The sequence below is a fragment of the Callospermophilus lateralis genome, unplaced genomic scaffold (assembly GCF_048772815.1).
Source record: "Callospermophilus lateralis isolate mCalLat2 unplaced genomic scaffold, mCalLat2.hap1 Scaffold_84, whole genome shotgun sequence".
Taxonomy (NCBI): Eukaryota; Metazoa; Chordata; class Mammalia; order Rodentia; family Sciuridae; genus Callospermophilus; species Callospermophilus lateralis.
This window is the reverse complement of record NW_027516477.1, coordinates 735,024-879,202: the sequence shown is the minus strand read 5'-3', so window position 1 is coordinate 879,202 and position 144,179 is coordinate 735,024. Positions and strand designations below refer to the sequence as shown.

Here is a 144,179-nt window from a genome sequence, read left to right as displayed (position 1 = left end):
CTGATGTAAATATTGGCTCAATTTCGAGATGAAATTGCTGTTTCTGTGTTTTAATACTATCTACCCAACTATATAGTATATATATACACAGTGACAAAAAAGAAAACAAGACCACAAAGTCAGAAAACAGCACCTGAGACTCTTTCTTCTACTAAGCAAAGAGCTTCAGACATGTAGTGGATGAAGAAATTCAGCTAAACAGAATAGGAAGTGTAGTTGGGAAGCCATAGGACTTTCATGTGATCCATTGAAATAAATCTTTTCCTTACTTTCATATATAGAACTGTGTTAAATTCCTAAACAGTTCAAAGTTAGTACACCTTGTAATAATTAAACGATTAACTGCCCACTCTCCTTCTTATACTGCAGACTTAATGATCCAGGGACCAGGATGCCTGTCTGGCTGTTGGAACACTTAGCACTCACAGGCACTCAACAAATAGTTGTTCACAGGTCAAATGTTTCTTGTATACCTACAATGTGTTAAATTTTCCATGGGAAATTAAAAGAGTAATAATAGAGGCAACATCTTGGCAGAAACATATGTTCCATGATTTGAAAAAAAAAAAGAATAATCTTCCAGGCAATAACAATAGATTACCCATAAACAATAATTAAAATCAAGGGTCTAGACTTCTCATCTTGATTAACAAAAAATGGAACATGTCAGAAAATCATCTATAGGCTACTGATAATTTAAGACTAGAATCCAACTATCATATCTACAAGCAACATCTCAAACATGTGCCAAACAAAAAAAAAGACATTTTAATTTAAAAAAGAATTAAAAGATTATATTTTATGTATCCATATGAAGGAAATGTTTAATTAAAATAACTTAATAAAAACGTTGAAAACAAAGTGGTGATGATCTCTGTGTCTTGAAAACAACAGAAAGCAGGGTGAGTATGCAGTGGGAATGGGAGGCAAGATGCTTGTCACAGAACTAGCACACAGAAAGGACTAGTATTATCCTGCAACAACAAGAAAAAGAATTACTCCAGCATGGGTTCTAGGGTTTGAAAGAGATGATTAAAGCTAAATATCTCTAAGGGGTTATCTTATTTCATTATCATTGTCCACAATGATTTTTGGTCCTATTAGTCATGCATGTTCTTCACTGCCTTGTATGGGAGCAGATGACTCTCAACTGAAACAATGCTGTAGCATCCTCTTTGGAAATAAATTATGCACAGGTTTTAAATTGAATAATGTCATGATTAGCATGGTGAATTTTCATGTGAACCTACTCTGTACTACCTGGAAAGGGAATCTTGCCATTAGTCCAGTGTAACTGCACTGTATAAGCTACATCTTCCGGTTAATCACTTAGTGGCCAACTTAGTTGCTGGATTGACACTCACAGAAAACAATGCTTGTGTTCCAGTACCTATTGATGTAATAGCCCAATGCTACATCACAGTGCCTGCATCAGCCTCCTCCCCTCACCTCATCACTTAGTCTTCACACATCCTTACAAGAAAGGTGAGAATGGCACAATAAAACTTTTTTTTTTTAAAAAATAGTTTTCTTGTTTTATCATTAAAGTGGTTAATTTTTTACTGTGCTTAATTTGTCAACTTAAATTGATCATTGATATGTATGTATAGGAACCAGCATAGTATATAGAGAATTGGTTTAGAATATCAGTAGTTTCAGGCATCCACTGAGGGTCTTGGACCAAATCCCCTGTGAATAAGTGAGGAATACTGTAAATAGTAGGCACAATGCTGAGAGGTTGTCAGATGCTTATGTGAAAAATACATTTTAAAGTAAAGAATGGAAAACTACTCAGGAAGCTGTGAACTTTAAAAGTGAATTTATGCTTGCAAAATAGAGACCAGAAAGACAGATGTTTTCTGGGAAGGAATGGGTATAAAGCAGGAGGGGCAGTAATGTGTTAATACGATTCAGTTTATTGTTTTAGGTTAAGTCTTAGCTCTGCTGTTTCCTGGAAGCATGGCCATCAGAGAAGCACTACCAGCTGCCACCGCAGACTCCTGAAGCAACTGTGGAATAGCAAATAGCTAGACTGTCCCTGAAAAAGTACCAGTTTTTTTCTCTCTCCCAACCTCCCCTGCACATTATAACGAGCAGACTTACAGCACATTCTTTTTAGTTTGATGGGTATAATGTTCTCTTCTTCTTACTGTATGAAATTTAAATATATATGTACATGAGAAAAAAAATCCTCTCTTTAGACAGATAAACTGAACCCATCTCAGTATCTGAGAAAGGATTCAGATCTCAGAGCCCACTACAAAACAGCCCTCAGAAATCAAGGATAATTAAGCAGTTTTTGAATCCAATGGGAAAGAGTAGGAGCAAATGTACCCCCACCTGGCATGGGTAACTGGGAACTGGCATCTGTGGCTTATAATTCCAACTCTTATGGTGTAAAGAAAAATGCACATATTCTATTAGGGTCTATTTTCAAATGATCATTGTCTCTTTTCAGTTGTTTCATTTAGAAGCCTTGTAATTAACCTTCACCCAGATGTTTCATTTGCTGAAATGGATGGCATATTTTTGGATGTGTTGTTTGAAGAGTAGAATGAGATCAATATAGTAAATAAGATTAAAATAGAATGTGTTCAAATTGTTCAATGCAATTGGACACATTTGACATATCTTAGCATATTAAAGATGAGATTGAGGAAATAAGTTAATTTCAATTTATAATAATAATGACAGAGCAAACTAAGTGAAAAACAAGCTACCCAAGGGGAAAAATCCTGCAGAGCTTTCCTTTTTCTCACTAAATTAAGGTGACAACTGTGCTAGGATTTCCATTTCACTTGTTATCACTATCATCACTATCACTGGGTCACCTTGTCATACATCACATTAGTTACACACATTTCTGTAGAAATTGCAATAATCAGTATACAGTCAGACAAGTTTCAATGTCATGTCTCCAAAATGTCTATTGATAAGATGGAAGCAATGCAATATATGAGCCAGGATTAGAATCTTCAGAGTTCTATCAATAAGTTTTTTTTTTTTTTTAAAAAAGACATACTTTATATTTCTAATCAAATTTTATTTTTTCATTATTCAAGATTACTTTAGATCTAAGCAATAGCCATGAAAGTGACTACTAATAACTAGTGATGCTGATAAACATTAAAGACATCTTCTGTACAACTTGTCCACATAGGTAGTGGAAGTGAGGCTATTTCATGATTTTACATGTGAATGAAATAAGATGCCCACTGATTCATGGCACCTTTGGACATTTTCCAACTGTGGATATATTTTGGTAAGGTCAAATTCACTAATCTTTTTCTTCTGTTCTCTCTTTTCTCTATCACTTGGGAAAAGGTGGTAAAAATCATCATGTTAGGAGCTGGGGTTGTAGCTCAGTGGTTGAATGCTTGCCTTGCATGTGTGGGGCACTGGTTTGATCCTCAGCACCACATAAATAAATAAAACAATGATATTGTGTCCATCTACAACTGAAAAAAAAACATGTCAGTAAACAAATTTCATGAACTAACATTATGCCCATTCATGAATTTTGCAAGATAATTTTCTCTTTGTCGCTTAAAAGGTAGCACCAAGAATGATGCTTTGGAGATACTGGGAAGATAGCTACTTGCCTACCATGCATGAAAACCAGGGTTCAACCCCCAGCATTACATAAAAATAAATAAATAAACAAACAAAAAATTTAAAAAGAGATAAAGAATGATACAAAGAAGAGAGGGAAAAAAAGAGGTAATATAAAGGAAAAAAATATTAATATATAAAATTGTTATGTGTATAATTTGGAAACAATCACCTTCAAAAGAAGGAGACATTTCCACATAAAGTATCATGTCCTTAAACAATTATATTATTTTTGCTATTTTATAAAATATGACACAAGCCAAGAAAGAAAGAAAGAATGAAAGAAAGAAAGACATACTAATTCTAGAATTTACTCACTTTTCTGTTATTAGAATAACCTAGTTTTGAGTTATTAATAGATTTAAACAGCTTTTACTAGAATCACTCCCAAGTCACAATGTGTTGACACATTATGTATTTTCTAACACATTTGGAATGCTAGGCTTCCCTAGTGAATCTCAGTATCTCAGAGGATGAAAACAAAATCTGAACACTGTCAGAAACATCCAAATATGCTCTAATTTAGGGACTCAGTGGACTAACCCAATTGCCTTGAGATGTCCATTATATGAGAGGAGATAAAATTTTATTATTTTAGTTTATACTTCTCATTATTTATATTTTCATTTTGGCATATTGTCATTCCTAGTAATAACTCTTGTTTCCTAGATCATATCTCCAAAACAAGTTAGAAAGAAAAAAATATTATATCATTATGTATCATATACATGTATTAATATTAAAAAGTGCCAAAATCTTTTTGTGTGCTTATTTTCATCTTTTTTCCCTAAAAAATGCACATGTAGAGAAAATGTTTAAAATATGCGTATCCTTAAATAGCTTTTGAACATTTAATTTTAGTAGGTATATTCTAGCCAATATTTGGAGTTGATAATTTTTTAAATATTTATTTTTAGTTGGACACAATAGCTTTAATTAATTAATTAATTTATTGATTGATTTATTTTCATGTGGTGCTGAGTATCAAACCCAGCACCTTGCACATGCTAGGTGAGCACTCTACCACTCGCATAGCCACAACCCCAGCCCTTTGGGGATGATATTTCTATTGTTTAAATGTTTGAATTGTTTCTATCTTATTGCATTCATGGTTGCCAAATACCATCATGTGCATAACATGTTGTCTCTATTGATGCTTACTTCCTTAGTAGAGCTTCCTTTAAATGAAGTAACATAATCTAAATGGCTGATGTTTTTAAAAGCCACATATATACTAGTTTCCTTTTATCTGCAGAGGCTACATTCCATGATGTGAGTGGATGACATCAACCTGGCATAGTATCAAAGTAGATATACTATGTTGTTTCCTATATCTGTGTTCCTGTGATAATTTTAATTTATAAAGTAGTCACAGGAAGACTGACAACATTAACCAATAGTAAGTAGGGTGATTGTAATTGAATGAAACATCATCTTAACCTTGGACTTCCCAGCCCTCCAGAACCATGAAAAGTACAAGTTGCTTGTGTCTGCTCAGTCTATGGCATTTTGTTTTTGCAGCCTGAGCTGGGTAAGGCTTAATAGAAAATTGTATGACAAACTGTCAGTTTAATAACTACTACTCATTTAAGAATGAGTCTTTATTTTATTTATTTGTGATTATTTCTAACTTATATTATTTGTTGCATCTTTTCTTGTTGGGTACATTTTGTAATAGTGTAACAAAATGCCATGAAGTAGGTAATTTATATAGAACAGAAATTCATTTACTCACTGTTTTGAAGGCTGGAAAGTCAAATATCAATATGCCATCAGGTGTTTGTTAAGGGTCAGATGTTGGCTTTCAATGATGTCTTGAGTACTGTTTCTCACATGGCAGCAAAGAAGAAAGAGAACCAATTCCCACAAAGCCCTTCTTATAATAGCATCAAATCTTTCATGGAGGTAGAGTCTTCATGACTGAAATACTTCCCATAAGGTGTCACTTTCCAAAAGTGTTGAACTTGGAATTAACACATAAATATTAGGAGACATATGTAAACATTAATCCGTGATGACTCATTTTCACAGGGTCCACTATTGTAATTTGAATCACATCTATGTTTTTATGTGAGACAGGACAAAGTATTACAATTTGCTCTTCCATTCTAAACTGTCTTTTCTGTTGTTAATACTCATTTAATTTTTCCATAAGAATTTAGAAATATATATGTATAAATGAATAGTAAATGTTCTAATTGCAATGACAATATATATTTTGTTGTTATTTGCTAAATTTTATGATCTTAGAGAAGAGAAAACTTAAGCATTTTAATTGTAAAACAAACTCTATTAAATTCTTATAATTCTTTATACATAAATAATATTCCTAAAGTTACTGATTTCTTATTACCTGAGTATTACATCACTTTCAATAAAAAGCTTATATTTATAATTTATTGTAGAAATTAGAGACAGAGAGTAAACCAGAGTAATTTGTCCCTTCCAGCCAGTATTGTAGAAGACTCTATTAAATAATATTTGTAGCAAAAAATGATTAAAGTCGATCATGCCTGCTACCCAAGTAGGAACATTAGTAATTCATTTAATTAAATAGAAATGGTAAAAACAGGAAGAAAACTTCAAGATTAATTACTTAGAATAAAAAAAGTGTGTATGAGTGTTGGCAAAAATAATATATACTGTATCTGATCTTTCCTAATATTACTGAGAGCAAGTTTTAAGAGGTCTCATTATGTCTAGTAAACATCACACATCCACTCTCTTAGTAAGAATCATAGATAAGAGCACTACATTGGATAAATGGTTTTAAGGTTTTTTGTGTTATCTACAGTATTTTAAAAAGCATAATCAACACATATGACTCCTGCTTTAATTAGTGCTAATTTCTAGCTGAGAAAATATTAGAAATAATTATCTGCATAATGTCACTAGTTTTATATATAATAAGTAATGAGAGGAGGGTGCTTTACCCAACACTTATGAAACACTCATTTAATATTAATGAATGCTTTTCAAATACACTGAGTCTTTGAAATATCCAGCTTCCATATTTGTGTTATTTCAAAATGCATTTACTATACAACTTAAATAAAAGCAATGATCATGTCATTATATGTGAATGAAATGTCTCAAGCTAGAGGTAAACTACGATTTCTTCCTGTAATATCACATACACATAGTGCTATTTACACAATAATATTTTAATATGGTTTCTTGTTTGCATAGTTCATTGAAAATACAGGTCTATTTAACTGGGTACATAAATTTTATTTCAATTAATAAAGGATCACTCAACTGGTTAAAAATTAAATATGTCAAATGAACATTAATGAACATACTCCAAAGCTTTCTTTTCTTTTTTCATTTTCTTGTTTGGATTATGAATCTGATTTTGTGGAAATAATTTGTAATCCCATGCATGACAAAATGGCCATTCTCTGAGTCTTATTATTAAGAAACTTTATAAGAATAGCCAAACTTGAAGTTCACTGATTTTCTAAGACCATTATTTATAGAATCAATTTGTGAATGATGTTATTATGTTGTCAACATAAGTTTCACAGAGGAAAATAAACACAGTTTTCTGTAAAAATATCATAGAGTACAACGTTCTTGATATATAATTTTATTCTTATCCATTTCAAAAGTAGCATTATTCACATATACCATGGCAGAATTTTGAACTGTATAATGTTTCGTTATAACAGTAATAATTGTAAATAACAGATAAATAATAGTAGTCCACATTACTGTTAATCAAGATGATGCTCTAAGAGTGTATTTAGGTACAATTACCAAAGACACACACACACACACACACACACACACACACACACACACACACACACATACACACACACACACCACATCCTGATAGTTTCAATAAATACTTAATGATTTAGCAGATAACTTGTTGAATTCATCTATAAGGTAAACATTTTTATAATATATCACCAATACTTAAGCATAAATCAGAGCAAGGGGGTGAGGTTTAAAAACTTCTGACCTTCCAGCTGGCAGAAAATAGAGAACAGAGAAAAGATTCCATGTGAAATAATGGTAAATAATTCCATTTCAAGCACAAAGCAAAACAAGAATCCCTATTCTAAACTGGCATCAAGAGCAAGCATTATTGTTGAGAAGAAATTTGAAACAGCAGCTGTTTGCTCATGGCTTTCTGAGACTTTTAATTATTTGGGGTCTTGGGAAATGTGGAGCCTGAGACAAACCACCATGAGGGCGTGGTGATCAAAACTACAGATATACAAAGATCCAAATGTTTTCTTCCATATATGGAAGCTAACTCAAAATAAGTGGAGAGAGGATAAGAAAAGAATTGAAGAAGAATCAATGGAGTAGACAAAGGGGAATGAAGGGAAGGCAGTAGCAGGATAGGGAAAGACAATGGAATGAATCTGACATAACTTTCCTTTATACATTTATGAATTTACCACAGTGAACCTCACCATCATGTACATCCACAAAGCACTAATTAAAAATAATAACTATAAGTAAACAGCAGAAAAATCAGTAGAGGGAAGGAAACAGGGAGATGGAGCAGGAACGGGATGAGGAAGTACTAGAGATTAGATGAGAACAAATATTTTCCATGCTTTTAAAATTAAGTAAAAATAAACTATATTGTCTTGTATAACTTAAAAGAAACAATAAACAAAAAAAACTATAGATATACAATATTTATAAGTGAAAAAGTTCCCAAGACAATTTTGGAGCATTAGACACATGGGTTGCTTGAAGCCATTGCCAAGATTTCTAGACACAGATAGAAAAACACAAAGAAACATAGATGCAAAAGGGACAATTAATTTACCTCTACCATAAATCACAGCCACATTTTTTGTGGGGGATTGGTACCAGAGATTGAACCCAGGGATGCTTAACCACTGAGATACATCCTCAGACCTTTTAACTTATTTATATGTATTTTTTTTTATTATTTTGAGGCAGGTCGTCACTAAGTTACTCAGGCCCTTGCTGAATTGCTGATTCTGGCTTTGAACTCACAAACCTGGCTGCTGGGATTACAGGATTGTGACACCCTGCCCAACTCACAGGTACATATTCTGAAACACATGAATGATGGGCAATGAAAGAAATTCTAAATATAGAGTTTACACCCAATGAAATTAAAATTAGAATGACACAATATCTGTTTTCATTAATATATAATTGTTAATCTTTAAAATGAGTGAACAAGCTCAAGAAAGCATAATACGAATAAAATGATATTATAAAATAAAAACACTAAAGAAATGAAAGATATAACATATATAACATATTTTAAATGAATTCAGACACCATAGTGAGGTTAGGGCTATACAATGTGTGTGTTTAAAAGAAAACTGGGAGTGCTAAGATAAATATGATAAGAATTTAGTAGACTGAACAGTGAGAGTAGAGATATTGTAGCAGAAATTACCACAAAATTTTAGAATTCAGAAAATGAGTCCTCAAATTGAAGAACCAATCTAATTCACTCATACTTTCTGAGTTCTAGATTGAGTCAGTGGGGAAGTTTTAAAATTATTATTTCAGAAGTATCAAAATATCTCAGACATGTATCACAAGTATTAAATCCTTTCCTTTAATGTGGAGGTAGAGCAGATTTCATTAGATCCACATAGTTTATGGATGAAATGTAAGTACATATTTTTTTGGAAGAGAAACACTATGCATAGTCCAAACTTAAGGAGTAAAGAAATGGCACACCACCAGGAAGGCAGAGAATCTATGCAAATTATTTAAAATTCCTTGACATTATTTATTTGTTCAACAACTTATCATGATGGACTAAAAGACATGTTATTAATACTTTGGATTATAAGACAGTAATTTTTTTTTTGTAATTTGTTGATCGAGATATAACTCTGGGTACTGGGAATTCTTTCAGTTGGTTCCATGTGTTCCTTTGACATAACCCAGTATTTAGTTGGTATGTGTGACTTATTTATTAATATATTACAAATAGGCTTTACTTTTGGAGCAGTTTTGCAACTCATACAAAGACTTCCCATATTTCTTCTTTAGCTTTTTATATAGAATGTACTAACATTTTGCATTAGTTTTGTGTATCTATTACATTTGATTAGTAGGTACTGATGTATTATTACTGAGCCCATAGCATATATTAGAATCCATTCATTGTGTTATGCAGCTATCTGGTTGCTGAAAAGTACATAATGTAATGTGTCTGTGATTATTGTCTGATCCAGAATAATTTCACTGCCCCAAACATCTTTTATGCTCCATCTATTTGCATTTCACTCTGTTTGCATCAAATTTTCGGAAACCATTAATTATTCTCCTGTCTTTATAGTTTTGTCTTTTCCTAAATATATTTTAAATGATGTTTTCAGACTGTTTATTTCACCTAACAATATGTATTTACATTTCATCCATAACTCTTTTATGACTTGACAACTCAGAGTATTCAACTGTATGGGCATGCCATAATTATCTTATTCTTACACCTATTGAAAAACATTTCCATTGCTTCAAATTTTGGCAGTTATGGTTACAAATAAGTTTTGTATGATTTCCATGTAAGTTTTTTTGTGTAGACATAAATATTCAAATCATGCGGGTAAATACCTAGAAGAACAATTGCTAGATCATGTGTTAAGACTGTGTTGTGTTTAAGTCTGTGAGAAACTGTAAGCTGCCTTCCAAAGTGACTGGAATTTTACTTTCCAATCAGCAATGAAGGAGAACTCATATAGTTGCATATCTTTACAAACATTTAATGTGTGTGGTTTGGATTTCAGCTGTTGCATCAGATTTGCACTAGCATTTCAATGATCCTTTAGTTTTCAATTTTATAATAACATAATGTTTAGCAAATTTTAATATGCACACACACACACATACACACATATGCATACTAGATTTATGTGTCTTGTCTATCTCTAAGCACTTCTTTACTTTCTCGCTATATAGGATAATTTATCTTCTTTGAATATATTACCTGTCCCAATATTAGAATCAGGCATTTTGCCAATGAATTCTTCATTTAAAGATGGTTTTGGAAACCAAGATCTCTGTGTTGGGTATTATTGTTTACAATAAAGATTCACTAATTTCTAAGCCATTTTCACAGAGAGAGCAAGGAAAGTTGATGTATATGCCAAATCATGTATTTCCATGCCTTAGTCCATTTTCTCCCACTGTAACAGAGTATTAGAAACTGTGTATTTATATGCAATAGAGGTTTATTTGATTTAAAGCTCTGGACATTATAAAATCCAAGAATACCACAAGGTATCTGTCAAGAGCCCTCAGGCTACATCATAGCATAGTGGAAGGGCAGGAGATCACTCATGAGACAGAGAACAGGGAAAGTGTATTCTTTTATTTAAAGCCTTTTCCCATGATGACATTCATTTATTGAATACAGAGTCCTTATGACATAATCACCTCTTAAACGCTCCACTTCTCAACACTATTGAAATGGCAATTAAATTTCAACATAATATTTGGAGTTAACATTCAAACTATACCAACACACATCATACACACACATACACACACACACACACACACTAATTTCAATATACATTTTTCTATACATATATTAAGCTAAACATGAGTGAATATTGATACTTTCTACTCTCATCCACTACCACATGAGTCATATTGACATTCTCAATTTGAACTTCCTACATGATCATTAAGAAACTGAGATCTCACAATCCATTGACAACATATCTATTTATTCAATTGCAGTATACAGGTAGAGGAATAACAAGTTTATTATTATTTATCCCCATTGAAAATAAATGTATCAAATAGAATACAGTGCTTATGCACAACTTATTTTCTCCTTAGTCATATAGACTCCACTGATTTCCAAATTGCTTAAATCAGAACTTCTATCCTTATTTCCTTCAGTGAGGTTGTTTCATATATTGGTAATACAATTAGATTGTTCATTCTATAGAATGGATCCTATTCTCAGATGCTTCGACCTGCTAAAGAAATTTAAAAGTTCCTGTATAGAAACATTTTATTTTAATCTTGTAATTTTTTATGGGTTTTAACAATTGCAAAGTGTCTTATCACCACTGTCATCTTATATAGTAGCATCACTCTCCATGCTTCAACTATTCCTCCCACCAATCGTACCACCTACTCTCCTCCTAACAACTGCTATTTTACTTTCTCTGTAATTTACCATGTTTCAGAATATCGTAGAGTTGTCATGCAGATTACAACACATATTCATATTCTAGATATTAATCCCCTATCACAAATGGCTTCTTTCATTTATCCATAGCTAGTTAAGATTCATCCAAGTCTTCTATGGCTTGATAGTTCAATTCTTATTACCAAATACTATGCAACTGTAGTAATACATCATAATTTGCAAGTAGAGCATTTGCCTGCTGTTTTGGGATAAAGTATTATACAATTGTCAATTAAGTCAGTTGAGTGATAGTGCTGTTGAGGTCAACTGTATCTTTACTGATGTTGTCTCTATGTTCTCACCTCTGACAGAAGTCTGTTTAGGCTCCTTATTATAGTAGTGACTGTCTTTATTTCTATACCAGTTCTATTAGTTTAAATGTATTTTGATATTCTGTTTTTTGTTTCATAAGTGATTAGGATTGCTAAATCATCTTAAAGAAATGGGTTTCTTATATAAATATCTAATATTATTGTTATTATTTTTTACTTTTGAATTCAACTTTCTCAAGTAATCAATTTAAAATTTAATCTCATCCTAAAATACTCTCCAATAGGACACAGAATTAACCACCATAACATGAACTTCAATTGTATTTGCTAAATCTCTTAAGCAATCTTACATAACAATCTTTAGTGTGATATCTCTTTACATCACAAACCCAGGACTTAGAACAGAATATCTTGATAGACATTTTTTTGATTTGTGTATACCACATGTTTTAAAGTTGTTTTCTGTTAACTCTAATATCATGTCATCTCTATTTTATTTTTTTCTAGCATCTATGTTGTGTCTATTTTAATGTATTTTACCTGCTTTTTCTTTTTATTGATGATATTTCCTTTTGCTTCAGTCTAGTTACTTTTCACTATAAATTGTGAATGGTATGTTATAGAGACTTGGATTGATTATTTGCATCATTGATTATCTCAAACATTATTTGAAATGTTTATTTTTGCTCTAGTATATAATGGATCACTGGAAGTCATTTTGAATACATGGAAGTTTGGTATTATCCTTTCTTCCATGTTTGGGGAAAGTCCTTTTGTCCATCAGTGTAGTCATAATTTGAAGACATGGCTACACTAGGTCTTAAATGATAAAATTTGACTTCTTACCAAATGATTTTTATTTTTAAAATTTATTTCTACTATAACATCTACAATGTTTTATTTATTTATTTATTTACTTACATTTATTGGTTCTTTTTAGTTACATATTACAGCAAAATCTATTTTGACACAATTATACAAGCTTGGAATATATCTTATTCTTGTTAGAGTCCAATCTTATGGATGTACATGGTGGTGAGATTCACTGTATTTTTTTCATATATGTAGATGGGAAAAACTATGTGAGATTCTTACCATGTAACTTCTAGCAGTTAGAGAGTGAAACTTCATACTCAATCTCTCCTTGACTCTCCTACAGCTCAGCTCCTTTTGCCTTCCAGTTGTTGCTTTCTATTGGGATAAGTCTCTTTTCATAGGAGTAGGACAGAATTTATTTAAAATTATGAAATTCATTATTAAATACCACAGAGTCAGAGAGCTGGGTTATGTGATGATCATTTCTATTTTTCCATACTGCTTTCTAGAGTGGTGATGCTAAGTTATAGTCCATCTCTATATATATATAAAACTGCGACAAGGAGAATCATCCAAGGATTCTATAAACTGCGTTTTATGTATACACAGGTATTTTTAACTATTTCATCCAACTCCTATAAGGAAGTACCTTAAACACCAAAGTAAACAGGATTCTCTGTACTTCTAAATCTGTTAAAGCATGCACAAAAATTAATGAGTCCTTGATTATTCAGCTATTACATATGTCCCAATTTTGCTGAAAATCTGCATTTGGATATTGAGTAAGGAATAATATTTTACTGACTCAGTTTACTAAATTTTTTAACAATGATTTTGTAGAAGTTTACTCCCAAGTTCCCAATGAGACCTGATAAGTTATGATTCAATGAGTTAATTAACAATCAATATGTTACAAATGTCACCTTATGTGGTCACAGATTAAAAATTGAAAGAAAATATTACCAAGCATAATCAGAGAATAGCATTGAACAACACAATTAAGCATTTCACAAATGACTGCTGTACATCAGAAAAATTTTGAACTTAAGTAAGAGATAAATACCCAGATATAAAACCTGGTGAGTTAATCTATAGCTGAAACATCTTGTAACAAATGTGTGACATTAATTAAAATTAATAATATCCCGATTCAATTTGGTAAGAAAAATAAACCTACCTTTTAGAATTAAATTATTATATCAACCTAATATTTGGGAAACAAAATAGAACGTTTTTATTTTAAATGTCATATACTAGATAAAGAATGAAAACAACTGTTGGTTAATACTTATAATTTTTAAAATTTTCTACGTATTTGTTTAATTATTATCTTAATATAATAGCCTTGTGCTCTCTCCAGAATGGGTGTTGATGTCATTACATATTTTTTTCTTTTAAAAACAGTGATATTTATAGAACTTATTCTGCATCAATAAATGTTAGATGATTTCCACAAATTTACAGACTATTTAATACTGTTATTCAATTTCAAAATTTTACGTCATCTCCACTTTTTATTGTAAAACAGAACGTAGTAAATTTTTGGTATAAGTAAATTTTATGCTTAAACAATTAATAAGTATATTTAATAACTTTATTATTAAGTGTATAAGTAGGTTGTGTCTACATTGGTACTAATATTCATTAACTATTTGACCGGACTTGATAGTTTTCTACCAATGATGATCTTCACTCTAGGTCCTTAGAAGAATTCACCTAGATGACAGTAAAAATGATTATTAGTAGCATGATGAGTCTTGAAGGAACACTGATTTGTTTGTAGAGAGCTTATGTACCCAGACAGGGAAGAAGACTTTTACAAAGATTTTTCTAAGTTCTTGGTAATACTTCAGATATTTGGCAATAGTGCACAGAATATATAATCAAAATAATTTTGTTAAAACCATTGAAATCATTTTCTCAGAAGATGACTTAATGGGATTTACATATTATTTAAAATATTACTCTGCTTTGGTAAAATATGAGATATACACATTTAAGTGACATTAACCTAATTATTTTAAATATAATTTTAAAATATATGTCTATGTTTAGATAATTCCTGTGGGTTCAAAGATAGTTTATTACTGAAATTTACTTTGTTAACTAAATGGCAATTCCTATAAATATTTTAATTAAATAAAACAACATTTACTTTTATTCAAATTTACTTTTTAATCTTAAAATGTAAGCATGCAATGCCAGGCGAGTGCGCTACCTCTTGACCCCTATTTTTTATTTAATGAAAAAAAAATATAACTTGTATTTGATGTTTGAAACTTATCACCTAAATGGAAAAAAAAAATTGCTCATTTCCACGTAGTGTGTAATAAGAATCGACTGCTCTTGGTAAGGAAATTCAAAAGCGGAAATTCTCATCTCAATGAATTTGCATATACCTTCAAATATCATTCTTATTTAGATTTTCAAATTAAGTTTTAGCTCAAAGAAGCATTGGCTAGAAACTTCTCGAGTGAAAAATGTGTAGTTTGCAAGGTAGTTAAGTAGCAAACAGTGAAATAGGAACTTCTGAGTGAGCAGCATAGCAGTGATTCAGGCATAAAAATACTGATGGTCTCTTCTAAAGTATTCATTTGAAATTTTTTAATTAATGCTAATAATAATATCCATATGTGATATTGAAGGGAAAGTATAAGAAAGATAAATGCAGCATATGTGAGGTGTGGAAAAATGAGAAATATTTAAAATCATAAAACAAATTTGCAAATAGTTTAGCTATCCCTGACCCATTGTTCCTTAGTTCTCATCTCAGTAACACAACTACATTTTGCAGCTGGAGTCATTTCTCATCTCATTATTCTCCTAACACTAATAATTAATTCATTATCAAATCCTATCATATTTAATTCCAAGTGCATCCCCCAAATCTAAGTATTTCTCTTCAACTTACTCAAGAGCCCATTATATTCTAGTTGGACAAAGCTCTTGGTTGGTACCAGAATTTGACCTCCCTTACTCCTGTTCTTTCTATGATGTGGTTGCCACTAGGTAACAGAAATTCCAAATTTAAATGAAATGATGTTTTTCCTCTTCCCCAAATCACCAGGATCTCCCTATCTCAGTCAGAATAAAATGACATGACATAACAGGTCCTATTATGTCTGGCACTTTGACCACAACATTCACCTTACAACCTTATCATCTGACTCAGATTTACTGATTTTGAGTCACTGTGGTCTCCTTGCTATGCCTCAAAGTATTAAGGATTAAGAATTTTTCTGCCTCAAGATGCTTGCACTTACTCTTCCCTCTGCCCAGAGCACTTTCCCTGGGTGTATAGACAGCAGGCTTTGTAACTTCATTTTATTTTATTTTATTTTACTTGCACCAAGAATTGAACCCAGAGGTACTTGACCACTGAGCCACATCCCCAGACTTTTTTTAAAAATATGTTTTCTTTAGAATCAGAGTCTCACTGAGTTGCTTCGGGCTTCACCAAATTGGCAAACTTTATGATACCCACACCTCAGCCTCTCTGGCTGCTGGGATTAAAAGTGTGGGCGACCACTCCAGGCCTGACCAAATTTATAAAAAGAAACATAATTTCCAATCTCTATGATCTCTGGTATTTTTTTCTTATTCTGCTCTCACAAATATTTTAAATTTGGTGGCATAAGCAATACAAATTATGATCAACAGTTCCATGGGCCATAAGTACTACCCAGATAATAACAGTGTCAGTAGCACTGGTTTCCTTTTGAGGGGGGCTCTAGGAAGAATTTATCTCCATGTTTACCCAGTTCTTAAAGAATGACCACATTATTTTAATCCTCCATCTTTGAACCTGGCATCAGTGGGTCAAACTCTTTTCTTGCTCTCATACAACTAGTTCTTTTCTGTTTTCACTTCTATTTCTGAGCTAAGCAATGTTCTTTGCTTTTAAGGACTCAAGTGATTATATTGTGATTGACAAGATCATGTGGGATAAACTCCCTAACCCAAGATCCTCAACTTAATCACATCTGCAAAGCCACTTTTGTTATGTATGTGATTATATTCACAAGTTTTAAGGAGAAGGGTTTGGACATATTTAGAAGCTAATATTTTGCTTACCTTATCCTTCTTTTATTTATAGGACTTATCACCATCTGCCTAGTTTTTTTGTCTCTCTTTTAATTGAAGGCATGTTTTGTAATAATAGTCTTTGCATATTTTGTTTACTGCTCCATCCCCACAGCTTAGAATAATACCTGAAATCTAGGAAACACTATATAAATATTTGTCCGGGGCAGGAAGAATGTGTGTAGGAACCCAAATCAAGATCGGGGGAATGGAGGTAGAGCAGAATGGCAACTGACTAAGACCCTGCAATAATCATTGTTGTCCCTACACACCAAATGAATAGTAACTCATGTACCGAACTACCTTCACAAAGCTAAGCAAGCCAGGTGACAGGCCACACTCATTAATTATCATATAGTAAGAATCATGTTGAAAAGTGTGTTGAGAAGGAAACATTGTCCCACTTCATCCTTCCTCCAACTCCAAGCAGTGTAGACATATAATCCTCCTGCTTGGGGAAAGGAGAGTGTACCCACGTTAGGCTTCAAACTTGAAACTCAGTATTGGGCCTATCATGATGAACCCAGTGCTGACTAGAGTCCCATGACTTTTGCCCTAGTCCTGTACCTACAGAATGAGCTTCTGTTACTGTGTTAGCCAAGTTGCTAAGGGAATCCTTCTCACACCCCTCTGAAACCTCAGGAAGCAGAAAGGAGTGCAATATTCCCAGCACACTGTGGAGTAGGGCACAGCACTTTGCCTTGGAGCTCAGCGATAGACTGCCTCCCCTTCCAGGTGAGACACAGAACCAGACAGAAAGCAAAGGAAGTTATACTCAGGCTAGACCTTACATGAGGAGACTGTAAACCTGCTCTAACACTCAGTAGTGACTTGTATAATGATGGAACCAAAGAGGGTTTGGGCCTGCACCATTGATAGCCTTGGAATGGAATTGGGGCACATCTGCCCATGGATGGCACTAATACTAGGGACTGTGAAACTCAGGCACATTGCAACTTAGCATCAGCTTTTGTATCCAAGGGACTATCTATACTACCTCTATTCCAATATGTGTTATGTTATGCATCACCATTGGATGCAACCCTGAGACTAGGTGGCTTATTGTGACTGTAAAATTCAGGCATCACAAGGCTTTAGCTTCAGTCTTGAGCCAAGGGACTATCCTCACCAAAACCTTTCTAATCTCAGGCAAATAAGTCTGGATCAAGACTCCATTCAGTGAGTGTAAGGCAGAGTCATAAGCCCAAGATTCTGTCTTGACTCTCAGCACTGGACTTGTGAAATTTGGCACAGTTCAAATTCTATTTGCCCCCATATTATGTTTGGGGTTTATACATGGAGCCTCTGGATCAACATCAGTATCGACAGAGGCATGTAGACCCAGTCTAAAAGACTTCAAGCCAGCAGCATGTCTGGCTGGTTGTTGAAATCTTGGACCTCTTCAGTAGTAGGCAGCCAGTAGCCAATAGCAATATGGCCTTTGGTACTACCCAATGGTTATCTCAGGGACTATGGACTCAAGTTTTGACAGTGTTGTAGTGTTTATGGCTACATGTGTGGGCACAGATGCCTAGAGCTGGTCCTCCCACCATGATTCTGTTAAGAACTAGACAGGATCCTGCAGGGCCAAATCAAAGGATGGTGACCATGGTAAGGAATTTGGGACTACCCTGAACACAAAGACAGACTTTGGGGAACTTTTCATATGCTCTTTTGCTCTTTTCAGATGCTTTCCAAGTTCATGCTGAACAAAACAAGATAGACCTGAGACAAACCTGGGTTTGGATTATCCTTTAGTGCTGAAGCAATGACAACACATTGATCCACATCAAATCTGGACTTTCGGTGCCATCTGGTGCTGACACATAAAGCAACTAAGAACTCCAAAAATAAGAAGTGTGCTTAAAAGATAGGCACAAAAAGAGTCAGTTAAAAAGACTGGAATAAGTAGCTAATCATTCAATAACCAGAGTATATAATACACCAAATATGAAGAACTTTCAAGGAACCCTGACCACTCATAACTGTTAAAATAAGGTGCTAGAAATTAACCAGATGATAACCAATATGGAAACATTGTCAGATAAAAAATTTTTAAAAAATTAAAGAAACTTAATGAGTTTGAAGAGAAAACAGTGAAAAAATTCAACACTTTAACAGAGGAAATTATCAGAGAGATGAAAGAAATATAAAACAAATTAGCATAAATTATTGAGGTGAACAAATATCTGAAGCAAAGCTAAAAACACAACAGAAGAATTAATAAAGAATACATCAAACAGAAGAGAGAATGTGTGTGCTCAAAGATAGGCCATTTGAAAATGCACAAAAGGAAAAAAAATTGTAAAGAGAATGGAAAGGAATAGAAAAGCTTACAGGACCTTTGACAGTATTAAAACAGTAAATATGCAGGTTATTGGGATTGAAGAGGTAGTTGAGAATGCCAAAAGGCAATAAAGCTTATTTAAAGAAATAATAGCAGTGACATTCCAAAACCTAGAAAGGATACAAATATCCAGCTAAAGGAAGATCAAAGGTTACCAGTGAGAGTTAATCCAATCAGTTCTATACTAACATGTTTTATAATCAAGCCCTTAAAGGTAAGAGATAAAGAAAAGATTCTCAAGGCAATAAGTGAAAAGAAATAACACACAGGAGTGTCACAGTTCATCTCTCAGAAGAATTTTCAGCATGAGATTTTCATAGCACTAAAGATAAAAAAAAGTTTTAAGCTGTCAATTTATATTCATCAAATTTATATTTAGAAATGAAGAGGGATAAATACATTTCCAGGCAAACAAAATCTGAGAGAATATATTTCCACAAGGGGCACTTGTACAATTGTAATGATTAATACAAATTGTCAAAGGAGATGCCAAAAATTAAGAGGCTTCTGGGTGTGTCAATGAGAGTGAGTTTAGGGATGATTGGCATGTGGGATAGCCAACTGAAATGGAGACTCTCCCTAAGCATGGGTTGCACCATCCAATAGGGTGATAGTTTGGATGGAATAAAAATTGGAAGGACAAGGAAGCAGCAGAAGATGCAAGCTCCATTGTTCTTTTTTATTTTAATTTTATTGTTGGTTGTTCAAAACTTTACATAGTTCTTGATATATCATATTTCACACTTTGATTCAAGTGGGTTATGAACTCCCATTTTTACCCCGTATACAGATTGCAGACTCACGTCAGTTACACATCCATTGATTGTTCTTGAATGGGTTCTTGATTACTGCTGCTATCATCTGAGAACATTGGACTCTCATTTTTTTTTCCCTCTGCCCTGATTCTCTAGAGAGTTTCCAGAAGGCTTCCTGTGTTGGACAAGGCTATCACCATTCATTCCTCTTGTTCTGAGGCAGCTGCTGCTCTCCAGTCTGCAGATGGCCATTGTGAACTATCCAGGTTCTGGTCGTGTAAGCCAACCTAATAAGTTCCTTTTTATAATTATACTTCCTGTTGATTCTGTTCCTCTAGGGAACCCTAACTGATACATACACTTTTGGTGGCTATTTAAATTAGTGTAGCCATTATGGAAAACAATATGAAGGTCTCCAAAAATTAAGAATAGAACTATTATATGATCTACCAATCCCGTCCTGTTTGCCCATCCAAAGGAAGTGAAATCAGTATGTAGAAGAGACATCTGAATGCCTATAGTGATGCAGCACTATTCACAGTAGTCAAGAAATGGAAACAATTTGTCAATTGAGTCAATAAAAAAACACTGGTAGTACATATAATACCATGTTGTATACAATTCAACCCTTTAAAGATGTGAAATCCTGTCATTTGTGATAACTCAAACAGAACCTGTGATCATTATGCTAAGCCAGGCACAGAAATTCAAGTACAGGATCTGAGTAATGTATAGTCTGGAAATGATGATCTCACGGAAGTTGAGTGTAGACTGTTCGTTAACTACCAGAGGCTCAGGAAAGGTTGGTCAGTGGTTAGTATTTACAGTTAGGAGTAGGAGGTTCTGTTTCTGATGTACAGTTGCACAGTATGAGGACTATTGATGATGATAATGTAGTAGGTATTCTAAAAGGCTTGGATTTTAAATGCATTTACCAAAATAAATTATACGTGATTGAGAAGTTTGATATGGTTAAACTGGCTGGAACATTACAGAACATAAACATATTGGAATGTCACAAGTTACCTCAAATATGTTCACTTTTAATGCTTTTATGTATGAATTAAATATAAATTTAAATTTAAAAAGAAGTATTTGTTAAGTAAATATATAAGTCAAGTATATTTAATAAGTAAAATGAATATTTATGACCAAGGATATTATACTCAATATTGAAATCAGTAAATATTACTCAAGACATGTATGATTTAATTTGAAAAAGACTAAAATTAAAGTAAGTGTAATAAAATAACATATGTTATATATTTTTCTTTATAACAATCTATTCGCAAGTTACCCTATCTCCTGTAACCACTCAAGTAATAATATGTTAAGTAAATACAAATACAAATCAACAATTTTTTAAATTTATTTTTTGTAGTTGTAGATGGACAGCATGCCTTTACTTTATTTGTTTCATGCTAAGGATTAAACCTAGTGCTTTACACATGCTAGGCAAGTGCTTTGCCACTGAGCTGCAGTCCCAGCCCCCCAAATGAACACTTTTTTTACTGGGAGTTTTCAACCAGATGAAATTTATATTTGTAAAAATTACTTCAATACCACAGCAGTATATTAGCTCTAAAATGGATTGCTCTCAAGAGTCTAGTGTATAAGAAAGAGGAAAGAAAGTGTTAACACTCATTAAATAATTAAATTATCATCTGAATGCATTACTTTTTTTATTCATAAATCTATCCTCACTTTTATCATTTAACTTGACTCTAATATTTTTCAGAAATTGCATACGAACAACAATTAATTCTTTCTTTCTATTGGCTCTTAAACCTTGCCTATACCAAACAGCATAAAGCATTAAGGTGAACACAAAAGATAAAATGCTAAAAATCCTGACAAATATTTCCAAAGCCCTGATGACTAATACTTGCAATCATTTCCATTCATGATACCACATGGTCATTTACATGTGAATATGTATTTTGTCAAACTAAATAAGTTCATATATTACATAGCTGTATTGATTATTTTTCAAAACAAATATTTAAATAATCTGATCTGAGTGTAGTTGCATTATTAATTTTTAAAATTTCGTCAGTGGTTTATATTTTTGTACAATTGTCTTTAACACAGATTAGAAGAATTTTTTTAATTAATATACTTATAGATTATACTGATTATAGAGATAATGGTAGATGCACTTAGAAATATATGCAGGATTTTAGGATCAATTGATGAGATAGTGGATCATAAACTTTTATTTTAGTATAGTTCACCTTATTTTCTATCCATGTTCTACAAAAGGAAAGAGCCCACTGTTGATGGTGACTATGACCCCTCCCAACTCAGGACTACAGTCCTACAGGGATAAGTCCAAATGTGCAAAGTTCCCTATACTGGGCTTCCAATTTGAATTTGTTCTCTTCCACTATGTTCTAGGCCCTCTGCACCTCCTTCCTGGCTCTCCTTGCTATGCTCACCTTGACACTAGATCCCAGTGCACAAATCAGAATCCCCAAATCTAAATTAATTAATTAACATTAGAATGAGCATGGACTCCTCAAAAAAGAGATAAAATCTGAAGTGTTTATCAAAGGAAGTATGAACAAAAGAGAAAGGCAGCTCAGGATGAAGTTGGAGAAACAGATTCTTTTATATTAAAAAAATTCACATTAGAAATTTTCAAATACATTTTGATAACTGCAATACTGTGACTATGTTTATCCAAATATATTTAGCAGTTTTACAACTATTTTGCTACTTGAGATGAATTAACATCAAAAGACCATAAGTCATTCCCACCGTTTGTAATTCTGTTTATCACTACTCATTTTGATAAATAGTGTTGTGCTCCCTCTCTCTTTTAACACTTATCATTTTTTTTCTATTTTGGAAAAAGAAAATTTAATTCTAATATTGTGATTGCAAGTTACAAAATAACATTGATAAACAGGTGCACCTAAAAATTTTTCAAATCATGGAGTACAATTTATAGAAACCATTACAAATGATAAGTCCTTACATCTTGATTTATTGTTTTTAAATTTGAATTTAATATTTTAATTAGTGAATGATTAAACCTTTAGTGATTTTAATAAATAAATTCTCTTTGACTGTATATTTTCCAGAAATGTTTTATCCATTCTCTGTAATTGATTTAGTAAGAAACACAAAGTGTTAAGCAAATATACTTAATTTAAGAAACTGTATTCAGTGGAATATTGACTATTAATACTTATTATCAAAATATTTGTTCAATCTTGGTGCTTTTACAGTCAAAAGGTACTTTGTTGCAGGGATCATGGCATAAAATAATAATAAAAACAGATCTTCACAAAAAAATCACCAAATCTCACTGTATAAACAAACTGTTCCAACACAGATCTGTTTTCTTCTGTTCTTCTTGAAATATGTTCTGATACCATACAATTAACAAATGATTCAGCAGTTTTTTTTCCTCTTGTTATTATTTCATTTTTATAGTGCTGAAAAGGTGGCAAAGATTAAGTACTTCCCCAGGGGCTTGATGGATGTGACATTTGACACATGGTAGTAATAGTTGAAGTCTGTTTTTCTTTACTCCACTTATGCACATCATGTAAGTAAGAGGTATATAGGATAACCAAAACAGTATTTATATACATAATATATCTGATAAATTAGTTATCTATCCATTATTATAATGGTTCCAGATTTTGGCAGTAATGAATCTTCTTGGCCAATTGTATATTAAAAGGGTAGTCTGTAAGTGCTACCAGGCAAAACACAAATTTATAAATACCTAGGAGAAAAGGCATTCCATCACACTTATAATTCACTCAAAACCCCACTACATCAGGCTGGGGTTGTAGCTTAGTAGTAGAGCACTTGCCTAGCACATGTGAGGCACTGTGTTCCATCCTCAGCATCACTTACAAATAAGTAAATAAACAATGAAGGTATTGTGTCCATCTACAACTAAAAAAAGAAAAAAAAAAGAACTCACTACATCAAGAACATCAAGGAGATGTCTCTAATCCCCTTTTCAGATACTCAATTCTATCATAACTCCCAGTTAAATCAAGACATTTATGAGCAGCAGTAGAATCAAGAACTGTAGTGGAACCCCCTTTCTCCACAGAAAAGTCTTACCTGGGCTTCTCCAGAAATCTTCACCATGGCTGATTTTGGGACTATCAGCCAAAGAGTCTCTGCAAAAGAGTTCAATGTAGATAAACTTCCTACTTTTGTGTCGCCCTGTTTTACTTGGCCACTGGCTGGGAAAATATCATCAATCCAGGTGCTGAACACCCACTTACTAGTTTTTCACAAACATATCCAGTATAGTAGTTTGTAGAAATGTGCAAACCCGGCCTCTGGGCTTGAGCTGGGCTTCACAGAGGTGTCTCATTTTTAAGATAAGAGAAGTTACCAATTGGGCTCCATGGTAATAGCTGGCAGGGAGAGGAAAGAAAGGAGAGAAGAAGCTCTCCATTTCTCAGGTGTTGTCTTTAAAGGGTTAATTTGCCAAGAACAATGAAACAAAAAAAAATGCTTTTATGTGAACTTCTGCCGACTGTGAACTTCTGAGCTCCTCCCCTTACATGCTGGGTATAAAATTCTGAAACTACCTGAACTCTGTGTTCAGAGGATTGATTGATTACAGCAAAAGTTGTGCCTTCTGAACCTGGCTGCAGCCAAATAAAGCTGTTTCTTGCTATCTTTGGCGCCTTGCCTGTCTGTCCCTACAATAGAACCATCTTTTGAAACACTTACCACCATAAATATTGGTAAAATTACTTACACAATCAAATTATTATTTTCCTTGCCAGAGCATGAGTTCCATGAAATTGAGGACTCAGTGAGTCAATTGAATATCATCAGATACCCAGTAGTAAGTAAAACATTAGGCACATTTCAACTGCTCCATACATAATTGGGGAATGAGTGACTAAATATAAGGAATTATGAAATTTTGCATTCTGATTTAATGGAAGCTTCCAGTGACTTGACATTAGAAATTGAATGTTACAGATAACTAGGCCCCCTCAGTAGAAGTCAAGTGCAATTTATCATCCTTGTTTACTAATGACTAGCAGATTTATCAATGTGTTTGTCTGTTAAATGTGAATATTGATTACTGTTCAAACATTGACCTGTGATGAGACCTCTCTAATCCACAGGTGCTATCACACTACTTCAACATTATTATGAGTAAATAAGTAGTTCAGCTACAAAATTGTGTGTTGCAATGCTGAATGGAAATGTGAAGCCCTTTGTTCAGAAAAATTATTATAAAATTTAAGTATACAACAGAAGTAAACCAAAAAGTGGCCCTATTTATCTACATGGAATATTTACCCCTAAAGCACTCCCTATGGATAAGGGATAAGACTCTTGGTTTATTTTATTTTTACAATACAATTTTATAAAATTTATCCTTTTTCTTTGTGTCCTCTCACCCCCTCCTCTTTCTCTTTCATAATGTCACACTCTGAGGATTATATAGGGCAAGTATTATTGACAGAGGAACTGGGGAAGGGACAGATATTTGTATGGAAAATAAGCAATCATCATCATTAGAAATCAAAAAGGAAAGGAGTTAAGAGCATTTGTATTGTCAACAGGCTGTTTGAGTGGAGCATCACAACTCTGGAATTTTCACTGCCATTCTTCCCCTAGAATGTTGATGCTGAAATGAAAACCAAAGCTGACATTCATCAGAGTTGTAACACTCTATTTTGGAACCTCGAGAGTCACTACTTCTACATTCATCACCCACTTGATGAAATTCCTTCTTTTTTCCTCTTCCTTTGTCTTAATTTCTGTTTCTTTCATTAGATAATTAAATTCTTATTTAGACAGAATTATGATTATAGCGCTCCTTCACAATCTCATAAATAGCATAATGTTTTAAAATGATTCTGCATATGATATATAATTGTTAAAATAAGTGATGAATAAACAAATTTCTCATTTACAAATAATGAGTCTTAATTCATTTTTTTCTCTTTTTTTTCATTGCCTTAAAGCAATGTGGGAAAAACTTTTTCTGATCTTAATTCTCAGAATCACATTGATACTTCTGAAAACAAAACAATGACAGCACTCCCATTGTTTGTGATTTAGTAAGTTTGAGATGAGACCTTAGAATTTTTAAACTAATGCTATTTGTGGCTAGACTCTATTTTGAGAGCCATTTTTATGAGTCTTTATGAGTCGTAAAACTGCTTATGGAGAGAGAAAATCTACTCCTCTGCAAAGTTTTCCTAAGAGACAGGGTAGACTTGTGGTTGGTGTAGGTGAGTTCCCCGGTGGACACATTCAGAAAGTCTCAGAGCTGGAAAACTTGAGTGGCATTCCACTGAGCTATCATGTACTTCCTGGGATATTTCTGCCAGAACTCAAACTGAGTCTAAAGGCTGTGACATGCTTTTAGAAAAGAGTGGAAAGGGGGAAAAGAGTGAAAAGGTTAGGAAGGATCAAAAAGAGATCAGAGTTTATAACTTTGTAAAACAAAATTCATCTTTCCCTTTTTCTCAACATTTGAATTACAATAGTGGAAGTAGCTTCAAGAGTAAGAAGCACTGTCTAAGAAACAACATTTTTACATGTTTAATGTCTTGTGCACACATAAAATTATAAAAAGAATGACCCTGTTTGGTACCTTTCTGCTGGGTCAAAGTGAATTCAGAAAATAAAATCATGAAAGTACTTACATTAGAGTAACTTTATTAAATTTTCTTTATAGACTATTATGATAGGCTAACATCACAGCCTTTCTGAAAAACATGCTCATTAGGCAATATTTTCACCTTTGGCCTCCAAGGCTGTGTTGGATCTGTAGCCTCTCTAGCCACATGTTTTTGGGGTGATGGATGTGAATATAATGATGTAAGAAAAGCAGTGGCTTTTCTTTTTTTTTTTTTAATTGACAGAAATTCTGTGTATTCCTGCAGCACTGTGTGATGTTCTCATCTATGCACACATTGTTGAAAGATTACATTAGGCTAATTAACATATCTGTCACTTCAATTTATCCTTTGTTGCAGTGAGAATATTTTAAAAATGTAACATTGTACAAATTTTTAAAACTAAAATACATTATTATGAACTATAGCTACTGTCCAATGCAGTAGGTCACCAAAACTTACTCCTCCTATCTTACTGAGTCCATTTTCTCTGATCAGCATATTCCCTTTCCCATCCCCCCAATCCTGGGTCTGTCTTTGGTAACTATTTCTCTACTTTTTTTCATAAAATTGACTTTTTTGGTTCCACATATATATGAAAACACATACTATTGGTACAAAGATTTTTAAAATAATATGGAATCCCTCCCCCACCCCCAAAAAAACAAAGAATAGAATTATAATATAATCTACCAATCTAATTGCTAGGCATATATCTCAAAGAGTTAAAATCAATGTGTTAAAGGAAAATCAATACATCCATATTTATTTTAGCTTTATTTACACAATAGATAAGATTTGAAAGCAATATATGTATCCATCAAGAGATTAATGCATTTAAAAATGTGGATAGAATATGCAGTGGAATATTATGCAGTCTTTAAAACCAAGGAAATGGAAATATTTGTGATGACATGATGATAACTGTACTAAGTGAAATAAGTCAGGCACTACTGTTGATTTTGCTATGTTTAGTTCATGTCATGGTCAATATCTCCTTGGAAGAAGGATGAAATATAAAGGTCCCATGATATGAGTGTATGAGAAAGAGTCACAAGAAAAGAGAAATACACTTGTTAATGAGGCAGCTGGATCCTACATCACCTAAAACGTGGTGAGGAGGTTGATAGTTTCCACTGAGTAACTAAAGTTCATGGTCTACTTAAATTACATAAGTCACAGCTCTGCTAACATTCTAAAACAAACATCATATGTACTTACACAGTATTATGGCAAATGATATGAATCATCACTGCACTTGCTACTCCCTTACATTTGATTGAAGTTAATTTACATAGAAATCATTGTATTTGTAAATAATAGTCTTGAGAGACAACTTCCTAGTTCTCTCATATTTCTCTACTGATTTCCTTTCTCTCTGGCCTATCTCTTAAGGACATTAGTATTTGGAAAAACTTGGGTGAGAGAGATAGTGTCCTACCAAAGTAAAGATTAACACATTATACAATAAAACAAAATGCTTCCCTTTGGAGCAAAATTGAGGACATTTTTCTCATAGCCAAATCAAAGAAAAAACAGTAATTTTCCTTAAGTTGGGGTTCTTTAGCTAAGATGAAAATTCACGGCATATACCGTGTTCACTTGTGCTCATCTCAGCTATTACTCTGAGAAGGTAAGGGGCGGGGGAAAGAAGGTGATCCAAACATGTGGTCATTGTTATGCTTTCACTATTAGGTGTTCCCCAAAAGTTTGTGCAAAAAGGTTTATATGTGAACTGACTGGGTTATGAAAGCCTCAACCTAATGAGTTATTAATCCCCTGGTGGTAACTGTCAGCAGGTAGTGTGTGGCTGGAGCAAGTAGGTTATTGGGAGGGGCTTGTCTTTGGAGCATATATTCTGTGCTTGCTAAGCAGAGCTCTCTCTCTGCTTCGTGGTGCTGTGTCCTGAGCTGCTTTCCTCCACCAAACACTTCTGCCATGATTTTATGCCTTGCTTAGGGCCCCAAAGAATGGAGTCAAATATCTATAGACTGAGACTGCTAAAACCATAAAGCTCCAAATAAAAGTTTTCTCCTCTAATTGTTCTTGTCAGGTCTTTTAAGTCTCAGTGGTGAAAAAGCTGACTAAAACAGTCATATTGCTTCCTGTCCCCTTTATCTCTGAATCAGGAATCTTGTGTTTTCTGAAAGTGTCCATGAAGCTGACAAGGCTAATTTGTTGGGTTGGGTAGATATCATACAACTAACTGCTCTTAGTAGTAATAAAGGAAGGAAAGTAGGAAGAATGAAATGATATTTTTAAAGTGACTAAATAAAAATACAATTTGTGGTTTGTCTATTTTTTAACAGAATAAACAGGAAATGCATTTTAAAATACTGCCTTTTTCTTAAAACTCTTCTAAGAATTCTTAGAATGCCTTTTCAAAATGACAATATTGATTTAAAAGCTGCTTTTAGCTTTCAGACCTAGTCTCTGCACTAAAAATGCAACCTAAAATACAACATAAACATAAAATATTATATTTATGCTCATTAAATGCAATTGCAAGCACATTAGATTTGAGATTTGTTTTTTTTTCTACCATTCTATTTAATTCCAAAGGTATTTATTTCATTCACTTCCTCAAGCATAAAGATAAATCTTAACTAGAAAATATAAAATTAAATTTTTACTATTTTCACTTCATCAGTGTTTTAAAATTTTAAATATGCCACTTATTATTCAGGTATAGACGGAAGCAGTCTTTTTGAGTACGAATTTAGTTTTCAATCAACATAAGAAATATTCAATCTATTTTTTTCTATTTTCATATGAAGATAGGAATCAATTTACTTGTAAATCTTTTCATATGTAACAAAAATTTTTACATTAAAAATTATAAAAATAATATCAAACAATATAATTCAGGTTTACTCTAGAAAAGTCAAGAAAACACACGGCAACCTTTATACCTTAAGTGCACAGAACATGATGATTTACAACTGGAAGGGAGAAAGAAAAATAAATAAATAAATTGAAGACCACAATTTCTTTCTCTTTCTCTTGATTGTTTTGCAAAATAAATGCATTTTTTTGAAACATCACTGATTAGTTGAATTTTTCAACCTTATTTTTCTCTGATTCCATCTTTTCTCTTTCCACTTCCAATTTTCTGGAGCAAAGAAATGTTGAGATATATTTAATTAGTAGAAATGTCAGTAACAGGTCAGTCTTATATAACAGAAAGCACTCTAGCTACTTTAGGAAATAATAATAATAATAATAATAATAATAATAATAATAATAATAATAAAATTTTGGAAGGTGATGTTTCACAACATAAATCATAAGAACTAGACCTGTATGAAGAGCACTTCCAGTTCCCAGAATAACCTCTCCAATGCTGTTGTGTCAAATGCTTCCACCATTGCCTCAAGTAATGTAGACTGCAAAATCATGTTTGCTCAGCTTGTCTACAGAACAAATTAAATGTCTTGCATTATGTCTTTCTCCTTGCTTAGTTCAGTTTATAATTAAGAATGATGAGGGCAACTGAGAAAAAAAAGATTTGGATCACCTTCTACTCTCAACCTGATCACAAGTTGACAATGAAAATGTAATTTTAAGTTTTCCAAAACTCTATCATAAGGTAGATGAAGAGGAGATTGGGATGGGGGCAGGGAGATGGCTGGATCAAACAAACTGTGCTTTCTATCATCATATTTTGCAGTTTCTATATTTTTGGAGAGTGAAGCATTGTGGATATTTTCTACTCTTATACTCTTATCTCATACTCACAGAAAGTGAACTCTTCCCATTCCACTAATCTCTCTTCCATTTTGACAATTTCCCTATTGTCCCACCACTCTCTTTTCCCCTTTATTTTGTTTTAACATCTAATAAACCATTAGACCATTGACTTTGGACCTGGCTTATTTCACTTGGCATGATGTTCTCAAGTTCCATCTATTTACCAGCAAGTGCCATAATTTCGCTCTTTATAACTGAGTCAGTCTTTCTCTCTCTCTCCATCTCTCTCTCTCTCTCTCTCTCTCTCTCTCTCTCTCTCTCTCTCTCTGTGTGTGTGTGTGTGTGTGTGTGTTTACTTCATCCATTCATCTGTCCACAGGCATCTGAGCATCTGGGCTGCTTCAATAACTTGGCTATTGTGAATTGTGCTGCTATAAACATTGGTATGCCTATATCACTGTAGTATGCTGATTTTAGTTCTTTTGGATAAAAATTGAAAAGCAGCATAGCTGGGTCATATGGTGATTCCACTCCTAGTCTTTTGAAAAATTGCACATTGCTTTCCATAGTGTTTGTACTAATAAGCAGTCCTACCCAAAATACATGTGTAATTTTTCCCCACATCTTCACCAGCTTTTATTATTTGTATTCTTGATGATTGTCATTCTGATTAAAGTTAGATGAAATCTCAATCTACTTTTGATATGCTTTTCCCTGATTGCTAGAGATGTTGAACATTTTTTTCACATATTTGTTGGCTATTTGTATTTCTCTGAGCAGTTATTTTTTAAAAATAAACTTTTTAGCAAGTTACTCCTTACAGACTTATATTTATCATTTGGCTACTGCTTGACAACATTTAGACATATAATAATTCCACATGGAATGAAAGATTTTTATTTAATTGATTTTATTAAAGTTTCCTTTTTTGTAGAAAGTTCCACCTTCATAGGTACAATTATTGTAAAATGAAAGTATGCTCTTCAATTTTTAGTTCTTTATGATAACTAGAAGATAATTTTTGTGTACCTTTAGATGTAGTTTTAAAAATCCTATGCTGAACTATCATTTTAATGTTTTTACCAGGATTTATTTGCTTTTAGTGGAATGTAGTTTTTCTTCACATCAAAGGACATTGTTTTTTTGAGGTACAGATTTATTTATTCCATTCATAAAGATTTTCCTATAATATTTGCACTTTCATTCATTCATTTCAATTTTCATGCCTTACCATTTCCTAGTGATGGGGGTGACTATGGGGAAGTTTTATCTAATTTACAAGATTGATTTACATAGGATTTACAAGCAAAACTCAAAAGAAATATGAAAACTTGCCGAATCTTAAGTTAACTCATGGAAAAATAAAATATAGAACAAATTGAAAAATAATATTGTTTAATAAAACAAAATCCATTCTCAAATGTTTAATTTCTAACCAATGTTCTATTTATTCTTTATTTTAGCCTTGATGTCTAAGCCACACTGTCAACAGGATGACATATGTACTCAGATATAGAGTATGGAGAACTTTTATGAGGAGGTCCTTAAGAAACTTGTGATGACTATTAATACATTCATTTTTCAAATGCTGTTCCTATCTCTTTTTCTCCTATTTCTATATATTTTTTAAAGTTAGAATACATTGGTTTTGCTTAGCATTTATTAAATGTCATCTAATTGTAAAAGATAATACAAAAATTGGTAAATTATTTTTTGCGCTTCAAATTTTAAAAATTTAATTTTAATTATTTTTACATGCATATTAATCACTAACGTTGACAAAATTTTAATTTGAAACAAGAACAAAAGTTTACACTTTTCTACAAAAGTGTAGTATATATAATATACTACCATATGATACACAGATGTAACAGGAACTCTTATTTGTATCCAATTCTGCCACTGCCTTTTCTAGGAGCACCAGTGAAGTTATGGGGGCAAATATTTTTTCCAGAGAAAATACTACTTCTCCAAGTCTCCCTATTAACAATTTGCTACCAAGTGTCTCATTTCCAGCAATGCAATCATAAAAAATGATTAGTATACCTGGGTCTCATCTTTAAATGGAAGGAAGCATTCCTCTCCATTTTATTCCTCTTTCAGAATATAGATTTGGAGTGATTTCTCTCATAGCATATAAATGAATTCAACTCTTTAAAAACACTGAGAATCCAAACAAAGAACTTAAGTTTATGATGACTATTAATGCGGAACTATCATAGAAACAGCAATTTATTTTTAAAAAGCTTGCTTTGATAATACGTCATTGCTGTATATATTCCAATTAAGAAAATTGAATTTTACTTCAGATCTCAGCCTTTGATTATTTTCTTCATTAGTCACTTAAATATAATCCAATTTTTTTTCATATTATACCTCCGTTTATTCTGATATTACCAACAAACATGCAAAAATAATAAGAGAACAATCAACTTTTATGTGTGCACCTCATCAACTACATTTAATTAAAGGCTATATAATCTACTAATAGTGTTTGAGCTTTTGAAATTTCTCATGGAAGAAAACTTTAATGTATAAATACTACTATTATATACAAGACACAAACACAACCTATTGACATATATATGGGCTCTGAAATAAAAGGACATTGTTGAAAATGTATGGTTACATGATTCACAGAATTCTGGAGCTATTATTATGAAACAATTTTATATATCCTAATTTCCTCATGTTTAAAATTTCAAATAATTTTAAACTTCTAACTATAATAAATATTATCCAGCTGAGGAAAATGTTTAGTATGCTCAAATATAATACTAATTACCAACACTGGTCATATAATAACCTGTGACACATTGAAGGTTCTTTGAAAATGAATTTAGAATTTCATTCTCCCCCACAGAACCTGGGTTTGAGTTTCCTTTCTCTTGCAGTTTGTGATTTTATCAGGGGCCTCCTGATGGTTAGAATGATCAAATAAATACTGAAGAGGTAGTAAGTCATCCCCAAAGCAGTGCTAGACTGGAAGTACCAATATGAATATTTAATTTTGATTCTGTCCCTAGTTAGCAAAACATTTAACAGTCTAAGTATTATTATTATTATTATTATTATTATTATTATTATTATTATTATCACTAGTAGTAGTAGTAGTTATAGAAGTAGTAATAGAGCTGGGGATTGAACACAGGGACTCTCTACCACTGAACCACACCCCCACCCCCAACTCCTTTTAAAATTTTTAAATTTTGAGAAAGGATCTTGACTTCATTAATTTAAAATCTTATTTACATACAATAATTTAATAAATGTGCCTTATGATGAATGTAAATTCAGAATAAGATATATTTTCTTCAGGAAATATGAAAACTTAAAATATCCTCCATGTTCTCACTAATATTATTTATAATAAGTTTATTACAGCCATGGAAATTTCCCCTTAAGTTTTCATTTCCTTTAAGATAAGCATGTGATCTTAATGTGTGATGAGCACAAGAATGCAAAGAGGAAGGACATTTATCTCTCTCTTTAGGGTTAGAGCAGAGGAAAGGATCAGGGGAGGGAAGAGAGGGAAAGGGGAGGGACTTGGGAATAAAATTGACCAAAGTATGTTATATGCATACACAAATGTCATAATGAATTTCATCATTATGTATAATTATAATGCACCCAAAAAAAGCAAGAAAATCATGATCATTAGCAATACAATCAATATGAGTTATCTGTGAGATAGATAATCTAGTGGGGAAAATACTTATTTTCTTTCTTCTGTCTCTTTTAATCTTGATTTTTACCAAAATTAGTATTTGCAGTGAAGGATTAGCAGACAAAAATGGAGATGACATTCCAAGTAAATTTTGTAAATTACTTTAAAATTTCACATTGAAGGGAATCAGCAATACCAAATATGTAATTTTTTGCATGTTTGCTACATGAAAGTCTCTGTTAACTTCATATAGATTATGTGAAGATCTTAGACACTGCAACATAGTTTCTTCTCAACTTGGTATATTAAAACACTCTGACTCAGACAGTGATGCTAAGAAATAAACAAAGCAAATATGGCAAAACCAGAAAAAAAAAAAGAGGAAGGACATTTTTTAAATATTCAAACAACTGGGAGTCATTTAATTCATCAGATAAAAATTTTTGGTTATAGTGCTAAAGTTGAGGAAAACACAGGAAAATCATACAGTTGGCCACAGAACACCTAGCATACATAATGTTTTTTTCTGCCAACATTTCTTTTTCAATGTTTAATTGCATTCTCTTGGTCTTCGTTTTCTCATCTATGAAATCAAAAGGAATGATTACACCAGTGAACATTTATGCACATTCACTTTTTATAGTACTATTATTTTACTAATGTAAAGTGTATTTTAATATCTATTTAAAAAAGAGATAAAGAAATAAAGAGAGCATTGGGCAGTAGGGAGAGAGAAAGAGAAGTCAGTGGCTGAATTTCACCACCACAGCTACTATGTTATAAGAAATAGAGTTGGACTGGGGCTGTAGCTCAGTGGTAGAGCACTTACCTAGCGTGTGTGAGGCACTGGGTTCAATCCTCAGGACCACATAGAAACATATAAACTAAATAAAGGTATTTCATCTATAATATGCATATATATTTTTAAAGAGATAAAATCAACCATAATGAACTTAAAACATTTCTTTGCTGAGTTTTCAATGACTAAGAAGGCTATTCTAATAAATCATTCAATCAAATGGATTTCCAAGCAAAAAAAATGTATCTATCATAAAACCTTTTTTCTTCAAAGAGTTAGTAAGAATGCTGCCCTTTAAGATATTTTCTATATACAAAAATTGATAGCATTTTGGGGAAGTTTTCATGTATTGTCCAATTTCTTCAACTTTGAAAGCATAGTCTTCAAGAGTTGAACTTCAAGAAATATACTTTAAACTGTGTAGCCTTTGTATTGCAAACCTCTAACTATTTTTAAATTTCCTAATTTGATTTGAGAAACATTATAATTTTTAACTTTTTATCAATTTGATTTTTTCATATGTAGTTTCTAGTCAAAGAGTCCTGTTGCCTGTAAGAGTTGTCCTGTTTTATCATAATTTCTAATTTCTCAGCTTCCTATTTTTAAATCTAAAATAAATAATGAAACTAAAACTTGTATTCTTGAATTCAATTTTGGTAATAACAGACAACTCTAAGTAAATTACTAATATTATTTACTGTACAAACTTTGTATTTTATTCAATAGTCTGAAGTAATGAAAAGCATGTTAAAATAGATTTTAGTAAAAATCAGATATAGAGACAAATCCAAACCCACAAAAATTAATAATCTAAAAATATAATCGTGGATTTGTCTCTGAATCACTATAGTAAAATCATTCACTTCAGGAAATAAAACTGTGAGCATATGTATATGGTCATGTATATATGTCTGTGTATTTATATAATCAGAATAACCCTCAATCCTCTTAAAATCATACAGCATCCAGAGTCATAAAAGATTAAAGGGCCTCCTAGCAATTCTGAACTAACAGATGTCATTAATATCCTTTTCTAAATACAGAATTAGGTCCTAATTTTTGAGCATTCTTGAAAAACAGAAACCATGTTCAACTATTTCTTTAAATCATATCCCTTTGCCCTGAAACATTGTTGCCTTATCAGACTGGAGCCATAATGCCTGCTTTCCATTTCAAAGATTAAGAATATAGTTGAAGCTGTAATTCCCACTGATAATTTAACTGAGATTCCCTTCCACCCACAAGGTACATCACATCTTTAATGCATTTCTGCTGTTTATACACTCTATAACCTAAGATGAACAATCATTCTCCCTCTTGAATAGTCAATAGAAATACTGCTCCTAATGTTTCATTTGTTACAGTTTGGAAACAGCTGTTTTTGTTTGCACAAACCTCTTGCAGGTCATTTGACATTTCATTATTTTAGTTTACATTTTCTGAATCTAAACTTTCCCATGATCAAAGAGGAATGAGTCATGTATTTTGTCACTTCTTCTCAACTTCATGTTTTCAGAACTTTCTCATTTGCCTGCACCTTCTGAATGCGATGAGCTCAAATTACCCTAGATTAGTGGTTCTAACTGTGAGTGATTTTGCCTCCCCTGGGACATTTATATGTGTATGGAAGCATTTTAGGTTTTTACAACTTGGCATGTGATTCTTAGGTCTGGCTGTCAATGGCCAGGACTACTACTAACCATTCACAATGCACAGAACTGACCCTCCAAGGAGTTTACAGTTGTCAATGTCAGTAGTGCTAAGATTGAAAAACACCTTTCTAGAGTTTGCTAGAGGGTTTTTTCCTTTTCTTTTCTTAAATGTTCAATCTTAATTTTAAATTCTTCACGAGTTCTTACTTCTGAATCTACTTTAATTACAATCAAATATCTTCCCTTAAGAGTTGCCAGTCATACTTGTTTTCCCCAGATTCTACTTCTACCAAGATCTGAACTCCTGTCTTAAGGCATGTAGTTGGCACCCATCTGCCAGTCATTTTCTAAAATTTTCTAAATTTTCTAAATTTTCTAAAATTTTCCTGTTGGATTTAGAGATGAACTTTCTACTTGTGACATAAAAGAGGTAGGCAGTAATACCACATTTCCTACTCTGTTAAATAATTTGCACAAAATGGATTTTTTTTTTCGTGAATGTTGGTCAGAATTCAGAAAAGATACCCTATGGCACCACAATTTTATTGTAGGGAAATTTGAACTATTGATTTATTTTCTCTAATAATGATAAGGATAACTAAATTATTTTTCTTCCTTGTAGTAAACAGCACTTTAAACATCTATTAAATTTTAATTGTAAAAAGCATAATTATGTCTCATAAAAGAATCCCAAAGAGATATTAATCATTTTACTTTTTAAAATGTTTATTGTAGTATAACACTTGTGATAGTGATACAAAAAACTCACACTCAGTTTCCCATATCGTTAACATATCAATTACCTTAGTGCATTTGTCGTAAGTAATGACCCACTATATATGCTTTATTAACTCGGTTCTATACATTGCTCAGAGTCCATAACTTCTCTTAACCTTTTTCACTTCTAGGATCCAACCAGGAGCCCACAATGGCATTAGTTCTCATGCATCCTTAGACTTCTTTGAGCTCTGGAAGCTTTATAGATTTCTTTGGTTTTGGTTACTTTGATATTTTTGAGATATACACATGAAATATTTTGCAGCATGTGTCTGAATTTTTTTTTCTGATTTTTTTTTCTCATGGATACAGTATGATTCTGGGCTTTTGGGTGGCTAACCCAGAGGTGAAGTGCCATTGTTGATATATTATATCATGCCTTGGACATATGACTTCAACATTACTTATTACTAATGATGTTAACTTTCATTTCTGGTAAAGTTTCCAATGAAACACTACTTTCCTTACAGTGCTTTTTAGAAACTAGTCACTGATCATAGCAAATAATGAATGCACTGGCGGTTATTCTCCAACTCCGTTAAGGGTAGATTTACAATGTTATTTTAAAATTTCCTGTAGAGGAGAGTTTTATTTTCTCGCTATTCATTGATTTAGTTACTCATTTGTTATTGTTGTTGTTTTTGCTTTTGATTGTAATATAAACTCTGTGACTTATTTTATTGCTTAAATTGATCCAAATTTGACCAATGGGAAGTCTAGCCAATCATTTTATTCCCTGAGCACTTTCTTACTTTCTGGAACTATCTTGCATATTTGCCAGCTAAGTGCTGGAATAAGACATTTCACAAGGAAGACATTTTAAATAGAAAGATGTGAGGAAAGTTAAACTTTCCAGAATTCAAGTCATCTTATGTTGTAATGCAGAAAGCACATAGCTCTGGGTTGAAGCAAACATTTAAACACCTAATAAATTAAATACTGAAAGATAATGTAGGGTATCAGGAGATTTCAATGTAATAAATATCAGGAAAACTCAGTATGGAAAAGTCAGCCTCATTTAGTTGCTTTTGCAACTACTGGATAACAATCTAGGAGATAAAATTTCAATTAACAATGATACAATTGAGGAAATTCTGATGGCAAGTCATCACAGAAAAATCACTCAAAACAATAGAATTGCAAAAAATAAGTAAAAAGTTATTGTTGGGGATTTAGAAACTGACTCATGACAAATAGCTTTATGATTTGATTTAAAACATCAGGAATTATTATTTTCAGACACAGTGAAACAATTAGATAGGTTTATATATTTTAATATCATAATTCCACATTGAAAAACATAGATGCTATTAACCCTAAATGAAAAAGAATGTTTTACAGAAATGCTAGTTATAAAAAAAATAAAATGAAACATGTTAAAACTTCCAACAATAGGATAATGGTTAAATAATCAAGATGACTTGCAAAATAAAGCTTGCACAGATCTTAAAGTAAATATACAGACAATAAAAGCTTATGGGGATATTATTAGAAAGGAACAGCTCTACTACTGGAAAAAACAGATAGAAAATTAAAAGTGTGTATTATTTACACTAAGTAAATTAAATAAATATTCAGGTTTGTTCATTTACATTCATTTATTTATAGTTATTCAGTAATTCTTTGATCACCTATGATGCATCAGAAGCTAAGGGTGTAGAACAAATTTTAAAACTTGTATTTTGACAAAATCTCAAAAACATTTGAAAATATAAATATAATTCTGTCATCATTAAGTCCTTTTGAGGGTTAAATATCTTAATTCATAAAATATTGAAGGCAATAGACTAAAATTGTAGATGAGGATTCAGGAGACATTTGGAGAGCAAAGTCGACCTCATGGTCTCAGAAAGGTATGAATGACTATGAAAAATTCACTTGAAGAGAAGCTCTTCTGTAATAATTAGTATACTAACTCATAATTAATCCCTAACTCATATACATGAGCTATTTTTCATTTAATCTATGGGTAAGTTTGGACATAAGCCTATCATCTTGTTCTTTTTTTTCCTGTTTGCTTTTGCTGCTTTTTTCTTTTCTCTTTTTCTATTGTCTGTTAAAGTAACTGAACTTGGTTGTAACCATGCTAGTAATTTTTTTTGTGTGTGTGTGTATGTGTGTGCAGGATTTGGTATGCTGTGGGTAGTGGCTAGATACAGAAGGCCTGTGATCTAAGAATGATTTTTTTTTTTTTTTTTTTGGTGCCGGGGATTGAACTCAGGGGCACTCAACCAGCGAGCCACATCCCCAGCACAATTTTGTATTTTATTAGAGACAGGATCTCACTGAGTTGCTGAGTGCCTCCCCATTGCTGAGGCTGGCTTTGAACTTGTGATTCTCCTGTTTCAGCCAATCAAGCAGCTTGGATTAGAGATGTGTACCACCATGCCCAATGATTTTTTTGCATTTTTTAAAGCTAGGTTTAACAAAGAAATAAAGGAAAAGAACATGATGTAAAGGTTAAAGGTGGTCCTACAAACTAAAGTATTTACTATTTCTTACCTCCATCTTTACAAATAAAGAAAAAAAGAATGAACCTGTTTAGTGCCTTCTTTGGAAATTACTTTATGGAAATTCCTCTTTCTTTATGATAGTGTGAAGCCCTTAAAAATATTGGTGCTAGTTTAAACCAATCAAAATGACCTTAATAGTTCTACTACTTTCAGATGTATTTGTCAAAGCTTTAAAACTATTCAGCTATCTTTTATAAATGAAAACCAAAGTTTTAAAAACATTTTATCACAATATGCACCAAGTAAAGCTTGAAAATTTTACGTGTCTTCCCTTTGGGCAATAAAAGCAGTGTTTCCAAAGAAATAGAACGTAAATTAGAATAAAAACTCTAATTTTTTCAGCTCACTGCCTTGAGACACAAGTGAAATAGAAGAATCCGGGTTGACCCTAATGCTAATGACCATGTTTTGAGATTCCAGGAAAACTGAATTGGCCCATGATCACATGCCACAATAACTCGGGACAGAGTACCAGAGATGAGAAAGCTATAGAGTGAGAGAACTCCATAAATATTAATAGCACACCCCTCAATTATTCATCATGTGTGAAAACTACCTGAGGCAAGGGGAAGAACCACATACAGACATTAGAAGAAAACACTGTCCCCTGTTCACAGGGAGCTGAGAATAGCAATGTTCTTATCAACCAGACAGGGAAAAAATAAAAGTAAAGGAACCATGTGTTATTGATTAATAACGAATACCTTGACTCAAGTAGTAAACAATTAACCTAAGAATTATCACAATTCTTCATTTAGAAAAAAAAACAAAAATCTTAAAAAAAATAATATTCAAAACACAAACATATCCAGAATAAAGTCTATTAAAAATACACAGAATCCTAAAATGAATTCTTCTGTGAAATGAATGATAAAATTATAAGTTGTGCAAAGAAGCAGGAAAGTTAACACTAATAAACAGATAAGCCAATCAATTGAAATTAACCCAGAAATTAAACATGTTATAATTAGCAAGGATATGAAAATACAATGCATGTATTCCTTCTAATAAAATAATAATTGGGGCCATTGAATATACAAAAGGTACATAATTCAATCCTTTTTAGTTGTAAAGTAAGATGTATATAATGGAAGATACAGAAGGTATAAATATGATTAGGTTAGCTATTGCAGATATAAAGAATCAGGAAGGTGAAGATAAAGCAATAGAAATTACCCAACTCAAACAAAGAGGTTAAAAAACAAATTCTCTTTTAAATTGAAGATTTTTTCACTTAGTTTTCTATGCTACCCATTCACTAACTTATTTTAGCTAGAATGAGTTTAGTATCTATTGGCTATTTATGGTTTAACTTACAAAAAACATTGTACAAAATTAGTTTATCAATATCCAACTTTAATCCAGCTTTAGTGTTACACGGATGCTGTTGTTAATGTGACACAGATCACATTATTGCAATTCTCATTGTCTTGTGCGTTCCTCATCTGTTTAAAGTCACACATTTTTTTTTATTCTCATCATGACTGCTTCTTACATCTCATATTCAGTAGGAAATCACTTGTCTTTGTTAGGAAATAAGAATTTTCTTTAGTATATTTGCTATTAATGATAATACTGAATTTGAAGAGATCTTGGACTTCATGTGAAAATATTGATTTTTGTGGGTATAGAATTTGAAAATGACAGCTATTTCTCTCTCTTTTGGTATTATTGAATTCTTGTTTCTGAAAAGTTAGTAGATGGTCTGCCTCTCATATTGAACACCACTTTACCACTTGCCTTTTTTAAAAAATTTTATTTTTTTTCTACTGCTTTTAAGCGTTAGCCTTAAGGTTTTCTATTTAACTTACATGTTTAAATCTTCTAGAGCTATTGGTGAGAGCCAGACTGTGGCCATAGCTTCATAGTAGCAATATTGTTACTTTACATGTGGTTACTTATACATCTTCTTTCCTTTATTTTTCTGCTTTTATTACATTTATATAGGTTAATTATCTGTTTTTAACTGTTTAATAATTGGACATTTATCAACCGCCTTTTTTATTGATTCTTTTCAGTTATATATGACAGTATGATCCATTTTGCCAAATTATACAACCATTGAAAATATCTAATTCTAATTAGAACCCCATTCTTGTGGATTGGTGTGATAGCCAAATTATGTTAGATCTATTCTATTGTCTTTCCTATTCCTATTCCCCCTCCATTCCTTTCATTCTCCTTTGTCTAATCAACTGAAATTCTCTTCTCCACCCTACCTTTATTGTGGTTTACCTTCCACATATAAGCAAAGATATTTGACCTTTAGTTTTTGGGGATTGGCTTATTTCACATAACATGACAGTTTCCCATTCCAGTTATTTACTGGCAAATGCCATAATCTCATTCTTCATTATGGCTGAGTAATATTCCATTGTGTATATATACCACAATATCTTTATATATTCTTCTGTTGATGGGCATACAGGTTGGTTCCATAGCTTAGCTATTGTGAATTGTACTGCTATAAACATTAATGTGGCTGTCACAGTACTATGCTGATTTTAAGTCCTTTGGGATAGATGCTAAAGGGCGGGATAAATGGGTCAAATGATGGTTCCATTCCTATTTTTTTTTGAGGAATCTCCATATTGCTTTTCAGAGGGGTAGAAAAAAATTGCAGTCCCATTAACAATGTATGAATGTACCATTTCCCCCCATCCTTGTCGACATGTGTTATTTATATTCTTGCCATTCTGATAGGAGTAAGATAAAATATCAGTGTAGTTTTCAATTTCTCTAATTGCTAGACATGTTGAAATTTTTTATATATTTGTTTATTACTCATATGTCTTCTTTTTTATTTTTATGGATCTATTGTTTTCTATTCTCTCCAGATTTTTTACCATAATTATTTTCCAAAATAATTTCTTTGCTCATATCTGAAAGTGGTAGAATGTCTCTAAGAATTTGATAGGAACTAAAAACATATTTTCAGTATATGTTGTATTTTGATCATTTGCATATATTGTTAAACACACTGGACTATTTTCATGAAGTCAAATTATTTATTTGTTTCCCTTTTCTAAGTTTTTTTTCTTTATTTTTCTCATTCACTTCTTGGAGCTAACTCTCTTCATTATTTTGTTTCTACATATTTTTGTTTTTGATGTTTTTATTATTTCATTATAGTTGTACTTAATATTGGGATTCATTGACATAATCATACATGCATGAAATATAAATTATCTGAGTCTATCTTTCTAAATGTTTCACATATATTTTTGGTCTAAAATGTTCTTTTATCAACTATATTCAGAGCAATTTCTGTATTTTTAAAACTTGTTCTAATGTATTTATGTTTTTGTCACTGTTTAACTCTTCACATTTTTTCCTGAGCTCTCTTTGTTGTCGTATTTAGTAAAATATCTTCTATCAATTTTTGCATCAATTAATATAGTCTTTTTTCAAAGAAACCAATTTTCTTCATAGTTTTCTGGTGGTATTTATTTATTTACTTACTTATTGATTTGTATGCCTTTCTATCATGTTCTTCTGCCCATCCTTTTTCTTCTTCTAGTAAATTTTACAGAATCTTAGCTGTTTTTCCCCCTCATTATTGATTCAAATAAGTCTTATGGTGGTAGTAGTATACACATGTTGTGAAACATGCAAGAATGTAGGAATTTTCTCTTTATATGTGAATATGATGTCAGACATGAAACTTGTATACATTGGCTGTTATTTCTTTACATTCATTAAAATTGGTGTTTCTAGGGATGTTCAAAATGTAGAATGAGTCTAATCTCTCAGTCTCATACATGTATAACTTCCTGCAAATAAAGTCTTCTCTTTGATTCATTTTATCCTAAAATTCTTGTGCCAAAACTGATCTCCTATGCTTCTGCCATCAGTTAACATCACTATTCATTTTCTTCTAAATAAGATGGTGCTGATTTTTTTCTTGCCCTTTAATACCAATTTTACTCAATCCTTAAGCAATGTGAAAGTTTGGAAACAATATGTGCAGTTGAAAATCCATGTGTAACCTTTTTATATGTTTAAAATTTATTTTAACTAGGAATATATAACAACAAAATGTTTTTTAATTCATAGTACACAGTTGTAGCACAACTTTTTATTTCTCTGATTGTACATGATGTAGCACCACACCCTATGTACATGCAGTCTTATATGTACATAAGGTATTGATGTCCATTTTATTCCACCATCTTTTCTGCCCCCTCCCCAACCTCACTCCCCTTTGCCCAAGCAAAGTTGTGTCATTTTTCCCATGCCTCCCTTTACCCCATTTCAGCCTTTGTGTGTGTGTGTGTGTGTGTGTGTGTGTGTGTGTGTGTGTGTGTGTTTGATTGGCTTGCTTCACTTAGCATAATATTTTCCAACTCAATCCATTTACCTGCAAATGCCGTGATTTTATTGCTGAGTAATATTTCATTGTGTATATATACCATCCGTTTCTTTATCTATTTACCTATTGAATGGCATCTAGGTTGCTTCCACAGTTTACTAATTGTGAATTCAGCTGCTATGAACATTGTTGTGGCTGCATTACTACAGTATGCTGATTTTAAGTCCTTTGGGTATAGACGGAGGAGTGAGATAGATGGGTCAAATGATGGTTCCATTGCATGTTTTCTAATCATCATACTACTTTCCAGATCGGTTGCACCAATTTGCAGTCCCACCAGCAATATGAAAGGGTGTCTTTTTCCCCACATCCTCACCAACATTTATTGTTGTCTGTATTCTTGCCATTCTGACTGTCATGAGTTGAAATCTTCGAGTAGTTTTGATTTGCATTTTTCTAGTTGCTAAAGATGATGAACATTTTTTTATATATTTGTTGATTGATTGTATGCCCTCTTTTGAGAAGTGTCTGTTCAAATCCTTGGCCCATTTATTTATTGATTGTATATCCACTTTTGAGAAGTATCTGTACAATTCCTTGGCCCATTTATTGATTGAGTTGTTAGTATTTTGGTGTTAAGATTTTTGCATTCTTTATATATCCTGGAGATTAGTGTTCTATCTGATGTGTGTGAGAAAAAATTTGCTCCCAAAATATAGGCTCTCTTTTTACCTCATTGATTGTTTCTTTTGCTGAGAAGAAGCTTTTTAGTTTGAGCCTGTCCCATTCATTAATTCTTGATTTTAATTCTTGTGCTATAGGAGTCTTGTTAAGGAAGTCGGGACCTAAATCGACATGATGAAGATTTGGGTCTGCTTTTTAAGAATCACATGATCAGACGAGATCGGGCGCGTTCAGGGTGGTATGGCTGTAGACAAAAAATAAAATACTTGGGAATCAACCTAACAAAAGAGGTTAAAGACTTATACAATGAAAACTACAGAACCCTAAAGAGATAAATAGAAGAAGATCTTAGAAGATGGAAAAATATACCCTGTTCATGGATAGGTAGAACTAATATCATCAAAATGGCGATATTACCAAATGTTCTCTATAAGTTTAATGCAATGCCAATCAAAATCCCATCGGCATTTCTTGTAGAAATAGAGAAATCAACCATGAAATTCATATGGAAAAATAAAAGACCCAGAATAGCAAAAACAATGCTAAGCAGGAAATGTGAATCAGGTGGTATAGCGATACCAGACTTCAAACTATACTACAGAGCAATAGTAACAAAAACAGCATGGTACTGGTACCAAAACAGGTGGTGGACCAATGGTACAGAATAGAGGACACAGAAACCAATCCACAAAACTACAACTATCTTATATTTGATAAAGGGGCTAAAAGCATGCAATGGAGGAAGAATAGCATCTTCAACAAATGGTGCTGGGAATACTGGAAATCCATATTCAACAAAATGAAACTGAATCCCTTTCTCTCGCCATGCACAAAAGTTAACTCAAAGTGGATCAAGGAACTTGATATCAAATCAGAGACACGGCATCTGATAGAAGAAAAAGTTGGCTACGATCTACATACGGTGGGGTTGGGCTCCAAATTCCTCAATAGGACACCCATAGCACAACAGTTAATAACTAGAATCAACAAATGGGACTTACTCAAACTAAAAAGTTTTTTCTCAGCAAAAGAAACAATAAAAGAGGTAAATAGGGATCCTACATCTTGGGAACAAATCTTTACTCCTCACACTTCAGACAGAGCCCTAATATCCAGAATATACAAAGAACTCAAAAAATTAGACAATAAGATAACAAATAACCCAATCAACAAATGGGCCAAAGACCTGAACAGACATTTCTCAGAGGAGGACATACAATCAATCAACAAGTACATGAAAAAATGCTCACCATCTCTAGCAGTCAGAGAAATGCAAATCAAAACCACCCTAAGATACCATCTCACTCCAGTAAGATTGGCAGCCATTAGGAAGTCAAACAACAACAAGTGCTGGCGAGGATGTGGGGAAAAGGGTTCACTTGTACATTGCTGGTGGGACTGCAAATTGGTGCGGCTGTTTTGGAAAGCAGTATGGAGAATTCTTGGAAAGCTGGGAATGGAACCACCCTTTGACCCAGCTATTCCCCTTCTTGATCTATTCCCTAAAGACCAAAAAAGAGCATACTATAGAGACACTGCTACATCCATGTTCATAGCAGCACAATTCACAATAGCAAGACTGTGGAACCAACCTAGATGCCCTTCAATAGACGAATGGATAAAGAAAATGTGGCATTTATACACAATGGAGTATTACTCTGCATTAAAAAACGATAAAATCATAGAATTTGCAGGGAAATGGATGGCATTAGAGCAGACAATGCTATGTGAAGCTAGCCAATCCCTTAAAAACAAATGCCAAATGTCTTCTTTGATATAAGGAGAGTAAGAGTAGGGACGAAGAGCATGAGAAGAAGACTAACATTAAACAGGGATGAGAGGTGGGAGGGAAAGGGAGAGAGAAGGGAAATTGCATGGAAATGGAAGGAGACCCTCAGGGGTATACAAAATTATATACAAGAGGAAGTGAGGGGAAAGGAAAAAAATATATAAGGGAGAGAAATGAATTACAGTAGAGGGGGTAGAGAGAGAAGAGGGGAGGGGAGTGGGGAGGGGGGAAGATAGAGGATAGGAAAGGCAGCAGAATACAACAGACAGTAGTATGGCAATATGTAAATCAATGGATGTGTAACTGATGTGATTCTGCAATCTGTATACGGGGTAAAAATGGGAGTTCATATCCCACTTGAATCAAAGTATGAAATATGATATATCAAGAACTATGTAACGTTTTGAACAACCAACAATAAAAATTAATTATAATAAAAAAGAATCATATGATTACACCAATTGATGCAGATGAATCATTTGAAAAAATACAGCATCCGTTCATGTTCAAAAAACTCGAAAAACTAGAAATAGTAGGAACATACCTCAATATTGTAAAAGATGTCTATGCTAAACCCAAGGCCAATATCATTCTAAATGGTGAAAAATTGGAAACATTCCCTCTAAACACTGGAGCAAGACAGGGATTTCCTCTTCCACCACTTCTATTCAACACAATTCTTGAAACTCTAGCCAGAATAATTAGACAGACAAAACAAATTAAAGGGATATATAGGAAAACATGAACTCAAACTATCATTATTTGTTGATGACATGATTCTATACTTAGTGGATCCAAAAAAACTCCACCAGAAAACTTCTTGAATTAATGAATTCATCAAAGTAGCAGGATATAAAATCATTATTCATAAATCAAATGCATTTGTATACATCGGTATTTAATCCACTGAAAGAAAAATTAGGAATACTACCCCATTCACAATAGCCTCAAAATAAAAATAAAAATAAAATACTTGGAAATAAACTTAACAAAAGAGGTAAAAAGACCTGTACAATGAAAACTACAGAACACTAAATAAAGAAATTAAAGAAAATCTTAGAAGATGGAAACATCTCCCATGCTCTTGGAAAGGGAACACTTATATTGTCAAAATGGCCATACTACCCAAAGCACTATACAGAGTCAATGTGATTCCAATTAAAATCCCAATGTCATTCATTATAAAAATAGAAAAAGCAATCATGAAATTCATTTGGAAAAATAAGAGACCCAGAATAGACAAAGAAATCCTTAGCAAGATGAGTAAAGCAGGAGGCATCACAATACAGACCTCAAACTATACTACAAAGCTAGAGTAACAAAAACGGAATGGTATTGGCAATAAATGGTGCTGGCAGAACTGGAAATCAATATGCAGCAATATGAAAATAAACTTCTATCTCTCATCATGCACAAAACTCAACTCAAAGCATATCAAGAACTTAGTAAGTCTAGAGACCCTGTGCCAAATAATAGAGGAAAAAGTAGATCCATGTGTAACTTTTGATTAACCCAAAAGTTAACAACTATTAGCCTGTTGTTATGGGGAAGCATTACTGATAATATAAAGTCATTCACCACATATTTTATGATATATACATTCTATAATAAGGTGAAAAATATAAGACAAATATGAGAGATCACTTTTTACTCTGATACACATGAACTGAACTGTTCATGCAGATGATTAGCATCACAAGGCATTTTAAGGGAATGCTTGCAATATGAACTCACAAAGGTATTATAGGTAGCTACCACATTATTGTAATAGTACATTGTAAGAGTCATGATTTAATCCGCATCTGTACATTTGTTTGTTATTATCTAAACTATCAATGGCCCATCTACAGAATATCTTTGCATGCATAAATTTTGATAAATTAAAATTTATATAGTAGACTCGTGTTTTATGATAGGAATGATAGACTATTTTCTACATGTAACTTATACATTCATGTTACATCTAATTTTATCTTATTTTTTTCAATATTTCTAGGTTGCATAGTGTTTGTGTTGGTTCTTTCAAGTTGTTGCAACTCTCCCAAAGAAAAACCCACATGCATGTGGTCCTGCTCATTTAAAACCCATATTGTTCAATGGTCAACTATATTTGGTCTAATTGAACTCTGCCAGCTTTTTGTTAGTTTCTCAGCTCTATTTATCCATCTTTCTCCTTTTTCTCCCTGATAATTAAAAATTCACATCATGTGCATAACCTTAGGGTATCACATAGTTTCTTTAATAAGGGAACTGATATTACTTCTGCTTAATCTCTCAAATTTATTCAAGGTGTTTTAAAGAAGATAAAGTGGGAAACTCACTACATATCATTATTTTTAAATTTTATTTCAATTATTTATATGTATTAATTATATTTTTTAAATCTATTCATTTAATTTATTTATTTTTATGTGGTGCTAAGGATTGAACCCAGAGCTTCACACATACTAGGCAAGCACTCTACCACTCAGCTATAACCCTAGCCCTAATTACACATTTAATGGAGTTCAGTGTGATATTTCAACACATGCACATAATATACACTAGCCAAATCTAGACTGCCTTTATCTACCATGCTCAGTCTTCCAGTCCTCTAGTAAACACTGTTAAACTCAGGTCAATTTATTTTTAGCTTCCATATATAAAACAATATATTGCATTTGTCTTTGTGTGTCTGACTTATTTCAACTAACATAATATCCTCCAGTTTCATTCATTTTTTATCAAATGACAGGATTTCATTATTGTTTCTGCATGTATCATATTCTATTGCACATATATCACATTTTTTATACCCCTTTATCTCTTGAAAGGCACTTAGGTTTATTTCACATCTAACGTATTGCAAATAGTGCTACAACGAACATAGGCATGCAGAAATCTTTTTGGTGACCTGATTTTAATTTGTTAGAGAATAAGGAATGATGGTTTAATTTGTAGTTTGTGGGGAAACTTTGGACATTCTCCATATAGGAACTAATAACGAATGTTTCAAAGGTACCATAGAGGACACCTAGAGAATGGTTGACTTCATTACACATACCTGGTCTTTCAGTTTCTCAAACCCTTTGAAGCTTCATCTGTTATTTCATGTCCAGTGTGAATTTCAATATAATATTGATTTTTACCATAGCCATAAAGACAAGTTTTTTTCAGGGACATCTTCTGGTTTTGTCATGAAGACTATGATTGTATAAAATTATGGATCTTTGAATAATAAAGTATTTTAAATGAAATTGAGTTCACCTTTTGTGGCTTTATGATCTATAAGAATGATCACTTGTGAAATATACATAGCAATGCTCTGCTTGAGTCAGCTCATGAGAATACTTTCTTAATTTTTCAGAATGTTTTTATGTTAGCTAATGCCATAGGGTACTTTTATATCACAGAAATTGGAGGACACTATAGGCCTTCTGTCTCCAGATCATTATTTGTAAAAGACTTGTAGCCCAGCACCATATAATATCATCTTTAATTTATTTTATAGAACTAATGTTAGAATTGAATCTACTTTGGGGCCTATGTTACATTTTTCCTGGCATATTAAAAATACTCAGTAAACCTTCTATATACACTTCCTGACTTGTTGCTGCTCTGGTATAACCAGTATCTTTAGTACAGATCTTAAGGCCACATTGGAACCTCTTCTGAATTCACTCATTGTTCTTACACTGACCTTGACTCAAGATGAGTAATGCTTTCTTGGCTTCTGATATAAACTAATTTATTTTCCTGTCATATGACTCATCAACTATTCCTTTCTCTGAGGCATTTTCTTACTCCTGTGTCACGACCCCTTGCCCGCAAGGAAGACGCAACTCAGGAATCTTTTTTCAGCAGTTTATTCAGGCCTTGATTAAAGTATCTTTTAGTGACCCCCCTCTACTCCCGAGCGCCCAAGCACAGCCTAATAAAGCCTCCCACGTACCAATCTTAAGCCACCACGTGGATCTTTCTTATAGGGTGGCAAGGGATAGCGTGTCAACTCTCCACAAAAGAATTTGTTTACCACAGGCCACAGTGGAAGCCGGCGCCATCTTCTAATGGCGGCCACAATCTACAACAATGGCTTACCACACTCCTGAGCGCTGTGGCTTTTAGTATTAATCAGTCTCTACTTGGCTTAATTGAAGCTGTTCCTATTATTTATATCCTGTTTTTCTGCCAAAATTCTTAAAAATTATTTCCCTTCATCTTTACAATATTCAGGACTCATTGTGAATCTAATGGTTAGAATTCACTGCAGCCTATCAATTATTAATATATTTACTTCATGTGTATACAGTTCACAACTAACTGCAAATATGCCAATTATGATGAATTCCATAATAATGTGAAAGAGAATTGTTTGGCCTAAATCTCTTCAACTGCATTTTTACTGATACAAAACTCCATTTTAAGTAATGTGAAACCTTCAAGCAAAGTGATGAGTTAATGCACACCATTTTTCTTCTTCATTTGGATTAAATCTTAAACATCAGAGACAAGTCTTATTAAAATAATAAGCCAATAAGATTTGAAATTCAGAGGCAATAAAACTTTCACACTACATATGATCATCAGTTTAGCCATCATGTAAATTCCTTTGAAAAAAGGAAAAAATGATTTCAAATCATTCACAAAAGACCTTACTACTAAGTGCAAAAATGTAAATGAGGTTGAGCAAAGAAGGTTAAAAGTAGGAAACAACAAATTATCATAAGCATTTTTTATATATTCTACAGAGACTTTTTAAAAATGACATCTGACTAGACAGAAAGGTAGAGAACATTTTACTAGTACACATTCTTTGCAGTAATCAAATAACAATTACATTGTATACATGTTGCATCTTACAATGAAGCCTTTTGGAATATCCATTAAGAAGTGTCTTGCTATAGACACCTATGGAAGGGAGAGGTAAAGAACAGAATCAGGCACAGAGCGAAGGAATTGAAGGCAGTACTTCACAATTCCACATCTGTCAGACTCTGAATGTAGGTGCCATCTGAGATGGTTACCTATTTTCTGAAACCAACAGAATATTTTAAAGTGATTTTACACAGCCAGAGCAAGATTCAGTCCTTCAAGGCAAAAGTGGAACTATCAACTCTGCATAAATTCCCAATGCATATATTGGCCTATAGTTTTCAATTAATAGAAATAATTCATTAGTATTAAAATTTTATGTAAAAGCTTCTAAAAATTAATATTGCTAAGAGAATATTCCCAGATGGGACAGGAAACTGTAACAATTTCAGACGAAAATAAATCTTATATAAAACATTCATTTGTTCATTTAAATATGCACAGTGATGACAATGAATGTCCTAATAAATAATAAAAATTTAAAGAAAAATATGTATATGTTTGATATAAGTATATCAAGCCTTCTAAAATTTTGAGAAGCATAAATTATTTGAGTGAAAAGAATGAAGCAATTTTAAATAACAATTTTGCACAAATTAATGATTTTTGGGGCAACATATTTTTTGACAAAAGTTATTTTTGATATATCTTAATGAGGAATACATATATAGTATGTATTTTATTATTCAGAAAAAAGCCATCACATTTGAAATTTACTGAAATTAGTACACTGATAAAATTCCTACAATTCTTTTATTTTAATTGTAAAATATAATGATCCACCATTTTAACCGTTTATAAGTGTGCAATTTAGTGAGATCAATTAGATTCACAGACTTGTACAAATATCAATGTCCATCTCCATAACATTTTCACCCTTCTCAGAGGAAGTTTTTCCCATTAAACCATAATTCCAAATATTGCCCTGCCCATCTTCTTGCAATCAGTATGCTATTTTTAGTCTATTAATTTGGCTATTCTGGTTACCTCTATATGAAGTATAAAGGAATGATACAATATTTGTTCTTTTATGTAAAGGAATGATACATTATTTGTCTTATTATGTCTCTACTGTTTTACTTACTGTATTTCTCTCATGGATTTTTCACCTTGTATCAGGTCTCAGAATTCTATTCTTTTTAAAGATTGAATAATATCAATTTTGCATGTACACTATATTTTGTTTATTCATTCCTGTGAAGACGAACATTTGGATGATTTCTTCCTTTTGTCAAATCTGAAATATGCTGCTCTGAACATTGGAATACAAATAACTGTTGAAGTCCCTGCTTTCATGTCTCTGTATACACACCTGAAAATGGAAGTGCTAGGTTATAAGTCCGTTCCACTTAGAATTTCCTGCAGAACAATCATGCTCTTTAGGACAGTATTTGTACTATTCTTCATTTCCAGCAGCAGTGTACATGGGGTTCCGTTTCACTACATCCTCACCAACACTAGTTTTGTTTTTGTTTTTCTCCACTGTTGAAAACCACCATCCTAACTGGGCATGAAGGAAGACCTCTTTGTGGTTCAATTGTGCATTTTTCTAATGACTAATGATGCTTTCTATTTTTTCATGTATTTATTTGTCTTGGAATGTATTCTTTGGAGAAACATGTGTTGAAGTGCTTAGATCAGTTTTTAATTGAGTCCTTATTTAAAATTCCATTATTTTTATCTTTTTAAAATAATGTGATTTAAGAACGTTCTTTATGCCCAACATTTCTTTTTGGTGGCAATATAACACTATATTAATAATTGCCCTCTGATTTCTGTTATGTTTTTTCTTATCTTTGTAACGACCTTACCTTGAAACAGTTTCAAAGCTGCTTGTCTTAAAATATAAAAGTAAAAATTTAGTTATGGCAATATCTCCTAGATATTTTTCTGGAGTGTAGATCATGAGGTTTTGTTCAACTGACTGCCCTGCTGCTCTTGAACTGATTATGGGAAAACAATTTAACTTTGAAAGGTTTTGGGGTGAGATTAAAATTGAGACACCACAAATTGAGACCACCCCATAAAATTGAGACACCACAAAAATACATTATATACCTATGATACTTTGACATCTTTTGTAATAAATTAATAGATTATATATTATCAATCTATATAGGTATGTTAACATATATACCATTTCTGCAACACAATACAGAAAGAAATATAAGAATATAAAATAATAAACATTGCAATAAAAATACATTATTTAATTATATATGAACACTACTAAAAAAAGAAAGAAAAAAAAGTCTCCACACAATAACAGGACAGGGCTATGACTTGTTGGCTTATTTAAACTTTACCTATAATCCTCATGAGCAGTTTGGTTTTCTGTAGCAAAATACAGTGATTTTGAGTATAGCTGCATATAAGTTTTGAAAAATGCATATACTGTTGTTATCATATGAAGATATAGAACATTTTAATTTAAATTACATTGTAATTTCCCTGCACTTGTCCTATCTCCATGATAATTTCTCTGATTTCTCTTGACATAAATCAATATTCTAATAGGAATTGCATTAAATCTATAAAACAATTTTGGCAGTATGGTCATTTTCACAATATTAATTCTGTCTATCCAAGAGAATTAGAAATCTTTCCATTTTCTAAGATCTTCTTCAATTTCTTTCTTTAGTGTTCTGTAGTTAGAATTGTAGAGGTCTTTCACCTCTTTTGTAAGATTGATTCCCAACTATTTTAATTTTTTTGAGGCTGTTTTCAATGGGTAGTTTTCCTAATTTCTCTGGCAGTGGCTTCATAACTTATGTATAGAAATGCATTTGATATGTGGGTGTTGATTTTATAACCTGCCACTTGTATGAATTCATTTATTCTAGAGGTTTTCTGGTGGAGTTTTTTTGAATCTTCTAAATATAGAATATTGTTGTCGGCAAATAGTGCTAGTTTGAGTTCTTCTTTTCCTTTTTGTATCCTTTTAATTTCTTTCATCTGTCTGATTGCTCTGGCTAGAGTTTCAAGGAATATGTTGAATACAAGTGATGAAAGAGGACATCCCTGACTTATTCCAGTTTTTACAGGGAATGCTTTCAATTTTTCTCCATTTAGAACGTTGTTGGCCTTGAGTTTAGCATAAAAAGCTTCTACAATGTAGAGGTACATTTGTACTATCTTTAGATATTCTAGTGGTTTGAACATGAAGTCATGGTGTAGTTTGTCAAAATATTTTTCTGCGTCTATTGAAATGATCATATGATTGTTATCTTTAAGTTTACTGATGTGATGAATTATGTTTATTGATTTCCATATGTTGCATCAATCTTGCATCTCTGGGATAAACCCCACTTGACCATGGTTCACTATCTTTTAATATGTTTTTGTGTGCAATTAGCCAGAATTTTATTGAGAATTTTTGTATCTGTTTTCATCAAGGGTACAGTTTAATGCAATTCTTATTAAAATCCCAATGACATTCTTCCTAGAACTAGAAAAAGCAATCATGAAATTGATTTGGAAAAATGAGAGACCCAGAATAGCCAAAGTAATTCTTATCAAAAAGAGTGAAGCAGGAAGCATTACAATACCAGACCTTAAATTATACTACATAGTATAGTAGTATGGTAACAAAAGTGGCATGGTATTGGCACCAAAATAGATCTGTAGACCAGTGGTACAAAATAGAAGATGCAGAGACAAACACATAAATATAGTTGTCTGATACTGGACAAAGGTGCCAAAAACATACATTCTAGAAAAGAGCCTATTTAACCAATAGTGCTGGTAAAACTGGGAATCTGAAAATACAAAAATGAAAATAAACCTCTATCTCTCACGCTGCACAAAAATCAACTCAGAGTGGATCAAAGACGTAGGCACTGTAACAAAGACTCTGTGCCCAATAAAAGAAGAAGTAAGCCCAAATCTGCACTATTTTGGCTTATGACCTGACTTCCTTAACAATACTTCTAATGCACAAGAAGTAAAATTAAGAATCAATAAATGGGATTGATTCAGAAAGTTACTTCTCAGAATAATTTGAAGAGAAAGCCTACAGAATGGGAGCAAATTTTTACCAAAAGAACATCAGAGAGATCAGTAATATCCAGGATATATAAAGAACTCAAAAATTTAACACCAAAAAAAGAAAAACAATCAATAAATGGGCTAAGAAAATGAACAGACACTTCAAATAAGAAGACATACAATTTATCAACAAACACATGAAAAAATGTTTATTATCTCTAGTGATTAAAGAAGTGCAAATCAAAACTGCTCTAGAATTTCATCTCACTACAATCAGAATGACAATTATCAAGTATACAAGCAATAATAAGAATTAGTGAGGATGTCAGGGGAAAAGGTACATTCATACATTGCTGGTGGTAGTGCAAATTGGTGCAACCACTCTGGAAAGCAGTATGGAGATTCCCCAGAAAACTGGGAAGGAGGGAACCACCATTTGACCCAGCTATTCCAATCATTCCTTTATACCCTAATGACTTTAAATCAGTACAATACAGTGACATAGCCACATCAATGTTTATAGCAGCCCAGTTCACAATAGCTAAACTGTGTAACCAACCTAGATGCCCTTCAATAGGTAAATGGATAAAGAAAAGTACAATAAAGTACTCAGCCTTAAAGAAGAATGAAATTATGGCATTTGTAAGTAAATGTATAGAGCTAGAGAATGTAATGCTATGTGAAATAAGCCAATCCCCAAACACCAAAGGTGAAATGTTTTCTCGGATGAGTGGATACTGATCCATAGTTGGGGGGGATAGGAAGAATTAAAAAACTTTGGATTATGCAGAGGGGAGTGAGAGAAAGGGTGGAGTGTTAGGGATGGGAAGGATGGTTGATGAGGCAGACATTATTACCCTACATACATGTATATTTACACTACTGGCGTGACTTCTTCCATGTACAGCTAGAGGAATGAGAAGTATTGCTCTCAAAAATTGCACTCCACTATCATGTATAGATAATTAGAACAAATTTTAAAAGTTATAGTTGTTCCAAATTTGCATATACATTACCAGTGTATACAGTAAAATTTTATCAAATCAAAATTAAAAAGTCAAAAAATTAATATAATTTCTTTATAATTTTCTATCAAAGGACTTAAGAAGCACCTACTATTTCTTATATGGCTTTTTCTTCTTATCATCATATTTTGAGGATATCTATTACATTTGTCAGTGGTCATTTCTATTTATTGTGGAGAGCAACTGTACTGTATTATCCCAACTCCATTGATGTGAATTTTATGTCCTTTTGTGTCTATATATTTTCCTTTATCCCCAAATTACTAGAAGTCAAATTTTGCATCTTGGACAAGGTATATAATTACCTTAATGAGAACATTCTAATTTTCTGAAATAGATGAATATAAAATTTTACATGATCTTTATTAATGTATGAGAATGCCTATGGCTTAATGCAATGAATTTCACTGACTTTTAAAATTTTTAAATGCTTTTAATTTTTAATTGACATATAATAATTGTACAAACTTATGGGTTTCAATATAGAGCATCTGAACATGTATCCATTATATATTGATCAAATCAGGGGCTTCAGCGTATCTGTCAGCTTGTACATTTATCATTTCTTTGTGAGAAAACATTTGAAATCTTCTCTCCTACTTGTATTACATAACCTCTTATTGTTAAGTACAGCCACTGTACTCTGCAATAGAGTATCAGAAATTATTTCTGCACTTGTAACTTTGTATCTCTTGATCAAACTCTTCCCTTTCTCATTTGCCTCCAGCCTTCCTCTACCTCTAGTGACTACTATTCTACTCTCTTTTTCTTTTTCTTTTTTTATTGGTTGTCCAAAACATTGCAATGCTCTTGACATATCATATTTCATACATTTGATTCAAGTGGGTTATTAACTCCCATTTTTACCACGTATGCAGATTGCAGATTCACATTGGTTACACATCCACGTTTATACTCTCTTTTTCTATGAGATCTGCTTTTTGAAAATCTTCCACATGAGTGGGATAGTGTAGTATTTAGTCTTCCTGTCCCTGACTTCTTTCACTAAACTTGAAATTTTCTATTTTCACCCACGTTATCACAAATGACAGTATTTTGTCTTTTTTATGTCTAAATAATAATCCATTGTGCATATGTACATTTCCTTCATCTGCTCATCCACTGATGGACACTTAGATGATTTCATAATGTGGACACTGAACAGTTGCAACAATGAACTCAGGAATGAAGGTATGTCTGCAGCAGGATTTCCTCTCCTGAGCATGTGCTCTTGCCTTGATCCAAAAGAAGAGACAGGACATAGGAAGACACTATTGCTGAAATCTCAGCTTCAGAGGTCTCAATCTATAGACAACTGACTTACTCTTGGCCTGAGATGAGGCAGAATATCATGGTGGAAGCGCATGGTAGAGGAAAGTAGCTCAGGACATGGCCATCAGGAAGCAGAGAATTCACTGGTGTTTTTTTGGATTTCAGATTGAGTTGATCCAAGAGGTGTGTATTGATATTTCAATGTTGTTTAATTTTCATTTTCCTTATAACTAAAGATGTTCAAAATACCAAATATGGCCCAAGAAAATGGCTTAATGACCAATTGTATATATTATTTTGTACAATGTATTTCCAAGGTCAGGGCAAATATTGTGCTATGTTGCAGGAAATTTACCATGGAGTCAGAGAAATTTGCTTATTCTGTGTCAGATGTAAAGTTATTGTTAGTGGCTTTTCCTTTAATCTTTCACTGGCATATTCATTTTCTTTATGTTCAAGGGAAAGGTTTACATTTCAATGAAGTCCAGTGTATAATTTTTGTACTTTTTATGATTGGTGCATTTTTGTCTTTTGGGGCGTTATCTTACAAATCTTTAATTACCTATATTTGCTTCTAAGCAAATTTACAGTTTTATATATATCCCAAATAAATATTTGAATATTTTTGTGTATAATATATGAATATTTTTTTCTATATAGTTAGCTGTTCTAGCATAATTTGTGAAAAAAAATCTTTTCTGTTCATATTGAGATGTTGTCATGCATCAGTCACAAATCCATTGACCATGTACACTGGGGTCTAATTATGAGTGATAAATTCTGGTTCATTGATTTATTTATAGATTGTTATGCCAATATAACATTACCCTGATTACTATAGCTTCAAACCAAGTTTTAAAATCCAGTAAGTACACCAAATGTAATTTTCCCCTAAGTTTTTTTTAATTCTATGTTCTTTGCAATTTCATATAAATTTTAAATATATATAAAAAACATTCAGGGATATTATTTTTATATTATTGAGGTTTTATTTGTAAGTGAGGTTGGAGAGAACTAGCATATTCAGGTACCATGCTTGGACTCCTAAAATGAAACTATCATGGATTAAGTTATTTAAAAACACAGAAATTTATTTTCTCATTGTTCTGAAGGCTAGAAGTCTTAGACATAGGTATGCAAGGTTGGTTTCTATTGAAGGCTGTCTTCCTGACTTGCTAACAAATACTTAACGTGTCTTTTCTTTCTTGTGAGTGAATGGATAAAATGGTGTGGAACTGGAAAAAAGAGAGAAAAATAAAAGTGTCTCTGCTTATAATGACATAAATCCTTAGGGTCAGGGTCTCACTCTTATGGTCTCATTTGACCTTCATCATTTCCTCAGAGGGCCCATCTCCAAATGCAGCTAGGGTGTCAACATAAACTTTTGCCGGGTGAATACAAGTTAAGTCCACACCATATCTTAACATGGAGTTTTCAAATCACTGAACAGATTATATGTTTCCATCTATTTAGAATTTCATTTAACAATATTTTTTAGATTTTAGTGTAAGGATCTTATATGTATCTCAATAGAGTTTCCCAAAGTATTTTGTGGTATTAGTGCTATGGTAAAAGGTTCTATGGTTTAGAGACAATTTTCAAGTATATGATACTAGTTCATGGGAATATATAATTATTTTTTGTTTCACCTTGCAAAAATGTGACCTTGATTCAATTATCTATAATCTTTAAAATTTTATACATATATATTTTTTTCTACATAGGTAATCGTGTTGTCTGAATAATTCCACAATCCCTTCTTTCCTCTTCTCCTTTCTTTCCCGAGTGTTACATTTTTAAGTATATTAAGGGCAAATTAAGCTAGACATTTTCAGGGCTCAAAGAACCTCCATTCTATAGAATAAGTTTTCAGAACCAAATCTGAGTAAGTAGTCATTTTTAGAGATGGCAGTCAGATGTAGCATCTCAGAGATGGATGAAGTTATAGTTTAGAGAGTCGGATTGCTATAGGCACAGTAAGATGTGGAAGAAGATGGTCATATGCACAGTGCAGTGGCAGTGTGAGAGTAAGAGTTAGCAGAATGAGGAGGGAATTCATGCACAGGGGGCTCAGTATGAGGTACTGAAGCAGGGAGGTAGATGCGGTCACCTGAGTGATGATGGTGGCAGAGAGGGGAGATTTGTTATAGAAAGAAGGACTAATTAAAAAGTAAATACACTATGTGAGGATCATTTCAGCAAATATTCTTTCTGTTACAGAAGTAAGGAAATGAATAAAACTGTGTTATTGAACAACAATTAGAGGCACTAGAATGAATTCATTTTAACATATGTACATATATATACAAACATATACATAATACCCATGTATGGTATATGTACACAAAAATAAACCTTAGTTCTATTTAATGAGAGTGTCTCTAGTAGCTTGATATTTGAGGATGAGTCCACAAGAAGATCAGGGTTTATACAAATCTCATTCATGTTTTATCAGAAAGCAAATAGATTGTCAAAGAATGAAGGCAACTTGTACTTAAAAGCAACTCTATAATGTTTGAACATCAAAATAAATAATATTAGTCATGAATCATAACCCATTGAAGAAGATAAGAAACAACTCATGAAGATATAAATTATTGATTCATTGATGCAATAAAAAAATAAGAAGTACAATGCTTACATTGTTGTTTCTTATGAAAATATGTATTAATTACAAGGGGAAGACACAAAACTTTCCAGTAGAGAAGATTTATGTTGAACAAAATGAATACAATATGTAAAAACAGAAAATGATATTTAGTGCTCATTATCAAGGTGAAAAAAGAACATAGTACCACTTTTGTGATAATCCCACCAAAATGCCTACCCCATATTTAAATATAAGGAAACACGAAAACTAAATCGAGGCAGATCTTGAAGTTCAGCTCATCTGTAATTACTATGATTGTCTAAATCTTCATTAAGGAATACTGACAAACAGTTCCAGACTCAAATATCCTAAACAAACATACCAACTAAATGGGCAGGTTATTTGAGAGTCAAATCGTTTAGGATAAAATGTGTTCCTACTTCATTCCAACATCCTATTATTTTGACTTTCAAATATCTTTTAAAAGATTTTCTTTTTTTTTTTTCATTTTCAGTTAGTACGCTTGCTAATATATTTGTATGTACTCATTGAAAGTATGAGTATTTGGGGAACTGTGTTAAAGAAAATGGTGAGATGGATGAGTCTGTCTTTTGGCTTTGATTTTGAGTGTGGAGGAAACCCCTTTTGTCTTCCAAAATCATATATGATGTTAACTACAGAAATCTTTATAGAATAAATGCAAACTCATGTTTTAAAATTGATTATAAATATACAAATTCAACACCCTTGCAGATACTTTTTTTTGTGAGTTATATAATGACACTCTTGAATGCCATTCTCTGCCACCAATTATATGTATGGAAATGGGAAAATCATTTAATTTCTTGGGTTTCTGGTTTGGTCATGAATCAAATGGAGCATTTGGATAAGATTAAATTAAAAACATCATTACTTCTGCCATTTTTTCCTTTTTTATTTGTTCTTTTTTAGATACACACATAGAGTGTATTTTAACATATACACATGGAGTGTAACTTATTCTAATTAGGATCCTATTCTTATAGTTGTACATAACATGGAGTTTCACTGTAGTATATTTATATATGTACATAAGAAAGTTATATCAGATACATTGTACCGTCTTTCTTATTCCTATCCTTTTCCTTTCCCTTCCTTCCCCTTTGTCTAATCCCCTTTACTTCTATTCTTCCCCTTCCTGACCTTGTTGGGTTTAGCATCCACATATCAGAGAGAACATTCAGCCTTTAGTTTTTTGAGACTGGCTTATTTCATTAGCATGACAGTTTCCAGATCTATCCATTTACTGAAAAATATCACAAAGTCATTCTTTTTTTAATGGATGAGTAATATTTCATTTTTTATATATAACGTAATTTATTTATCCATTCATCATTTGAAGGACACTTACGATGGTTCCATAGCTTAGCAATTGTGAATTGTGCTGTTATAAAACTTGATGTGGCTGTTTCACTATTGTATACTAATTTGAAATCCATTGGGTATATAACAAGGAGTGGGATAACTGGGACAAAAGGTGGTCCTCTTCCAAAATGATATTAACATAGATGACAAAAATAAAGAATGAAAAACATAAGCTATATAGAAGTTAATTACCATCAGACTGAATGATTATGTATCTCTATTTAAATTTTGTAAATCAGTATCTAAAGAGCAGTGTTTTCAAATTATGAAATGATAATTTGCATTTATCATGGTTATATAAAATTTGTGAATATAGATTGGTAAGCATATTGTTTTAACTTCTATGTATTGTATTTTCTTTTTTTTTCTCTTTTTTCTAAGTTTTCATTAATCTTTCTCTTCTTTTTATCAAATATAATATCCTAGTTTCTTTTAGTTTTTTTTTTAATTTTTATTGGTATATTATGGTTTTATACAACATTAAAATTCATTGTTACATTTTAAAAATTAGTTGTAGATGGACACAATACCTTTATTTAATTTACTTATTTATATGTGGTGCTAAGGATCAAACCCAGCACCTCACACTTGCAAGTGTTCTACCCCAGCCCCATTGTTACATATTCATATGTGCAAATGTATTGTCTGTGAGATTCATTCAAATTTTTGGGGAGCACTGATTATTTAGTTACAGTTCCAGGAGTGACCCATAGTAATAACTGATTTATAGCACATGGATTTACTGGTGGCATTCCTTTATTCAGTATACATTTACAAATATCATATACTGGGGGCTCTGCAAGGGCAAATTTGCAGTTCAAATATGAGTACAAATCCTGGTATCAGAACATTATAGTCTAATGAAGGAGACAGACGCTTTTGTAAATAATTACAGCATTGCGAGCCAGTCAATATTAGGGGTGAAAATGTTTTTCAAAATACTTCATGGAGGAGGTAAAGCTTCTTTTGATTTTCAAATGATTATTAGAAGTTTTACAGATGATCAGAAGGTGATTGCTTTCATGCATCACCTTCTGATCATCTGTAAAACTTCTAAGCTTCATGGTGTCTTCAGAGACCTACAGTAGTGAAACTTTGACTTTAGATTGATCATAATTATAAGAATACCAAAAAGGGGCTGGGGCTAGGCCTGGGGCTCAGCAGTAGCTCTGTTGTCTGGCATGAGGCACTGAATTCGACTCTCAGCACTGCATATAAATAAATAAAATAAAAGTCTATCAACAACTAAAAAAAATCAAAAAAGAATGCCAAAATATCACTTTGTGAAGAAATTTTGAGGAAAGCATTGGTATTTTAAGTTTTCCATTTACACCGGAGCCCCAGGATATGGTTTGTAGCATATGGTCCTGGAAATATTAAAGTTGAAATGACAGAGAATGGCACCAGATCTTGATGATTTCTCTAGCAAAGGAAAATGTGTTTAAGAGTGCATTATGATTGGTATTATGGAGGAGTTCGGATTGGATAAAACTATTGATGCATATTATGAATGCATTTTTTTCAGTAACTGAGATGAGATGACTTGAGATAGACAAAGCCATCAAAAATTCCCTAAGGTTGTATTTGCATGTAGCATCTTTCCTGGGTCAGAGCATTTTATAGAGAATTGTGTTCTCATTGTGTGAGTTTTCTAGGGCTGCCATAACAAAATACAACAGACGGGGAGGCTTAAAGAACAGAACTTTGTTTCTCCCAGTTTTGATGGCCACAAGTCCAAGATCAGGATGTCTGTCAGAAGGATTGTTTTTTTTCTGTGATCTCTCATTGGCGTACAGGTAGCTAGTTTTTGTCATGTCCTCACATGATCTCTTCTGGGTTTCTGTTTCCCATTTCCTCTTCTTATAACATTGGATTAGTACTGGTGCTAATGTGTGTGTGTGTGTGTGTGTGTGTGTGTGTGTGTGTGTATATATATATATATATATATATATATATATATATATATATATATATATATATATATATATTATTGGCTCTACTTAGAAAGATTCAGATATGTTAGACCAGGACCATTTGATTTTTGCTTTATAATTTTAGTTTCTTTGCATGATCCACATTGGAATAGAAATAGGGGATGACCTTATCTAACATTACGAATTGCTATCTCTAATTAATTCCTGGGATCATTGTCTCATGACTCCTTTATAAAATTGTGGTTTTTCTCCAAGCTTTAGCTTTTTCAGAATGTCTTGGAAATGATCTGATTTTAATATTGCTTTATGCTGTCTTTTTGTGTTATTTTAATTTTCATGATTCCAAATAATATACATTTAATCTTAAAATGTGGTATTTTTTAATCATTTTATGGCATCTGTTCTTATACACTACAGGGACATTTTCTTTAAGAGCATAGGCATAGTCTTTAATGTTCACCTAACTGTGGAAAATTGAGTACTTCTGAAGTTTGGAGGAGACTTGTGGAGTTACTACAGAGAGTGATAAGAAAATGGATTAATGCAAATGGGTCACAAATGATGGGTCATTTTGAGCTAATCACAAGGAAAATGACCTTTGAATTAAGTCCAGAATAGTTTAACCATAACACAGTTAGAAATATGTATAGTCATATCCTCATAGTATTGTTTTTAATTTTTTAATTTATCTTGATTATGAAATAATTTAAAATTCATACCAAGCATGTTTCTGCAGTAATTAATACATTATATGAAATTTCTGTTAATCTCCTAGATATTACTGCTTTCAAACCTCATACATATGCTGTACCATTCACATTTTTTTCTATGTATAATACACATTGATATTTGAGCATTATACTTAAAAATAAAATATGTGATATTTTATAACATAATTAAAATAATACCAGGGACCACATTCTGTTCCCTTCATCTGTGCCAGTTACTATTTGAGTGCTGTGTTTAAATCTTCTCAACACTATTGCAAGATAGATATTGTCATTCCACAGGAGGAAACTAACTTATTAAAGTCAGTTATCATATCTAGCCATTTAGTTAATAAACAACACAGCTAGGAATCAAATCAAAAACTACATAATTTAGAAACTTGGATTATATATGCCTCTATAGTGTAAGAGTATATTAATACTTATATGCAAAGCATCACAGAGTTACTGCATTATTTTGTTTTGTTTTATGGGCAGGGTTCTGATTGAGTACAAAAATCTATCAGTAACAATTTCTCAGACTGAAATTGTTTTACTCAAAAAATGTACAGACAGACATTCATAGGGGGAAAAAAACCCTGGAGTTTTAACTTCAGCATGGAATTTCTTGAAAACATGACCTAATCTTTCAGAGTCTCAGTTTCCATGTTTATAAATGAAATAATGGTATCCATTTATGAAATCATAATTCCAGAAATCAAAATTAGGTGATCAATATACAAACTCTTTAGAATTTATCAAGCCCTACCCAAATGTGCAGCCCTATTAAAACTTCCATGAGAAAATACAATAATTATTATCAAACAGAATATTTAATTAAATGCAATTTTAGTTATATAAATGAAAAAAAGAATCTAAAAACATAGTCAGAATTGGAAGTGGCAGCATTAGTGATAATTATATGTTGGGCATGTACTATGTTGGTGGTTGATTTTCTTCCAAGCATATTTTTCCTGCCAGCATCTTTAATATGCCAGAAATATGCAAACTGAAGAAAATGGATAGAATATTGAAAAACATACACACATGCAAGGAACTGGAAATATTTCTGAACAAAATATCATTAGTTCATTTTGATTTAATCAAAAAAGCTAAAGACATGTTACCTAAAGTTTTTAAAGTTAAAGGCAAGACAAAAATATTGAGATATTCACAGATTTAGAGATGAAATACTGAAAACTGATGTTACTCAAAAGCAGTGGTATAAAAGTAGCAAATATTAAAGAGTACCACATTGAAGTACAGAAAGTATGACCACACATTTAATTTTTTTTCTAGCCAGTAGAAATACATAGCAACTGGAATCTGGCCTGTGTAATAAACTGATTTTATTTGGAACTTTAATCAGTTAAACATTTCCAAATGAAAATGCTCATTTACCGTTTATTGAATAGGGTAACTAGACTTCAACATTTCTTTCTTATGATAACTAGACTTAGATTTTAAAGTATAAATTCGGAAAGCACTTTTTTTTATAACACAGTTATCAGTTACTAATACCACTTTTTATTGCCTTGCAAAAATGCATGTTTTGGGTAATTATTCATTTTTTTTTTTGGGGGGGTGGTACTAGTGATTGAACCAGGGGGTACTTTACTACTGAGCTATGTCCCGTGCTCTTTTGTTTTATTTGAGACAGGGTCTCACTAAGTTACACAGGCTAGCTTCAACCTAGGAAATCTCCTTCTTCAGCCTCCCCAATCCATGTGATCATAGGCATGGGCTGAGCCTGACTACTTTGGATAATAATATTTTAACCAAAACTTCACTGTATTGGAATAGCCTATTTTTCTCTTTCCTGAAATATTTTCAAGTGGTCAGAAAACTTTTGAATTTTCTTTTCAAATAAAGATTTCTCAAGATGAAATGGGTCCTTCCATGTGAATGAGTGCAATAATACACTGTCTGAACAAAGTGCTGTTGATGAATATTGATCTAAGTTCATCTTACACATATTGTAACTACATTTTTATTTTATAGAAACAAAGATAATTAATTTAGAATGTTTCTCCGTGTGTCTAGATATACATTGCTTGCACAGATTTAATGTCAGAAATAAGTATTAAATTTTAACATGCTAAAATTTCAACATGGCTAAAATTGGCTGTGGCATGTTGTCTAAAAACGAAAGGTGGGATGATTCATTTGCTAGAAGAGTAAAATGTTAGCATCGTATTAATTCCTATGGTACTTATTTTTGAACAGCATATTTATCTGTGTGTGCTAATTTAAAATACACAAAATATAGTGCATATTTTGAAAAGAATTATATACTACTGAAAAGATACATTAAAATAAATAATTCAAACTACACATCCACCCACCACCATTACATTACCCAAGGAAAATGTTTGAGTTTAAGAATAAGATTTTTAAAGTCACTGAATATATAAAAAAATTAAAAGTAGTATGCTGAATGAGATTGGATAAGACTCTTGTGAAAATAATCTGGCTTATGAAGCACATTTAAGTCTTTTTTAATTGTTGTTTTTTTAGTTGTTGTTAAACCTTTATTTTATTCATTTATTTATATGTGTTGCTGAGAATTGAACCCAGTGCTTCACACATGGGAGGCAAACGCTCTACTACTGAGCCACAACCCCAACCAACATTAAAGTTTTGACTTTAGATGCAAGAATTCATAGTGGCAGTCAATGTGAAATGACAGTAAGACTTCACAAGGTGAAATATGCTGATTCTTACCTAGCTAATGTTTCAGTTGATCAAGACTTAATATACATTGTAATAATCTAGATAGATGTTATTCTTCATTATTATATACATATGGGTGTGTGTGTGTTTACCTGACCTTCTGTGTTTCTTTTTATCTTTGATTTTTAGTCATACATCTCCTTTTCTTAACTCTGACATTTTTGATTTGCATTAGGTGGGTAATGAAATTTTTGCCTTTCCAGTATATACATACATCCTTGTCCTTTGACAGTTTAACAGAGTGTAGTAAAAAAAGTATGGTCATCTAAATAAATCTTGTTTTCTAAAATAACTAATTCTAGTAACTAATGTAATAATTATCTTTAATAATTTTTATTCTAATAGATATTATTATTTTAATATCTTATAAATCCTTTTTATTCATGGGATTGCTTCTTATCCTAAATGAGAGATTGAAAATATTTAAGTTTATGAATATCCTAGAAAATTGAGAATCTTGATTGTAGTTTGTAAGAATGGACTATTAATTTTTTATAGACAAACATCCTGAAATGAGAAATATAGTGATTGCATTAAATGCCCTTAATTACAGAAAGTTTGCCCAGAAATATAAATAAATTTTAACACTACTTAGAGTTTTACAAGTTTTCAGCATTTAAATGATCTTTGGTGCACACTGTACTTACTCTGTTAAACTCAATTTAAAAATAGAGTTCATCTTTTTCATTTTTCCTATTCCTATTTTACTTACTGTCACATAAATTTATAACAGACACAAAAAACATTTTACGTTTTTCCTTTTTCTCTAATTTCAAAAAACTTTAATTCTGGGGGCTGTTAAAAGTTTTATGCAGAATATAAAATTGTTGGGATGATAACTCAAAGGGGCTAAAACAATTAAATTTAATTCTTGCTTGAGATAACTGATATATATGCACCATTACTTCCATCTTTAATCCATTCCATTCATCTTATTTTGTTAAGTGACTATACCAATTTTTAAATAATTGTTAAATTAATCAGGGAGGATTTCATTGGAACAGCATTGATTGTCACAGATGCTAAAGGAATTATTTGTTCTCATATTAGACAGAGATACTTATTGTTAACATCAGGCCTTTTTTTCAATGACTAGAAATAAGCACTATGAATTCATATCATTTTTGTTCCCTTGACTATGACTAAAGGATACAAGCAAACAATTGAGCTGAAAATGAAATTAAGCTATGGAATTTTAATGGTGTGTGTTGTCTTTATTTTTATGTGCAAGGGGCTGGGAATCGCCAATCAAATTATACATGAAATTATATGGAAATGCATTGAACTCTTTTTTTAGCTAGCAATTGGTTCTGTTTTACTAAAAACATAGAAAAATGTAATCAGTAGGAAAGAACGATGATTATTTAAATTAAGAGCATGACAATAAAGAAAAACAATAACACTTTCTTAACTGGCAAAAAAAGTAAACTATAAGTAATGGAAATAAAACCCAGAAAATTTCAACTAGAAAATTTTATAGTAATGTCAGATGTAAATAAAAAAGTCTAAAGAATTGGAAGTAAATGCAAAATAAAAAGCAATGAATTTTAATAATCTTTTTACTTTTGATCAAAGTTGCAGAATATGGTATAACAATAGAAAGCCATCTTTCATAGAATTTAGGCAGATGAAGTGATATTGTTTAGGAAATCTTGAAAAGAAGAATATCTTCAAATTCATTTTCTCATTATTTTTTAAATAAAAACTATGAAAATAATCTTCAGAACATAATTTAATTATTTGGTTTGAATTATTTCAATTGATTGGTAGTATAGGTAAAAATATTTCTGAACAACTCTAGTGTTTAAGTGAATATGTTTTACCACAGTGTTATAAATAAATTATGCTCAATTAATTTTTCTTTCTTACATAATGGCAGTATTAATAAAGACAGGGGCTAATTTTTAATGGTTATATTAAATATTTAATTAAATTGTATTAATTCTTGTAATTTTCTAGTCACTAAATTTTTTTCAAAAACTTCCAAGAAATTACACATAATGGTTAGTTCAATCAAAAATTTTGTCTGATCATTAGTGGTAAAAGGACATGTAATGAATTTTTCAGGAAGGATGGAACTTAGACTATAATGTTGATTTAATTAATTCTTATAAAACGACCTTGTGGGACTAATATGTAGAATAACTATACTTTATAGGTTTTGGAGTTTCAACAGTGAAATATAAAAATGAACATACAGTTATATATTATTTATTACTGTAAATCAAATCACAGTTATTTTTTAATTATACACTACAATTCAATTTAACTTAGAACAATTGCATTATTTTTTCTCAAAAGGGTATGTTTTAACATGGTTGCCTAATTACTCTTAACTCTTTCTTTCTTATTTACAAAAGAAGAAAATAATATAAGTATACATTAGAAGCACAAGGAACATATGATACCAGACAAAAAAATTATGAAGAATTTATTGGGAATTAATACAGGGTCACCATGCTAGTCACCCCCATCATTTCAGCAGAAATGCACTACAGAAGAATGCTGAGGCTGAAGTGGCATTATTTTCACCTTTAATTTGAACTCAATGTTTATTGAATTTACTTTCTCCACAGTCATCAACTGTATTGATTGGGTTTGCATCCCTATCTCCCCAGCTTTCCAAATCTACTAATGACATAAATAAAATAGGCAATCATATATTTCCCTGGAGGTGATATAGTAAGTGTGACTACCTACTGTTGAACCTAATCTTTAAAAAATATACAACAACAATAGAACGTTTAAAAAATGTGTAATACTTAAAAAAAAGAAGTAAAATACTCAGTACACAAAATGAGAAGAAAGAAAAGAATAAATTGGAATAATTTCTAAAATTTTATAAGATAAAATTTTGAACATTGCTTTGTTTACCTTAGTGAAACTATCAACCAAAATTTTTAAAGAAAAACCATTTCAAAAATCCAAAGAAAGGAAACAAATGGGGAAAAAATAATTTGAAGGAATTAGAGAATATGCAAAAAAATTAAAAGGTCAATTCCACATGTATGAAAATATTCAATGTAAGTACTATATATATTTGTTGACTAACCCCACTAATTTTAATGATTTAGCACAACAATAGTAATTTAAGTAGCTGTCATGATGCCTATGATTCAGGACAAATGTAAGAACTTGACTGGACGATTCAACCTGAGTTTTTCATGAAGGTGCACTCCGTGAGTGGCCAGCAGCTGGAGTATCTGACAGATAACTGGGTACCTAACTCTTTTTCTTTTTCTCCCCTTCATTCTTGCTTTTGCTCCCTGTCCTTATATGGATTCAGTAAGAGCTAGTTGGTGCTCCTCATAGCATGCTGACATCAGAGCAACTCAAATAATCACATAATAACTGCTCAGTGCAATAGTGCAAGAAACCCAGTTCACAAGGCAAAAGGTTCTCCATATTTTCTCATCCAGCATGAGAAGTCTTGAAGCTTCCCCTTAGGTATATTCTGTTCATTACAAGAGATTCAGGGGGAGAGGAATTGTGTTCTTGATGTGGAAACCATAGAAAGGATATAAAATACTTTCTCTTGATTAGGGAGTGATAAGTTACTAAAAGAGGTTATATGATGAAAAGATTGTTGGATACCCCTATGGAAATTACTGTGCATTATATATGTAATTAAAAATGAAGTATCATAGGTGAAGAATATGCCTTTGGAAATAAAATTCTCAATATATGACTTGGAGAGAAATGTAACAAACACAGTCAAGGGAATAAAACATGAAGACAAAGAAAAAAATAGAAGCTAAGGGATAATGGAATTAAAGGAAAAATGATGAGGATTGATGTCTGAATAAATAGGATGTCCAAAAATGTTGAATGTTAAAATGGAGGAGAGGGGCACTAATAAAAATTTTTATTAGAATGTCCCATAACTGAATGGTATGAGGCTGCTGACTGAAAGGACTTGGTGAGTGTGTTGCAGTTTTAATACTATAAACTTTCGGAAATCTGGATAAACAAAAATTTCTGCAAACTTTTAGAAGGAAATAAACCCATGAGTTTTATACAAAAGATCAGAAGTGAGAATAAGTATAACTTTTTTTTTTTTTTGGTACAGGGGATTGATCTCAGGGGCACTCAACCACTGAACCACATCCCCAGCCCTATTTTGTATTTTGTTTAGAGACAGGTTCTCACTCGGTTCTTAGTGCCTTGCTTTTGTTGAGGCTGGCTTTGAACTTGCGATCTTTCCGTCTCAGCCTCCTGAGCCACTGGGAGTACAGGCATGCGCCTATGCGCCTGGTAACTATAGCTTATTTTTTTTTTTACTGTAATGTGAAAATGAAGATAAAGAAGTTGACCATTCAAGAAAAACAATATCCAGGCTTCTCTTTCTGCCAAAGAGAATAAGTGCACATATACTCAGTATTTATCACATCGAAATGAAAAAAAAAAATAAGGGTATAACATACTGGAGTTGGAAAGACACAGGGCACTGGTGAAGAACTATCACAGGGTGACAGAGATAAACACAGTTTGAATCTCATAAATTCCCTTTTGGATTATATCAGCAGACTCTGGGGGATGTGTCTTGAAAAAGATGAAACCTGGTTGACCTCAGTGTCTAGGCAAAAACATAGGCAGTTATAGAAAAGCCTGTGGTTGAGTGTAATTGTAAGCAATAATTCTATTATTCTATAGTGATTGTTTTGCTATTATATCAGAATGTTACATACTAATTAAAAAATCTATATGGTATAAACCAAGAATGCCAAGACATTTTTAAAAAATAGATAGAAATTATTATTTATTTGAACAGATATCAATAATTATTACAACAAATTGAGAGTGTTTTTAATGAAATAATCATGCCTGTCATAATTTAGTTTGTTTTGTGCTGCTTTATCAAAATACCAGAAACTGAGTAAGGAAAAAAAAATATTTCTCACGTATCTGGAGAATGCCAAGGTCAGTGACAAACAGTTGGCATCTGACAAGAACAATTTTGCTGCATTATCTCATAGTGGAAGATGAGAGGATGAGAAAGCAAGAGAGGACCAAACTTGTCATTTTATTTAAACCTATTTCCATGATAAGGAAGCCACTCTTGTAACAACAGCATTAACTTTCTCATTAAGGCAGAGCTCTAATGGCCTAACCTTCCCTCATTGTCCTCATATGCCAAGACTGCTGCACTGGTGATTCAGCTCTCACCAAATGCTTATTGGAGTGTAAGGGGAGACACATTCAAACCACAGCAGTGCCAATGGACAAATGGAGCAAAATGGAAGGATCTAAAACAGACAAAAATACATTGATGATCTAGTTACAGTTAAGAATTAATGGCTTAAGAACAATCTTTTTTGAATGCTGATTAGAAATACAAATAGGCCTTTGTGATATGTATAGCATCATAGACATACATCCACACACACATTCAGATGGTAAAAGTGAATCCAATGTCAAAAGGAAAACTTATAAAATATTAAAAGAGAGAATTTTATGGCTCAAAATATATGATTTTGAGTTAGAAAAATATTTCTTTAAAGAGATACAGAGAATAATAATCATATAATGAATGATTGATAAATTTGACTATATTAAAATTAAACATTTCCCTAGGACAAAGGAAACTATTGTCAATGATAAAATAAAAATCTCAAACTTGAAGAAGTCATTTCTAATGACATAACTATAAATTGTCATATCAGAATGTATAAAGAAACCCTTAAAATTGAGAATATGTCAAGCAGATCAAGAAGAACAGAGAGGGAAGAAAGATATGAATGCACAACAGAGGAAAATTGAATAGTGTACAAAAAAATAAGTGAAGGGGTGATCTCATTCATAAAAATAGCAAGGGTATATTCAAGAAACAGGCCAGTTTGAGTATAGTTGGTTGAAAGGAGTATGAAGTCAAAGTGACAGGCAGAGGCTACATCATTATGAATTAATTATAAATAATTTTAAGTTACTTATAATTAATTATAAATTAAGTTATGGGCTTTAGATAAAGTTCTAAGTACATGGGGAATCCACTCATGGATTTTGAGCAAAGTAGTGGCATGCACTGTTTTACACTGAAAGATGATCTCTTTGGCTAGAAGGTAGAGAGTAATCCTGGAAGGACAAAAATAGAAGTGGAGTGACCAGCTTCAAGAGCTTCAGTGGCAAACTATGGAGACTGGCATTCAAATAGCAACAGTAGAGATTATGAGAAGCAACTGAAGATATATCTTGAAGCCAGAAGGGTTTTACTTATGGAATAAAAGGGTAGAGCAAGGGGGAAGAGTCAGTGACTCCTAGGATTTCACTTTGCTTAGACTTTTTTGGGGGGGAGAAGGGGGCGATGCTGGGATGGAACCCACCCAAGGCTTTGTGCATTTGAGACAAGTGCTCTACCAACTGGTCTAGGTCCCCAGCCTAGGTTTTTGGTTGAATGAGTAGTTTGATAATCACAGTTAACTGAATTGGAGAGCCATGATTTGTTCAGAGGATGAAAATGATGCACTTGTTTTAGGACAAGTGTTAGTACTATTACTGGGAAGGTTTTTCTCATATTATTTGCTTATCACCTGTGATCATTAATTTTGTGTGCCATCTTGATAAAGATAGGGTGCCCAATTGTGTGGTCAAATATTTGTCTTACTATTGCTGTTAAGATATTTTTAAATAGGATTAACAATTTTAATCAGTAAATATTACATATATAGATTAACCTCCACAATGTGTCTGGGACTCATCCAATTAGTTAAAGGGCTTAAAATCAAAGACAGAGGGATCCCAAAGAAGACTTCTCAAGATTCTAACAGAAATGAAGCTTGAGTTTTCATCTTGCTACTCTGTCATATGGGTTTTTGACTTGAGATTTCAACATCAAGTCTTACTAGAATTTTAAAACTTCCATCCTTCCTTACAGATCTCAAAATTGCCTGTTCCCACAATTGCATGAACCAATTTCTCTCTCTCTCTCTCTCTCTCTCTCTCTCTCTCTCTCTCTCTCTCTCTCTCACATTTTCATCAATGATTGACAAATTCTCCAAAAGTAGATCGGCTGTCTGTTTTGCCTTTCAGCTTTGCATGAAGAATGTATCTCCTGCTTTCTCTTCCTGGCAGTGCACGTTCGCCAAAGGACCAGGTCTGTATTTTTAAACTTTAAGAAGCACTGAGATTGAATGCCTTTAGAGAAAAACATATAAATCGTCAGTTCAATTTACCATTCCTTGGAGGACTCTCCACTCTCACCTATTTCCTACTTTTATATGATTTTTTTTTTGTTTTGAACCTAATAGCCATTAGTCTCTAGCAATATGGACAGTTGTGTTCTGCTTTCTGAAGCTTTCAGCCTTATTCTTAAGCCTCCCTCCAGACTCATAATTCAACACATCTTAAGTCTTTTGCTGAAGAATGATAATGTGCTTGAAGTCCCTTGCTTCAACAGTGTTTGCCCTTTGATGCTATGTGAGCTCTGGGTCTCTAATTCCCAGAAATACCCTCTTCTTTGGTCAACCACAGGTCTTCACTTCAAACTTATAGCAAGAATGGCCAGTTTTTCAGGGGAGAAAACTGTTTCTGGTCATTAGTTACCTCTGCACACATTTCTCCTCTCACGTTCTGGTTCTTGTTGTATATACAGTAATGGGGCCATAGCAATAGGATTGTTTCTTAATCAATCTGATTATTGTACATGCCACCAATGGGAAAGTGAGCCTGCTATTACTAACCTGAGTAATGCTGTTCTTAAGATAAATTAGAGAGGTGTATGATACCCTGACAAATTCAGAGAAAATTTAAATTTGCATCCTTTTGGGGTGGGGAGTGGCATCTGAGGATTGAACTCAGGGGCAATCAATCACTGATCAACATCCAGAGCCCTATTTTTGTATTTTGTTTAGAGACAGGGTTTCTCTCAGTTGCTTTGCACCTTGTTTTTGTTGAGGCTGGCTTTGAACTCTGAATCTTTCTGCCTCAGCCTCACAAGCTACTGGGATTACTACAGTTGTGAACCACTACACCTGGCTAGATTTGCATTCTTTTTTTTTTTTTTTTTTGGTGGTGCTGGGGATTGAACCAAGGGACTTATTCATTCAAGGCAAGCACTCTATCAACTGAGCTATATTCCCAACCCTATATTTGCATTCTTATTCCTACAAAAATTAAATATGTTTCTTGGTAATCCATGTATGCATCATATTCCCATTGATTAATATTCATAGTTGATTTGAGCTCCTGTCTTAACTTATAACCTCAATATTCTTCAATATGAATAATAAGATTTTCTTAAGCAGTTGTTGATCCCCACTTTTCATCATCTAACTTTAACTTTTCCACTCATCCAAAATATTGAGGATTTTTAAGAAATGGGCTAGGTGTATTTGTGCACACCTGTAATCCCAGTGGCACCTGAAGCTGAGGCAGGAGAAGTCAAGGCCAGCCTCAGACATTTAGCATGATCCTAACTAAGCAACCTAGTAAGATGCTGCTTCCAAATAAAATTTAAAAGGACTGATGATATAGCTCAAGGGTAAAGCACCTTGGAGTTCAAGCCACAGTACAAAAAACAAACTAACCAATGAACCCTACACAAAATGGGCCCTTATAGTGGCATTTGACTGCCATGTTCATTTCCTTCTAGTAATAGTTAATGATGTACTCTATACTGTATTTATTATTAAGAGTCCAAAAGAATAAAAGGCTTGGTTCCTGTCCTAAAAATAAATACATGTTTTCTTTCAGGATGACTTACAGAAATAATATTTCAAAATTGTCACATGTGTTTTGAAAGTTTATACACGTATTTATATACATATATGTATACAGATAATTTATATATGTAGTTATGAATAAAATATAGAGAATTTATACATTTATATACTAAAATTATAATTCAGGCAGAAGGAAAGAGACACAAGTTTTAAATGTACTTTAAAAATCAATTTATGTAGGATCACAGTTATGACCTTGAAGGCGGAGTAAGAATTTTGCACAATGGATAAATGGAGAAGTTATGGACACATGACATCTAGTAGTTCTGGGGAACTTGTCTTTCTATCTGATAAAGGTGCAGATGTCTCAGCCAGAGAAGCAGCCTGCTTTATTGATGACAGCCTCATATCTTGATCTCTCTATTCTTTTGATTAGGAAAACACAGAAAGTTAACCTAGAATAAGTTTTTCCGTTTTAACCTAATGCCCTATATTTCAGAGGATCTGTGCATCTATCAGATACTGCATTCAGTATTGTTTTTGTATTTTTCACACATACATACCACATACATATAATTAAGTTTTTTTTATACAATAACATTTATTGCATCTTAAAACAATTCTCATATTAATAATTATTTTAAACATATGAATATAAACATCCAAACTCCTCTTTCTAGTTCTCCTCCCTAGACAAAGGACCTCTATGGGCTTAGCAACCCCTTCAAATCACCCTTTGTAGCCAAGTCTTAAATTCTCTTGAAATCATAAAACACCACGTGCAGAATTTTCACCATTATCTTCAATTTGGTGTAGCACATTTCAGTTCAAGAAATATTTAAATAAACTCCTTCCATTGGTATTTATTCCTAGCCCTCACTTTCCTTTTATAGCGTCTGTTATCACACATTTTTTTTTGGTGAAGAGGTGGACACAAATATTCTCAGTTGCTTTCACAGTTCACAGAATTGACATGATCTTCCTTTACTAATTATTCTTCAATCTCTTTTCACATAATTAATAAAAAATGAAGTCAGGCATGGTGACACACATCTGTAATCCCAGTGTCTTGGGAGGCTGAGACAGGAGGATTGCAGGTTTGAGGACAGCCTCAGCAACTTAACAAGGCCTTGGATAATTTAGTGAGCTCCTGTCTCAAAAAAAAAAAATGTCTGGGCTTGCAGCTCAGTTGTAAAGTGCCTCTGGGTTAATTCCCCAGTACCCCCCCCACACACAAAAAAAATTCATAGATATTTGAATATATACATATTTTATGTATGTATTGTAAATCCACAATTGTTAAGACTTTTCTAAACTTTGGGAAAATAAGGTATCAATGACCACCATTTTTTTTTTTTGGACCACAAAGGAATAGTTTGCATAATTTGCTCATTTTCAAAACTATAAGAAGGAAGATACTAACTTATTAAATAATATAAACTTTCTCTAAAATATTTCCTTTGTAACTCTATTTACAAAGGATAATCTCCCAAGTTAGAAATAATATGTCTACTGTATATTATACATGACACTGATGTTCTTGCCATATAGAATGGTGTTTTGTTTTGTTTTTTTCTCTTTCATTGTGGGCCTCTGAAGTAGATAATGCCTATAAAAGTATGTCAATGAAAAAAAAATCAATGCTTTTGATGTTTTCTTGCTGTTTTTCTGTACTAGGAAAAAAAACCCTAATTGATATGCTTCAAGATGTAAGTTTACTAAACTTTCTTTTCTTTGGTACTGGGGATTTACCACAGTTTTATTTAACCACTGAGCCACATCCCAGCCCTTTTATTTTTTTTTTTATTTTGAGACAAGGTCTTGCTAAGTTGCTTAGAGCCTCCCTAAGTTGCTAAGGCTGACTTTGAACTTGTGATAACTCCTTCTTCATCCTCCCAAGTTGCTGGGATTACAGGTATGCACCATCATCCCTGGCTAGTTAACTGATTTTCTAAAAGGTGGTACCTTCTAGAATTGTACAGCACTCACTGATATGAAAACTGATTTCTTGAAGAGTCTTGAGGAATTCATAATGGCTTCAGAAAGAACTCCCAAACTTCCTCGACCATCCAGATTAGGGTCATCAGTCAGGGGCTCATAATTGCAAGGCCAACCACCCTGTCCATATTTTACTTCCCCATCCCCCAAAAAGATTAACTATTTATTTATTTCTGACCAGATTGTGTTTGCTGGCATTAATGTGCTCTCAGCTGATTTCTGATGCTAGGCTACCTTCACTGGTATATTTTATTGAATTTGGTTATTTGAGTCATTGCCTTATTTTTCATGAGATATAATTCACTGGACCAGTAAGAGCAGTATGTTAATGTTGATACCACCAGAATCGCAAAGGATATCTGCTACATTCTGGATTTCTTTTCAGCAACAATAAAATATCTAAGCTATTTGAAAGAAAATCAATCATAAAATGCTCGTTGTATGTCAGAAACTATTCAACAATATCTGATATTTTTACAACAATGAACATGAAAATGAACCAAAATTGTTAAATTCAGAGAATGTATGTTATAGTTCTCTTGATTCTTTTATCAAAATTCATCTTTCAGAGAACTATAAACACTACAAATGTGATTCTACTTATCTATACAATTATCTCTCAGATTTTGGACTGGAGTCAAATACTAACAATTACCAATATCTAAAATGGTCTTAATATTCTGAATAAGAAAGAATCTCACAATATAAACAATATAAGAAGTTTCTCAGAACTAGTCATCTGACTTTTACAGGAAGTACTAGTATTTTTTTTCTTTTCCTTTCCTTATCCCTCTCCCTCCCTTCCTCCCTCACTGCCCCCACCTCTCACTCTCTCTTTCTCTCTCTCTCTCTCTCTCTCTCTCTCTCTCTCTTCTTTTCTTTTCTTTATTTTCTTTCCTACCAAGAATTGAACCCAAAGGCACTTAATCACTGTGCCATATCCTCATCCCCTTTTATTATTGATACAGGGTTTAACCAGGTTGCTTACAGCATCTCTAAACTGATTAGGCTGGCTTTGAACCTGTGATCCTCCTGCCACAGCCTCCTAAACCCCTGACATGTGCCACTATGACTGGCTTGGTATTTATTTTCACTTTCAAATGTTTTCAATATTTTTTCTAGCCAAAAGTGGAAAAATGAGGTAAAAGCCTTTATAGATTCTTTCAGTAACATTTTAAACTTCTATGTGCTCTGAAGATAGATCCTTTTATTGTTTTAGTGATATTTCCTTATTTTATGAATGAACAGAAAAAAAATGAACTGCTATCAAGAGGTAAAAGATTTGCTATGGTCTGAATATATGTTTCACCCTAAATTCACATTTTGAATCCCTATCCTCCAAGGTGATGGTATTAGATGGGCCTTTGGGTGGTGGTTAGGATGTGCAGGTGGAAGAGCCTTCAGGAATAAGATGGGTACAGTGCCCTTATAAAAGAAGCCTCAGGCAGACCCCTGGTTCCTTCTGCCATGGAGGGCACAGCCAGAAGGTACGGAAGAGAAGGTGTCAGCAGACCCTGAATCTGCTGACACATTGTTCTTGGACTTTCCAGCCTCCAGAACTGTGAATGTAAATTCCTGTTGTATAGAAACTATGTGTCTGTGGAGCTGATTATAGCAGACTGAACACTGTGAAACAAGGATCCTCCAGCATGAACCCATCCTGGAGTTTACTCTTGATTTAACTTCCATGTAATAAACAATTGACTCTCTAGTTCCTAAGCTAGGTAATCCAGAGTTCCTTTTAGCTTATAAGATTTATTTTATGGAAATATCTCAAATAACTGCTTTATTAGAAATGTTATAAAAAATATCAGAAATGTGCTACATTTCAAATTACCAGGCATTTATTAATCATTTATATTTCAAATAATTCTTTAATATAAATGGATTTCTTAGTTTTAAATATTACAACTAGTAAATATAAACAAACATAATGATGTTATAATTAAACATATCTGAATAAAGTTAAGACATAGGAAGATGACTTTTAAATGTGCAGTGCAGTACCAGTTGTTCTATTTTCATTAGTTGTCATGTATCTTGCCATGTCCTTTATCTGCTTGTGAATTTACAAGTAACACAGCAGGTTGTGAATTTTTAATAGGCTTTCCTCAAGGAAAGAAAAGGTCAGTATTAACATAAATTTCTTCTTAAACAGGTGTTAGTGAGAAACTAAAGCCATAATAATCTAATATTTTTTCCTGTTTAAAGAAAACTTAGTCTCATATAATAAAATAGCACAAGACAAGTTCTTATAAAAGTTATTTCTCTGTAAGTAGATGCAATAAGTTTTTTAACGCATGTTCCATTGATGCCTCTTCTCTGCAACAATAATAAGTGATCTTATTCAATTAAATGTTTAACAAATTCAAGCACTGACGTCTCATATCCAAATAAAAAAAGGAAGAGTAATTAGAGGGTTACAGTCATAATAATTAATTATTGTCTGAACTTAGTAAATGAGGCAGAACAAGAAATAAAATGTATCACATATACACAGAATGATGGAAGGAAACAATGCCAGTGCACATGTGAATAGAGTCTGCTCAGAAAAGATGATTGGAAAACTAAGGAGATATGTAAAAATAGAGGAGAAGGATTGCCCATTTGTCTCTTCCTGTATCTGCTAGGAAAGCATCAGCATTCTGTGTCCCTGCAAGGAGCTGCCTTTAACAACCATGGGTTTTATCTTTGGGAAGAGGCATTTTCTCCAATCTCAAGAGTATAGGAATTCATCTCTCTGACTCATTTAGTATGACAGATATCAATTTTAGTTTTTTACTTATACATTTCTCAATTTTTTAAAAACCCTTCTATCATTAAACAGAGGTTAATATCAAGACAGTAAATAAGGACATTTTAATCTTTGTTTTCTTTTTGTTTGTTTTTAGTTGTAAATGGACACAATACATTTATTTTATTTATTTATTTTTAGGTGGTGCTGATATTTGAACCCAGTGCCTCACACATGACATGCTAGCCAAAAGCTCTACCACTGAGCTACGTGCTCAGTTCCAACATTTGTTTTTCTTTTTCTTTTCTTTGTTTCTTTTTTTTAAAAAATTCCTTTGCTTACTGTCTTTTCTTTTTTTTTTGCAGTACTTAAAATTTAATGCAGGGACACTCTTCAGTGATTTACATCCCCAGCCCTTTTTAATTTTTATTTTGAGACAGTGTCTGACTAAGTTGTTAAAGGTGGTCTCAAATTGCAAATCTTCCTGCCTTAACTTCCCTGGTAGCTGGGATTACAGCCGTGCATCACAACATCCAGCTTCATTTTTTACTCTTTTTTTAAAAAATATATTTATTTATTTATTACTCTTAACTAATATAATAGAGTTTACTTGTGGCCCTCTGTAAGCAAAGTTTTCTTTAAATACAAATTATCATTACTTCAATATTGTATAGTTCAAAAAATTATTGTCTATAGTTTCTTAACAATAAAACACAAATACATAGAGAAAACTAATGAGATGGTTAGAATTATACCTATTTTATTCTCTTAGTTATATTTCTGTTGGAGAAAGTAGACATCCTTCATTTTCCAATTTTTAATGTCACAGTCTGACTTACAATCCTCATCTCTTTGATTCCCTGCTACATGTACAATTTTCTAATCCAATGGAAACTCTCACAGTATGTGATCCAATTATAGGATCTAATTTTTACTCTCTGTAGTATAATATAAGTATAGGTAAAAATCCTGCTGTGATTTATATTCTAAAATTCAGCATTATAGAAATTAATATCTCACCATATGAGCAGCTTTATAAATATGTTTTATTGATTAGAATAGTTGAACTGATTTTAATCAGTTTCATATCTTGCTTTATATCCTTGACCAAAATCTATGTTCTATATTCATCCTCTGTTCTAAGATGTAAAATTTGTAAAATGGAAAACTTTTCCTAGTTCAAATGTCTTCTTATTCTTAATTGGGTAGTTTGGTTGTGTATACTTAACAAACCCTCCATTATTCCTGTAGGCTAGTTTGGTAGCTGTCCTGTGAATATCCATCCACACTTTGTTTGAATCTTTCATTGAACTATAATGAAATTTTTGATTTCATTTAGTTGTACCTGACTCTTCTGATAATAAACAAATATTTATCCATTCAAATTACTGAATGAATAAAAAAAGTCAGAACTGTCTATTGCAAACCATAAAGTCATCTGTTCAAATGATGGATATTGATATTATCAATGCTCTTTTCTTGAATTATTTTGATTCCCAGGCAGAAAGAAATGTGCAATGCCTAGATCTGCCATATGGAAAATTGCCACTGTGTGGTACATGCATATAATTGGAAAGTTTCCCAGCAACTATGTGCATTTTCATTTACTAAAAAGCATCAATCTTGTGACTTTTTGAGAGTGGTTCCCTGGACAACACAATCATATGTTACTTCTAAGAGCTTTTCAGTTAAAAGTAGATATTTCCTGAGTTTTCCACCCCTACCTTACTGTTTATGAATAGCTAAAAATGTATTTAAAATTTTGTTCTCTAATTTCTTTATCTTTGTCTCTAAAGTGAATATGCCTTTTGGGTTTTCTGTCTTGCATTATATTTGTAATAATGAGTTATCAATACTGAAATAAGAGAAATAAAAATATTTTTATCAATAAAAAATATTTATATCAAGAATTGATAGGTAAATACAAATTACTGATAATCATTAAAAATCAAACTACTTTTGTTGATAGTGCTAATATTAGAAATTAAGAAAAATCTACAATTTATTTATTAAATATATCTTAAGGCAAATAATAAAAATTTGAAGTGTAATATTTTGTTTCAAATAATAAAACTGTAATCCTAACATAAAAATGTTTACTGGTTGTGTGCTACAAGTGAAGAAAACCTTACAATCCTTGTGGTTTTCAAAGCCAAACTTCGTGCTTCCTATGGCCAACCTCTTTCCTTAAGGACACAAATCCAGTGGAAGGCAAGAGATACACTCACTAGAATCCATATCCATTTTTATAATCCACAATGCATGAGGGACACATTACTACCTGCTCAAACATCCTTGGGCTTCCTTTAGGTTCTATGGGTATCTCTTCTCCAAGTCTTCTTAAGACCAAATTTACTCACTGATACCTGTATCCATAAGTCTGAGGGCTGACCTTATAGGTGGGTATCTGGTGAAAGGCAGAATATACGGAACTTTCCCATGACACACAGATTCCTGGGTTTGCATTTGTACTCACTGTGATGGTACTGGAATGGGATGTCCATGTGGATGCATGCAAAGCTCTTTGATGTGAATTAATTTTGAAAGATTGAGTGTGGTTTTCTTTGGACACAAGCAAGGAAGAAAGAAAAAGACTTGCCCTGCATTGTCTTGCCATTTAAGGATTTTAAGAAGATAGTTTTGATAAGGCAAGAAGCCAGAACATTTTTTATTTTATAGTTTCCTATTTTTTTCAGTAATAAGTATCAAATAATTTTTAATTTGACTTACGACATATACATTGTGTGTTTTTTGTAGATTGCTATCTGAACTTGTGCTATGAGACCTACAAACATTTATGAGGTAGTCTCTGTCTTTTGTTTGAACCAAAAATGGTGTATATTTTTCCTAAAGTATACACTATGCTTTTCAGCTTTGTCTATCTTACAAATCCTAAAATATTTCTAATTCCCCGATAGAAATACAATGACTAATAATAAGTTTGTAGGAGGTGAAATTCCTGCAAAATATGAGAGTTAAAGACTTTTCCATACAGCAAAAGATTGAGAGAACTGTTTACAACAACACATCAAGACTGATGGTTGCTGTCTCAATCAGATTTATTTGCCCATGAAAATGGTTATTTACCAAGTAAAGGGAAGAAGGGATTTGGTTCATTTTATTACTTTTTACCATTTATAAAAAAATCACAATGATACATAAAAGACTATTCCTGGTGCTTAAAGCATATAAATGAGTGTTATCAAACCTATTCAACTCTCATTTCCAGAAGTAAGATTACTGACCCCATTATTTTGTGATAGGATTTGAAGGACCTTCTTTGAATTCTTTCAGCATTATTCGCCTTTAAACGTTATCATGGATATGCTCATTTTTATTTCCCATAGCTTCATTCAGACCAAGATAAAGGAGATGGATCACTCAAATATATTTTATCTGGAGATGGAGCTGGAACTCTTTTTATTATTGATGAAAAAACAGGTGATATTCATGCCACAAGAAGAATTGATAGGGAGGAAATGGCCTTTTACACTCTACGTGCGCAAGCAATTAACAGAAGAACTCTGCGGCCAGTGGAGCCAGAATCTGAATTTGTGATAAAAATCCATGATATCGATGACAATGAACCAACATTTCCAGAAGAAATTTACACAGCTAGTGTTCCTGAAATGTCTGTTGTAGGTAAGTTTATTTACAGCATTATGAAGATATTTAAAACATGAAAAATTTCAAGAAATACTTAAAATATTAGGATAAATTAACTGAAAATATTTTTTTATATTCCTTATTAAGACTATATGTTTAACATTATTTTTCTTAGGAATTAAGGAAAAAAGAAATTAATTCATTTCACAGTGCTTGTGAATTTGTAAATCTTTTATATATATATATATATATATATATATATATATATATATATATATGATAGATCTTCTTTTAAAAATTAATTAAAAATTGACTTTCAAAAGAAAAATGTGAAAATATTAATTTTATGTCACATGGATTTGTTTAACAGTTTTGTAAAATTCTGTCCTAGGATATAATTATAGTCATCTCTTTCTTTCCACAAAGGCTAGTTCAGGGCTGCCCACAGATACTGAAATTCTTGGATGCTCAATTTCCTCATATAAAATCGCACAGTATTTGCATACAATGAATACCCATCCACATATGTATTTTAAATCATTTCTAGATTATTTATAATACCTACTGCAATGAAAATGCTATAGAAATAGTAGCTATGCTACATTGGATAGAGACTATTACAGGAAAAACTTCTACTCATATTCAGTAGATGTACATTTTTAAAAAATATTTTTGAACCTAGGAAAATTGAGTCCTAAAATAAAGAACCTGCAGATATAGGTGGTCAATGATTTTAAGAATAGTATTGCCTGTTGCAGTGGTTCACACATGTAAAGCCAGTCACTGGAGAGGTGGAGGCAAGAGAATTCTAATCCTGAGGCCAGCCTGAGTAGCTTACTGAGAACCTGTCTCAAATAAATAGAAAGATTGGGGTTTATGGCACAGTGGAAGACCATTTGGCTAGCATTCACGAGGCCTTGGGTTTAATTACAGTACCACATACACACAAGAAAAATATTACTATTAATGCAATATAGAATTTTAGCTATGTGTATTAGTTACAAATTACCAAAAGAGTTTATTTAGCTTATCTATATATACCAAATGATGGAATTCAATTACTGATTTATTTCTTATTATGTATTAAGATTCTCATTTATTATAACACATATATGTATACATACACATACATATATGTATTTGTATATATAAAATATACATGTATATAAAAATATACAATATATTTAAACCTGCTGATATGAATCTCAAATTGAAATAAACCTCCAGTTGAAAACACACAATTAATCATTTGCTGGTAGAGAATTACAAGGTTGAATTTTGAAACTTATAAAACAGAAGTCATGAAAAGGGTAAAATTCAAGAAAGTGGAGTTTACTTTTTCAATTTAAATAAAAATAAACATATTTGTAGGAGACTAATGCTAATACTGTCATTTTTAATTAGATAGAGGATGACAAAGAATTAAATGCACCAAGAAATTCAGATAATATTTTTAGAGAGACACACATTTGAATTTAATACAAATACACACTTTTCAAATGTATGTACATTTTTTAAACTGATGTGACCGCTATGATAACTTTTTTTTTTACATGTAACAATTTAAATAGTAATGTTTTAAACTGCAATTCTCAAAAGATTTGGTCTGGATTGTTATTTAATGTTTACTTACTAAATTCCAAGGGCTTGGGACAATCACCTAACTCTAAAGCCCTTATAAATATGATGAACTTTATTAGATTTTAGTAGTTCATGAAAATTAGGATCATCTTAGATTGTTTCTAAGTTTAGAATTTAATATATTCATAAAGATGTATTCTAGATCAGATGTTAATTATTTTAGAGTTAATTAGTGCAGGGGTGAGGAAGAGAACAGACTTATTACTTTGTGCTTAGATATGCCTTTATAAAAACAAATCTATTATATAAAAATAAATTTAAATATCAAAACTGAGAATTTGAAAAATGATCATATTTGTTAACATTTGAAAAACTGCAGCATTATCTATTTTATACATAAAATACTGTTGATTAAATATAGATTATGCAGTTGAACTTAAAGTTGAACTGCAATAACACTATATAAATATAAAAATCAAATATTTATACTTTATCATCTTAGTATAAAACCCTTATAAATATGAACTTTATTTTAGTAGTTCATGAAATACACACACACACATACACACACACACACACACACACACACACATAATTGATTATCATCCAAATTATATGTAAAAGTTTTATTAAGAGGTCATTAATAAAGACAAACATCAATGAAGTCTTCAATGAAAACGAGTGCTTTTGCTCCTCCTTCTGGTACTGTGCAGAACTAAGCTGAGTTTGGATACTTCAGGTACTTCTGTGGTGCAAGTCACAGCTACAGATGCCGATGATCCTTCCTATGGGAACAGCGCCAGAGTCATTTACAGCATACTTCAAGGGCAGCCCTATTTCTCTGTGGAGCAGGAAACAGGTCAGGAATAATGAATCGGTGTTCGTTCATTTAACCATCTTTGTGATCATTATTAGTACAGAGAGGGGAGAATGAGAACAAAGCATTAATACTCAGGAAAGTCTGAGGATGCCACAATTAAAGATGACAAAACTCAATGTTAAAATATCAAATATGCTAATGGAAATGTAATTGTTTTCATGTTTTTATACATGGATTCAGATGACTCTAGAATACACTGGGAACTGCCAGAAAATATTTATATGGAATTATTTTTACAATTAATAGAAATCAATATCAAAAGAATATCTTTTAAAAGTTCACTAGTCTAAAAATACTACTTGTGAGCTGAATCAAATAATAACTGAAAATCCAGTTAGAATAATGAAAGTATTTGTATTTTCTTCAGGTATCATCAGAACTGCTTTACCAAATATGAACAAAGAAAACAGAGAACAATACCAGGTGGTCATCCAAGCCAAAGACATGGGTGGCCAGATGGGAGGTTTGTCTGGGACCACCACAGTGAACATCACACTGACAGACATCAATGACAATCCACCTCGCTTCCCACAGAGTAAGTGGCCTTTAATGGTCATTTATGTTCATTCTGAAGAAAGTTTTAGAAAAATTTTAAGTTTTAGAAAAATAAAACAAAATACAGTTAAAAGAAGAAATAAAAAAGGAACTATCAATTTTATTTGAAACACTTGAAAATGTGCTAAACAAATGAACTAAAATTATATGTTGATGAGTTCACTGTTATTCAAAATAAAATGAAATATTTCAGGCATATTTTATTCAGACAGGATCTGTGATTAACAAACATCTTTATATTTATACATTTAGTTTAATATTTTATTGAAAATGCACTGTTATAATTAACAATTCACTCCTCTCTATTTAGAACTTAATAAAAGAACCCTAGCTTAAAGGTAAATTTTTATGATACAAAATATAATTTGACAAATTATAAATACTTCCTCAGAAAGGGCTATATAGAAAAATCTTCTAAAACCTGAGAAATATTTCCAATCACTGTGTATTTAATGTCAACTCTTAACACTTCAAATCCTCAAAATAAATTCAGGATATATTAAGACCCCCTAGCTTCTGCCCTTATAATACATACATTTATTCTCTTTTTTTCTTGTACAAATTTGTGTGACTACATGCCTAATTGTACATAGAGAGAATGATAATGAGTCTCAGTGGACACACCCAAGACCAAATCAATTTTTTTCTATTCTAAAAGAGCCTATACTTCAAGATGGAATTTAATGTTGCTAGAAATGAGACATAAAAATCAAATTCTAGTGATAATCTAATTTCTCATCATTTGCTGAATATTTACTTCTAAATATATCTTCATTTCAGTTAGTGTTTTGGTTTAAATATTTTCCTAATAAAATATTAAAATATAAAATGCAATGGCTTTTTTGTGATATTTGTATCTTTGAAGACTATTACTCAGAATGAATGATAGTGTAAGAATTCACTGTGGGTTTCTTTTTTTCTTTCTTTTTTTTTTGCTATTTATTTATTTACTTTTGTAGTTCTAGATGGACAGCATGCCTTTATTTTATTTATTTACTGAGCTATAGCCCCAGCACTGTTGGATGATTTGAAAGCATTTTATTCTTTTCTCTGTTTTTTTAATCAAAATGTGATTATTAGTAGTGTATTTTTTAAATTATATTGCCTACAATTACTTATGTGAAGGAATGTTAATTTCAGATAGAACCTTCTTCAGAAGACCAATGGCCTGCCTCTGTACCCATGGCGACTGCTTGTTGGGTGTTTGATGCAAGTGCCCATCACACATAAGGTTGAGCCCAGGACAATGAGGAAGGATGGCATCCATGTACTCTATTTTCAAGAAATCAGGTTTCATCTTCACATTATCTTTGTCAATTTACAATAAAAAGCAAACTGATAATAAATACACATAATTCCATAAAACAGGTTTAAAGATATAAACAATTTAAAAGAAATTTCATAACAGGAAAAAAAAAGAACACTGTAAATATACAAGATCATTAAGATGGAGAAAGAAGGACTGAGGTAGGGAGGAGGGGAGGGCGAGTAAGGTATTGGGGAGTGAAATTGATCATATTTTGTTTTAAAGTATGTATGAACATATCATATTAAAACCCACAATTCTGTATAATAAATATGCACCAATTAAAAATTAAATAAAACAAATTTTAGATTACAAATGCATTCCTGGCCACCTCTTATCTTGAGCCTTTTACCAGGAGAATGAACATGCAAATTGAAGAGAATAAGCCATAACTAATTAATTTCACAATGTACAATGAGCAAAGTATTTTGGAAAAAAAAATGTGTTTTATCAGTAGTTAGTAATCATTTGGATTAGTACTATATTCTTAAATTCTCAGTAGTCTAAAATGCAGTCCATTCACTAATAGTACATTTGATAAGCAAATATATAGATTCTAATTAAATTAAGAAAATAAGACATTTTATAGGCAGTAATGATCAATGAAAATACACTTGATTATGTTTTCAATTGCTGTGAGTTCTTTATTCATTCATTTAATAAATATTTCTTTTTATTTTATTAACTTGAAATTTTTGATTGCCATCTCTTAGGCACAATATATAAACCCTGCTGTAGTAACAGTGGCAATAATAATCATTAAGATGCTAATAATAATGAAAGGAAAAAACTGCAATAATTTTTGCATTTTCTAAATGGCATTTTTATAGGTCACTGTGCCATATTATTTATTGACCTACCTTATTTAATCAGAACAACTCATTCAGATCAGTGTTATCATCTCAATTATATAAATGAGAAGAAAATGAGTGGTTAAAGATGTTAAGGCCAAAGTGATAGTTATGACAGAGATGTGTTGACATCAATGTTCAATTCTAAATGTGAAGCACAATATATTTAAAGGGATTTTAGCACATCCTGCTTTCTGACTCATTATTTTAAAATATGGATGGAAACATAATTTAGTGATTTTTATTTGCTAAATTATCTTTTATATTACAAACATTTGCAACTGTATCTGACTGTTGGGAACACTCAGTCATGGCAATTAGAATGTCATTTGATAGTCTAAATCATCTAACATTCAAGAAACTTGATTTTAATTTCTAATATCATTTTATTAGATACACAAAGTTAGTTCTGTTTATTTAATCTTTCATGTGCAATGTATCATAGAAATCTCATACTAACTTTGAAACTAAGAGTGGGTATAATAAAGAGAAAACCAATGCTGTCTACTAACAATATAATGTAAATTTAGAATGTTTGCTACATGTGTAAGTGTAAATTTTCTATCAGCCATGTTAAAAAAAATAAGGGAGACAGGAGGAATTTACTTTAATTATATACATGTATTTTTTTTTAATTTATTTTTGGTGTGTATGGACACAACACATTTTATTTGTATGTGGTGCTGAGGATCGAGCCTGGGTCCCACCTGTGCTAGGCGAGCATTCTCCTGCTGAGCCACAATCCCAGCCCTAATTATATATTTTTTAACCCAGTATTGTCTTTTGTATATGTCATCAGTATAGGACACAGTTAGATAGTTTTCCATTCTTTTTCCCCTCCAAGTCTTATACTTGGGTCAAATATATTCCACTGTCATCAAATTTTAATTCAGATGAACTGCATTTTAAATGCATAGCACAAGAGTTTGAGTGATTTGATTGTAACCTGCCATATTTGCAGTTCAGGAGCAGATCCTGCAATCAACCTGCATGAGACTCAGTGATCTCCTACTTCTAAGAGCATTTTCACCTTGATGAACTAAACTGCACTTTCTATTTTCCAGTGTCATTAGTTACACTGGACACTAGTATATACTTTGTGGCCTGATGTAAGACTAAATAAATAACTCTCTGAGGCATTGACTCACTGTCTAGCACTTAGTTTATTTATTTAGTGTCCAATAATGTTGATCTGTGCAAGTGCTGCTCTTTTAGCATCTTCATCTTTAAATATTATAAAAGTAGAGTCAAAACTTAAGCTTTCAATAAAGTTGAATCATCCAAATTTAATATTTCTCAATATGCTGCATAAATACTTCTATCATTTGGAAGGGACAGGGACCCATGCAAGCTAAGATGTCCTGACTCATTTGTTTGTTTATTTTATTGTGTGAATTTATAACAGTGGTTCTCAGTTTAGGGCAATTTTGCCTGCAAGATGTCAATTGTCAATATCTTGACATATTTTTTTGCGTTACCTGGTGGGTCCTACTGACATCTAGTGGATGGATGCTGGGGAGGCTGCTAAGAATCCTTATAATAAAAAAGACAATTATTTAAGCCAACATATCAATAATATTTAGGTTGACATTTTAAAATATGTTAAATGAATAACAATTAATTATTGTGATTCAAAATATTTTTTCTAAGGTTGCCTCAATAAGTTTAAAAACTGAAAGTGCATAAAATTAGGCAATTTGATTTTCCTGAACCTCAATCCCTGTATATAAATCACTTGTTACTCATAATAATGTTGCAAATAATCAATAAGGTCAGATAAATAAAATGGCTTCAGTAATTCTCATAGCATTTAATAGTATTTCAATACATGGATTTCCTCTTGAGAAGGAAAAGGGTAAATATCAAGGATTATATCTCAGTTTTCAAATTTTAGTGTTTTTCTTGTTCTGATGCCAAGCTGCCATTTATTTATGGTCAAATATTAAATAAAAACACCTCAAACCTGGAAAGATATATAATCATGAGTTTCACAATAAAGTAAATGTGCTTGTCTCATAAATAACTGTTTAACACTATCTTTAATGAGGACTACAGGGCAAATTAGTCAAATATTCAATGTTCCATGAGATTTGCTATTTCATTTTGCAAAAGTTAGAAAGATATTATATGTCCATACCTTAAATATATCTGTAATGCATCCCAATTTGAATATTTTAGGCCTATCCACCTACTTTTGTTCACTTCCTATATGAATTTCCTAAAATCATAATAAAACCAAATAGGCTTTATGGAAATAATCTAAGCAAATATTAAATTACTGTAACTAGATCATAGTATTTTGGCAAAAGCAACTGGACAACAGGATTTTTTTCAAAATTACATTTTATTTATTTATTTTTAATAAAAACATCCCTGGAAAAATAATTCAATTTTGAGTCGAGAGTCTTGAGAAGAAAAAGGGTAAATATCAAGGATTATATGAGGGATATCTCATCTATAGTGAGCATGCTAGGCCCAGCATCCTTACTTAAATGTTGCAGAGAACAGCTGCAGAACTCTACTCTCAATTTCTTTCAAGCAAAACAAAACAAAAACACCAGAAAGGAAGCCCCTCTTCTAGAGAAAAAGAGTTTGCAAAAGCAGTTAAACCGGTGGTCAGGTTTTCATTCACCTAGTTAGTGTCTAAGATTTGGCTCCAGTTTTTGAAGGAACTGCAAGTGTCAAGAAAGCAATAGGACTCAAGAGACTTGATTTGGTATACAAGACTAGCATCTGAGACTCAGGCAAAACATACAGACCTGACGCACAAATGGGATACAAACCCTTGCAAAATTTTCAGAGGCTACAGCTATCTACACAACACTGAAACAAAATACAAAGGGAACAGATTACTTTACATTCTAGCTAAGGATGTGTCTGCTGTCCTAGCATTTACTCACAGAACTTGTTTCGTACAACTGAGGTTGAGAAATCATAAACCAATAGCAAGTAAATTTATGTAACGTCAGGTTAGCTGAGATTTTACGAAGGGGAAAACTTTTAAATTATAAACCAAAGATCATGCAATGAATGAAAAACCCTCATTTGTGGTATATAAGATATATGTCAAATTAATATGATATATTATATATTATTTATATATATATATAACATATATATATATATATATATATATATATATATATATATGATACATGTCAAATTAATGAGAATCTGATATGGTATTAATTATATAGCATCCAGATTTATCCGAAGTGTACTCAGAATAGTGAATTTATTACTGTCTGTTATATTTTTTTTTTCCCCATGAACTATTGAGAATAGTAACAAAAATCAGTTGTTGTCCACCATTTATTAATGACCTGAGAACTAATGCAAAATTTCTCACAGGAATGTTTTTGTTAAAATAAATTATAGGTGATGGATGAGCTTTGTGATTGAACATTAATTTAACAAGACTCATCTTCTGCATATTTCAAAACCATCCCTTAGCTGGGCACGGTAGCATGTGCCTGTAATCAGCTTGTCAGGCTGAGGCAGGAGGAGTGCAAGTTCAAAGCCAGCCTCTGCAACTTAGTGAGGTCCTGAGCAACTTTAGCGAGACCCTGTCTCAAAATAAAATACAAAATAAGGTTGGGGAGTTGGCTCAGTGGTCAAAGTGCCTCTGAGTTCAATCCCTGGTACCCAATAAAACAACAACAAAAAAAGAAAACGCTGTCTCTTCATATTTCCCTTTGATTATCACTAAAGATTACACACAACTATAACTATTTAAAAGAAAAAGTAAAAAACAATTCAGAATCACTGAGGTCTGGAAACAATTTCATATTTATATATGCTTTTTGTTCTTTTTATATGGATGTTCTTTTTGATTACAGCTTTATAGTTATACATAGCAGTTGGGGTTATCCTGACAAACTTATCAATGCATGGAAATCAATTTCAGTTATGATCCCCCACTTTTTTCCTCCTCTTTTGCCCTCCCATTTTCTCTCCCCTTTCTGACTCATCTTTCTCTGCCTGACTTCCTTTTGTTTGTGTATAAATTTGTTTTTGATTGGTTCTATATAATATCCTGTCCTTCGTTCCCTCTTTCCTTTATTTTACTCTAGCTTTCACATATGAGAGAGAACATTCAATTTTCAGTTTCTGATTTTGGCTTATTTCACTTTGCCTGATAGTCTCCATTTCCATCCATTTAGCAGCAAATGACATAATTTCATTATTTTCTATGCTGGAAAAAAAACCGTGTGTGTGTGTGTGTGTGTGTGTGTGTGTGTGTGTGTGTGTGTGTGTAATAATTTCTTATTCCATTCATCTATTGATGGGCATCTGGATTGATTTCATAAATTAGGGATTGTGAATTGTGCTGCTATGAATATTGAGGTGGCTGATTTGCTACAGTATATCAATGTTAGACCTTTGGGGGCAATACAAAGGAGTGGGATAGCTGGGTCCCACATAGTGGCTCCATCCCTAATTTTTTCAGGATCGTCCATACTACTTTCCAGAATGGTTGTACTAGTCTGCAGTCCCACCCACAATGTATAAGTGTATCTTTTCCCCCACAATCTTATCAGCATTTTTTATTATCTGTAGTCTTGATTATTGCCATTCTGACTGGAATGATGCAAAATATTAGTGTACTTTTAATTTGCATTTCCCTGATTGCTACAGATATTAAACATTTTTTCATGTATTTGTTGGCTATTTGTGTTTCTTCTTTTGAGAAGTTTCTGTTTAGTTTTTTTTTTTTTGTGCATTTATTGATTGGGTCATATTTTTAGTTCATTGTATATTCTGGATATTAATCCCCTACTGGAGGAGGAGTAGCTGGCCAAGATTTTCTCCCACTCTATAGTCTCCCTCTTCATACTATTAATCATTTCCTTTGCTGTGGAAAAGCTTTTCAGTTTAATGACATCCCACTTATTGATTCTTGGTTTTATTTCTTACACTTTGGGGATAGGTGTCAGCACCAATATGGTGGAGTGTTGAACCTCATATTTTCTTCTAGTAGTTTTAAAGCTTCCAGACTATTTTCTTAATCTAATACATTTTAATCTGAGTTTTTTGCAGTGTCTAGTTTTATTTTTCTACATATAACTATCCAGTTTTCCCAGCACCATTTGTTAAAAAAGCTATCTTTTCTCCAAGATATATTTTTGGCACTTTGGTCAAATATTAGATGACCTATTGGTATGTAGATTTGTCTCTGTGTCTTCTATTCTATTCTATTGGTCTTTATGTTTATTTTGATGCCAATACCATGCTGTTTTGTTACTACCTCTTTGTAGTATGTTTCAGATTAGAAATTGATCAGATATTGTGATTCCTCTTGCTTCTCTTTTCCTGTTTAGTATTGCTTTGGCTATTCTGGATCTCTTATTCTTCCAAATGAATTTAAGAATTGTTTCTTCTAATTCTGTGAAGAATATCAGTGGTATATTGATGGGGATTGAATTAAAGCTATACAATGCTTTTGGCAGAATTTCCACTTTGACAATAATGCTCCTGCCTATTCAAAAACATGGGATGTCTTTATCTTCTAAAATTGTCTCCATTTTCTTTCTTCAGTGTTCTATAATTTTCATTATAGAGCAATTTTTTCTCCTTGGATAGGTTAATTCCCAAGTATTATTATTATTTTTTTTTTTTTGGTCATTGTGAATGAGATGGTTTTTCTGATGTCTTATTCAACTCAATCAGTATTGGAGTATAGGGGAGCTATTGACTTATGGGTATTGATCTTATATCCTGCTATGTTGCTAACCTCATTTATAAACTGTAAAAGTCTTCTGGTAGAGTTTTTTGAATCTTATAGAATCATATCATTGGCAAACATAGATCGTTTGACTTCTTATTTAGTTTTATCCCTAAGATTTTCTTTTCTTTCTTGCATGCTCTGGCTAATGTTTCAAGAACTATACTGAATAGGAATGGTGAGAGTGGACAGCATTGTCTTGTTCTTGATTTTAGAGAAAATGCTTTTAGTTTTTCCATTTAGTATGATGTTGATGTTCTTGATTGATGACTTATATTATCCCATTAGTTTCTTGTAAGTATAGATTATATGTTTTGCTCAAAATAAACAAGATAGAACAATATTATAAAATAATAGGTATTTTTATAGCATGTGCTAAATAGTATAAAATATAACACAAACATTCTCATTTAATCTTCACAACATGTGTATGAGGAAGACTATTATAATTTTCTCCCTCCTTTTATTAGTTAAAACAATAGAAATTTATAAACTGAAGTCAGTATTCATAATTATGCAGTTGGAATAGAAGGATCAGCCTGAAGACTGACATAATTTGGCTCTCAATTCGGTACTTCTAAGCAGTATATAAAGAAAATAGTACATTAAAAAATCGTTCCTCCTTCTTGCTTTCCACTTCTAGTTAATCATATGATTCACTTTACACATCTGGATTATAGGGTCAGCTTCAAGGAGGACACACTGAATTCTTCAACCTCTAAGCATTTTGGTACAAGAGCATGAAATCATACCTTCATAGGTGGGTGCTTTTGTGATACTTAAAGACCAAACATGACTGGTCCTTTTCGTGAGTTCTCTATACTGCTTGGGCAGATGCATAATCAAGTTTTCATTAGACAAGGTCTTTCAAGGAAATTTTATATGATATGCATAGGAATTTAAGGCATGTATATTTAGGGAGCTCTGAAACTACCATAATCCCTGCCTGGTACCAAAGAGATTTGATTTAATAACTGCTGGTTTTCTCTTTGTAAATAGAGTCAACCTCCCCTCAACTGGGGATCCAAAGATAATGTAGGCCCCAGGCTGATCTGCACATTTTAAAGTTAGCAAGCACTTTTCAACTAGAGTAACTGTCAGGTATGTCCCAAGGAAGATGCTTCAGCTTGAAAAGAAAATGAAATTTAAAATGTCTCTTTTCCCCTTCTTATTTTCTAGAAAAAATAAATACACTCATGTTTCACAGCACTGTTCTTTAATTTATTTAGTTAGATATAGTGTGATTTTTACTGTGACCATGAAAATAATGTCAAATAATTGTTGGATTTTTTCCCTCTTCGCCCCAATGCCTACAGTTTGCAAGAATTACACAGAAATAATATTATTAAGAATTTGTCGATTTAATAAACATTGATTAAATTCCTAGTGTGTGTCAAGAACTATGCTGGGAAATAATAATAGTTTATAATAATCATAAAGCAAGTATTAAGAAGCAGGGTAGAGCCACAAAAATCTGCATTTGGATAAAGTATAGAGATTGATTCTCTCTCTCTCTCTCTCTCTTACACACACACACACACACAGAGTTTATGATGTCACTTTTTAATTTATCTTACAATCTTGATGCTTTTGCATGCATATATTGTGTGTATAAATATATATCATGTGTATAAGTGAAAATACAAATGTATACACCACATATATATACAAAACATGAATGAACATGTAAGTAGAGATTATCTATGAAGATCAGTGCTACAGCTATCAAAGACTGCTGTAACACAAATGATGTGCCCTCTCACATGTAAAACCATCAGTAAAGAGAAAATTATCTAAAACTCCCTCTAAAATAAACAACAACAACAACAAAAATATTGGCATTGAGGCAAAGAGCATTTTTTTGTTTTGTTTTGTTTTGTTGCTAGAACAAAGTGAACACCATTGGTATTCAGTGAAAGGTGTATGATTTAGCATGGTGGGGCCCCAGGGTTCAAAGCAGTGATTGTGAAAGAAATGAAGTGCAAGCAGTGTTAGTATCAGGAGAAGCGCTGAATATAAAGCACTGCATGTATTATCTAAGAGATCCTTACTATTTTCAAAGCATCAGGCATAGCTCTTCTTTTTGACTAATTGTTTTGGTAGCAGTGAAGCACGCTACTTGGACAGGAAAGGCAAGAATTGATGAGAGTCTGAACTAATGTTGAGGAGAGGAGGGATTTGAGATTATAGTGTATTTAAGGAGGTGATCCACAGGACTTAGAAACCAGGTCGATAAAAGATTTGTGGGATAAAAGGTAAAATATCAATACAAAGATACTTTCACGCTTTCTGCCAGACAAGTCTCTTTGAAGAGAAAGAGATTTCAATTCAATTTGAACATTTTGAATTGAGAGATCTAAAGAAAGACAGTGGGTTATAAATATCTATGACTAGTAAAAAATGACTATCGAAGCTATGTATGTGACACACAAGTGAACACAGACGTGACCAATCTTGGCTAAAGGTTTAGGGTGACCAAAAGTGGGAAAACATACTATTTCCCACATGTGATAAAATCATATGAGTCCAAGAGAAATCAGATATACAGAAATATGTAAAAACTCACTTGCAATATTACAGTTATTCTAAAGGAAACTTGACCTACACCAATCAACTTGGCATTTTGTGTAATGGGATTCAAAGTCCTTCTGTATCATGATACTCTCTAGAACAAACTTGTGTATGTGTGTGTGTGTGTGTGTGTGTGTGTGTGTGTGTTTGTGTGTGGTGTGTGTGTGTGTGTGTTTGTGTGTGTTTGTGTGTGGTGTGTCTGTGTGTTTAAAAAAATGAGGTATGCAAAATTAGGCTGTTGTTTAATAATTTTTAATGAACTTAAAATTTCAGGTGAGACATATTGTCTGTCAGAAGACTGAATAGTACTATATCTATGAATGATTAACTTAAGGTTTATCATAACCTTCCCCAAACCTATATACTTTTTATGTTTGTACACATTGCAATTCTGCGTAACTGTTGATGCCAATTAATGCAGAGACAATTTCAAAGAAATGTATAAAGATAAATTCTAAAAACTATGGGGATCACTGGCAGCCTCTCTGAAAGCTTTGTCATGCTACTTTCCTCAATGGCATAAACAGGAAACTAAGATATTATGAAGAATCTCTGTTTGCTCCAATTTAACTTAAATGCCCAAAGCTAAGTTTTTGATAAGGTCTCCAGGGTTCACAAATATAGGTTTCTCTCTTTCCTCTGATGAGTATCTTCAATTCCAAAGTCTTAACACTTCCTCAGTCTCTAGTGTGACTTTCAATTCTCCTCTGCTTTCTCCTAAATGCCCACTTAGCATTGTGTAATTTCCTTAACTACTCTGCAGTTGCCTCCAAGGAGATTTATCTAGTTTTTAATTTCTTCCTGTTAAGCTCATTAAAAAACATCTTTTAAACATTATACAATGGAATGGTTTATAAACATGCATAATTGTGTCATTTTTCTTGAAGCAAGTATTGTTTGAGATTATTATGCAGCATAGAGATGTTACCATAAGAATGCACACAAAGCAAATAAAAAATTAAACTAATGTTAAATTATTTTGTTGATTCACATGTGTGGTGCTTTTTTATCTCAACTCTGGAAAAGCAGAGCACTCTTATGTAAATGTGAATAGCAACAAGGGCAGGGAACAAAGGATAAAGACAAATTACAGCTCTTTGAACCTCATTGTTTTTGAATCAACAAAACAAAACAGTAGCTATTCGGGGCTAAATTCAAAAACTGAAGGTGAAAATTTGCCTGGCTTCCCCTCTAGCTGATTTCTGCCACTTCTTGTGTGGCTATTAGGGAAGTCTGTGTCACATTTCTTACTTTGCCTGTCTTATGTCTGTCCTCCAATGTTTCTTACACACATTGAGCTATCGATGATTTCAATTCTGGTGAACCAATCTGTAATGTTTTTAATATTCTAGTGAAAAGTCCTATTGATCAAATGTACGGTAGAACAAGTGACTTGAAATATCAGTCTCAAATGTCAGAAGCAGAAAACAACAACAACAACACAGAAATAACTCAAAATCTTTTGAAATCTTTAATAATGACAATTCAGGTGCTGTGCAAAAGCATATTTATTTAAGTAGCCATATACTTTGTTCAGTTTTCAGGGAACCCTCTATGCAACATCACTGTCTAGATTTTTACTTGCTTATTACAATTCTTTGTATGCTTTACAGAAATTGCAATTACCTGTCTCCTCACATTCTTGCCTTGGCCAGAGCATACTTACCAGGAAGAATTATTTATCTGCCCTCAACTTTAAAAGAGAAGCAGATGATTCAATCTGACACCTGAGAATGAATTTAAAACAACTATAAATTGGAATTGATAGGAAAGCATACCACATAATTAAAGAACCATCAACTGTAAGATAAAAAATAAGAAGCATGCAAATAGATGTCTTTAAAGAGAAATTAAACTTAAGATGGGTGACAGGTGCTCCTTTGCCTTAGTCACTGTGTAAGTAACAATCTTTGCACCTTTTCCAGCTCTCCTCTGCTGCATGCCCTATGTGGTAAATGCTCTTGTAGGGAGAACAGACTGACTCTCAATTAAATCAATTTCAGTGAATTTGACAAACTGGGATACTTGTATTCAACACACAGGACATGCAAATAAATAAAGTATGAATAAATCATTCTTCCCTGTGTTTAAAATGTAGAGAAACAGTTTTTAATTTTGAAAAATACTCAATAAATCTTGCCCTAAGAATGGTTTCCAAGTAATTCTGAAAAAGAAGCATTATTAAAGTATACATGTAGGACCCTGAATAAAAGTAGTTATACTGAAATTGACGTGCCATGAAACCAACTGTGATATGTGTACAACATTTTTTTTTCCTTTTTGGTACTGGGAATTGAACCCATGAGTACTTAACCACTGTGCTACATCTGGAGCCATTTTATTATTTATTTTCAGACAGGGTCTCATTAAGTTGCTTATGGCCTTGTTAAATTGCTGAGGCTGGCTTGTGATCCTTCTGCCTCAAACTCCTGAGCTACTGAGATTATAGGCTTGTGCCACTGTGCTCAGCAACATATGTACTTGTAATAAATCTATTTAGATTATTTGACAGAAGACCAAAGTTTTTATTTTGATGAAGGCTCCATCTCAATTGTAGTTTTTCAGAAAAGTACAGAACACCTTGAAAATATTTTAATTAATATCTTTGGAAAAAACAAATATATGTATTTGTAAATATGCATACACCTTTATCCACATATATACTTTCCAACAAATTACTGAGGAAGAATACTGAGAGATCATCATTGCAATTATAACAATACAGTTCTAAAACTTGGGTTCCCCTTAGTGTGAACCAATGGAGCATGAACAATATCCTATTTAAGTCTCAGAAGGTACTAGAAATTAACAGGAATATCACTAATTATAATCAAAATGAAATATACACCTTGTAATGGATATTGTCCTGTACAAATCAAGAAATTAAATAAAATGATAAATAATTTTTGATACTTCACCAGAGCTATAATAGCAAGTTCACAGCAGACCAACTTTCAGAATCTAAGGTTGTGTCTAAGAATACAAAGAAGTCCAAGCTAACATGAAAAAGTAAAAGAAAACATAGAGGCTAGAGTAAGTAGTCATGGTTAAAAATAATTTTATCATCAATTTTGATGACATTAATTACGTGGCAGAAACACTTTAGCCAGGTGACCAAGGTTAACTTCATCAGTCCTAAGAAAAATTGACAGCATGTACTCCCTGACAAGTTATGACATACGGAGAACACATCCCTTTTGGATATATCTCACAAAGGTGCATTGCCTTAATCTACTCATGAGAAAATATCAGACAAACCCAATTTGAAGATACTCTGAAAGAACTGACTAGTGTTCCTGTAAAGTATCAATGGAGTAAAAACAAAGCCCGAACTCACACACTGGAAGTCAGTAAGAAGATGATAACCAAAAGCAAAATGAGATCTCCTAAAGACTAATGGAAAAGATGATGAAATTCAAAGAGTAAGAAATTTGATAGTGAGAAACTAATGTGACTCCATTTTTAAGAAACTGGACTCTACCTCAGAGAAAAGCCTGTCCAAGGAGGGGGTGTGATCCTTGTCCTTGGAAAAACCCACAGAGCACTCGTAGTCACATACCCACCCTGCTGAGTTGTTTGTCTGTAAATAACAGGAGAGGTCCCTGGTGCCAGGTGTCCCTGATTCAGTTAGGCTAGGTGAGGACCCATAGCAACCCCCCTAGCAACCTCCAATCAGCATGAGACAGGGAAAATACTTAGAATGCCAGATGACCCCCAAGTAGTTTATGGTGGTTGATAACAGGTAGTTTAGCACATATACCTCTAATGGCCTAAACCAATCAGTTCAAATGAATCCCCCTATTGTACCAACCAGTCACCCCTACCCAATTTGTTCCCACCATTGAATGTGCTAATCAATGTTAAGAGTTGTTGTTTGATTTTCCCAAAGTATGGAATGATTTGCTGTGTGATGTTGTGACACATAGAGTATCCCCCCAAAATCTATAAAATCTCACTGAACAAAGGACCAGGTCTCACTCCCTAGGACACTGCATAGGGAACAGTTGTGAGTCCAGGCTTGAGATAAAGACTTTTGTGTGATTGCATCGGATTCAGCTCCTGGAGGTCTATTGGGGTCCCACAAATCTGGCATAACAATAGAAAAGTGATTAGAAAAATATTTGGCATAAACTGAACTTTACAATTGAGATTATGAAATATAAAAAATGGACTGAGTATTTACATGTGGTAGACTTGAAAATTTGACCATACTATATTACCCACCAAACACTTATCATTTGCTTTCTTTACCAGGGTTATACTGATCTCATATAGTGAGTTAGAAAACAGTCTTTCCTTTCTGTTCTCTGGAAGACTTTGCATAAAACTAGAATTTTCTGGTCCATGAATTTTCTGTTCTTTGAAAAATGAGCTATTTGTGTCTGAATGGTAGATGATTGTAAAATCATCCTTTACTTCTTCATTAGTAGGATTTGGTATAGTTTAAATTATTTGTATTCATTTTTCAACATACAATATTTCTAATAATTTCTAATTTTCCAATCTTCTGCAGTTGTAGTCTTTTTCTGTAAAATTTTTAATAATAGGTTTTTCTTTTTCTTCCTTTTCCATAAGAAACGTTTCCAGACATTTGATTGTTTTGTAAGGTCTTTAATATAAGAAACAATGTTTTATATTTTTTTTAAAGAGAGAGTGAGAGAGGGAGAGAGAGAGAGAGAGAGAATTTTTTTAATATTTATTTTTTAGTTTTCGGCGGACACAACATCTTTGTTAGTATGTGGTGTTGAGGATCAAACCCGGACCGCACGAATGCCAGGCAAGCGAGCTACCACTTGAGCCACATCCCCAGCCCAATGTTTTATATTTTTAATCTCTTCCTTTTATATGTATCAACTTTATTAGTTTCTATATTTTTTTACTATCTCCTATTTCTTTAGCTTTGTGTTTATGTCATTTTCCTATGTTTCAGGCTTAAACTATTAATTTAATTTCATCTTGTCTTTATTTTTTTATAAGTATACAAATTGATAAATTATCTTCTTTTGGTAGTATTTTCTGTGCACCACATTTTAATTCATTACTTCTTCAATTGTAGGATTTTCTCCTCAACTTGTTTTTTCTTCTTAATTTGAAAATTTATAAGTTAATTTTGATATTTTTCTTTCAAGTTTTTTTCAAGAAAATAAAGATTTTAATTTACCATTTTGTGCTAATGTTTCGCTTGTGGCATAGTCAAAGAGTTTAATAAATACTGTTTTAAAAAATTTACTCAAACTTGCCTCATAAACTAGTCTTTGATCATATTGCAATAAATGCTATCTGCTTAAAAAATATGTAATCTCAAAATGGATATCATTCAGTTTTATGTACATATAAATCAAATCATTCATATTATTTATATTTGTTTTCCAAACATATCATATATTTGTAATTTTGGGGATGGTTACCTGATACTTAGTTGAGAACACATTAGCTTGGCTGAATTTCTTATGTACTGTAGATTTGAAAATAGATAATAAAAATACTAAGGTTTTTAGCAGAGATCAGATTTTAGGCTTTCTAAAACAAATGAAGTTAAACTGTTCACCTTCATAATGAGTTCTTTCTGTATTGTAGTGATCAGTTTTGTATTCTTTTTGTATTGTGATCATTTTTGCATTTCACAAAGGACATTTTTCTGTATTTTAATAGATTGATTTGTTGACTGTATGACATTTAATTTTTTAAAGAAAGTTCTTGAAGTAAGAAGGCTAGAGTTCTAGTTCTGCACTAGAAGATTGATGATACAGGCATATATCAAACAAATAATAAGCAGTTCTATAGATTTAAATGGGTAATTTTTTATGAGGAGGGAAAATGTATTAAACTGAAATAAGAAAAACATGTAGGAAAACCTCAAGGAGAAAGATGTTACTCCTAAGTATAAATTAAGGGAGAGAATGAAAGAGCAAAATTAGGAAAAGTCAGCCTATGGATCTTTTGTTGTACCTTAAGTAAAATGAGAGCAATCATCATATAGTGCTTATAATATTCAGAGGGAAAACATTGGTGAAAAAATGCAACCAGCCTATGTTTTAAGTCCTTGTGGCATACATAAATAGGTATGTAGATAGTATAGTGCCTGGCAATGGAAAGAGGTAAGAAGCACGACTGGGATTACTGCTTCTGACCAGTCTATTTGCAATTAGGTTACTGATGGAATGTTTCTGAGAAGGTCATAGTTGGGCAAGTACTTGAAGGAGGTGATCAAGGGAACCATCCAAATACCCAGAGCTCAGGTGTTCCAAAGTGAAGTGATGAAAAAGGCCTGGAGAGGCAGTAGGAGAGTAGTCACGAAATGAGTTAACTGACTTTCCATAGTGTGATACCAGAGACAGAGAAAAAGGTAAGAAAATACCCTCTGAGACCAACTGGTATGTGATGAAAACTGAGTTCTCACAATGTTCTCCTAGAAAATTACTTTTAAAACTGAGTGAAAGTATTTGCCTGCATTAGGTTCTTACATCTGCCACAGAAATTCCATAGGCTAGGTAGCCTAAAGAAAAGGAAATTTATCATCTCACAGTTCTAGAGGCTAGATTTCTAAAATCATGCTGTCAGCAGGTTTATTTCTTCTGAGCCGCCCCCTGCCCCCAACCCCTTGGCATAACACCATTCCTGAAGCGCTTCACCCATGAAAGTGCTATTTTCTTCTGACAAACTGCATTTTAAATATATTTGGGTAATGGGGAGAGGATTTTACTTGAGGGAAATAGCATGAGAAAAATACATAGAATGATGTTGGAAAGAAAGTAGGGGTCAGAAAAAACTAAATGGTCTTGTTCGATGCAAATCTTTCATGAAAGTGAACAAAAGCCAAATATGTTAGGAAAGATATATGTAGGCAATAACATGACTAGACAAGATGTCTGAACTTTATTATGTATATTAAGGAGAATTACTTAAGGTTTATGAGCAAGAAGGCGCAATAATCAGAACTGTGCTTCCAGTCGATTAACCTGTCAGAAATATGTAGTTTATGACCAGGTGCTAAACATAAATCTCATTAGCAGTAGAGGTTGTTCAAGCTGGAAGCACATCCAGGTACACCAAGGGCTTAGATAAATTCTTGTTTTGCTCTGGAAGGAAAGCGAGTTTGTCAGATTTTAGTGGTTTTTTTTTTTTCTCTGACTCTGAGAAGGGCATCTTGATATTTCTGCCATAGACTTTCCTTTGTTTTTTGTTGTCACAAATAGAAATAAGATTCCTACCTGTTACAGCTGATTTCACTGGAATTTTGGAACGTTCTGTCTTGCAGCTAAAGGAAGAGAAGAAAATTACCAAATACAGCATAGCAAAATTAATTAAATAGAAATAGTCACTGTGTATCCTGTGATTTATTGTGATTGTATAAACACACATAGATATATAACTGCACTCAAAGCAAACGAAAAAAAAGACAGCATGCTTATTTTCAAAACCAGAATTCCTGATACTATTAGAGGTTGGTTCTCAGTATTCATTTTAACACACACACACACACACACACACACACACACACACACACACACACAAGTCAAAGCCCTCATGCTCCTAGACTTTAATAGAATGTTAACCATAATTGGTATACTCAAAGAATGAATCAATCAACATCTAATGTAGAGTTTAAGATTTACAGGATTCTCATATACATTTTACTTCTGAAAATTCTGTTCAGAAATCTCTCTATTCATCTCTTCTTATTCTCTGCAGACACCATTCATCTTCAGGTTCTTGAATCTTCCCCAGTCGGCACAGCTGTTGGAAGTGTGAAAGCAACCGATGCCAACACTGGGAAAAATGCTGAAGTAGAATACCGAATTATTGATGGTGATGGGACTGATATGTTTGACATTATAACTGAGAAGGACACCCAGGAAGGCATCATAACCGTGAAAAAGGTGCTCTGCGTCAGCAGAAAAAAGCATCGTGTGTTTAGAGAGTTGAGGTTTCATTATGTACTTTTCACTCATGCATTATCCATTAAAAGATTTATCACTGCCATGCTTGAATGTAATTCATAGTTTACTTAAGAAGGATATAAAGCCAAAAGCTTCTTAGACATGTTCACTGTGTTTCTATTGATTGAAACATGAGTCTTGAGATTTTACAAAATTTAAAAAGTTAATGTATGTGTGATTATATTTTCAAGTCATATTAATAAAAGGCCACGATAATAACATTGTTTTCTTAAGAAAATGCTTAATAGCTAATAAGATCAATATATCATTATAGTTGGAAGCATAAAATGTAGTACACCATCCAGATTCATGAAGCAATAACTAGAGATGCTAATAAAAACAGAATGGATTGGAACATAATTCAATTGTTCACATTTCCCCTTATGCTATGTAAATTAAACTTTTCTGCTAACATATGTTCAGTGATACAATTTTAAGGTAACCAGTTACGTTATTGTAGGATTAGTGCCATCTAATGAGAAAATGCAGGGAAAATTTAAAAAAAACAATAATTTCTAATGAAATGCCAACCATCAAGTAACCACTGAGGCACTGGTTAATAAGAAAACTATCCTGAGAGTGCATGGCAAGGCAGTAGGTACTCAACCTTCATTAAACAGTGACCAGCAAAGGGCAAAGCAGCTTTATTATTTTCCATGACCAGAATGTATCACTCATGCAAACAGAATCTTGTGCATCTAAAAATGAAAAAGAAAATGGAGGAAGTCTGATTCAGCAATGTCTTCTCTGTTAATAAACCTTATCTTTCAGAGTGAATGTGAGGTGAGAGACATAGTTCTTTATTTGTGACAGTTAAACTATATTGATATTTAAAGCCCCTTTTTTGTTTATTAATGCATCCTCATGCCAACTTGCTATTAAATCTGTGCTCTCTTTTTTTTATGTGTTATTTTTACTTATACGTGACAGTAGAATGTATTTTGGCATGTTATATATACATGAAGTATAATTTCTCATTCTTGTGGTTGTACAGGATATTGTCCTTTCTTATTCCTGAGATTTTCTTTATTTTGACTCTTTCAAGCAAGTATGGAAATTTATCACCAAGATTTTGTAAATTTAAAATTTAAAAAAAATTTTGGTAAGGGGGATTGAACTCAGGAGTACTCAGCCACTGAGCCAAAACCCTAGCGCTATTTTTTTTTTTTTTGATGCTGGGGATTAAACCCAGGGCCTTACACATGCAAAGTAAGCACTCCACTAACTGAGCTATATCCACAGCCCCTCCCAGCCTTATTTGGTATTTTATTTAGAGATAAGGTATCACTGAGTTGCTTAGCACCTCACTTTTGCTGAGGCTGACATTGAACTCACAGTTCTCCTGCCTCAGCCTCCTAAGCTGCTGGGATTAGAGGTGTATGTCACCACACCCAGCTTCACTTTTTTTGCTTAGAAAAATTTAGTAGTACCCAATACCTCAAAACACACATGTGTGCATGCCAACATATACACAATCTGCCAGTCCATTTTTTTTGTAGGGAATCACCACCTATGAGATAGGTTTGAACATCTAGCCCATTTTTTTGCAAGGTTTAAAATCTCATTTTCTTAAGTTCCAAAGTGTTACATTTTGAATATATAAAAAGTAAAAATTGAATCCTAAACAATATTTCAGGATTATATAATTATCTGTGCTACTTTCTAAACTTATTAATAAGCAAATCAAATGCATTCAACCTGGATTTTAAAAATCATTCTCTAACTTGAAATGAGCATGTCATACAATTCCCCTCACTTTAATTGAATGACATTTGTCTTTTTACAGCCACTTGACTATGAGAGCCGGAGACTTTACATGCTGAAGTTTGAAGCAGAAAATACCCATGTGGACCCACGTTTTTATTATCTAGGACCATTCAAAGATACCACAATTGTGAAAATCTCTATAGAAGATATAGATGAACCTCCTGTTTTCAGCAGGTCCTCCTACCTCTTTGAGGTTCATGAAGATATTGAAGTGGGCACAATAATCGGGACTGTAATGGCAAGGGATACAGACTCTGCTTCCAGCCCCATTAGGTAATTATGCCTGTGTTTGAGATGAAACAGAAGAAATTGAAATTCACATAGAGATTATGAAATTCTATTTGAAACATTTAATGCAGTAAAATACTACAGGAGTTTTTCTGTAAGTTATACATAAATTTGGTGAGCCCAGTGTTTAAGGTAAATTGGCTTTAAATATCTGGGAGCAGGTGTGCACAAGGGTTATAGCTTATTCTTATCATATTCTATAGACTGAAGTCTGGCTTGTATCATCTGTTTGTCTCCTTAAAGTGTTTGTTGTTTTCTGGGGGAAACGAGGTACTGGGGATTGTACTCAGAGGCACTCAACCACTGCCATATCCCCAGCCTATTTTGTATTTTATTTAGAGACAGGGTCTCAATGAGTTGCTGAAGCTGGCTTTGAACTCTTCCTGTGTCAACCTCCCACTAGGATTACAAATGTACATCCCTGTTCCTGGGCTCAAGAATACTTTTTTAGATGTACATTCACGTTGCAACCAAGCCATGATATTTGTATGTGAGATAAATATAAACGGTTAAAAATAATGTGATTGTGTTATAATTCAGTTTTCTCATAATTTTTACAAATTGTACTTATACTCTAGTCATCAAAGAAGGGAATTTTTGCATTGTTTTTGGTTTTTGGCTTTGTTGTTGTTGTTGTTGTTTAGCTGTCTCAAAAAATGCAATATCAGTCACTCAACATTTTTCTTTATTATGGCAATCAAAACACGTGAGATGTGATAGACACATAAAAATGAGAAAGACTCAAAGTTTGCATTGATATTTGCACTGATATAGCAAGGAAACACAGATATACCTAATATTCATCATCAAAGTGAGCGCTTACTTTAGTCTGTTTTTCCATCATGTGTTCTGGATTTCATTTGTTTCTTTAATTCTCAGCAGGTTGATTTTGCTTCCACATGAGCTAGTAAAGTATGAGTTTAAAGGTTTGCTGTACAATTTCTGTATGTACTCATGACTCATTCACCTGACTCTGGTCAGACTTACTTTGAAAATTCTATAAATTCTGCCAACTTTCAAGTGAAGTCATACTATATACAGTGACAAATGTATGTGTGGTTTTATTTAATTATATAATTATGCATAAATACTATTTCTTGGATTGATGTGCAGCATCACAGTTTACATGCTGCAGAAGAAAACTGTACATAATATTCACATATTACTCCAATTGCCAGCAGGACTTCCCTATGAATATCACCCCTCCGGTCCACTTGTCTTCATCTAAGTGGCTGCATTCCCTGAATTTTTCTTTAAGCTTTAAAATAACTAATATACATGTTTAATTTTACCCCTTAAATACTTACCAAGCATTTTCTTGGCAGAAATTCTAACTAACATCAGCCGTCTCTGTTCTGGATCCCTGATTTCAAAATGGTCCTTTTAAAAAATGATACATCAGAGTTTTGATGATACAAAATCAAGTTGACTAGTATTAAGTACTGATATAAAGATATATCTCCACAAAGTGAAATATACATTCCATCCTCACATAGATTGATGGCTATTTTATATTAAAATCTATATGTAGATACTTAAAAACACAATAAATATAATATTTAATGAAAACACAAATCAAAGAACCAGGAAGAGTCCATTCATGCATAGAATATACAATGCCAATAGGTATGGCTTTGTGTCACCTTGTTGTAGAAAGTAGGAAGGCATACTCTTATATCTTATTATTTTTGTAGAACAAGCAGATACAATGTATACACGTGATATACTATATTATGTATATAATCAAATAAATATAAACATTGTGGATAAGTATGCACATATATGTAGTAAATTTATATATTCTACAGGTTCTGCATCTACCAATTCAAACAAAATCAATGGAAAGTTTTTGGAAAGATATTGTTTGTACTGAATGTATGAAGACATTTTTCTTGTCATTATTTCCCAAATAGTATAGCACAATAATTACTTGTGTAGGGTATGGCATTTATCTTATATTAGGTATTATAAACAATCTAGAAATGATTTAAAGGAGAATGTGCATTGGTTCTAATCCCCAGTGGATATAAAAGGACAATTTTATATATTCAAAGAAATAAAATATCCTTGCAAGTTTAATGTATTTATGTCATCATTCTGGACATGTTACAAATTATGTCATATATCCTTAATGGTAATGCAGTAATCAAAAAGTTTTACTGAAAACATGTATCTTGGAAAAGATTTTAAAAGAAAAATGAAAGTTAACATATAATTTGGTGATTAAGAATCAGAAAATAAAATTATATTTTGAATAATATTTGAAAAAGAAGGGCTGTAGTTTCTCTACATTTTCAAGATAATATCACATAATACTCTAAATCTTATTATTGCTTCTTTAAACTGAACTGCAAAAAACTAATTAAGAAAAACACAAAAACTGTGTTTGGCAAAATCATGATACATGATAACAAAAGCTTTCTATTAATGTACATATTTCAACTTCACATCACATTTCTATATAAATAAGGGAACTTCTATTTGCCAAAATTCCTAATAATTCTGTCATTCTTTCTTACATTGGATAAATATTGTAGATAACCATATCAGATGTTAACATATTATTCAAGGAGTTTTCATTCCATTGGAGAAGAATATGAAAATCAAATAATATTCACTAACTGCCTACTAAAGTTACAGTAGTAGATATATTATGATAGTGGTCAGTAGGCACATTGTTTTCAAGTTTAAATTCCTGTTTTAGATTTGGAATGAAACAAATTCCAAATACATGAGATAAATGACAGATATAGTTGTACAGTTACTTTAGGTAGGAAGCAGATAGATTCTTGAAATTTAGGTGATCTTGGAAGACTATAAGGAGGAGATAAAATGTATGTTGGGTCTTTCAGTAGTAAACTAATTTTGTCAATCTGGTGTAAAATTTGGGAATTATTCTAGATATAGGGATAAAATTATTTGCTTTATTTGTGAAGGCTAAAACATGTAGTGTGTTTTTTTTTTAAATGGGATTTATCCCAATGACATAATTAAGATTGAAAAACCTGGTATTAGGTTTCAGAATGATATACAATACAATGCCACAATAACCAATTGCTGCCTATTTTAATGCAGATGTATGAAGATTTCTCATCTGGAATTATACTATTTTAAAGTTATACATTTTATAACACATGTGGTTAGAAACTGAAGCTATGTATATATCATACTCTGAAGCTCCAAAACACCATTAGTTGATGCCCAACCAGTTTGATGAACCTACTGTTATCTCCAATTTTGTCATTAAGGAAAATCTGAGCTTCTGGGATTGATCTGTTGCAATGGATTACTGCAGTAATTCTCCACTACTAAATAAAGCAATGTAACCACATGTAATGCATACTATGTTGTGGTCAAATATATCAATATTAGTTCACATGAAAATAGACAATGATTTTAAGAGCAGAGATTGTAGAAGACTAGCATTTTAATACAGAACCAAGTACTTGGAGAGAGTGTATTTCTGTGATTAACTCATGAAACTCTACAATCTAGATCAGTACTGTGTTTCTTCTGATAATTATTAGTAATATGTGTGTCTTTTAATTTTCCCATTTTCTCCTGTAACACTTCAATAACACTGCCATGTGCTTTTCTTTGGCCTCTATGTTCAGATTTTCTTTGGATCGCCATACTGACCTTGATCGGATCTTTAACATACATTCTGGAAATGGATCGCTTTACACATCAAAACCACTTGACCGTGAACTATCTCAATGGCACAATCTTACTGTCATAGCTGCTGAAATCAGTAAGATGACTTTATGTCTATAATACATATTTATGTTTATAATTCTGTATATTTTAGTTTTGTATATTTAACATATATTTATAGATTTAATTATATACTAAAATAATTCATTCATTGCTTATACAAATCATACAAATTATAGTTTTTGTTCTAAGAAATTTATATTTATTTTATTTATCTTTAAAATTTATTTATATATGACAGCAGAATGCATTATAATTCTTATTAAACATATAGAGTACAATTTTTTATATCTCTGGTTGTATACAAAGTATATTCACAACAATTCATGTCTTCATACATGTTACTTTGGATAATAATGATCATCACATTGCACCATCATTTATAACCCCATGCCCCCTCCCTTCCCTTTCAACCCCTCTGCCCTATCTAGAGTTCGTCTGTACCTCCCATGCTCCCTCTTCCTACCCCACTATGAATCAGCCTCCTTGTATCAAATAAAACTTTCAGTGTTTGATGGTTTGGGATTGGCAAATTTCACTTAGCATTATCTTCTCTAATTCCATCAATTTACCTGAAAATGCCATGATTTTATTCACTTTTATTGATGAATAATATTCCATTTTTATCCATTCATCTATTAAAGGGCATCTAGTTGATTCCACAGTTTAGCTATTGTGAATTGTGCTGCTATAAACATTGATGTGGATGTGTCCCTATAGTATGCTGTTTTTAAGTCCTTTGGATACAGACCAAGGAGAGGGATAGCTGGGTCAAATAGAGGGTACATTTCCAATTGTCCAAAGATTCTCCGTACTGCTTTCCATATTGGCTGTCCCAATTTGCAGTCTCACCAGCAGTGTATGAGTATACATTTTTTCCCACATCCTCGCCAGAACTTATTGTTGTGTGTCTTCATAATAGCTGCCATTCTGACTGGAGTGAGATGAAATCTTAAAGTGGTTTTGATTTGCATTTCTCTAATTGCTAGAGATAATGAACATTTTTCATATATTTGTTGATTGATTGTATATCTTCTTCTGAGAAGTGTCTGTTCAGGTCCTTGGCCCATTTATTGATAGGGTTATTTGGGTTTTTTTGATGTTTCACTTTTTGAGTTCTTTATATACCCTAGAGATTAGTGATCTGATATGTGAGGGATACAGATTTGCTCTCAGGATGTAGGCTCTGTATTCACCTCACAGATTGTTTCTTTTGCTGAGAAGAAACTTTTTAGTTTGAGTCCATCCCATTTATTGATTCTTGATTTTAATTATTGTGCCACCAGAGTATTATTAAGGAAGTTGGGGCTTAATCCCACATCATGGAGATTAGGGCCTACTTTTTCTAATATTATATGCAGAGTCTCTGGTTGTATTCCTAAGCCCTTGATCCATTTTGACTTGAGTTTCGTGCATGGTGTGAGATAGGGGTTTAACTTCATTTTGTTGCATATGGATTTTCAGTTTTCCTAGTACCATTTGTTCAACAGGCTATCTTTTCTCCAATGCATGTTGTTGGCACATTTGTCTAATATAAGAGAATTGTAATTTTGTGGGTTAATCTCTATGTCATCTATTCTGTACCATTGGTCTACCAGTCTGTTTTGGTGCCAATACTATGCTGTTTTTGTTACTATTTCTCTATCCTATATAGTTTAAGGTCTGGGATAGTTATGCTACCTGCTTCACTCTTCCTGTTAAGGATTGCTTTAGCTATTCTGGGCTTTTTATTTTTCCAGATGAATTTTATAACTGCTTTTTCTATTTCTATGAAGAATGTCTTGGGGATTTTGATCAGAATTGCATTAAATCTGTAGAGTGCTTTTGGAAGTATGGTCATCTTGATAATATTAAGTCTGTCTATCTAAGAGCAAGGTAGATCTTCTCATCTTCTAAGGCTTTCTTTGACTTCATTCTTTAGGGTTCTGTAATTTTCATTATATGGATCTTTTACCTCCTTCATTAAATTCATTCCAAATTTTTTGAGGCTACTGAGAATGGGGTAGTTTTCTTCATTTCCCTTTCTGAGGATTTGTCACTGATATACAGAAATGTCTTTTATTTATGGGCATTGATTTTATATCCTGATACTTTGTTGAATTCATTTACTGATTCTAGAAGTTTTCTGGTGGAACTTTTAGGGTCTTCTAGGTACAGAATCACATCATCAGCAAAGAGTGCCAATTTGAGTTCTTCTTTTCCTATGTGTATCCTTTAATTTCTTTTATCTGTTTAATTCGTCTGGCCAGTGTTTCAAGAACTATGTTAAATAGAAGGGATGAAAGTGGGCATCCCTGTCTTGTTCCAGTTTTTAGAGGGAATGACTTCAATTTCTCTTCATTTAGAATGATGTTGGCCTGGGGCTTAGCATAGATAGCCTTTAGGATATAGAGATATGTTCTTGTTATACCTAGTTTTTCCACTGTTTTGAACATAAATGTGTGCTATATTTTGTCAAATGCTTTTTCTGAGTCTATTGAGATGATCATATGATTCTTATCTTTCATTCTATTGATGTGATAAATTATATTTATTGATTTTCATGTGTTGAACTAACCTTGCATTCCTGGATGAATCCTACTTGATCGTCGTGCATGATCTTTTTGATATGTTTTTGAATTCGATTTGCCAGAATTTTATTTAGAATTTTTGCATCTGTATTCATTAGAGATATTGGTCTGAAATTTTCTTTTGTTGATGTGTCTTTGCCTGGTTTTGGAATCAGAGTGATATTGGCATCATACAATGAGTTTTGAATTGCTGCCTCTTTTTCTATTTCCTCAAATGAATTGAAGAGTATTGGTATTAGTTTTTCTTTAAAGGTCTTATGTAGAACTTGGCTGTGTATCTGTCCAGTCTTGGGCTTTTCTCGATTGGTAGACTTGTGATGATGTCTGCTATTTTATCACTTGAAATTGAGCTGTTTAAATTCTGTGTATCATCCTGATTCAATTTGGGCAAATTATATAACTCTAGAAATTTGTCAATGCCTTCAATATTTTCTATTTTATTGGAGTGCAAGTTTTCAAAATAATTTCTAATTGTCTTCTATATTTCTGTAGTGTCTGTTGTGATATTTTCTTTTTCATCATGAATGTTAGTGATTTGGGTTTTCTCTCTTCTTCTCTTTGTTAGCATGGCTAAGGGTCTATCAGTTTTATTTATTTTTTCAAACAACCAACTTTTTGTTCTTGTCAATTTTTTCATTTTTTTATTTTGTTTCAATTTCATTCATTTCAGCTCTGATTTTAATTATTTCCTATCTTCTGCTGCTTTTGGTGTTGATTTGTTCTTCTTTTTCTAGGGCTTTGAGATGTATGTTAAGTCATTTATTTGTTGACGTTTTCTTATTTTAAGAAACGAACTCCATGCAATGAACTTTCCTCTTAGAACTGCTTTCATAGTGTCCCAGAGATTTTGATATGTTATATCTGTGTTCTCATTCACCTCTAAAATTTTTTAAATCTCCTCCTTGGTGTCTTCTGTAGCCCACTGTTCATTCAGTAGCATGTTATTTAGTCACCAGGTGTTGGAGTGGATTTTATTTCTTATTTTATCATTGATTTCTAATTTCATTCCATTATGATCTGACGAAATGCAGGGTAGTAGCTCTACTTTTATATATTTGCTAAGATTTACTTTGTAGCATAGTATATGGTCTATTTTAGAGAATGATCCATGTGCTTCTGGGAAGAAGTGTATTCTCTCTTTGAAGGATGAAATATTCTATATATGTCAGTTAAGTCTAAGTTACTGATTGTATTATTGAGTTCCATAGTTTCTTTGTTCAGCTTTTGTTTGGAAGATCTATCTAGTGATGAAAGAGGTGTGTTAAAGTCACCCAAAATTATTGTCTTGTGGTCTAGTTGACTTTTAAACTTGAGAAAATTTTGTTTGTTGAATGTAGATGCTCCATTGTTTGGGGCATATATATTTATAATTGTTAATTCTTGTTGGTGCATGGTTCCTGTGAGCAGTATATAGTGTCCTTCTTTATCCTTTTTGATTGACTTTAGTTTGAAGTTTACTTTATTTGATATAAGGATGAAAACTCTTGCTTGCTTCCACAGTCCATGTAACTGTTATGATTTTTCCCAACCATTTAATTTCAGTCTGTGGATGTCTTTTTCTAGGAGATGAGTGTCTTGGAGGCAGCATATTGTTGGGTCTTTCTTTTTCTTTTTTTAATCCAATCTGCTGATCTATGTCTTTTGATTGGTGAGTTTAGGCCATTAACATTCAGTATTATTATTGAGACATGATTTGTATTCCCAAAAATTTTTGTTCTTGTTTATTTTTGGTATTTAATGTGACTTGGAATCTCGTCTGATTAGATTTTCCTTTAGTGTAATCCCTCTCTCTGCTGATTTTCAACATTGTTTTTCATTTTCTCTTCTTGGAATATTTTGCTGCAGATGTTCTGTAGTGCAGGCTTTCTAGTTGTAAACTCTTAACTTTTAGTTTATCATGGAAGATTTTTATTTCATCATCAAATCTAAAGCTTAGTTTTGTTGGATATAAGATTCTTGGTTGGCATCCATTTTCTTTCGGAGCTTGGTATATGTTGTTCCATGATCTCCTGGCCTTGAGGGTCTGGGTTCAAAAATCTGCTGATATTTGAATTTGTCTCCCACTATGTGTGATCTGATTCCTCTCTCTTGCAGCTTTTAAGATTCTATCCTTATTCTGTATCCTAGGTGTTTTCATTATAATGTATCTTGGTGTAGATTGATTGTGATTTTGTACATTTGGTGTCCTGTAAGGATCTTGTATTTGTTTTTATCAACTCGCTCTTCACGCTTGGAAAATTTTCTGATATTAGTTCATTGACGAGATTGTGCATTCCTTTGGTTTGAAACTCTGTGCCTTCCTCTTTCCCAATAACTCTTAGATTTGGTCTTTTCATGCTGTCCCATGATTATTGGATGTTCTGTTTATGGTTTCTAACTATCTTTACTGAGTGATCAACTTTATTTTCTGGATTGTATAATTTGTCTCCATTGTCTGTATTCTTTTTTCCAAGTGATCTAGTCTGTTGGCTATGCTTTCTACTGAGTTTTTTATTTGATTTATTGTATCCTTCATTTCAAGGATTTTTGACTTTTTTTTTCCAGAATCTTTCTCTTGAAGTCATCTTTTGCTACCTGTATTTGCTCTCTTATCTCACTGTTGGAGTGATCAATTTTTTTCCTGTATTTTCTCATTTAAGTTATTCTTTAATTCACAGATATTTTAACTATCAATCTTCTGAACTCCTTCTCTGACATTTCATCAACTTCGCTGTCCATTGGTTCTGTTATTATGTCCTGGTTTGTTTGGGGCACTTTCCTCACTTGTTTTTTCATGTTCTCTCTGTGTTTTCCTTTCTTGCAGTGTGGATATGAAATATTACAATTTCTTTCCTATATTCTTTTAGTACCTATGCAGATTGTCTGTACCTCACCTTGATGTTGGGCTTCCAGACCCTGCTGGTGTCCCTAAATGCATACTACTGCATCCTGGATCTGTGCAAGTTAGAGTGGTTGAATCTGGGCCTCTGGGCTTAATCTCCCTAGTAGTCTACTTGTCAGAAGGGGAGTTCCTGCGTCACAGGCTAGTCTCTGGCAGGTGTCTGGCCCCACCTGAAAGGTGGGGGTCGGGGGGGGAGTTACCAGGCCGGCTGTGAGCCTGGGTCTCTCAAAGACTGGTGTGGGTGCATCTGGGCCACTAGGCTTGGCCTCCCATGGTAGTCAACTGGTTGGAAGGCACACTAGTCTGCTGGTGGGAAGAGTCAGTCCTAAGTCAGAGGCTAGGCTCTGGTGAGTGTCTGCCTTGCAAGGGAGGCGTAGACTGGCTCCCCTGTGAGCCTGAATTCCACACAGGCAGGTCTACGAATTATAGTTTTAGTTGAAATCTTAAATTGATTCCTCAAAAACCTATTTTTTTCAGTATTTCTTTTAGATATATGCTGAGGAATGACTATAGGTATTGTAAAAGAAGCAAAATTGCATTTATGCTATCTTAGAATTTTTTTTACCATGTCTGAAAATTAAATTGATATTATGGCAGATTAAGAGGAGAAAGGTACACACATTTACTTAAGATTTATGTAATAAGGAGCATTCTTAAGGAAATGAGGAACCAAAAAAAGTTGCAAAGCCTGAATACTTTTGAATTAAGATGAACAAAAAGGGGCAATAGTGAAAAAATAACTAAATATTTACAGAATGTTAATTTTTGTTTGTTTTTGTACAGAATTTTCTCTGTTTCAATTGCCTGTCCTCCTCAATATTAAGAATGTCATTTTCTTCATGATATGTAAGAATACTTTTCATATAAGAGTTTTTTCTTCTGCTTTCAGGAAAAAAAAGGAAAGGTTCAGAGTATCCTTCTTGTACATTCTATTTATACTATTGTATTTTATGTTATCTTATATTACAGTCCTGGGGATTGAATCCAGGGCCTTTCACATGCTAGGCAAGTGCTCTACCCCTGAGCTATATCCTCAACCTTGATTTTCTCTTTTTCTTTCTTTCTTACTTTTTTTCTTTTTTTTCTTAATGTCTTTGGGTCAATGTAATCCTTATAGCAAAATGATTTATTTTAGCATATTCTGCTACTCTAAAGTATCTGTAAATCTAACATTTATTGTTAACTAATAACATTCAAGTAGAATGGATACTGCAAATTTTCTCTTTTGAGGAAACAACTGAGATGTTAAATTTTTACATCAACACTATTATTGTGAATCTGTGATAAACCAGGTATGGGTTATGATTCTAAGAATTTTAAATTACATTTAATCTTGCTAATATATTAAATTGCCTCATTTAAATGAGAAGAAACTAAAACTAAAAATCTGGAGATTTTTGAAACTTTCTGAAATAATGCTAGAGGTAGTAAATTGGGACTTAAGACAGGTTATTCCAGTTCTAGCTCTAATCATTCTACACATAATTTACAAAATTTCTTCAAACTCTAAACAGAGATCAAGGATTCAAACCCCGCTCTTTCTTTAGTTGCAAAAGGTGTTGCCTGAACACAGGATGGCCAGCATCATTTATGGAACTCATTTTCAAGTTGAAATGACAGATGGCCTATTCAAAAAGTATTAAGAAATTCAACAGTAGCTTCTTCAGTCTAGTGTGGGGTTCTTTAAGATGGGCGGTCCTGGTCAACAGGTGAAATCACATGTTCAGGTCTCACAAACCTGCTCCATTTCTGATTACATACTGAGACAAACATGAAGCAGTGCAATTCAAACTGCTTTAAAAATAAATATTCATCAGGAGTTAAGTCATGGTCAGATAGCAAGCTGGTAATTTCCATATCTGAAATACTAAGCTGAATCCTCAAATAGGTATCAAGGTCAAGTTATTTGAAGTAACCATTCCAGACTTTGGAAGGCAAAACATCAGGTCTGAATCACCAAGTGCCTCTGAAGAATGTAACTAGGCTAGGCAGATCATCAGCAATCTTTCAAAGCTTCAAGCTATAGTAATAGATTTAGTTTATCTTTCTAATTTGGCTCTGAAATACAGACCAACCCTAAAAAAATCTAGTTTCATCACAATGAGATATAAACAGTGGTACCTGTTAATACTAACAATTGTTGGAGTTTTTCTTTATGAAAGCTTTCACTTCTCTGTCTTCATCCTAAGAGTTGATTGTGTCCAACATGATTCTCCTCATTCCAAAAGTAAGGTTGTTTGTGCTCTGCTCATTTCAAGATACTTTCTCAGGTCCAATGAGCTTGGAATTGCACTTTCTATTTCAGATACTGTGAGAAATTTAACTTCTAAAGATAGTTGAAGTAATTATGATTCAGTAAAAAGCTAAGCCAATTACCTCTTCTAAGAACTGAACCTATTTTTTGCCACTAACTGAATTCAATCTGTGGCACAACTGTTGGAATTACCTACCTGCCAAACCAACACCAGTCAGGGTCCCATTATGCTATTCTGGGAATTAAATTAAGCAATGAGAGTGAAAGGGAAACTGCATATAGGGAATTGTTTTTACAAGACTTTAAACACTGGTTTTATTCTAAGCGTGTCACACACCTCACCTGGAGCAGGACAGAATGACATAAAATGTACTTCTTACCAATGTGTTTCCAGGCCCTGCCTCAAACAGTTTAATTCTGCATTCCAATGCAATGTATCACATCATGTGGCAAGTGCTATCTACTGCAAGTAATTATTTAGTGCATTATTCCATGGCATAATTCCCCTTTTCGTCTTTAAAAAATATTTTAAAATGCCATGCAGAGAATGAAAAAAATCTAAAATTAAGGAAATAATCAGGGTCTTAATAATAAACTTGAAGTTTCAGAACACATTTATTGTAGTGGCCAAAGAGTTCCTTCAAGAAAATTTAGCTATTATCATTTCAATACACTCTGAGGACAATGGAGCTTGGTATAGGAAGAAAGGACTCCATTACATATTAGTAAAAACAAGTTGTGTCCTAAGCATGTGCAACATACAGTTCTATTTTTTGAAAATCTGGGGTATCTAGACAATAATTGAAGACTTCTATTTAGATATTTGCAAAAGCTTTTGGAATTCTAGCCATAGTCTCACCTCAACACACACATTTTAAGATCCTTTGTTGCTGGTACATTGTGCTACTCTCCTGCTTTCCTGAAGGACTCTGAGGGAGACTCAAGTGGTAAATATATGCCAGCAGCTCTTCTGTATGATTCTGCATTCTCAGAATGCTTGTTTGTTTATTTATACATAAGCCATGGCATTTGCCAACAAATGTGTGTATATATATATATATATATATATATATATATATATATATATATATTCACACCCCTACATATATCACACACACACATTGCTTTTTTAATAGGTGATGCCACACCCAATGCTTTACAAAGACATTCATCCCTGTGGCTTTAGCTTTTGAAGATCCTTGGGCTATTTGGAAAGAGGCTAAAGAGTCTACATATTGTGTTAGGGCAAAGTCTAACAAAGCCATTTTTGAGGCTTGAAACTTTCCTTTTTCTTCTTGTTTTCTGTGACATAGCTAGTGATTGAATTGCTACCAACCAAAGTTACTTTTATGTCACACTTTATATTGAAAATACACATTTTGTTTATGTCCACTTACTATAGCAGTAGATTAAAGAGCAAGTTCTAGAGAAATGGAAGAAGTGTGCATTTCCACTCTTCTTCATAGCAACAGGAAACTTGAGAGTCAGGGGTCCATTTTTGGTGAGTACTCTACCTCTGGGTCTTATGAATAGAATGAGACAGATAAAGGTGCAGATACAATGGTAAATATTTTTCTGTTTATTTTCCTTTTCTCTCTTCTTATTCCCAATGGGTACCTCTTCAGATCAACGTGAATTGTGAGAAAGCTTGTTAACAGGTTTTTAATGTGTGAATGCATTACATGGAGAAAGATTGCACAGACACTTATAAAATAGCCATGAATACATGATATTGGTAATAAAGATGATGTTCATAACATTTAACATGTTTGAAGTACTAGTCATCAAACTGATGCTCTGACAAGAACTTTTCCTGATTTATCACACCTAATTTTCCGAATAACTATGTGAGATCAGAAGCCCTGTGTTTTTACACATACTGAGTAATAAGGCATTGGGCAAAGTCACAATGCGTGAACATGAGTGGACTTGGATATAAAAGAAGCTCACTTTACCTCCAGGGTATGACCTCTCAGCCACCTGATGCAGGAAAAGGTGGAGGGCATTCAGCCATACATTACAAACAGGAAATTAGAACCTGTCAACAGAATATATGTGGATTAAGAAGTCAGAGCTAAGACTTAAGAGGAGTGTCAAGGAGATGCATTTTAAATTCCCTCTTGGAAAGAGGAACAGAAGTTGAATATACTTCAGATAGATTTAGAATCCTATTTGCCTTCCTTTTTACTACTTCAGACTTTAAATATGCCTGCTAAGAAATCAGTTCTTACACATTATTTTTAAAAAGCTGAAATTATTATATTAATAAAAGTACTATTACACATAGCTGGAAGAAGAATTCTTTTCAGCAGTAATATATACTCTATTTGCATATGACAGTATTTTTTTGTATCTGAAAATTATTTAGTTAAAATTAGCAAGTCAGATAAATTTTGTAAGGGCAAATGATAATATCCATAGCACTTTTTGGTTTATATCACTTAATAAGATTGTTAAATATACTCTTTGGGCTTTTATAAAGCTAAACTTCCCTTTTATTCTTTTAAATTTAGTTTTAACTTATACATTAAAAACAAAAAATGTACATATTAGTGGGATTCCACTTAATATTTTATATTAAAATATATACATATTCTTATACACACACATATGGCATGGTGATTAATCAGGTTAAACAAAAGCTTCTTCTCAAATATTTATAATTTCTTTATGATGGAAACTTCCAAAATCCTTTCTTCTGAGTTCTAAAATATATAGCACATTGTTGTTATCTGTATTTCCCCTCCTGAGCATAAGCACACCAGAATTTCTTACTACTTTGTAACTATAACTTTGTATCCATTGATGAACCTTTTCTTATTTTTTCTCACTTCTCTACTTTTTACAGCCTCTGGTAACCAGCATTCTACTCTCAACTTTTATGCATTCCACTTTTTGAGATTTAACATATGAGTGAAATCATGAAGTACTTGTCTTTTTGTGTCTGGCTTATTTCACTTAATGCAACAATCTCCAGTTACTTCCAGATTGTTGCCAAAGACAGCAATTGATTCTTTTTCAGAATCAAATAATATTCCATTGTGTATATGGACCACGTTTTCTTTATCCATTAATCAGTTGATGGACACTTAGGTTGTATCCACTTCTTTACTGTTTTCAGTGGTGCTGGAAGGGATATGGAATTGCAGATGTTTCTTCAACATTTCTATCTATTTTCTAATATTGTTCCTCTACTTTGTCAAAGTTTTCAAAGAAGTTGGATTTTATCTAAAGATTGTGATATTTGTATTTAATTCTGAATAACTATAACATGATTTTAAAACGTTAAAACACTCAGATATCAATAAAATTGCTTAGAAAAATCTACAATGAAGATGATGCAATTGTGACTATTATAGGTTTGTTACTCAAGCCAAGGTAAATAAGGAACATTTTTTATTTCCTTTACAAATCAAAATATTTTAACTGCATCACTTAATTTGAAAATTTTGATGCTCTTTATTTTAGCATTTGTAGTAAAGACATCATTATTAGCTTGCCATTTGTTTGTAGAGATAATTTAGAACCAATAAATTGTTATGCAAAATCAAGTCATGGCTGTTGAAATGGTATCATTCATGACTATATAAATAAAATGTCTGAAACTTTATATCTCAGGGTAAATATTCTATCACATTATAGAATTAGTAGCCATATATTATAATTTCCAAGAAGCAATTTGAATGTTACTATTAGAATACATTTTAATTATCATAGTCAAAAAATAGGTTTTTAGTAGAGCAAGGATTTATTGATCTTGGATAAGTAACTAATTTATTTAAAAATAGTTCTTCATCTCAAAAAATGTTAAAGATTAAATAAATTATATGTAAAAATTATGTAATAAACATTTATTCACATCTTGTATATTTGGACAGGAAAGACACAGATATGAGCTCAATTATACTAGGTTTTACTGTTAATTTTTTTACAAAGTAAAAATAATCCAATTGTGCTCAATATTAACATAATTCATGACTACTTAATTAGGCCCTGCAGTAAATTTCTTCATTGCATTTGCTCATTATGTTAGGAGAATGAATGAAATGTTTATTAGTATGTGAGCACTTAAATATCCATAAGATGCCTATATAAATTAAATCTGGTGCACAAACATGCATTCCTAAACAAAATTTCTCCTTTATTTTTTCTAGACAATCTCAAAGAGACAACTCATGTAGCTGTTTCTGTGAGAATTTTGGATGTTAATCACAATGCCCCACAATTTGCTGTGTTCTATGACACTTTTGTATGTGAAAATGTCAGACCAGGACAGGTGAGGAACTGGAAGATTGAAAACACAGGGCAGTTCTGTATTAAATGTTTTATTTTCACAAACTTGACAGGAATGAATGAAAAAGGGATAGGAACACTCACATATACTCCCTGCAATATTTTCAAAACGGTGACATGTTTTTAAAATTGAGAGTATCTAAAATAGCAGTGTACCAGGTTTCTTAATTCCTTCCTAAAGTTCTGGTGTAAAAGAAAAGACATTATCATTTGCACACAAATGTATAGAAACAACTTCAGCACCCTGCACCTGCCAAGCGAGCGCGCTACCGCTTAAGCCACATCCCCAGCCCCACAACTTCAACATTTAAAGCCCTCGAAAACATGAGCAAACTAGAATCCTCTGCTGTGCCATTAGGTAAATATTGAAATTGCTAGAGAAATGGGAATGAAAGTTGGTGAAAACCCAGCAACAAATGCATGGAATCTTTGAAGCATTCCATCAATATTCAGATAAATGTGCAAATACATTTTGAAGTAGGGCAGCAGAATTTGCTTATACATTGGTTTTCATCATTACACCAACATGTAAAGTGCTTAATGACTCAGTTTTAGTCCTTTAAAGCATTCTCCCTACATCAGCTTTGTTTATAATTATTTAAATCTTTTCCTCAGTGGACTCATATTGTTGTTTAAAAAGCTCCAGAATATATGGCTGAAATGACTGTTCTTAATTGCTTTGAGTGCTGTCTTCACAGAAGGAAGCTGCATGTTATAAATAATAATTGGGAATCCAATGTATTTTATTAGAGAAAGAGAAGCCATCATGAAGCTGTATTGTGTTTTGACATCATTTGATACTTTTATAAACATCAATGTCCTTGTGACATTTTTATGCAAATTATATTGTGGAATAACTCGAATACTTTCTTTTGAATATACTAACAGGGATTCAATAGCCTATCTATTGTGAGAAATAGTAAAATGGCTGCAATTGGATTCCTTTTTTTTAACTTGAAAATATTATAGAAGTGTTTAATTTGGAATATTTAAATGACTTAGCTACTTCCAACTTCTTAATGAAACAGTGTCCACCCTAAAATACCATTCAAAATAGTCCTCTGCTTGGCAGGCTCAGCATGAGATAAGTTAAAATATTTTCTCTAAGAGATAAATTACCCATTTTGCTACTACTGCATCCATTGCTCCCTCTATGATTATTCTATTTGATTTTCAAGAGATATCTTTTCAAAGCATTTCAATTATTATATAATGCAGACTTACAAATGTATTCAAAATATACAGAATAAAGAATTGTGTTTATTTTCCAGTGCCTTTTCTCTTTTTAACTATAGTTGGCTCAGTAATGCTCCAGAATTTCTGTACGTGTAAAACCTAGTTGGCATAATGAAGAAAAATAATACAATGAAAGATGATTTTAATAAAAAGCAGTTAGCCTACCTTGACTATCCTGATAGAAAGGACATGATTAATAATTCTTGTTTAATTAACTGCATGGACAAGTCTTCCACACTAGTTATTGTTAATATGACCAGTTTGTGAAATGCCACCGTGTTCTCATTGGCTGAAAACTAGTTATGCTTATACAAAAATGTTATAATAAATGATAGAATTCTAGGTTCTGACATCCAAGCTTGCAAACTTAAAGTGATTATTTGATAAACTTCTTCTCTGTGCCTTTTATGATAATCACTCATTAGTTTGGCCTCCCCTCCTCCTAGGAAAGGAAGATTAGGATGTCTGGGAATGCTGCAGTTATTTATAGAAATCTCAGTCCACCCAATACTCCTGCAAATTAAGTGCTCTTTAAGTAGCACTTCGAAAGCAACATGGGGAATAATTCCATTCATTTGGCATGCAGACAAATTGATAAGACAGAAATAAAACTAATTGCTACTCCCTCCTCCTCCTTATTTCCTGGCCTTAGCTCTTCCTTGATCTAAGCATACAAGACTTTCTTAGATAGGATGCAGTTTGCAACTGATGAAGTATTAGAAGTCAGTCCTCTCTTGCCTAACAGGGTTACTTAAATTCTCACCTTTCTACTTCAGAGAGACAGGACCTTGAAGGAAGGAACAATAGGTCTTTTACTTCCCTTTGGTTTCCCCCACTTACCTTCACTCCTGCAGTCGGTAAAATGTATTTAATAATTTTCCAAGTCTAGATGAAGAAAATACCATGTTAATCACAAAGAACCTTTCCCAAGGAAACTCTCTAGGGAGGGTTGCTGTTTATATTTACTGTTCACTAAGCACCTTATTAAAGCTAATACCACTGACAGCAAATAACAAACCAGATAGCAACCAAGACTTTATCAAACCAAAAATCATTTCACATAGTTTTCATAGGACAAAATTTAGTTACTTCCTAACAGCTAAAAGATTGAAGTTTTCCAGAATAAAAGAAAATTTTTTTTTCATTAACAAAAACTCCTAGCTAAAACATTACAGCATAATAACTATTTGTTTAATTTTAAATACATTAAAATTCACTCATTATTTCACATTTGGTTGTAGTATGATCACTGAAACATTCTTAATGCTTATATCAAATGTAAAAATACAATGATAATATAAACAATTATATTATTGCCAAGAAGAAAAGCTAAGAAAGAGTTACCTATATCTCTTTTCCATAGCTCAAAATGAATATTGGATATCACCAGCTTGTGTTCATTTGTTTCCTAAGTGTGATAAATTGTTTCATTGCAATCGGATTAAAATGATTTGTCTCCAGTAGAAATAAAATATTGAGTGTTCATATAGGAAGCCAGCAGAAAACTTTTATCTACTTCTTGTTGTGAACTTCTGGTATTGATTGCAAGTCTTTATGGCACAGTTACAATAGTTTTGTGATTTTGAATGTATGATTGGAATAGAAAGTAAGGTTAAATTGAAAGGTAAATTTTGAAGATAAAGGGGTTAAACAGTAAAGCCAAGTATGCCCCCCCCAAAAAATCTTATGAAGCAGTACCTCTATTTGCAACAGAGAAGTCTTAGAGTCATAAAATTTATTTTAAAATGATAGGGATTCTGCAAAATGTCATTCTGTTTTTTGTAACTTTAATATGAATTGGAATTACTCCATTCATAACAAAGTATATCAATTAACCACTGACATTTAAATCAATGAATCGACTTTTTCATTAAAATATCATTGAGCATTTTATATAAAACTTTATGGTTTACATATATATAAAGATGTGGATGTATGTCCTCAGAAATGTATTATTGTATTATTTTGAGGATAAAAATGAACTGCAATTGTTATTTGTAATAACAGTTACAATCATATGTTTGAGACATTGTAGTTTTTATTCTAAAGAAATTAACTCTTTCTTGTGTTTATAGTTATATTCATATAGAAATCTTTGTGACTAGGAATTTGAACTACTCTACTGTGTTTCAAGATATGTTACTTCATTTATTTCTCTTCAATATACTCTTATGAATCAAAATTTTAAAAATAAATCTTTTAAGTATATTTGATTGATACAAATCAGTTAAGAAATTCTTTGGTAAATGAATTAATAATTCCTGAGTAGTTTAAATACCTTTTTTATGTTTTTATCTTTAACTCCTATACCATTTTTATATTTTATAAGTCTGGCTTCTATTTAATCTTATTATAAATAAGATTTAGTAAAATATATTTTTAAATTGTTTTAAACTAAGTTAGTTTTAAATAATTTTTGATGCTTATTTCTAGATAAAAACATATTTTTGCATGTCTTAATTAAATTCTTGTGTGATTTTTGATAAATGAGTAAAATTATAATTTTAAAAGTTAATACTTGAAATTTTTCACATTTCTGTTGATGTAGCAAACTTTGAAAGAAAATAAGAATGGTTATAATGATCTCTTCATTTATTTCTTGTTTTGTATAATGTTTTAAACTTGAAATCCCTAATTAAATCAAGAAAACCTCAGCAACAAGTATTTCCACCAACTATTCACACAAAGTTAAATTGAATTGATGCATTAAAAAGCATATTCCTTTTAATTAAGCATATTTGATGATTTTTACAGGCATAAATAGACATCAATATGCATAAGAAGCAACTTTTGAAGCCCTGATAATAATTTAAATATTTTTTAAAACAAAAAAGTTATTTCATATGTAACTTAAAGGATAAAGAAATCATATACCGACCTAAATACATAACTGATACATATATATTTATATAGTATCAATCATATACTCTATCTAAAACAATGATCTGATTATGTATAAACCGTTAAATTTTCCACTGTTATCAGACAGTTTTTATTAACTCTTATATTAAAACCAATTACCATTTCCCCATATAATACATATCTTGAATTTAAAAATATATACTTGTATTTAAAGTGCAAATAAAGCAAACTATTGCTATTACAGTAGAAAATAATATATAAACTTTTCTTTGTAAAATTTATATTCAACATTATGTATGAAGTATCTATTTTCTTTTATTATGTTTCAGCTAATTTTGGGGAGGAGCAAAGCAATATTTTTATTTCCACAATTTTTCCTACATCAGATCAACTCTTCCCAATCAATGTTTAGATTTATGTGAAATAACATACTGGTTCTACATTTAAATATAGAAACACTCAAAAAATATAATATCTTACAATTCACCATTTTGAAGGAAAAGACAATATTTATGAGAGAGAAATAAGTGGGACTGAGTGGTTGTAGAAGAGAAATATCATTAAAAAGAAAATGATCATTAAGATTTATTCACCATGAACAAAATAAATTCTTTCAAATTTTTCTACAAAGCAAATTTTTTAAAATTATGTATTACAAAAGCAGATTATACATGTGTATGTTTGATGACTATATAATATTTCTCTCTCCTACAGCTAATACAGACTATAAGTGCAGTAGACAAAGATGACCCTTTAGGTGGTCAGAAATTTTTCTTTAGTTTAGCTGCTGTCAATCCAAACTTCACAGTACAGGATAATGAAGGTAAGTTTTAGAATTTGTTCATTATAATATAACATGACATTAACTGAAAATTTCTTCTAAAGTAACTATTATAATATACATGATCTGTCAATTTATTGATCTGCATTATGAAATTTTGTTTTTATCTGATAGTTACTGATATTTCATGATAATGTCTTGTTTGAAATTGTTAGCTCTCTGTCATTTAATAAACTATATGAGAGAAGTGTCTGTGTAGATATGAACAATGAGATTGATGTTGAAATGATTAGAAAGGCTAGAAATAATCACTTTGCCTAAGAAAAGGTATAGAAAATATGAATGGAGAAATAAGTAACTCAGTGAAAGTGTTATGCAAACTCTGATGAGATTGAATAACAGGAGGTGTATTGAAGCCAAGTAGGCATAAAGGTAGAGTAAGAATGTGATGTAGCCTCACTAGCCCCTTAGAAAATATGGTGCAAAGGCATTGCAAGATATGCTGTTGTCCTTATAGTATACAAATTTTATTTTTCAGAAATTAATTTTTCTCATAGTCTCACAAAAATAAAACACATTTTACAGAATAGTTATGATTGTTAAAAAGTTGAACAGCTCTGTTCCCTGATAAATATGTCATTGGAGTCATTCTAGTTAAACAAAATTATGTTGTCAGATCTCTACTCGACTTATTGTATGTTATGTTAAGCTAACTATGCAAGCTTCTGTTTGAAAAAAGACATGAGTTTTAGAATGACTGCAGATTTGTGTATTTTTAAATAAGCCTCATAACCACATTGGCATGTGTGTAAGTGCTTTCTTCACAATGCATGATGTGTGTTGGCAGAATCAGAATCTAGGTAGTTTTCAAAGTACCAGCAAATAATTTAACATAATAGGTCATTTTACATTGTGCCAACCTTTATTCAAGCTATTTCATCTGGTAGAATCTTAGCAAAAACCAACTGAAAGGGGGAGTATCTATTGTAAACATCTGTTTTTTATTAAATATGAATTTATTAAAATGCTCATGTTTTCTATCACTCCAAACACCTAAAGTTATCAAGTTGAAAAAAATTAACATGAAGGTGGCAGTCAAAATGCAGAATGAATATTTAATTTTTAAACATGAATTGTAGACATTCATATGAAATATGAATTAGAGATTAAGTCTGAATTAGAGATAAACAACATCCTACTTTTTAATTTGCTGAACCTGGCAACAGATGCATTGAGTTTTGTTGTTGTTGTTGTTATACATGACAGTAATCAAACATTGAATTTAGACTGGAGCTGTCCCTAGTACTGAATTTACAGTATTGAATTGACAGTACCTGCTTCTAGTTGTATTTTAATTTTCTCCCTGCTCCAGTGAAACTGAGCACTGGTTATTAAAAAGTCATATAGACATGAAATAGTATTGTCTTAGCATGGCATTTCAAAGTTATTGGGGAAATCACTCAAGACCAGCCTTAATTAATTTTTGACAAATATTACCAAGAGTTCTTTAATCTATATACAGTACTCAAAGCAGGAAATAAGCCCACAGAATATAAACCAGAATATTTAACCTAATCATATAAAATTAATGATGCTGTGATACTGGGTGAAGTTTTTTTAAAAAATTGAAATAGCATATATACTACCTTAGTGTTAATTTTCTAGCCTTGTATTAATTAATATTTGCCTTAAACTCCCTTATTTCTAGGTTATTTCTGTTTAAAATTAATTTTGTTTATTCTATCATAGGTCAAAAATTATATCATGAATTTCTAAATATTCCATAAAATAATTTGAAATGAGTCAAACTTTATTTGGTCCCTCAACCTGTCAAAACTATTACAAAACTAAGGTTCAAACATTTGTTAAAAAATTAAAAATTAGACAAGCAAGATTCTAAAAGTACCATATATATATATGCTCATATTATCTTAGGATATTTCAGGAGAAAAATAGTTATTGAAAGATAAATTTTAAAATTTGTTTATGTGCATGTTATTTTGTTAGTCTGCTTTCCCAGCTTATGTAGTTAGCTGGTATCATTAAGTTCCAACTCAAAATTACGGAATAAATTATTTTGTATTCAAACACTGTACCTGCAACAGATTACCTCTATTTTTTTCTCTCCTGTTTGTTTGATTTAGCAGCTCACTGACTCCCTCCCTATATTGGCATTTTAAACAACTCTGCAGGGCTGACTAAACAAAACTAACTTCTCTGGGCAAACAACCGGGATAGAAACTATCATACCAATTATTTTTTAAATACTACTTGTTTGGGGATAGAAGTCTTTTTTTTCATTTTAACCCCACAAATTCCATGTGAGAATACTAGGTCAATTAACATGTAAAGAAAAAGTCAGTAGTATAATATGCTAGGTAGTGGGATATTTGTCTTTATTAAATCTTTACTTCAGTCTGGAACTTTATTAGGCACTTCTAAGAGTTAGCCCAGGCTTTCTGTTATTACTTTCAGTTAAATACATCCTTTAAGTTATGAGTTTGTTTGAATGAGTGGAAATCAATGCTCAGAAATGTTAAATAATTTGCATGCTGCTGGGTATATATTGAGATTCTTCATGGATTTTGACTATTTTATTGCTTTAAACAATGTAACAATGCTTTCAATGTATCCAATCCTATTTTCTTCATGAATATTGGATTGAGATATGCTGTATGTGTGTAAATGAATAAATGAAAGAAAATAATATTTTCTTTTGGTCTACAAAGCAGATTTTCAGAAAACAGTAAAAAAAACTTCTCATCTATGTAAACTTGATATTTACTTATACAAACTCACCATTTTGAAAATACTATGGGATAATTTTTGAAGTTAGTACTCAATCCATAATGTTAGATTCTTTGAACTATCTTATTTCTCTTGTTTAATGGCATTGTACATATGTAATAAAAAACTTTATAATGTTTTATATTTTTTATGAAGAGAGTTTTATTTATATATACAATCCTGGTTATCACCATGAGTTATCATTTTACTATATGAAACAAACATTTGTAATGTTTTAAAATTTATTTTAGATAACACTGCCAGAATTTTAACTCGAAAAAATGCCTTTAATAGACATGAAATAAGTACCTATCTCTTGCCTGTGGTGATCTCAGACAATGATTACCTAATTCAGAGCAGCACAGGCACGCTGACCATCAGTGTATGTGCCTGTGACAGCCAAGGCAACATGCAGTCCTGCAATGCTGAAGCCCTGCTCCTCCCTGCTGGTCTCAGCACTGGGGACTTGATCGCCATTCTCCTCTGCATCATTATTCTGCTGGGTAAGAAACTTTATAGAAAATTGAATCATCTTCTAGGACACTTACTGTAGTATAATTTTAAACAAGGAATTTTGCTATCAGAATAGTCCCTTGCCCAAACTTACACAAAAGTTTTAGGATATCCAGCCAGAATATAGAAGCAATGAGACTTTTCATCATTTAGATGTGAATCAAAATGTAAAAAAGCAGCTTTCATACTGTCATTACAATATATGAAATAAGTAATGAGAAAGCAAGAAGGGTTGAGGGCAGAATGGCTGTGTTAGATTTTAGAAAGTTGAGAGGTAGGTGATTGCAATTCTTGAAAAAATGATCAATGATTGGTACCTCCAATTAGTTTATAGCTGGCCCATCACTGCTCTCCTGAGCCCTGTAGTAACTCTATGGCGTTGTTTCATTTTGTATCATCTGCCAAACTCTAATTCAGGAGGAGGGTAGAAGCTGGAAGAGTATGATAAGATTTTAACCTCAACTCTAAAAGTTAGATATCAGCAAATCTCAGTAAGGGTAAAACAACATTGATAAAGTTTAAGATACATTCTGTTTAGAAACACAATTCACAAATTTGATCTAGTATAGGACTTCTCACCAGCATAACTATACTCATTATCAATTTTTCATACTTACATTAAAGTTAATTTAATAATTAAGCCTTCATTTCAAATTCTAAAATAATCTTTACAATAATTTATTTTAACAATTTTTACTGTTATAAAAAGACAGCACCTTTATATGTGAAGTTAGGACCAATAACAAAGACATTGCAACCACAAAGAATATTAAAAATATGTGTTAATTCCATAATATAGCTAATCCCTCATAGAAGATTCATTTTTTTTCCATTTTTTCAAGTATATACAAGAGCTCTGTGATTAAATATCTCAAAGGTAAATTATACATATGAAATAAATCACTAAATTAATGGAATGATCAATTCTACATAACTTTCTTTCTTTCCTTTTTTTTTAGTTTTGTTTTTTACTGGCAATTGATGCCAGGAGTGTTCTAACAATGAGATCCATTCCCCGCATCCCCCGCTTCTCCCCACCCTCCCAGACAGGTTCTAACTAAGTCTCGAGTGTCTTACCGGGATTATTGGTGTATACCACCACATTAGACTTTACATTCGATTTACATATAGTTTAGGAAATGAAAATGTGCACCTTTAAAAATATATATTATTGACTGGAATGGTGGTGCATTCCTATAATTCCAACAATTAAGAAGGTTGAGCATAAAATCACATTCCAGGACAGTCTAAGCATTTTAAGGAGAAGCTTGGCAACTTAGTGAGACCCTGTCTCAAATTAGAAAAGGAAAAGGATTGGGCATGTAACTCAGTGATAAAAAACATCCTTAGGTCCAATCCCTGATGCCAAAAAAAAATAATAATAATAAGTCTTTTAATATATTTAGTTATGAGGTATTTTCATATATAACAAAAATAATAAATGATTTCACTTAACAGAATATGGGAGAATTGATAAAAGTTTATTTTTATAATTTGACTTTTCTGTATTACTAAACATATTAAGAGAAGTCAAGAAACAGACTTTATACTAATTAAATCAAAAAGTTCAAATATGAATAATCTATTTATTTGAGGACTTTATAATTTATATCTAAATTATATTCAGTCATTCTGCTGAAATATGTATTAAATATAAAATCTCCAGTAAGAATAACATCAAGAGTAGCAAGCTTTTATTAAGTTGATTTTGTCAAACAGTGTAAACAATAATATAATGAAAAACACTTTTATCTTTCATTTGATGAAACAATGTATGCAGTATGTATGGTTATCTTCACTTTATACGCAATAAAGATGAATGTTCGAAATATTTAAAGCATTCTCCAAGGCCATCAATTTGTGAGAGGTTGAACCAAAGCACCTTGCTTCTTGGTGATTGTGTGTACAATTTTCCAGTGAAATTTGGAGTTTTTGTCCATGGTTTTTTTCCTCATAATGGCTGGGTTGAGGCCTCACTGTCTTATGTGTTCACTGAAAAAATGTTAAAACTCTCCCTTTATTTGATTTACTTGTCTCTAAAATAATGATTCTTGATTTTATAACCTAGAGTAAATTGCTTTTTAACTGCTTTTGAGTTAAGAATGAGATTAAATTTACTCTCCAGATGCATTAGCTTCAAACTATTGTTTTGGGTATCCCTCTGACCCTTATTGAAAACACTATATCTGACATTCCAAGAAGCGAGGAAATAAACTTGGAGTTGGAATCAATATTACTAAATTTTTGTTATTAGAAGCTTTTTGACTCAGTAAAATCATTTTGTTCATAATAATCAATCTGAGTTTCAAAACTTTACTTCATACATTTTATGGATGCATGAATACATGAGTTTAAGAAAAATAAAATTAATTTTTCCCAAAGACCTGAATAATAAACAGCTTTCTGTCTTCATCAAGGGCTATTTTTTATCATTTTAAGGCCAAGATTACTTAACAGTGGGTTAAAACTCCTTTTGGAAGAATTAGAAAAGTTTCTTTTTTTGCCCTGTCACAGATTTGAAGACCAATAGTCTGAGAACTCCATGTTAATAAATAAGGAAACAGAACTTAGAATATCTTGATACAAAAATATCATAATTCCCCCATCCTTTAGACATTCTTCTAAAAGAGGCTAAGGACAGACATATAAAAGAGAAAGATTTCTCCCCTTCTTTTACCTATGTAATTTAATTTCCATCTGTTTCTGTAAATCAATTTAATGGACCAGAATCTAAATGTTTGGGAACAGCAAATAATAGTGGGAAATTTAAATGCAATCAGAAGAATTTGATTTTAACTTCCACTTAGAGTTCATGTTATTAACATTATTTTGGTTATTAACAGTATTATTTTTATACTTATTGTTACTGTCTCATCAAAGTGGAGAACTGTCCTTTGTGAGCAATACACATTTCAACTTATGTATACACATTTTTAAAAATGTATCTTGGGCTGGGGATATAGCTCAGTTGGTAGAGTTCTTGCCTTGCAAGCACAAGGCCCTGAGGTGCATACCCAGCACCAAAATAAAATAAAATTAAAATGAATAAAAATGTATCTGGCCAAGGTCCCTGCATTGATTTGGAGTTAATCCAGTGTAGTGACTTGAATATACTTGTGTACTGTCATCTAACAATTTGGGGGAGTTCTCTTACAAGATATATATTTCTAAGGAAAGCATCATAAACCTCTAAACCCATGTTATGTCTAAACATCTGGGTCTTATTTCCTATAATGTAGGCCTTCTTTTAATAAAGTAAGAAACAAAGCTATATAAATCAATCAACACAGTTATTTAACAGAATCAATATTCTATACCTTATTAAGAATGGTAAGGATGTGAAAATACAGGCATATTTTAGCCACTTGGATCTTACATGAAGCTTAGTTAAACTTCTCTAATGTTTGTATAACATCTATCTTACTATTTATTACACAAGACTCATATATTCTGAACAACCAGAAACTAACACTTCTTAGAAAAACAGAAAAAAATATGCACTGTAATTAAGGAAGATTCCACAGTGCCTTAACAATAAATCAGAAACACCGCTTTTGAACATCACCTACCTTGACTAAACCCTTTTCTGCTTCCCCCAACCAAAAAAAAAAAAAAAAGAAAAAAGAAAAAAACAAGAACGTGCAAGAAAAAATGGGGAAGTAAAAAAAATATCTAAATAATGCATGCTCCTTTTTCCTGCTCCCACTTGCTTGATAGCATTCTGAATGGGCTTCTTATGTCTCTCCTTTTTTTTTTTTCAAGTTATAGTAGTACTGTTTGCAGCTCTAAAGAGACAGTGAAAGAAGGAACCTCTGATCTTATCCAAGGAGGACATCAGGGACAACATCGTGAGCTATAATGACGAAGGTGGTGGCGAGGAGAACACCCAGGCCTTTGACATTGGCACCCTGAGGAATCCTGTAGCAATTGAGGAAAAGAAGCTGAGGCAAGATATCATGCCAAAGCGCTCTTTATCCCCCGCAGGACTCCCACAGCGCCTGACAACACGGATGTGCGGGATTTCATTGCGGAGAGGCTCAAGGAGCACGACCTGGACCCCACTGCACCACCCTACCAGGGAGTAGGCCTCATAGGCCACCTACGCCTATGAGGGCAACGACTGGGTGGCTGAATCGCTGAGCTCCCTGGAGTCAGGCACCACCGAAGGAGACCAGAATTATGATTACCTCCGGGAGTGGGGCCCCAGGTTTAACAAGCTCGCGGAGATGTATGGTGGTGGGGACAGTGACAAAGACTCCTAACCTGGATTTCTGTTCTGCTCAATAAGAGGAAGCGATGTAAAGGACACTGTCTCCACTTCACCATATTTGATAATCAGGAGACGTTTCTTGCCACTCAGCACAATTCTTTCCCATTTATTTCTTAATTTGTTCATTAATTGCATTAATTCTTTCCTGTAGGATGTCTCACGGAATATATGCAACATTTTATTTAATCACTTCCAAGAGCCAAAGCTATGGAAATTCAGTGTTGTCCATCTTAGTAAAAAAAAAAAAAAAAAAAAAAATTCAAAAACATGAACAGGATAGCTCTCCCTTAAGCAACCTCAGAAATGAGCCGCTTCTGTTAGATACATGTTCTGCCCTTGAAAATGAAGTTTTTGAAAAGGTGCAGACAAATTTTAAGATATATCCTGTTCTGTACATTAAATTTAAAAAGAAAAAATGTACATGTGGTGTTAGTAGGTGTGATATGCAACCTGGTATACAAACATTTGTGCAATTTCATTTCATCAAATTCTATCTGCTAATGTTTTATATTTATATTTTTGTATTTATTTTTTAAAAAATGAACCAGTTTTTACAACTACTTTGTCTCCAGCTTCCCCCCCCCCAGGAAGAAAACAAGTTCTCCATGAATTAATATCTTGGTAGAAAATTATATTAAATACAGGTAAGAAGACAAAGTCATTTTAATATTGAAAACGGTAACCAATTTAATATAACTTTGTCAAGACTTATCCTTCCTAGTGAGTCTTGTTGTGTTATAATATGTGAAAAAAAATCTTAATATTAAAATTTTAATTTATATATCATTTAAATGTACCAATCAAACAACTTTAAAATATTGTCATCCTTGTACTAAAGACACCAAGCAATGCAATAATTTCATTTTGTTCATATTTCCTGAAATAATTGAGAAAGGAATAAAACATTTTTCTCATTTTTGTATGACATCTATGCTATTGAGGTTTATAGGCAATAATAGTTCAGACAGATCTCAGACTGAAATCATGTTTTAATGGAAAATATATTTACCTCCCATGGTGACTTTGAAAATGGCTAGTAATGACAGTAATAATGCTGAATGTTCTATTAAGATACATCGTTGAAATTATGTCAACTTTCCAAAAATGCATTACACATTTATGTGTAACAAAGTCTGTTTTTCTGTTAATGAATGATTCAATAGCAAAGAAAAGGGAGGGAGGATTATTTAGTTAAATACACTGGCAGTTAGTGCCAGTCCAAATTTCTGAGAATCATGGAGTTTAGCTGCCACTAACTGATTCTTTGTTTCTCAAACTCCACAACATAATTTATTTATAAGTGGAATACTTTATTGGATCTAAGAAAAGTTATGTTCCCTGTTGAGTATACTGTAAACAATACCAAAGATTTGTGTGTTAATTAGTGAAAATGCTATGGTTTTGGAGTAAGTCAAGGTATGATATTGATATGTCCTTAGTGCAGAATTAGTTATTTCACTCTTTTTGAACACAAATGTTTTCTAACTCCCAGGTTGCCCCACATCACTCTGACCACAGATACTTAGGTTTGCATAGTAATAGTGAAAGATAATGAAAAGATCATGAAAGATAAACAAGCCAGGTGGTCTAATTAAAATTACAGCCACATTTAAGACCAAATACACATCACACTGTATAGTAAGACCTAATTTGGCACACTCCCTCAAGTTCAAGAGCCCATTAATGATATACTGAAGTCTGGCTACCAAAAATATAAAGTATAAGAAACAACAACAACAAAAAAAAATGTTTTATATGTTGAACTGAAAGGAAGAAAAATTCTCCAAAACCCCTAGAAAAAGAGTTCATTAAAAATAAAATTGGGGCTGGGGATATGGCACGGTGGTAGAGCACTTGCCTAGCACACATGAGGCACTGGGTTCCACCCTCAGCACCAGATAAAAAATAAAATAAAATAAAATAAAAGTATCATGTTCACTAACAACTAAAAATATATATTTTAAAAAGAATACTTCATAATAAGGTACTTGCACTACTTGTAAAGCAGTAAAATGTTAGAGGTAGATCCATTTTTAAAAATTTGGTTAACAATGGAAAAGATAATAGGATATGTATCTTATGAGCATTTTATATTATGATTCAAAATATAATTTTGTTTAAACATTAGTTTTAATATTTCCAGCATTAGTTGTTTTTATTAATTTTAGATGTTGGTAATTGACATTCTTAATTAAAGGATTTAATTATCTATGCTCAAATAATTTAAAAGCAACATTAACTTGTTGTCATTTATTTTGACATACATTTTTTTTTAAGAATTCAAGGATTGTGACAATGATCCAAACCAATTTTCCAAAAATACTCTCCGAACTAATATTTGTTGGCAATGAAGGTGGTATGGTAAAGGTGTGAGATTTCTTGGTAACCCTGAAATTCAAAATGTATGCCTATATTAACCTGTTTAATTTTTCTTAATTGTTCTTCTAGAATTATTCTTCTAGAATTATTGTTCTTCTAGAATTATTTGTTTTTCTAGAATTATTTGCTACCAAAGGAACACACAAGGTATAGCTTATTCTATGTCCAAATTTTGTTTTGTGTAGGGATTAAGGCAACTGTCTTCAGTATCACAGACTATTGATTTCATGGAACCAATGTGGGATACTTATTTATTAATCCATGTATATGGTCATTTGTCAAATAATTATTGAGCATCTATTAAAATCAACAAATATTTTAACTCCTAGATATGTAAAAACAACTCATATAAACATTCTTCTACAAATGAAAATATGGTAAAATTGTTATTGAAAAACTCTGATTTTATGACAAAACACCTAGATTTTCCTATAATCAAAATTTCTAAACACATAATAATAAATCATTCTGTTCTTTTTCATGATTAAATATTCAGATAAGTAAAAAAATATTGGCTTATAAATATTTTGATCATTAGTAATGATAACTGAGTTCTCATTTTTTTTTACTTTCAACAAATTACCAAAGACTTATATATAATTTTATATTCAGTCTTAGATTGAGTTATCTCTTTCTCTCTCTATATATATACAGATATATCTATTTGCTATATATTCTAAAATAAAATAATTTTAGATTTAGGATTGAGGATTAAGGATGTCTTCTTATCTAGTTCAGGTATCAATGTATGTACTTAACTCTCTATAATTTATATCAATAGTATATTCATAGATATGTACATACAAACTATGAAAACAATAAAATTAATTCCATAAAATGTTCAATGATTTCATTTACATTGTGAAGTTTACAAATACATATATACAAACACATAAACTCAGATATTTATTAAATAATTTTCACTTGACATATTTATAAGAAAATGAATCACTTCTCATTTATTACAGGTCTTTTGATCCTATGAATACATAAAGGGATGGAAGGATAGACTGATGCCTGAAATCATTCAGAACTCCTTTATTAATCATGATCAATACTTACCTCTGAAGTTCATTTGAAGAATAAAATCATACAAAGCTAATAAATTTTCAAAACGTTTTGATAGAACAAATGGCTGAATTGTGGACCTTGCCTCTAGGCAAGTAAGTATAACCAATGTTACATATGTTCAACAATAACAAAACAATATGCAGAATGACAAGTAAGAAGTAAAATGAATAAATGTGTGGCGAGGACCTCTAATGTAAGGGTGCTAGCTGTCTTCCCCTCAACGGTTCTCTCAGTAGATAGTGCTGAGTATGTAGCACATGATAGTTATTCACTAAATATATATCTAGTCACTATCAAAGCATCTCATCCATTATGGTTATTCAAGGAAGAATTGGGGCCTTATTTATTAATCCAATCAACTTCCTTACATGTGTCAATGATTCTTTTACTGGAGACCCTTTAAATGTAAATAGACTTTATTTAGTCTGTTACCTTTTTTTTTCCAATTTTCCTAAGCACTAAGCAGCACTCTTGTTAGTTTTTGCCACACACTTAAAAGAGTTTAATGATTACAATAAGTTATATAGTGTTAATATATCCATATTATTCCTTTTAAATAAATTAATAGATTGGCTAAGTACTGCTATGCCCTCCTTTCAGTCGGGACTTGAAATTGTACACTTGGACAATTGCCAAGGTAACACAGGCCAAATTTCTTTCCTTCCTCCAAATATAGTTTTGCCTAGTAATCCATCCAGTCTTGTAAAAAAAGAAATCAGTGATTGTTATGAAGAAATTTTTTTAAAAAAAGTTTGTATTGTTCTGTTTCTCAAGATTTCACTGAAGCCTCCTTACCTATACATTTAATTCTGAATTCCTATAAAAGATTAATAAATTTGCCCAACTGAAACACTTTTGTTTTGAACAAACAGTTTGAACTCAACTCAAAATTACCTGTGGGTTTTTTTCCTCATTGCTATGTTTATAAACATCATTTTAATGCTCAAGATTACCTAATTTACAAGCCTAAAATTTTTTGGAAACTTCGAATACTATTACTACTTATTAGTAGCATCAATTACTTCACATACTCAGAGATGAGCCATCTAATTCCCACCAAATCCATATCGAACCTTCTCTACCTGCTGTCTGCTTCACCTGTGATTGGCAATGTTGTTTTTCCAGTGAAATGCTCAATCAAGTTATTGGAGTAATTCTCGATCCTACCTATTCTTACAAATCTCACATTCATGTGGTTGGATTTGTTTTATTTTTAAAATACACTGTTAATAGTTCAGATATGTGGTGGCACCCAAAGTTCATGTGTAAGACAATGTGAAATTATTAGATTTCAGAGGTTGAATGATTGTATTATGACAGGCATGATTTAAACAGTGGGTTAATCCAGTTATATGGATTAACTGGATGGTAACTATAGACTGGTAGGGTGTGGTCAGAAGGTTTTGCCCTTGGAGTATATATTTTGTCCTTGGTGAAGGAAGCTCAGCACTCTCTCTGCTTCCTGGTTGCCATGTTCTGAGCTGCTTTCCTTTGCTTGCCCTTCTGCTGTGATGTTCTGCCTCACCTCCTTGGGCATATGGACTGAACCTCTGAAACTGTGGCCCAACTTTTCCTCCCCTGCATTGTCCTTGTCAGATTTTTTGGTCACATTGACAGTAAAACTGATTAGAATATGTAAAGAATCTTGCAACTTCCTGGTGCGAGGCAACAGCTTCCTTGTCTGATATTCAAATCAAATATCTTGCTAGGTGGACTCTCATTTCATTTTGATGCAGGTATACACTACTGTCAAAAATGAGGTCAGAAGACTTGTTCACAGTGAATTTACTCAGTGGCTGTTGCTTTCTCACAAACTCTTTTAGTCAAAGTTGAGTACAAAATTCTAACAATGGCCTCAATTCTTCCCTGTGACTCTTTTTCTTTTTTTTTTTTCCTCACATTTGCTCCACTCCAGCAGCTCTATTATTATTTCCTACCTCTGTGTGTTTACAGTGACAGCTTCTTCTTCCTCCTTCCATTTCCTTGCCTTTTTTAACTTCTTGATCAAAAAGTTTGATCATTGTACTGTCATGTGTAACTAATAATAATAATAAAAATGTTTGTTTTCAATTGAGGTCACCTGATCCAGTTTATTTCAAATTAAATGTACAGTATTTCCCCAGCCTGTCTCAACCATGTATTTGTTTTCTTCCTAACACTTCAACATTCTTAACATTTTAATGAATTATTGTATACTATGATATTTTCTGTCTCTCCCAAACAGAATGGTAAAATTCATGATAGCATGGTTGTCTAAGTTTTCTTCATTATTATGTCCCACTTACATCTGACTAGGTGCTCAATAAACATTTTTTGGACAAATTAAAACATATTTACTATAAGATTCATTACTCATTTTATTTAATTTCACTCATTCATTTACTATATTTATTTTTAAATATGTGCATATATGTATTATATGCTTATAATATTTTGATCCTCAGGTAGTGAACTGCTAAAAGTTGTAGGAAGTGTTTTAAGGATTTCTTTGTTTATTTTTTGGCAACAATTTTTCTCCTAGAATCCAGCTGTGCTGGATCACCATTGAATAATATTCAGGAAATAAGAATTTTGATTAATTAGTTTAGGAAGTTATGAATAAATATTTAAGGGCATTAAAATCTGAGAAAGGCAAAATTCTATTTTCAATGAAATTTTATTACAAATAGGTTTGGGAAATTTGTGAAAAGCCACTGACTATGGTAATAGGAATCAAAATAAGCTAAAATATGTGCTAGCAATTAGAGAATGATAGTCTTTTCAGATTCTGTTCTGATAAGTTTGAGTCTGGGTCACAGTTTGTGGGAACTTCATAGTCTAATACTGTGGAAAGACTGAGTTGAAGGGGAACTATTCCTTACAGAAAGTTTTGAAAAAGACTATAATGCCATGATGTTAGATCACAAGAAAAACTTTTCTAGAAAAAGCTTCCCTATTTGAGATTATTTTCTTTTTGTATTGTTTTTTTTTTTTTGCTTATTATTTCCAAGTCATAAGGGTTAAATTTGCATTTTTAATAAGTTTCACTTTTTTATATTATCAAGATATACCAAGTATTAATATCCAATGACAGTACTCATACTCATGATCCACAAACTTTGGAGACTAACTTCATGAATCTACAGCAAAACCAAGGAAGTGAGGTGAGATAATTGATAAGAATGAGCATGAAGCCAAAAGACATGGTGTTGATTTAAAAATAAAGTAAAATGAAAGAATATATTTTAAATTCCAGCTCCTATAAAGTAAGTAAAATTTTATGTAAATTATGTAAATTCTGAAAAATTGCATTTATTTTATACTTTTCAGACTCTTTTTATGCATATTACAATTTGCACATGGGCCTCCTAAAAAATCTCATTAATTCTTTAAGTCTTAATATATAGTACTTACCTCCTTGTGATATTTTCTACTTATTTACAGATTTTGTTACTGATAAATGAAACAAAGATGGAAAAAGTTTCTTTTCACAAATATAAGAAAGAATAATAACAATGACAACAACAAAAAATAGTAAAAGGGGCAAACAAAAATCATTCATACCACCATATTTTCCATTCATTATAAAGAGAACCAATCTAAAGCATCCATGAGTTAATTCAATGGATAGTTTTTAATTAAAGGATTTATATAGGAAAGGATTAAAGATTAACAAGAGCACAAAAGAAGTGGTAGACCATTTGTGAAAATTTTTCCAGCTGTGGAATTATCCTCAATTTGCAACATGACATTTACAACTCCACAGGAAGGATAACACAGCTACTTCATTCCCGAATTTATCTGAGCAAACCTCCCACACAATGTAAAATAATTAGAAGCAGGCCTAAGACTCTTGCTATGTTATATTCTTTGTCTCTATTTTACAATCAAAAGGATTTTAAATGAGTTTTGTTCACAATATGTACAATCTGTGCCACTGTTACAATTTGCCTTTATTTTGATAAATAATGATTCATTTTAAATGAATTTCTCCTTAGTGATTTTGTTAACATCAGTGCATCTTAAAAAAACAAAAACAAACAAACAAACAAAAGCCAAAGTCAATGATTGTTTCTACTTTTGGAATGTTCTACTTTTCTTTTAGAAAAGTAAGATTTTAGCACAGTAAATTCATGAGTGAGAAATTATCATCACTTGAATATATAATTAAATTTCATATTTCTATTTCCTCAAGGAGCTACATTTCTTTTAGTCATCACTTGGCTTCATTTGCAGTTACTGTGAGCATTCAAAGGCTTTATTGACATTAGTAGTTCCGATGTATGAGTGTTACACTCTGTTGATGGGTCTATATAATTTAGATTAAGAAAATTCTTAGATTTTTAGGTTACATTTGGTTAAGTGCTTAAATTTGATAAAACCATAGTTCCCATAGTGCCTTGGGCATCTAAATAGGTATTACATAAATTCTTGTTGAGTGATTGATTAATGTTGGCATTCCAAAAAAAATTGTTTTCTAATTTTGGCACTGTGGAAAACGTCAGGTTCCATACCTTCCCCACCTTCAACCAAAAAGGCAGCATGTTTCATTCATATTTGAAAAAGCATATTCTAGAAATGTCACAGTAACCTTTTAAGATGGCAGTCTCTGACTAGGAATTCTTGACAGCATCTATGCACAATTATGCCAGCTATATATCGAAACCTTCTTACATCATCTTCCCAAAATTGATAGCCTGAGCAGACAGCATGAAGATGATTGCGTGAAAGAAAACACAAACTTGATGTACTCTTTAATAAGTTTTATTTTTTAGATAGGAATAGAAAAGTTAACTTTAATTTAGGAGTATCTTTAGTGTAAAACTGGATGACTTAAGTTATTGTAAGAAAAATATTTTATACCTTCACTCTCCTATCACATTGAAATCCTTGTCCATTTCTAATATAGAATATTTAGCACAATCAATTTTGATATGTTTTTTAATATAAATATTTCAATTTTGTTAAAAATGCAAGAAAAATACACACAACTCAAGGATATTCTCCAAATCATTTAGAACAAAACAAAGCATCTTTGTATTGGTAAAGTAAAATATTTAAAA

The 144,179-nt window shown here is 32.3% G+C and overlaps 1 protein-coding gene across 1 annotated transcript; it reads left to right on the top strand.

Annotated features, from left to right (window-relative positions):
- Window positions 1–74,106: 74,106 nt before the first annotated feature.
- On the top strand, window positions 74,107–135,679 carry LOC143641101 (cadherin-10-like). The gene is given in 13 exon segments (XM_077108504.1): window positions 74,107–74,157; window positions 83,804–84,098; window positions 86,383–86,502; window positions 86,891–87,058; window positions 105,224–105,411; window positions 107,258–107,511; window positions 111,141–111,277; window positions 123,100–123,221; window positions 128,051–128,159; window positions 131,156–131,407; window positions 135,180–135,380; window positions 135,383–135,510; window positions 135,512–135,679. Coding segments are annotated over 13 exon segments (2,193 nt in total).
- Window positions 135,680–144,179: the final 8,500 nt, after the last annotated feature.